This window comes from Triturus cristatus, chromosome 1_2, assembly GCF_964204655.1.
Source record: "Triturus cristatus chromosome 1_2, aTriCri1.1, whole genome shotgun sequence".
In the NCBI taxonomy this organism is placed as follows: Eukaryota; Metazoa; Chordata; class Amphibia; order Caudata; family Salamandridae; genus Triturus; species Triturus cristatus.
The window spans coordinates 15,061,813-15,205,991 of NC_140580.1; positions in this window are offsets into that span (position 1 = coordinate 15,061,813).

Genomic DNA, 144,179 nt, shown 5'->3' on the forward strand with positions numbered 1-144,179 from the left:
TGGCTTGCGTGGATCCCCCAATGTTTCCTTACCCAGAATCCCCTGCAAACCTCAATTTTAGCTGAAAAAATCACTTTTTTCACACTTTTTTTGTGTGGGAAAGTTGTGGCATCACCGGGCTCACTCAAATTTCCCACCTCCCATCATTCCCCTGGGTCTCCCGGTAAAAATGGTGCCTCACTTGTGTGGGAGGCCCAAGTACCCGCGACAGGCAAGGGCCCAAAACGTAGTGATGCGACATCAACATTGCCTATCTCAAAACCACCTGGTTTTGCAAGGGGGGTCTCTTGGGTTTTTTGCCCGGTGCACGGCGGCCATCTAGGGAAACCTACCAAACCCATACATTTATGAAAACTAGACACCCGGGGGCTTCCAGGGAGGTATGGCTTGCGTGGATTCCCCAACGTTTCCTTACCTAGAATCCCCTGCAAACCTAAATTTTAGCTGAAAAAATCACTTTTTTCACACTTTTTTGTGTGGGAAAGTTGTGGCATCACCGGGCTCACTCAAATTTCACACCTCCCAGCATTCCCCTGGGTCTCCCGGTAAAAATGGTGCCTCACTTGTGTGGGAGGCCCAAGTCCCCGCGACAGGCAAGGGCCCAAAACGAAGTGATGCGACATCAACATTGCCTATCTCAAAACCACCTGGTTTTGCAAGGGGGGTCTCTTGGGTTTTTGGCCCGGTGCACAGCGGCCATCTAGGGAAACCTACCAAACCCATACATTTCTGAAAACTAGACACCCGGGGGCTTCCAGGGAGGTATGGCTTGCGTGGATCCCCCAACCTTTCCTTACCCAGAATCCCCTGCAAACCTCAATTTTAGCTGAAAAAATCACTTTTTTCACACTTTTTTGTGTGGGAAAGTTGTGGCATCACCGGGCTCACTCAAATTTCCCACCTCCCAGCGTTGCCCTGGGTCTCCCGGTAAAAATGGTGCCTCACTTGTGTGGGAGGCCCAAGTACCCGCGACAGGCAAGGGCCCAAAACGTAGTGATGCGACATCAACATTGCCTATCTCAAAACCACCTGGTTTTGCAAGGGGGGTCTCTTGGGTTTTTGGCCCGGTGCACGGCGGCCATCTAGGGAAACCTACCAAACCCATACATTTCTGAAAACTAGACACCCGGGGGCTTCCAGGGAGGTATGGCTTGCGTGGATCCCCCAACGTTTCCTTACCCAGAATCCCCTGCAAACCTCAATTTTAGCTGAAAAAATCACTTTTTTCACACTTTTTTGTGTGGGAAAGTTGTGGCATCACCGGGCTCACTCAAATTTCCCACCTCCCAGTGTTCCCCTGGGTCTCCCGGTAAAAATGGTGCCTCACTTGTGTGGGAGGCCCAAGTACCCGCGACAGGCAAGGGCCCAAAACGTAGTGATGCGACATCAACATTGCCTATCTCAAAACCACCTGGTTTTGCAAGGGGGGTCTCTTGGGTTTTTGGCCCGGTGCACGGCAGCCATCAAGGGAAACCTACCAAACCCATACATTTCTGAAAACTATACACCCGGGGGCTTCCAGGGAGGTATGGCTTGCGTGGATCCCCCAACGTTTCCTTACCCAGAATCCCCTGCAAACCTCAATTTTAGCTGAAAAAATCACTTTTTTCACACTTTTTTGTGTGGGAAAGTTGTGGCATCACCGGGCTCACTCAAATTTCCCACCTCCCAGTGTTCCCCTGGGTCTCCCGGTAAAAATGGTGCCTCACTTGTGTGGGAGGCCCAAGTACCCGCGACAGGCAAGGGCCCAAAATGTAGTGATGCGACATCAACATTGCCTATCTCAAAACCACCTGGTTTTGCAAGGGGGGTCTCTTGGGTTTTTGGCCCGGTGCACGGCGGCCATCAAGGGAAACCTACCAATCCCATACATTTCTGAAAACTAGACACCTGGGGGCTTCCAGGGAGGTATGGCTTGCGTGGATCCCTCAAAGTTTCCTTACCCAGAATCCCCTGCAAACCTACATTTTAACTGAAAAAATCACTTTTTTCACACTTTTTTGTGTGGGAAAGTTGTGGCATCACCGGGCTCACTCAAATTTCCCACCTCCCAGCATTCCCCTGGGTCTCCCGGTAAAAATGGTGCCTCACTTGTGTGGGAGGCCCAAGTACCCGCGACAGGCAAGGGCCCAAAATGTAGTGATGCGACATCAACATTGCCTATCTCAAAACCACCTGGTTTTGCAAGGGGGGTCTCTTGGGTTTTTGGCCCGGTGCACAGCGGCCATCTAGGGAAACCTACCAAACCCATACATTTCTGAAAACTAGACACCCGGGGGCTTCCAGGGAGGTATGGCTTGCGTGGATCCCCCAACCTTTCCTTACCCAGAATCCCCTGCAAACCTCAATTTTAGCTGAAAAAATCACTTTTTTCACACTTTTTTGTGTGGGAAAGTTGTGGCATCACCGGGCTCACTTAAATTTCCCACCTCCCAGCGTTGCCCTGGGTCTCCCGGTAAAAATGGTGCCTCACTTGTGTGGGAGGCCCAAGTACCCGCGACAGGCAAGGGCCCAAAACGTAGTGATGCGACATCAACATTGCCTATCTCAAAACCACCTGGTTTTGCAAGGGGGGTCTCTTGGGTTTTTGGCCCGGTGCACGGCGGCCATGTAGGGAAACCTACCAAACCCATACATTTCTGAAAACTAGACACCTGGGGGCTTCCAGGGAGGTATGGCTTGCGTGGATCCCCCAACGTTTCCTTACCCAGAATCCCCTGCAAACCTCAATTTTAGCTGAAAAAATCACTTTTTTCACACTTTTTTGTGTGGGAAAGTTGTGGCATCACCGGGCTCACTCAAATTTCCCACCTCCCAGTGTTCCCCTGGGTCTCCCGGTAAAAATGGTGCCTCACTTGTGTGGGAGGCCCAAGTACCCGCGACAGGCAAGGGCCCAAAACGAAGTGATGCGACATCAACATTGCCTATCTCAAAACCACCTGGTTTTGCAAGGGGGGTCTCTTGGGTTTTTGGCCCGGTGCACGGCGGGCATCAAAGGAAACCTACCAAACCCATATTATTTCTGAAAACTAGACACCCGGGGGCTTCCAGGGAGGTATGGCTTGCGTGGATCCCCCAATGTTTCCTTACCCAGAATCCCCTGCAAACCTCAATTTTAGCTGAAAAAATCACTTTTTTCACACTTTTTTGTGTGGGAAAGTTGTGGCATCACCGGGCTCACTCAAATTTCACACCTCCCAGCGTTCCCCTGGGTCTCCCGGTAAAAATGGTGCCTCACTTGTGTGGGAGGCCCAAGTACCCGTGACAGGCAAGGGCCCAAAACGTAGTGATGCGACATAAACATTGTCTATCTCAAAACCACCTGGTTTTGCAAGGGGGGTCTCTTGGGTTTTTGGCCCGATGCACGGCGGGCATCTAGGGACACCTACCAAACCCATACATTTCTGAAAACTAGACACCCGGGGGCTTCCAGGGAGGTATGGCTTGCGTGGATCCCCCAACGTTTCCTTACCCAGAATCCCCTGCAAACCTCAATTTTAGCTGAAAAAATCACTTTTTTCACACTTTTTTGTGTGGGAAAGTTGTGGCATCACCGGGCTCACTCAAATTTCCCACCTCCCAGCGTTCCCCTGGGTCTCCCGGTAAAAATGGTGCCTCACTTGTGTGGGAGGCCCAAGTACCCGCGACAGGCAAGGGCCCAAAACGCATTGATGCGACATCAACATTGCCTATCTCAAAACCACCTGGTTTTGCAAGGGGGGTCTCTTGGGTTTTTGGCCCGGTGCACGGCGGCCATCTAGGGAAACCTACCAAACCCATACATTTCTGAAAACTAGACACCCGGGGGCTTCCAGGGAGGTATGGCTTGCGTGGATTCCCCAACGTTTTCTTACCCAGAATCCCCTGCAAACCTCAATTTTAGCTGAAAAAATCACTTTTTTGACACTTTTTTTTGTGGGAAAGTTGTGGCATCACCGGGCTCGCTCAAATTTCACACCTCCCAGCATTCCCCTGGGTCTCCCGGTAAAAATGGTGCCTCACTTGTGTGGGAGGCCCAAGTCCCCGCGACAGGCAAGGGCCCAAAACGAAGTGCTGCGACATCAACATTGCCTATCTCAAAACCACCTGGTTTTGCAAGGGGGGTCTCTTGGGTTTTTGGCCCGGTGCACGGCGGCCATCAAGGGAAACCTACCAAACCCATACATTTCTGAAAACTAGACACCCGGGGGCTTCCAGGGAGGTATGGCTTGCGTGGATCCCCCAACGTTTCCTTACCCAGAATCCCCTGCAAACCTCAATTTTAGCTGAATAAATCACTTTTTTCACACTTTTTTGTGTGGGAAAGTTGTGGTATCACCGGGCTCACTCAAATTTCACACCTCCCAGCGTTACCCTGGGTCTCCCGGTAAAAATGGTGCCTCACTTGTGTGGCAGGCCAAAGTACCCGCGACAGGCAAGGGCCCAAAACTTAGTGATGCGACATCAACATTGCCTATCTCAAAACCACCTGGTTTTGCAAGGGGGGTCTCTTGGGTTTTTGGCCCGGTGCACGGCGGCCATCAAGGGAAACCTTCCAAACCCATACATTTCTGAAAACTAGACACCCGGGGGCTTCCAGGGAGGTATGGCTTGCGTGGATCCCCCAACGTTTCCTTACCCAGAATCCCCTGCAAACCTCAATTTTAGCTGAAAAAATCACTTTTTTCACACTTTTTTGTGTGGGAAAGTTGTGGCATCAAAGGGCTCACTCAAATTTCACACCTCCCAGCGTTCCCCTGGGTCTCCCAGTAAAAATGGTGCCTCACTTGTGTGGGAGGCCCAAGTACCCGCGACAGGCAAGGGCCCAAAACGTAGTGATGCGACATCAACATTGCCTATCTCAAAACCACCTGGTTTTGCAAGGGGGGTCTCTTGGGTTTTTGGCCCGGTGCACGGTGGCCATCTAGGGAAACCTACCAAACCCATACATTTCTGAAAACTAGACACCCGGGGGCTTCCAGGGAGGTATGGCTTGCGTGGATCCCCCAACGTTTCCTTACCCAGAATCCCCTGCAAACCTCAATTTTAGCTGAAAAAATCACTTTTTTCACACTTTTTTGTGTGGGAAAGTTGTGGCATCACCGGGCTCACTCAAATTTCCCACCTCCCAGCGTTCCCCTGGGTCTCCCGGTAAAAATGGTGCCTCCCTTGTGTGGGAGGCCCAAGTACCCGCGACAGGCAAGGGCCCAAAACGTAGTGATGCGACATCAACATTGCCTATCTCAAAACCACCTGGTTTTGCAAGGGGGGTCTCTTGGGTTTTTGGCCCGGTGCACGGCGGCCATCTAGGGAAACCTACCAAACCCATACATTTCTGAAAACTAGACACCCGGGGGCTTCAAGGGAGGTATGGCTTGTGTGGATCCCCCAACGTTTCCTTACCCAGAATCCCCTGCAAACCTCAATTTTAGCTGAAAAAATCACTTTTTTCACACTTTTTTTGTGTGGGAAAGTTGTGGCATCACCGGGCTCACTCAAATTTCCCACCTCCCAGTGTTCCCCTGGGTCTCCCGGTAAAAATGGTGCCTCACTTGTGTGGGAGGCCCAAGTACCCACGACAGGCAAGGGCCCAAAACGTAGTGATGCAACATCAACATTGCCTATCTCACAACCACCTGGTTTTGGAAATGGGGTCTCTTGGGTTTTTGGCCCGGTGTACGGCGGCCATCTAGGGAAACCTACCAAACCCATACATTTCTGAAACCTAGACACCCGGGGGCTTCCAGGGAGGTATGGCTTGCGTGGATCCCCCAATGTTTCCTTACCCAGAATCCCCTGCAAACCTCAATTTTAGCTGAAAAAATCACTTTTTTCACACTTTTTTTGTGTGTGAAAGTTGTGGCATCACCGGGCTCACTCAAATTTCCCACCTCCCATCGTTCCCCTGGGTCTCCCGGTAAAAATGGTGCCTCACTTGTGTGGGAGGCCCAAGTACCCGCGACAGGCAAGGGCCCAAAACGTAGTGATGCGACATCAACATTGCCTATCTCAAAACCACCTGGTTTTGCAAGGGGGGTCTCTTGGGTTTTTGGCCCGGTGCACGGCGGCCATCTAGGGAAACCTACCAAACCCATACATTTCTGAAAACTAGACACCCGGGGGCTTCCAGGGAGGTATGGCTTGCGTGGATTCCCCAACGTTTCCTTACCTAGAATCCCCTGCAAACCTAAATTTTAGCTGAAAAAATCACTTTTTTCACACTTTTTTGTGTGGGAAAGTTGTGGCATCACTGGGCTCACTCAAATTTCACACCTCCCAGCATTCCCCTGGGTCTCCCGGTAAAAATGGTGCCTCACTTGTGTGGGAGGCCCAAGTCCCCGCGACAGGCAAGGGCCCAAAACGAAGTGATGCGACATCAACATTGCCTATCTCAAAACCACCTGGTTTTGCAAGGGGGGTCTCTTGGGTTTTTGGCCCGGTGCACGGCGGCCATCAAGGGAAACCTACCAAACCCATACATTTCTGAAAACTAGACACCCGGGGGCTTCCAGGGAGGTATGGCATGCGTGGATCCCCCAACGTTTCCTTACCCAGAATCCCCTGCAAACCTCAATTTTAGCTGAAAAAATCACTTTTTTCACACTTTTTGTGTGGGAAAGTTGTGGCATCACTGGGCTCACTCAAATTTCCCACCTCCCAGCGTTCCCCTGGGTCTCCCGGTAAAAATGGTGCCTCACTTGTGTGGGAGGCCCAAGTACCCGCGACAGGCAAGGGCCCAAAATGTAGTGATGCGACATCAACATTGCCTATCTCAAAACCACCTGGTTTTGCAAGGGGGGTCTCTTGGGTTTTTGGCCCGGTGCACGGCGGCCATCTAGGGAAACCTACCAAACCCATACATTTCTGAAAACTAGACACCTGGGGGCTTCCAGGGAGGTATGGCTTGCGTGGATCCCTCAAAGTTTCCTTACCCAGAATCCCCTGCAAACCTACATTTTAACTGAAAAACTCACTTTTTTCACACTTTTTTGTGTGGGAAAGTTGTGGCATCACTGGGCTCACTCAAATTTCACACCTCCCAGCATTCCCCTGGGTCTCCCGGTAAAAATGGTGCCTCACTTGTGTGGGAGGCCCAAGTACCCGCGACAGGCAAGGGCCCAAAATGTAGTGATGCGACATCAACATTGCCTATCTCAAAACCACCTGGTTTTGCAAGGGGGGTCTCTTGGGTTTTTGGCCCGGTGCACAGCGGCCATCTAGGGAAACCTACCAAACCCATACATTTCTGAAAACTAGACACCCGGGGGCTTCCAGGGAGGGATGGCTTGCGTGGATCCCCCAACCTTTCCTTACCCAGAATCCCCTGCAAACCTCAATTTTAGCTGAAAAAATCACTTTTTTCACACTTTTTTGTGTGGGAAAGTTGTGGCATCACCGGGCTCACTCAAATTTGCCACCTCCCAGTGTTCCCCTGGGTCTCCCGGTAAAAATGGTGCCTCACTTGTGTGGGAGGCCCAAGTACCCGCGACAGGCAAGGGCCCAAAACGTAGTGATGCGACATCAACATTGCCTATCTCAAAACCACCTGGTTTTGCAAGGGGGGTCTCTTGGGTTTTTGGCCCGGTGCACGGCGGGCATCAAGGGAAACCTACCAAACCCATATTATTTCTGAAAACTAGACACCCGGGGGCTTCCAGGGAGGTATGGCTTGCGTGGATCCCCCAATGTTTCCTTACCCAGAATCCCCTGCAAACCTCAATTTTAGCTGAAAAAATCACTTTTTTCACAATTTTTTGTGTGGGAAAGTTGTGGCATCACCGGGCTCACTCAAATTTCACACCTCCCAGCGTTCCCCTGGGTCTCCCGGTAAAAATGGTGCCTCACTTGTGTGGGAGGCCCAAGTACCCGCGACAGGCAAGGGCCCAAAACGTAGTGATGCGACATAAACATTGTCTATCTCAAAACCACCTGGTTTTGCAAGGGGGGTCTCTTGGGTTTTTGGCCCGGTGCACGGCGGGCATCTAGGGACACCTACCAAACCCATACATTTCTGAAAACTAGACACCCGGGGGCTTCCAGGGAGGTATGGCTTGCGTGGATCCCCCAACGTTTCCTTACCCAGAATCCCCTGCAAACCTCAATTTTAGCTGAAAAAAATCACTTTTTTCACACTTTTTTGTGTGGGAAAGTTGTGGCATCACCGGGCTCACTCAAATTTCCCACCTCCCAGCGTTCCCCTGGGTCTCCCGGTAAAAATGGTGCCTCACTTGTGTGGGAGGCCCAAGTACCCGCGACAGGCAAGGGCCCAAAACGCAGTGATGCGACATCAACATTGCCTATCTCAAAACCACCTGGTTTTGCAAGGGGGGTCTCTTGGGTTTTTGGCCCGGTGCACGGCGGCCATCTAGGGAAACCTACCAAACCCATACATTTCTGAAAACTAGACACCCGGGGGCTTCCAGGGAGGTATGTCTTGCGTGGATCCCCTAACGTTTTCTTACCCAGAATCCCCTGCAAACCTCAATTTTAGCTGAAAAAATCACTTTTTTCACACTTTTTTTGTGTGGGTAAGTTGTGGCATCACCGTGCTCACTCAAATTTTCCACCTCCCAGCGTTCCCCTGGGTCTCCCGGTAAAAATGGTGCCTCACTTGTGTGGGAGGCCCAAGTACCCACGACAGGCAAGGGCCCAAAACGTAGTGATGCGACATCAACATTGCCTATCTCACAACCACCTGGTTTTGGAAATGGGGTCTCTTGGGTTTTTGGCCCGTTGTACGGCGGCCATCTAGGGAAACCTACCAAACCCATACATTTCTGAAACCTAGACACCCGGGGGCTTCCAGGGAGGTATGGCTTGCGTGGATCCCCCAATGTTTCCTTACCCAGAATCCCCTGCGAACCTCAATTTTAGCTGAAAAAATCACTTTTTTCACACTTTTTTTGTGTGGGAAAGTTGTGGCATCACCGGGCTCACTCAAATTTCCCACCTCCCATCATTCCCCTGGGTCTCCCAGTAAAAATGGTGCCTCACTTGTGTGGGAGGCCCAAGTACCCGCGACAGGCAAGGGCCCAAAACGTAGTGATGCGACATCAACATTGCCTATCTCAAAACCACCTGGTTTTGCAAGGGGGTCTCTTGGGTTTTTGGCCCGGTGCACGGCGGCCATCTAGGGAAACCTACCAAACCCATACATTTCTGAAAACTAGACACCCGGGGGCTTCCAGGGAGGTATGGCTTGCGTGGATTTCCGAACGTTTCCTTACCTAGAATCCCCTGCAAACCTAAATTTTAGCTGAAAAAATCACTTTTTTCACACTTTTTTGTGTGTGAAAGTTGTGGCATCACCGGGCTCACTCAAATTTCACACCTCCCAGCATTCCCCTGGGTCTCCCGGTAAAAATGGTGCCTCACTTGTGTGGGAGGCCCAAGTCCCCGCGACAGGCAAGGGCCCAAAACGAAGTGATGCGACATCATAATTGCCTATCTCAAAACCACCTGGTTTTGCAAGGGGGGTCTCTTGGGTTTTTGGCCCGGTGCACGGCGGCCATCTAGGGAAACCTACCAAACCCATACATTTCTGAAAACTAGACACCCGGGGGCTTCCAGGGAGGTATGGCTTGCGTGGATCCCCCAACGTTTCCTTACCCAGAATCCCCTGCAAACCTCAATTTTAGCTGAAAAAATCACTTTTTTCACAATTTTTTGTGTGGGAAAGTTGTGGCATCACTGGGCTCACTCAAATTTCATACCTCCCAGTGTTCCCCTGGGTCTCCCGGTAAAAATGGTGCCTCACTTGTGTGGGAGGCCCAAGTACCCGCGACAGGCAAGGGCCCAAAACGTAGTGATGCGACATCAACATTGCCTATCTCAAAACCACCTGGTTTTGCAAGGGGGGTCTCTTGGGTTTTTGGCCCGGTGCACGGCGGCCATCTAGGGAAACCTACCAAACCCATACATTTCTGAAAACTAGACACCCGGGGGCTTCCAGGGAGGTATGGCTTGCGTGGATCCCCCAACGTTTCCTTACCCAGAATCCCCTGCAAACCTCAATTTTAGCTGAAAAAATCACTTTTTTCACACTTTTTTGTGTGGGAAAGTTGTGGCATCACCGGGCTCACTCAAATTTCCCACCTCCCAGCGTTGCCCTGGGTCTCCCGGTAAAAATGGTGCCTCACTTGTGTGGGAGGCCCAAGTACCCGCGACAGGCAAGGGCCCAAAACGTAGTGATGCGACATCAACATTGCCTATCTCAAAACCACCTGGTTTTGCAAGGGGGGTCTCTTGGGTTTTTGGCCCGGTGCACGGTGGCCATCTAGGGAAACCTACCAAACCCATACATTTCTGAAAACTAGACACCTGGGGGCTTCCAGGGAGGTATGGCTTGCGTGGATCCCCCAACGTTTCCTTACCCAGAATCCCCTGCAAACCTCAATTTTAGCTGAAAAAATCACTTTTTTCACACTTTTTTGTGTGGGAAAGTTGTGGCATCACCGGGCTCACTCAAATTTGCCACCTCCCAGTGTTCCCCTGGGTCTCCCGGTAAAAATGGTGCCTCACTTGTGTGGGAGGCCCAAGTACCCGCGACAGGCAAGGGCCCAAAACGTAGTGATGCGACATCAACATTGCCTATCTCAAAACCACCTGGTTTTGCAAGGGGGTCTCTTGGGTTTTTGGCCCGGTGCATGGCGGCCATCAAGGGAAACCTACCAAACCCATACATTTCTGAAAACTAGACACCCGGGGGCTTCCAGGGAGGTATGGCTTGCGTGGATCCCCCAATGTTTCCTTACCCAGAATCCCCTGCAAACCTCAATTTTAGCTGAAAAAATCGCCTTTTCACACTTTTTTGTGTGGGAAAGTTGTGGCATCACCGGGCTCACTCAAATTTCACACCTCCCAGCATTCCCCTGGGTCTCCCGGTAAAAATGGTGCCTCATTTGTGTGGGAGGCCCAAGTACCCGCGACAGGCAAGGGCCCAAAACGTAGTGATGCGACATCAACATTGCCTATCTCAAAACCACCTGGTTTTGCAAGGGAGGTCTCTTGGGTTTTTGGCCCGGTGCACGGCGGCCATCTAGGGAAACCTACCAAACCCATACATTTCTGAAAACTAGACACCCGGGGGCTTCCAGGGAGGTATGGCTTGCGTGGATTCCCCAACGTTTCCTTACCTAGAATCCCCTGCAAACCTAAATTTCAGCTGAAAAAATCACTTTTTTCACACTTTTTTGTGTGGGAAAGTTGTGGCATCACCGGGCTCACTCAAATTTCACACCTCCCAGCATTCCCCTGGGTCTCCCGGTAAAAATGGTGCCTCACTTGTGTGGGAGGCCCAAGTCCCCGCGACAGGCAAGGGCCCAAAACGAAGTGATGCGACATCAACATTGCCTATCTCAAAACCACCTGGTTTTGCAAGGGGGGTCTCTTGGGTTTTTGGCCCGGTGCACGGCGGCCATCAAGGGAAACCTACCAAACCCATACATTTCTGAAAACTAGACACCCGGGGGCTTCCAGGGAGGTATGGCTTGCGTGGATCCCCCAACGTTTCCTTACCCAGAATCCCCTGCAAACCTCAATTTTAGCTGAAAAAATCACTTTTTTCACACTTTTTTGTGTGGGAAAGTTGTGGCATCACCGGGCTCACTCAAATTTCCCACCTCCCAGTGTTCCCCTGGGTCTCCCGGTAAAAATGGTGCCTCACTTGTGTGGGAGGCCCAAGTACCCGCGACAGGCAAGGGCCCAAAATGTAGTGATGCGACATCAACATTGCCTATCTCAAAACCACCTGGTTTTGCAAGGGGGGTCTCTTGGGTTTTTGGCCCGGTGCACGGCGGCCATCAAGGGAAACCTACCAAACCCATACATTTCTGAAAACTAGACACCTGGGGGCTTCCAGGGAGGTATGGCTTGCATGGATCCCCCAACGTTTCCTTACCCAGAATCCCCTGCAAACCTCAATTTTAGCTGAAAAAATCACTTTTTTCACACTTTTTTGTGTGGGAAAGTTGTGGCATCACTGGGCTCACTCAAATTTCCCACCTCCCAGCGTTCCCCTGGGTCTCCCGGTAAAAATGGTGCCTCACTTGTGTGGGAGGCCCAAGTACCCGCGACAGGCAAGGGCCCAAAATGTAGTGATGCGACATCAACATTGCCTATCTCAAAACCACCTGGTTTTGCAAGGGGGGTCTCTTGGGTTTTTGGCCCGGTGCACGGCGGCCATCTAGGGAAACCTACCAAACCCATACATTTCTGAAAACTAGACACCTGGGGGCTTCCAGGGAGGTATGGCTTGCGTGGATCCCTCAAAGTTTCCTTACCCAGAATCCCCTGCAAACCTACATTTTAACTGAAAAAATCACTTTTTTCACACTTTTTTGTGTGGGAAAGTTGTGGCATCACCGGGCTCACTCAAATTTCCCACCTCCCAGCGTTCCCCTGGGTCTCCCGGTAAAAATGGTGCCTCACTTGTGTGGGAGGCCCAAGTACCCGCGACAGGCAAGGGCCCAAAATGTAGTGATGCGACATCAACATTGCCTATCTCAAAACCACCTGGTTTTGCAAGGGGGGTCTCTTGGGTTTTTGGCCCGGTGCACAGCGGCCATCTAGGGAAACCTACCAAACCCATACATTTCTGAAAACTAGACACCCGGGGGCTTCCAGGGAGGTATGGCTTGCGTGGATCCCCCAACCTTTCCTTACCCAGAATCCCCTGCAAACCTCAATTTTAGCTGAAAAAATCACTTTTTTCACACTTTTTTGTGTGGGAAAGTTGTGGCATCACCGGGCTCACTCAAATTTCCCACCTCCCAGCGTTGCCCTGGGTCTCCCGGTAAAAATGGTGCCTCACTTGTGTGGGAGGCCCAAGTACCCGCGACAGGCAAGGGCCCAAAACGTAGTGATGCGACATCAACATTGCCTATCTCAAAACCACCTGGTTTTGCAAGGGGGGTCTCTTGGGTTTTTGGCCCGGTGCACGGTGGCCATCTAGGGAAACCTACCAAACCCATACATTTCTGAAAACTAGACACCTGGGGGCTTCCAGGGAGGTATGGCTTGCGTGGATCCCCCAACGTTTCCTTACCCAGAATCCCCTGCAAACCTCAATTTTAGCTGAAAAAATCACTTTTTTCACACTTTTTTGTGTGGGAAAGTTGTGGCATCACCGGGCTCACTCAAATTTGCCACCTCCCAGTGTTCCCCTGGGTCTCCCAGTAAAAATGGTGCCTCACTTGTGTGGGAGGCCTTAGTACCCGCGACAGGCAAGGGCCCAAAACGTAGTGATGCGACATCAACATTGCCTATCTCAAAACCACCTGGTTTTGCAAGGGGGGTCTCTTGGGTTTTTGGCCCGGTGCACGGCGGCCATCTAGGGAAACCTACCAAACCCATACATTTCTGAAAACTATACACCCGGGGACTTCCAGGGAGGTATGGCTTGTGTGGATCCCCCAACGTTTCCTTACCCAGAATCCCCTGCAAACCTCAATTTTAGCTGAAAAAATCACTTTTTTCACACTTTTTTGTGTGGGAAAGTTGTGGCATCACCGGGCTCACTCAAATTTCACACCTCCCAGCATTCCCCTGGGTCTCCCGGTAAAAATGGTGCCTCACTTGTGTGGGAGGCCCAAGTACCCGCGACAGGCAAGGGCCCAAAACGTAGTGATGCGACATCAACATTGCCTATCTCAAAACCACCTGGTTTTGCAAGGGGGGTCTCTTGGGTTTTTGGCCCGGTGCACGGCGGCCATCTAGGGAAACCTACCAAACCCATACATTTCTGAAAGCTAGACACCCGGGGGCTTCCAGGGAGGTATGGCTTGCGTGGATCCCCCAACGTTTCCTTACCCAGAATCCCCTGCAAACCTCAATTTTAGCTGAAAAAATCAATTTTTTCACACTTTTTTGTGTGGGAAAGTTGTGGCATCACCGGGCTCACTCAAATTTCCCACCTCCCAGTGTTCCCCTGGGTCTCCCGGTAAAAATGGTGCCTCACTTGTGTGGGAGGCCCAAGTACCCGCGACAGGCAAGGGCCCAAAACGTAGTGATGCGACATCAACATTGCCTATCTCAAAACCACCTGGTTTTGCAAGGGGGTCTCTTGGGTTTTTGGCCCGGTGCATGGCGGCCATCAAGGGAAACCTACCAAACCCATACATTTCTGAAAACTAGACACCCGGGGGCTTCCAGGGAGGTATGGCTTGCGTGGATCCCCCAATGTTTCCTTACCCAGAATCCCCTGCAAACCTCAATTTTAGCTGAAAAAATCACCTTTTCACACTTTTTTGTGTGGGAAAGTTGTGGCATCACCGGGCTCACTCAAATTTCACACCTCCCAGCATTCCCCTGGGTCTCCTGGTAAAAATGGTGCCTCACTTGTGTGGGAGGCCCAAGTACCCGCGACAGGCAAGGGCCCAAAACGTAGTGATGCGACATCAACATTGCCTATCTCAAAACCACCTGGTTTTGCAAGGGGGGTCTCTTGGGTTTTTGGCCCGGTGCACGGCGGCCATCTTGGGAAACCTACCAAACCCATACATTTCTGAAAACTAGACACCCGGGGGCTTCCAGGGAGGTATGGCTTGCGTGGATTCCCCAACGTTTCCTTACCTAGAATCCCCTGCAAACCTAAATTTCAGCTGAAAAAATCACTTTTTTCACACTTTTTTGTGTGGGAAAGTTGTGGCATCACCGGGCTCACTCAAATTTCACACCTCCCAGCATTCCCCTGGGTCTCCCGGTAAAAATGGTGCCTCACTTGTGTGGGAGGCCCAAGTCCCCGCGACAGGCAAGGGCCCAAAACGTAGTGATGCGACATCAACATTGCCTATCTCAAAACCACCCCAACCTTTCCTTACCCAGAATCCCCTGCAAACCTCAATTTTAGCTGAAAAAATCACTTTTTTCACACTTTTTTGTGTGGGAAAGTTGTGGCATCACCGGGCTCACTCAAATTTCCCACCTCCCAGCGTTGCCCTGGGTCTCCCGGTAAAAATGGTGCCTCACTTGTGTGGGAGGCCCAAGTACCTGCGACAGGCAAGGGCCCAAAACGTAGTGATGCGACATCAACATTGCCTATCTCAAAACCACCTGGTTTTGCAAGGGGGGTCTCTTGGGTTTTTGGCCCGGTGCACGGCGGCCATCTAGGGAAACCTACCAAACCCATACATTTCTGAAAACTATACACCCGGGGACTTCCAGGGAGGTATGGCTTGTGTGGATCCCCCAACGTTTCCTTACCCAGAATCCCCTGCAAACCTCAATTTTAGCTGAAAAAATCACTTTTTTCACACTTTTTTGTGTGGGAAAGTTGTGGCATCACCGGGCTCACTCAAATTTCCCACCTCCCAGTGTTCCCCTGGGTCTCCCGGTAAAAATGGTGCCTCACTTGTGTGGGAGGCCCAAGTACCCACGACAGGCAAGGGCCCAAAACGTAGTGATGCGACATCAACATTGCCTATCTCACAACCACCTGGTTTTGGAAATGGGGTCTCTTGGGTTTTTGGCCCGGTGTACGGCGGCCATCTAGGGAAACCTACCAAACCCATACATTTCTGAAACCTAGACACCCGGGGGCTTCCAGGGAGGTATGGCTTGCGTGGATCCCCCAATGTTTCCTTACCCAGAATCCCCTGCAAACCTCAATTTTAGCTGAAAAAATCACTTTTTTCACACTTTTTTTGTGTGGGAAAGTTGTGGCATCACCGGGCTCACTCAAATTTCCCACCTCCCATCATTCCCCTGGGTCTCCCGGTAAAAATGGTGCCTCACTTGTGTGGGAGGCCCAAGTACCCGCGACAGGCAAGGGCCCAAAACGTAGTGATGCGACATCAACATTGCCTATCTCAAAACCACCTGGTTTTGCAAGGGGGGTCTCTTGGGTTTTTGGCCCGGTGCACGGCGGCCATCTAGGGAAACCTACCAAACCCATACATTTCTGAAAACTAGACACCCGGGGGCTTCCAGGGAGGTATGGCTTGCATGGAACCCCCAACGTTTCCTTACCCAGAATCCCCTGCAAACCTCAATTTTAGCTGAAAAAATCACTTTTTTCACACTTTTTTGTGTGGGAAAGTTGTGGCATCACCGGGCTCACTCAAATTTCACACCTCCCAGCATTCCCCTGGGTCTCCCGGTAAAAATGGTGCCTCACTTGTGTGGGAGGCCCAAGTACCCGCGACAGGCAAGGGCCCAAAACGTAGTGATGCGACATCAACATTGCCTATCTCAAAACCACCTGGTTTTGTAAGGGGGGTCTCTTGGGTTTTTGGCCCGGTGCACGGCGGCCATCTAGGGAAACCTACCAAACCCATACATTTCTGAAAGCTAGACACCCGGGGGCTTCCAGGGAGGTATGGCTTGCGTGGATCCCCCAACGTTTCCTTACCCAGAATCCCCTGCAAACCTCAATTTTAGCTGAAAAAATCACTTTTTTCACAATTTTTTGTGTGGGAAAGTTGTGGCATCACTGGGCTCACTCAAATTTCATACCTCCCAGCGTTCCCCTGGGTCTCCCAGTAAAAATGGTGCCTCACTTGTGTGGGAGGCCCAAGTACCCGCGACAGGCAAGGGCCCAAAACGTAGTGATGCGACATCAACATTGCCTATCTCACAACCACCTGGTTTTGGAAATGGGGTCTCTTGGGTTTTTGGCCCGGTGTACGGCGGCCATCTAGGGAAACCTACCAAACCCATACATTTCTGAAACCTAGACACCCGGGGGCTTCCAGGGAGGTATGGCTTGCGTGGATCCCCCAATGTTTCCTTACCCAGAATCCCCTGCAAACCTCAATTTTAGCTGAAAAAATCACTTTTTTCACACTTTTTTTGTGTGGGAAAGTTGTGGCATCACCGGGCTCACTCAAATTTCCCACCTCCCATCATTCCCCTGGGTCTCCCGGTAAAAATGGTGCCTCACTTGTGTGGGAGGCCCAAGTACCCGCGACAGGCAAGGGCCCAAAACGTAGTGATGCGACATCAACATTGCCTATCTCAAAACCACCTGGTTTTGCAAGGGGGGTCTCTTGGGTTTTTGGCCCGGTGCACGGCGGCCATCTAGGGAAACCTACCAAACCCATACATTTATGAAAACTAGACACCCGGGGGCTTCCAGGGAGGTATGGCTTGCGTGGATTCCCCAACGTTTCCTTACCTAGAATCCCCTGCAAACCTAAATTTTAGCTGAAAAAATCACTTTTTTCACACTTTTTTGTGTGGGAAAGTTGTGGCATCACCGGGCTCACTCAAATTTCACACCTCCCAGCATTCCCCTGGGTCTCCCGGTAAAAATGGTGCCTCACTTGTGTGGGAGGCCCAAGTCCCCGCGACAGGCAAGGGCCCAAAACAAAGTGATGCGACATCAACATTGCCTATCTCAAAACCACCTGGTTTTGCAAGGGGGGTCTCTTGGGTTTTTGGCCCGGTGCACGGCGGCCATCTAGGGAAACCTACTAAACCCATACATTTCTGAAAACTAGACACCCGGGGGCTTCCAGGGAGGTATGGCTTGCATGGATCCCCCAACGTTTCCTTACCCAGAATCCCCTGCAAACCTCAATTTTAGCTGAAAAAATCACTTTTTTCACACTTTTTTGTGTGGGAAAGTTGTGGCATCACCGGGCTCACTCAAATTTCACACCTCCCAGCATTCCCCTGGGTCTCCCGGTAAAAATGGTGCCTCACTTGTGTGGGAGGCCCAAGTACCCGCGACAGGCAAGGGCCCAAAACGTAGTGATGCGACATCAACATTGCCTATCTCAAAACCACCTGGTTTTGTAAGGGGGGTCTCTTGGGTTTTTGGCCCGGTGCACGGCGGCCATCTAGGGAAACCTACCAAACCCATACATTTCTGAAAGCTAGACACCCGGGGGCTTCCAGGGAGGTATGGCTTGCGTGGATCCCCCAACGTTTCCTTACCCAGAATCCCCTGCAAACCTCAATTTTAGCTGAAAAAATCACTTTTTTCACAATTTTTTGTGTGGGAAAGTTGTGGCATCACTGGGCTCACTCAAATTTCATACCTCCCAGCGTTCCCCTGGGTCTCCCAGTAAAAATGGTGCCTCACTTGTGTGGGAGGCCCAAGTACCCGCGACAGGCAAGGGCCCAAAACGTAGTGATGCGACATCAACATTGCCTATCTCAAAACCACCTGGTTTTGCAAGGGGGTCTCTTGGGTTTTTGGCCCGGTGCATGGCGGCCATCAAGGGAAACCTACCAAACCCATACATTTCTGAAAACTAGACACCCGGGGGCTTCCAGGGAGGTATGGCTTGCGTGGATCCCCCAATGTTTCCTTACCCAGAATCCCCTGCAAACCTCAATTTTAGCTGAAAAAATCACCTTTTCACACTTTTTTGTGTGGGAAAGTTGTGGCATCACCGGGCTCACTCAAATTTCACACCTCCCAGCATTCCCCTGGGTCTCCCGGTAAAAATGGTGCCTCACTTGTGTGGGAGGCCCAAGTACCCGCGACAGGCAAGGGCCCAAAACGTAGTGATGCGACATCAACATTGCCTATCTCAAAACCACCTGGTTTTGCAAGGGGGGTCTCTTGGGTTTTTGGCCCGGTGCACGGCGGCCATCTAGGGAAACCAACCAAACCCATACATTTCTGAAAACTAGACACCCGGGGGCTTCCAGGGAGGTATGGCTTGCGTGGATTCCCCAACGTTTCCTTACCTAGAATCCCCTGCAAACCTAAATTTTAGCTGAAAAAATCACTTTTTTCACACTTTTTTGTGTGGGAAAGTTGTGGCATCACCGGGCTCACTCAAATTTCACACCTCCCAGCATTCCCCTGGGTCTCCCGGTAAAAATGGTGCCTCACTTGTGTGGGAGGCCCAAGTCCCCGCGACAGGCAAGGGCCCAAAACGAAGTGATGCGACATCAACATTGCCTATCTCAAAACCACCTGGTTTTGCAAGGGGGGTCTCTTGGGTTTTTGGCCCGGTGCACGGCGGCCATCAAGGGAAACCTACCAAACCCATACATTTCTGAATACTAGACACCCGGGGGCTTCCAGGGAGGTATGGCTTGCGTGGATCCCCCAATGTTTCCTTACCCAGAATCCCCTGCAAACCTCAATTTTAGCTGAAAAAATCACCTTTTCACACTTTTTTGTGTGGGAAAGTTGTGGCATCACCGGGCTCACTCAAATTTCACACCTCCCAGCATTCCCCTGGGTCTCCCGGTAAAAATGGTGCCTCACTTGTGTGGGAGGCCCAAGTACCCGCGACAGGCAAGGGCCCAAAACGTAGTGATGCGACATCAACATTGCCTATCTCAAAACCACCTGGTTTTGCAAGGGGGGTCTCTTGGGTTTTTGGCCCGGTGCACGGCGGCCATCTAGGGAAACCTACCAAACCCATACATTTCTGAAAACTAGACACCCGGGGGCTTCCAGGGAGGTATGGCTTGCGTGGATTCCCCAACGTTTCCTTACCTAGAATCCCCTGCAAACCTAAATTTTAGCTGAAAAAATCACTTTTTTCACACTTTTTTGTGTGGGAAAGTTGTGGCATCACCGGGCTCACTCAAATTTCACACCTCCCAGCATTTCCCTGGGTCTCCCGGTAAAAATGGTGCCTCACTTGTGTGGGAGGCCCAAGTCCCCGCGACAGGCAAGGGCCCAAAACGAAGTGATGCGACATCAACATTGCCAATCTCAAAACCACCTGGTTTTGCAAGGGGGTCTCTTGGGTTTTTGGCCCGGTGCACGGCGGCCATCAAGGGAAACCTACCAAACCCATACATTTCTGAAAACTAGACACCCGGGGGCTTCCAGGGAGGTATGGCTTGCGTGGATCCCCCAACGTTTCCTTACCCAGAATCCCCTGCAAACCTCAATTTTAGCTGAAAAAATCACTTTTTTCACACTTTTTTGTGTGGGAAAGTTGTGGCATCACCGGGCTCACTCAAATTTCCCACCTCCCAGTGTTCCCCTGGGTCTCCCGGTAAAAATGGTGCCTCACTTGTGTGGGAGGCCCAAGTACCCGCGACAGGCAAGGGCCCAAAACGAAGTGATGCGACATCAACATTGCCTATCTCAAAACCACCTGGTTTTGCAAGGGGGGTCTCTTGGGTTTTTGGCCCGGTGCACGGCGGCCATCTAGGGAAACCTACCAAACCCATACATTTCTGAAAACTAGACACCCGGGGGCTTCCAGGGAGGTATGGCTTGCGTGGATCCCCCAACGTTTCCTTACCCAGAATCCCCTGCAAACCTCAATTTTAGCTGAAAAAATCACCTTTTTCACACTTTTTTGTGTGGGAAAGTTGTGGCATCACCGGGCTCACTCAAATTTCACACCTCCCAGCATTCCCCTGGGTCTCCCGGTAAAAATGGTGCCTCACTTGTGTGGGAGGCCCAAGTACCCGCGACAGGCAAGGGCCCAAAACGTAGTGATGCGACATCAACATTGCCTATCTCAAAACCACCTGGTTTTGCAAGGGGGGTCTCTTGGGTTTTTGGCCCGGTGCACGGCGGCCATCTAGGGAAACCTACCAAACCCATACATTTCTGAAAGCTAGACACCCGGGGGCTTCCAGGGAGGTATGGCTTGCGTGGATCCCCCAACGTTTCCTTACCCAGAATCCCCTGCAAACCTCAATTTTAGCTGAAAAAATCACTTTTTTCACAATTTTTTGTGTGGGAAAGTTGTGGCATCACTGGGCTCACTCAAATTTCATACCTCCCAGCGTTCCCCTGGGTCTCCCGGTAAAAATGGTGCCTCACTTGTGTGGGACGCCCAAGTACCCGCGACAGGCAAGGGCCCAAAACATAGTGATGCGACATCAACATTGCCTATCTCAAAACCACCTGGTTTTGCAAGGGGGGTCTCTTGGGTTTTTGGCCCGGTGCACGGCGGCCATCTAGGGAAACCTACCAAACCCATACATTTCTGAAAGCTAGACACCCGGGGGCTTCCAGGGAGGTATGGCTTGTGTGGATCCCCCAACGTTTCCTTACCCAGAATCCCCTGCAAACCTCAATTTTAGCTGAAAAAATCACTTTTTTCACACTTTTTTGTGTGGGAAAGTTGTGGCATCACCGGGCTCACTCAAATTTCCCACCTCCCAGTGTTCCCCTGGGTCTCCCGGTAAAAATGGTGCCTCACTTGTGTGGGAGGCCCAAGTGGCCACGACAGGCAAGGGCCCAAAACGTAGTGATGCGACATCAACATTGCCTATCTCACAACCACCTGGTTTTGGAAATGGGGTCTCTTGGGTTTTTGGCCCGGTGTACGGCGGCCATCTAGGGAAACCTACCAAACCCATACATTTCTGAAACCTAGACACCCGGGGGCTTCCAGGGAGGTATGGCTTGCGTGTATCCCCCAATGTTTCCTTACCCAGAATCCCCTGCAAACCTCAATTTTAGCTGAAAAAATCAATTTTTTCACACTTTTTTGTGTGGGAAAGTTGTGGCATCACCGGGCTCACTCAAATTTCCCACCTCCCATCGTTCCCCTGGGTCTCCCGGTGAAAATGGTGCCTCACTTGTGTGGGAGGCCCAAGTACCCGCGACAGGCAAGGGCCCAAAACGTAGTGATGCGACATCAACATTGCCTATCTCAAAACCACCTGGTTTTGCAAGGGGGGTCTCTTGGGTTTTTGGCCCGGTGCACGGCGGCCATCTAGGGAAACCTACCAAACCCATACATTTCTGAAAACTAGACACCCGGGGGCTTCCAGGGAGGTATGGCTTGCGTGGATTCCCCAACGTTTCCTTACCTAGAATCCCCTGCAAACCTAAATTTTAGCTGAAAAAATCACTTTTTTCACACTTTTTTGTGTGGGAAAGTTGTGGCATCACCGGGCTCACTCAAATTTCACACCTCCCAGCATTCCCCTGGGTCTCCCGGTAAAAATGGTGCCTCACTTGTGTGGGAGGCCCAAGTCCCCGCGACAGGCAAGGGCCCAAAACGAAGTGATGCGACATCAACATTGCCTATCTCAAAACCACCTGGTTTTGCAAGGGGGGTCTCTTGGGTTTTTGGCCCGGTGCACGGCGGCCATCAAGGGAAACCTACCAAACCCATACATTTCTGAAAACTAGACACCCGGGGGCTTCCAGGGAGGTATGGCTTGCGTGGATCCCTCAACGTTTCCTTACCCAGAATCCCCTGCAAACCTCAATTTTAGCTGAAAAAATCACTTTTTTCACACTTTTTTGTGTGGGAAAGTTGTGGCATCACCGGGCTCACTCAAATTTCCCACCTCCCAGTGTTCCCCTGGGTCTCCCGGTAAAAATGGTGCCTCACTTGTGTGGGAGGCCTGTTAGACCTGGCGATTTCTGGTTGGCTAAGGCTTGCACCAAAGCCAGGCAGAAACCACCACTCTAGTCAGGGCAAGGAAGTTACACGCCAAAGATAACCCCTGCTCACCCCCTTGGTAGCTTGGCACGAGCAGTCAGGCTTATCTCTGAGGCGATGTGTAAAGCGTTTGCGCGCGCACCCAGCAACAACACCCCAGGCCCACCACAAAGGAAACTCCACACAAGGTATTCTATAAAAATAACCTTTGTATTATACACAACACATTAGATAAAAACACACACTTTACAATGTGCCAACAGGCACGGGCAGAATTTACAAGGGATTATGTACAAGACAGGGCCACCTGGACCACTGTCAGGAATTAGCACTTTTTAGATATTTAGCACACAAAATATATAAAATCACGGTAGCACAAAAATAATCTGTATAGCACACGACCAGTACTTACTGGTATCGGGGAAGTACCACCTACGTAACCCTAACTACTTTAGGAGACTGTCACGCAGGGAACTAGAACCTCACTAGCACCACCTGTACTAGGAGAAAGCAAGCAACCACCTACGTATCACAATGCCTGTAGGGGTAATAGAACGTTACACATGATGCATCACATTCAGAGGTGTAGGGAAGGAAAACACATGATGCCTAAAACATTCAGAGGTGTAAAGCAATGGCACATGACGCATCAAAACACATTCAGAGGTGCACGGAAGGAACACACATGATGCATAAAACATTCAGAGGTGTAAAAGCAATGGCACATGATGCATCAACACACATTCAGAGGTGCAAGTAGGGACAATTGCGCAAGACTCCACATGAGCCACCACCTGTGGCAGTCCCTGGGCCAACTGGCCTGGTAGGGGCTAGGACGCCCTGCGTTAGTCAAGCTGCGCCAGCTGCGCAAGCTGAAACGAAAATGGTCCCCCACCTAAACGTGGCAGCTGCCCACTAAGTGCTGGGCAGCTGGAAAATGAACTTCAGGCACTCTGCGTGCCTCTGGAGCCCTCTCTGGGCTCTGACCATTAAAAATGTGCCCTCTAGAGCCTTCGTGGCTCGGCACAACGTTGGAGCCTCACTGGGCTCGAGAAGCAACAATGCCCCACACGTTGGAGTCCCTCTGGACTCTGCGCCACTTGAAATGCCCCCTAGAGGCTCACGGGGCTCTAAATCAATAGTGGCACCGTCGTTGGAGCCTTCTAGGCTCGAGTGAACAACACTTTGCCCCTCCGTTGGAGCCACGGGGCTCAGAAACCCATACGCCCCGTTTTGGAGCCTCACAGGGCTCGTGAGTGATGCGGCGTTGTTGGAGCGCCACGCGCTCAGACCTTCGGCAATGTCTCTGGCCCAACAGAGTCCCACACATACGGAGTCCCCCAGCCCTTCACCACTTACCGGGCTCTCCTCTGGGGACTCCGGCGTCAGGACGGCTCTCTCTCGCGGCGGGGCAGGCACCGACAATGTGCCTCGGGGCCCCGCCGCCTCAGCAGTCCTTCTCTCCTGGGGGAAGCGCGGGGTAGGCTCCCACCCGCTTCCTCCCACGACGTCCTCCTTCACCCGGGCACTCCTCACTGCACAGGAGCGCGGGGTAGGCTCCCGTCCGCTTCCTGTTTCAAAGTCCCGCCCCCGTCCTCCACGAAGGTTGCCTGACTTCCGGGTTTCCCCGGACCGGGCTGCAGCGGTGATTATTCCAGCCGTAAGAGGGATAGGCTCCCTCGAAATACACGCAAATAAGCGGGGTGGGCACCCGCAAGCTGAATCCAAACACGGCAGAATCGCGGGGTGGGCACCCGCTATCAGGATCACAGCGCGCCTAGCGCTATAAAGTAAAACAGCGCTCCCAGCGCTATAAACAAGGCAAAGTCCAGGAAAACAGCGCGCACAGCGCTACGAAGTCCAGGAAGCGCTCCCAGGCGCTATAAGCAAGGTCCAGCACCCAAAAAGGTCCTTCAGAGAGCAGGGGGCAAAGGCTGGGCCCAGAGCCAGCTCACAGGGCCCTCCAGCAGGGAGGCAGTCCCCAGTGGCGGTCTCTCCTGGCGCCCAGCAGCAGCAGGCCCCCCCTCAAGTGGATCCTGGAAGAGAACACCAATGTAAGGGGACGCAGCCCCTTTTTATACAGTATCAGGCTTTGTCTAAGGTGCAGGGAAGGGGCGAACCAGTTCCAACAGGTTCCTGAGCACTTTGTTTTGCTCAGCCCCTCTCCCTATTCACTGGCAGGGCTAGGGTCATTAGACGCACCACAGGGGCCGGCGCCAGCATTGTGTGGGGGAAGCCCTGTCCTATTCAGGACCCAGGTACACTCCTCCCCAGCCATTAACATGCTAACTCCCCATTCACCACTGGGTGACTCCTCCTGACTCTGGGGAATTCCCTAGTCCGTCACCTGACCTCACCAGCCAATCGCCAGACAAGCCACACATTTCAGACTGCACACTGAAGTGCCCACTTCTAGAAGTGGCACTTCCACACCAGGTACATGCACGCTGCACACATCAACGCGCAGCATTCACTCCCACGAGCCCGCACATACCAAACACGGGCCTGCACACCCCACGCATCAGGAACTACCGGGACACATACATTCCCCCATGCATTCCTATGGGAGGCAGGCCAACCTCACAACATGCACGCACTTTACCCTGGGACACAGCGGTAAAGTGCGCCGAAGTCCATAAAATCACTAAACCAAGTCACCATATTAAGCAAAAAGTTTCGGGGTGAACTGGCCAGAAGGGCCAAGTCCAACAAGGCCCAAGTACCCGCGACAGGCAAGGGCCCAAAACGTAGTAATGCGACATCAACATTGCCTATCTCAAAACCACCTGGTTTTGCAAGGGGGGTCTCTTGGGTTTTTGGCCCGGTGCACGGCAGCCATCAAGGGAAACCTACCAAACCCATACATTTCTGAAAACTAGACACCCGGGGGCTTCCAGGGAGGTATGGCTTGCGTGGATCCCCCAACGTTTCCTTACCCAGAATCCCCTGCAAACCTCAATTTTAGCTGAAAAAATCACTTTTTTCACACTTTTTTGTGTGGGAAAGTTGTGGCATCACCGGGCTCACTCAAATTTCCCACCTCCCAGTGTTCCCCTGGGTCTCCCGGTAAAAATGGTGCCTCACTTGTGTGGGAGGCCCAAGTACCCGCGACAGGCAAGGGCCCAAAATGTAGTGATGCGACATCAACATTGCCTATCTCAAAACCACCTGGTTTTGCAAGGGGGGTCTCTTGGGTTTTTGGCCCGGTGCACGGCGGCCATCAAGGGAAACCTACCAAACCCATACATTTCTGAAAACTAGACACCTGGGGGCTTCCAGGGAGGTATGGCTTGCATGGATCCCCCAACGTTTCCTTACCCAGAATCCCCTGCAAACCTCAATTTTAGCTGAAAAAATCACTTTTTTCACACTTTTTTGTGTGGGAAAGTTGTGGCATCACTGGGCTCACTCAAATTTCCCACCTCCCAGCGTTCCCCTGGGTCTCCCGGTAAAAATGGTGCCTCACCTGTGTGGGAGGCCCAAGTACCCGCGACAGGCAAGGGCCCAAAATGTAGTGATGCGACATCAACATTGCCTATCTCAAAACCACCTGGTTTTGCAAGTGGGGTCTCTTGGGTTTTTTGCCCGGTGCACGGCGGCCATCTAGGGAAACCTACCAAACCCATACATTTCTGAAAACTAGACACCTGGGGGCTTCCAGGGAGGTATGGCTTGCATGGATCCCCCAACGTTTCCTTACCCAGAATCCCCTGCAAACCTCAATTTTAGCTGAAAAAATCACTTTTTTCACACTTTTTTGTGTGGGAAAGTTGTGGCATCACTGGGCTCACTCAAATTTCCCACCTCCCAGCGTTCCCCTGGGTCTCCCGGTAAAAATGGTGCCTCACCTGTGTGGGAGGCCCAAGTACCCGCGACAGGCAAGGGCCCAAAATGTAGTGATGCGACATCAACATTGCCTATCTCAAAACCACCTGGTTTTGCAAGTGGGGTCTCTTGGGTTTTTTGCCCGGTGCACGGCGGCCATCTAGGGAAACCTACCAAACCCATACATTTCTGAAAACTAGACACCTGGGGGCTTCCAGGGAGGTATGGCTTGCGTGGATCCCTCAAAGTTTCCTTACCCAGAATCCCCTGCAAACCTACATTTTAACTGAAAAAATCACTTTTTTCACACTTTTTTGTGTGGGAAAGTTGTGGCATCACCGGGCTCACTCAAATTTCCCACCTCCCAGCGTTCCCCTGGGTCTCCCGGTAAAAATGGTGCCTCACTTGTGTGGGAGGCCCAAGTACCCGCGACAGGCAAGGGCCCAAAATGTAGTGATGCGACATCAACATTGCCTATCTCAAAACCACCTGGTTTTGCAAGGGGGGTCTCTTGGGTTTTTGGCCCGGTGCACAGCGGCCATCTAGGGAAACCTACCAAACCCATACATTTCTGAAAACTAGACACCCGGGGGCTTCCAGGGAGGTATGGCTTGCGTGGATCCCCCAACCTTTCCTTACCCAGAATCCCCTGCAAACCTCAATTTTAGCTGAAAAAATCACTTTTTTCACACTTTTTTGTGTGGGAAAGTTGTGGCATCACCGGGCTCACTCAAATTTCCCACCTCCCAGCATTGCCCTGGGTCTCCCGGTAAAAATGGTGCCTCACTTGTGTGGGAGGCCCAAGTACCCGCGACAGGCAAGGGCCCAAAACGTAGTGATGCGACATCAACATTGCCTATCTCAAAACCACCTGGTTTTGCAAGGGGGGTCTCTTGGGTTTTTGGCCCGGTGCACGGCGGCCATCTAGGGAAACCTACCAAACCCATACATTTCTGAAAACTAGACACCTGGGGGCTTCCAGGGAGGTATGGCTTGCGTGGATCCCCCAACGTTTCCTTACCCAGAATCCCCTGCAAACCTCAATTTTAGCTGAAAAAATCACTTTTTTCACACTTTTTTGTGTGGGAAAGTTGTGGCATCACCGGGCTCACTCAAATTTCACACCTCCCAGCGTTCCCCTGGGTCTCCCGGTAAAAATGGTGCCTCACTTGTGTGGGAGGCCCAAGTACCCGCGACAGGCAAGGGCCCAAAACGCAGTGATGCGACATCAACATTGCCTATCTCAAAACCACCTGGTTTTGCAAGGGGGGTCTCTAGGGTTTATGGCCCGGTGCACGGCGGCCATCTAGGGAAAACTACCAAACCCATACATTTCTGAAAACTAGACACCCGGGGGCTTCCAGGGAGGTATGTCTTGCGTGGATCCCCTAACGTTTTCTTACCCAGAATCCCCTGCAAACCTCAATTTTAGCTGAAAAAATCACTTTTTTCACACTTTTTTGTGTGGGTAAGTTGTGGCATCACCGTGCTCACTCAAATTTTCCACCTCCCAGCATTCCCCTGGGTCTCCTGGTAAAAATGGTGCCTCACTTGTGTGGGAGGCCCAAGTACCCGCGACAGGCAAGGGCCCAAAACGTAGTGATGCGACATCAACATTGCCTATCTCAAAACCACCTGGTTTTGCAAGGGGGGTCTCTTGGGTTTTTGGCCCGGTGCACGGCGGCCATCTAGGGAAACCTACCAAACCCATACATTTCTGAAAACTAGACACCCGGGGACTTCCAGGGAGGTATGGCTTGTGTGGATCCCCCAACGTTTCCTTACCCAGAATCCCCTGCAAACCTCAATTTTAGCTGAAAAAATCACTTTTTTCACACTTTTTTGTGTGGGAAAGTTGTGGCATCACTGGGCTCACTCAAATTCCCCACCTCCCAGTGTTCCCCTGGGTCTCCCGGTAAAAATGGTGCCTCACTTGTGTGGGAGGCCCAAGTACCCACGACAGGCAAGCGCCCAAAACGTAGTGATGCGACATCAACATTGCCTATCTCACAACCACCTGGTTTTAGAAATGGGGTCTCTTGGGTTTTTGGCCCGGTGTACGGCGGCCATCTAGGGAAACCTACCAAACCCATACATTTCTGAAACCTAGACACCCGGGGGCTTCCAGGGAGGTATGGCTTGCGTGGATCCCCCAATGTTTCCTTACCCAGAATCCCCTGCAAACCTCAATTTTAGCTGAAAAAATCACTTTTTTCACACTTTTTTTGTGTGGGAAAGTTGTGGCATCACCGGGCTCACTCAAATTTCCCACCTCCCATCGTTCCCCTGGGTCTCCCGGTAAAAATGGTGCCTCACTTGTGTGGGAGGCCCAAGTACCCGCGACAGGCAAGGGCCCAAAACGTAGTGATGCGACATCAACATTGCCTATCTCAAAATCACCTGGTTTTGCAAGGGGGGTCTCTTGGGTTTTTGGCCCGGTGCACGGCAGCCATCTAGGGAAACCTACCAAACCCATACATTTCTGAAAACTAGAAACCCAGGGGCTTCCAGGGAGGTATGGCTTGCGTGGATTCCCCAACGTTTCCTTACCTAGAATCCCCTGCAAACCTAAATTTTAGCTGAAAAAATCACTTTTTTCACACTTTTTTGTGTGGGAAAGTTGTGGCATCACCGGGCTCACTCAAATTTCACACCTCCCAGCATTCCCCTGGGTCTCCCGGTAAAAATGGTGCCTCACTTGTGTGGGAGGCCCAAGTCCCCGCGACAGGCAAGGGCCCAAAACGAAGTGATGCGACATCAACATTGCCTATCTCAAAACCACCTGGTTTTGCAAGGGGGGTCTCTTGGGTTTTTGGCCCGGTGCACGGCGGCCATCTAGGGAAACCTACCAAACCCATACATTTCTGAAAACTAGACACCAGGGGGCTTCCAGGGAGGTATGGCTTGCGTGGATCCCCCAACGTTTCCTTACCCAGAATCCCCTGCAAACCTCAATTTTAGCTGAAAAAATCACTTTTTTCACACTTTTTTGTGTGGGAAAGTTGTGGCATCACCGGGCTCACTCAAATTTCCCACCTCCCAGTGTTCCCCTGGGTCTCCCGGTAAAAATGGTGCCTCACTTGTGTGGGAGGCCCAAGTACCCGCGACAGGCAAGGGCCCAAAACGTAGTGATGCGACATCAACATTGCCTATCTCAAAACCACCTGGTTTTGCAAGGGGGTCTCTTGGGTTTTTGGCCCGGTGCACGGCGGCCATCAAGGGAAACCTACCAAACCCATACATTTCTGAAAACTAGACACCCGGGGGCTTCCAGGGAGGTATGGCTTGCGTGGATCCCCCAATGTTTCCTTACCCAGAATCCCCTGCAAACCTCAATTTTAGCTGAAAAAATCACCTTTTTCACACTTTTTTGTGTGGGAAAGTTGTGGTATCACCGGGCTCACTCAAATTTCACACCTCCCAGCATTCCCCTGGGTATCCCGGTAAAAATGGTGCCTCACTTGTGTGGGAGGCCCTAGTACCCGCGACAGGCAAGGGCCCAAAACGTAGTGATGCGACATCAACATTGCCTATCTCAAAACCACCTGGTTTTGAAAGGGGGGTCTCTTGGGTTTTTGGCCCGGTGCACGGCGGCCATCTAGGGAAACCTACCAAACCCATACATTTCTGAAAGCTAGACACCCGGGGGCTTCCAGGGAGGTATGGCTTGCGTGGATCCCCCAACGTTTCCTTACCCAGAATCCCCTGCAAACCTCAATTTTAGCTGAAAAAATCACTTTTTTCACAATTTTTTGTGTGGGAAAGTTGTGGCATCACTGGGCTCACTCAAATTTCATACCTCCCAGCGTTCCCCTGGGTCTCCCGGTAAAAAAGGTGCCTCACTTGTGTGGGACGCCCAAGTACCCGCGACAGGCAAGGGCCCAAAACGTAGTGATGCGACATCAACATTGCCTATCTCAAAACCACCTGGTTTTGCAAGGGGGGTCTCTTGGGTTTTTGGCCCGGTGCACGGCGGCCATCTAGGGAAACCTACCAAACCCATACATTTCTGAAAATTAGACACCCGGGGGCTTCCAGGGAGGTATGTCTTGCATGGATCCCCTAACGTTTTCTTACCCAGAATCCCCTGCAAACCTCAATTTTAGCTGAAAAAATCACTTTTTTCACACTTTTTTGTGTGGGAAAGTTGTGGCATCACCGGGCTCACTCAAATTTCCCACCTCCCAGCGTTCCCCTGGGTCTCCCGGTAAAAATGGTGCCTCACTTGTGTGGGAGGCCCAAGTACCCGCGACAGGCAAGGGCCCAAAACGTAGTGATGCGACATCGACATTGCCTATCTCACAACCACCTGGTTTTGGAAATGGGGTCTCTTGGGTTTTTGGCCCGGTGCACGGCGGCCATCTAGGGAAACCTACCAAACCCATACATTTCTGAAACCTAGACACCCGGGGGCTTCCAGGGAGGTATGGCTTGCGTGGATCCCCCAATGTTTCCTTACCCAGAATCCCCTGCAAACCTCAATTTTAGCTGAAAAAATCACTTTTTTCACACTTTTTTGTGAGAGAAAGTTGTGGCATCACCGGGCTCACTCAAATTTCCCACCTCCCAGCGTTCCCCTGGGTCTCCCGGTAAAAATGGTGCCTCACTTGTGTGGGAGGCCCAAGTACCCGCGACAGGCAAGGGCCCAAAACGTAGTGATGCGACATCAACATTGCCTATCTCAAAACCACCTGGTTTTGGAAGGGGGGTCTCTTGGGTTCTTGGCCCGGTGCACGGCGGCCATCTAGGGAAACCTACCAAACCCATACATTTCTGAAAACTAGACACCCGGGGGCTTCCAGGGAGGTATGGATTGCGTGGATCCCCCAACGTTTCCTTACCCAGAATCCCCTGCAAACCTCAATTTTAGCTGAAAAAATCACTTTTTTCACACTTTTTTGTGTGGGAAAGTTGTGGCATCACTGGGCTCACTCAAATTTCCCACCTCCCAGCGTTCCCCTGGGTCTCCCGGTAAAAATGGTGCCTCACTTGTGTGGGAGGCCCAAGTACCCACGACATGCAAGGGCCCAAAACGTAGTGATGCGACATCAACATTGCCTATCTCAAAACCATCTGGTTTTGCAAGGCGGGTCTCTTGGGTTTTTGGCCCGGTGCACGGCGGCCATCTAGAGAAACCTACCAAACCCATACATTTCTGAAAACTAGACACCCGGGGTCTTCCAGGGAGGTATGGCTTGCGTGGATCCCCCAACGTTTCCTTACCCAGAATCCCCTGCAAACCTCAATTTTAGCTGAAAAAATCACTTTTTTCACACTTTTTGGTGTGGGAAAGTTGTGGCATCACCGGGCTCACTCAAATTTCCCACCTCCCAGTGTTCCCCTGGGTCTCCCGGTAAAAATGGTGCCTCACTTGTGTGGGAGGCCCAAGTACCCGCGACAGGCAAGGGCCCAAAACGTAGTGATGCGACATCAACATTGCCTATCTCAAAACCACCTGGTTTTGCAAGGGGGGTCTCTTGGGTTTTTGGCCCGGTGCACGGCGGCCATCTAGGGAAAGCTACAAAACCCATACATTTCTGAAAACTAGACACCTGGGGGCTTCCAGGTAGTTATGGCTTTCATGGTTTCCCCAACGTTTCCTTACCCAGAATCCCCTGCAAACCTCAATAATTTTAGCTGAAAAAATCACTTTTTTCACACTTTTTGTGTGGGAAAGTTGTGGCATCACTGGGCTCACTCAAATTTCCCACCTCCCAGCGTTCCCCTGGGTCTCCCGGTAAAAATGGTGCCTCACTTGTGTGGGAGGCCCAAGCACCCACGACAGGCAAGGGCCCAAAACGTAGTGATGCAACATCAACATTGCCTATCTCAAAACCACCTGGTTTTGCAAGGGGGGTCTCTTGGGTTTTTGGCCCGGTGCATGGCGGCCATCTAGGGAAACCTACCAAACCCATACATTTCTGAAAACTAGACACCCGGGGGCTTCCAGGGAGGTATGGCTTGCGTGGATCCCCCAACGTTTCCTTACCCAGAATCCCCTGCAAACCTCAATTTTAGCTGAAAAAAACTCTTTTTTCACACTTTTTTGTGTGGGAAATTTGTGGCATCACCGGGCTCACTCAAATCTCCCACCTCCCAACGTTCCCCTGGGTCTCCCGGTAAAAATGGTGCCTCACTTGTGTGGGAGGCCCAAGTATCCGCGACAAGCAAGGGCCCAAAACGTAGTGATGCGACATCAACATTGCCTATCTCAAAACCACCTGGTTTTGCAAGGGGGGTCTCTTGGGTTTTTGGCCCGGTGCACGGCGGCCATCTAGGGAAATGTTAGAAATGGGATTTCTGGTTGGCTAAGGCTTGCGCCAAAGTCAGGCAGAAACCACCACTCTAGTCAGGGCAAGGAAGTTACACGCCAAAGATAACCCCTGCTCACCCCCTTGGTAGCTTGGTACGAGCAGTCAGGCTTATCCCTGAGGCGATGTGTAAAGCGTTTGCGCGCGCACCCAGCAACAACACCCAAGGCCCACCACAAAGGAAACTCCACACAAGGTATTCTATAAAAATAGCCTTTGTATTATACACAACACATTAGATAAACACACACACTTTACACTGTGCCAACAGGCACGGGCAGAATTTACAAGGGATTATATGTACAGGCGACAGGGCCACATGGACCACTGTCAGGAATTAGCACTCTTAGAACATTACACAAATTACCAAGTGTACATGTAGAACACAACCAGTATCTACTGGTATCAGGTAAGTACCACCTACGCAACCCTAACCACCTTAGGAAAATATTGCGCAGGGAATCAGGACCTCACTAGCACCACCTGTACTAGGAAGAAAACAACCACCTAAGTATCACAATACCTATAGGGGTCTAAGCACATAAACACATGATGCATAACATTCAGAGGTGTAAAACAGGGCACATGACGCATAAAAACACATTCAGCGGTGCAGGTTAGGAAGAATAGCCCCAAACTCACATTAGCCACCACGGTGGCAGTCCCTAGGCCAACTGGCCTTGAAGGGGCAAGGACGCCCTGTGTCCCAATGTCAGGGCGCGCCTGTGCAGGCTGCGCAAACCAGGGCGCACAACCTAAACGTTGCAGCTGCCCACTAAGTGCTGGGCAGCTGGGAAAAGGGGCATGGGCACCACTGTGCCCTTTTACACCAGTATGTCACTCTAGACAAATGATGGGACCAACGCTGGAGCCTCACCAGGCTCTGGGCATGTCTAATGCCCCCAGGACGTCGTAGGAACCACGTGGGCTCTAAACCAATACTCTGACCCTTCGTTGGAGCCTCGTGGGCTCTGAAAACAATGTGCCCACGTGTTGGAGCCCCACAGGCTCTATCAGAAGAATGTCCTCCGGAGCCTCGCAGGCTCCGATCAATAAATGTCCCCTAGAGCCTCCGTGGCTCAGACACAACGTGCCCCGTCGTTAGAGCGTGCACGGCGCTCTAAACAGATGTGCGCTCCTTCACTGGAGTCCCTCTCAGGGACTCGAGACACCAAAGGAAAGGTGCCCCAGGTTGGAGCCTTCTCAGGGCTCAAAATCAATGGAAAATGCCCCCTAGACGTCGGAGTCCCACACGGGGGACTCTTTCACCCTGCTGCCCCCTTCCAGCGAGGCGCCCCGTACTTGGAGCGTTAGGCGCTCGGCCCCCACTCACCGGGACTGCTGCTCCGGTCTCGGCGGCGCGGCTCTTCCTTTCGCCCGGGCCCCCTCCTGGGACCCGGGACTTGGGGAGTGGAGCCTGCCAGGCTCCGAGCTTCCGGATTCCTCTCTCCTCTGGCCAGTGCAGGAGCGCGAGGTGGGCTCTCGTCACTTCCTGCTTCAAAGTCCCGCCCACGTCTCAGTCAGCGTTGCCTGACTTCCTGGGCTGCGGCGGTGAGTTGCGATCGCGATGACGCGGGGTGGGCACCCGCGAGGGGGGATGAAATTCAATACGGCAAGGTCCCTGGCGGGGTGGGCACCCGCTAGGGATACTAATTTACCAATAAGCGGGGTAGGCTCCCGCAAGCACCACAATGCGGGGTGGGCACCCGCGTTGAAGATGGCGAAAATAGCAGGGACTCCCTATGTCGGGGTTCCCTCGCTGATCATTGCAGCGCCGCGCTGCTTGGCCACAAATAAAGCGCTCCCAGCGCTAGAGGTGAAACACAGAGCGCTTCCAGGTGCGCAGGAGAAAGAAAAGCGCTTCCAGGCGCTTAGGGGTGCCAGTAAACACATAAGTCCAGCAAAGTCCTTAGGAAGGTGGGCAGGGGGCAAGGCTGGGCCAGGGGCCAGCTCACTGGGCCCTCCAGGCAGGAAGGCAGTCCAAAGTGGCGGTTCCTCCTGGCCCCCAGCAGCAGCAGCCCCCCTCAGGATCCTGGAAGTGAACAGTTTCTGTGGGGACACAGCCCCATTTTTATACAGTAAAACCCTTTGTTCTGGGTTCAGGGTGAGGGGGAAAACCAGTCGCAGCTGGTTGGGGAGCACCCTTGATGTGCTCAGCCCCTCACTCTATTCACTGGCAGGGCTAGGGTCGTCAGTCGCACCACAGGGAGCGGAGCCAGCATTGTGTGGGGGAAAACCCTGCCCTATTCAGGACCCAGGTGTACTCCTCCCACCCATCTAGCTGCTGATCTCCCCATTCACCACTGGGTGACTCATCCTGACTCTGGGGAATCCCTAACCCGTCACATGACCTCAACCAGCCAATCACGCGACAAGGCACACATTTTACACTGCACACAGAAGTGCCCACTTCTAGAAGTGGCACTTCCACACTAGGTACATGCACGCCGCACACATCATCGCGCAGCATTCAATCACACGAGTCCGCACATACCAAACTCGGGCCTGCACACCCCACGCATCAGAAACTACTAGGGACACATACATTCCCCATGCATTCCTATGGGAGGGCAGGCCTATCTCACCACACGCACTCAGAGTGCGCACGCACTTTACCCTGGGACACAGGGAAAGTGCGCAGAAACCAAAAATCACCAATAAAAAAAGCAAAAAGTTCAGGGGTGAACCTGCCAGAAGGGCCAAGTCCAACACAACCCCCTTCCAGCCAAAACGCAGGGCAGACCAATCACCACCGTGAGGGACTTCCCTGCTTGGGGCGATAGAACACGGACGCGGGCCCGCAACTGCAGGGACACCCTCCGGTTCTACGCCACGGTGAACCCATGGAATTCTTTCTAACACCACTGTCTGGACCAACTGGGCTACCCCACTGGTACTTCCAAGCTGTACGCGTCCAAGACCAGGCCCTAGGCCAACCAGGTGCCACCGGTCCTTGCCTAACCACAGAGTGGGGGGTAGTAACCCCTGGCACATAGCGGCCATTCTCCACTCTTCCTCTCTGCAAGACAGGACTAGACTGCCACTGGTTCTCCAGCCTAGGGTCTACACCCTCATGCGGACCAGGAGTCTCAGGGAAGGCTCTCCTCCCCCCACCTCTTCTCCTAGGGTTCCTCCTCCTCTGGCGAGGGGTACACCTAGAACGCCATTCCAACCCAGGGTTTAACCCCTCAGGTTGTACCGGGGCCAGAGGTGGGCTCTCCTACCCTCTGCACCCCCTTCCAGAGCCCTGCTCCCTACCAACTGGGGCGGTACCTCTGGAAGAAGAACCGGTCGGGACGCTGGTTACAGACGTCCCACCCTTCAGGTCAGGCTGATCCTGAACCTGGCCTCCCAACCTCCGGCCTAGAACCTTTGGTGGAATAATTGCCTGGCACTCCAGGACTTCTGGGGATTTCCACTCCATCCCCCTGAGGCTATCAAATGACACATATGTCGAGCGACTGTCTGTCTGGCGCTGATCTCCCGTCCCCTGTCCACCTGACAGTGCGCGGAGATCCCCCAGAACAGAAGTGGTGCCACCCTGGCCACTACACGGGATCCTAGCCCAACTGGGTAGTCCCTGACCCACAGGCTCTTCCACGGGGGAACTCATCCCCCAATCACTCCTCACGCTGGACTCCTGTACCCTCCCTACCGGAGCGGTACTGCCAGACTCTAGAACCACAGGAGCCCTGGTTACAGGTGCTCCAGGTCCTCTACTCACTAAGAGATCTTCCTCAAGTGGAGTAACAGGACAGCCTAGGTCCCCAACTTGGTGTTCCCTCATGAAACCATCCAAGTCCTGAGGCAGGGTTTCGTACGTCTGGGGACCCTCGGTCACCCACTTACTCCCGCTCCACTGAGCCAGGCCGTAAGCCCCTACACCCTCCTCGCTATCCTGGGACCTAGCTGGGCTACACTGAGCCTCTTCCACCACGCTGGGCTGGAAGATACCTGACCCACTACTTTTGGAGTCACTCCCTAATGACTCTAGAGAACCTCTAGCACTTTCCCAGCGCTCTGCTTCCTCTGCAAGCTCCCAAGGACAAAAAGAGTCGTACCTCTGCAGGTGTTGGCGCAACCCTGGAGAACAACTACTGAGCATCTGCTCTTTGATAATCATTTTGATCACTGCCTTCAAATCCTCTTCCGGGTTAACCATCAGCCATTCCACCAGTGCATCCTGACAGTCATCCACAAACTCCTCCCAAGACTGGTGAGACAGCTTCCTACTGCCCCTGAATTTCAACCTTAACTCCTCCTCCTGGGAAACAGGTACCAGACTGGGGGAACTGGGACTGGGATTTCCTACACTGGAATCTATCTGGCTGCTACCACTGGACTCAACCCTCCCTGGGGAGTCCAGAAAACCACAACTGCGCTCAGGGGATAACCTACCCTCAAGAGCTAGTTTCTCTCTGGCAAAGGCCCTCTCAGCCTCCGCCATCTGTCTTTTGACCTCCAGCTGCGCCATAGCCTGGGCATGCTGCAACATGAGCTTTTCTAACGTCAGCTGGTGCTCCTTTTCTTTCCTCCTATCTTCCCACTCCTCTGGGGACAGGGAAAGGGATGAGGCGCTGCCTCCTACTCTGGACCCAGCAAGGGACTCCCTACCTATGGGGTCTTCACTCTCTACTGGCGTCCAGGTATTGTCATCCTCTACCTCCTCTTCTGAATCTTCAGGGCTCCCCACAGACCCACCACCCTCCAGGTGTGAGGCCCGGGCCCTTTCCATACTGTGCTCAAGATCCCATGGACCCTTTTGCCATAGGACCAGGTGGTCCTGAAGTTCGTACCGAGTGTCGGACTCTCTCCCTGTACAGGACCTTTCTAACTCCTGCCTCTGGCGTAGCTCATAGGGATCACAAGCAGGCTCCATTCTGGCGGACGTTCTGGTGAAAAGATCACACAGGGAACCTAGGGGTCTGCGTTTAACACAGGAGTACACAATTCACAAAGGATTCAGCAAGCTCTCTATCCCAGAGAACTCACACTCACTTGCCTAGTGCCACACACCATTCATCCACAAAACCAGTCGCAGCTGGTTGGGGAGCACCCTTGATGTGCTCAGCCCCTCACTCTATTCACTGGCAGGGCTAGGGTCGTCAGTTGCACCACAGGGGGCGGAGCCAGCATTGTGTGGGGAAAACCCTGCCCTATTCAGGACCCAGGTGTACTCCTCCCACCCATCTAGCTGCTGATCTCCCCATTCACCACTGGGTGACTCATCCTGACTCTGGGGAATCCCTAGCCCGTCACATGACCTCAACCAGCCAATCACGCGACAAGGCACACATTTTACACTGCACACAGAAGTGCCCACTTCTAGAAGTGGCACTTCCACACTAGGTACATGCACGCCGCACACATCATCGCGCAGCATTCAATCACACGGGTCCGCACATACCAAACTCGGGCCTGAACACCCCATGCATCAGGAACTACTAGGGACACATAAATTCCCCATGCATTCCTATGGGAGGGCAGGCCTATCTCACCACACGCACTCAGAGTGCGCGCGCACTTTACCCTGGGACACAGGGAAAGTGCGCAGAAACCAAAAATCACCAATAAAAAAAGCAAAATGTTCAGGGGTGAACCTGCCAGAAGGGCCAAGTCCAACAGGAAACCTACCAAACCCATACATTTCTGAAAACTAGACACCCGGGGGCTTCCAGGGAGGTATGGCTTGCGTGGATCCCCCAACGTTTCCTTACCCAGAATCCCCTGCAAACCTCAATTTTAGCTGAAAAAAATCACTTTTTTCACACTTTTTTGTGTGGGAAAGTTGTGGCATCACCGGGCTCACTCAAATTTCACACCTCCCAGCGTTACCCTGGGTCTCCCGCTAAAAATGGTGCCTCACTTGTGTGGGAGGCCCAAGTACCCGCGACAGGCAAGGGCCCAAAACGAAGTGATGCGACATCAACATTGCCTATCTCAAAACCACCTGGTTTTGCAAGGGGGGTCTCTTGGGTTTTTGGCCCGGTGCACGGCGGCCATCTAGGGAAACCTACCAAACCTATACATTTCTGAAAACTAGACACCCTGGGGCTTCCAGGGAGGTATGGCTTGCGTGGATCCCCCAACGTTTCCTTACCCAGAATCCCCTGCAAACCTCAATTTTAGCTGAAAAAATCACTTTTTTCACACTTTTTTGTGTGGGAAAGTTGTGGCATCACTGGGCTCACTCAAATTTCCCACCTCCCAGCGTTCTCCTGGGTCTCCCGGTAAAAATGGTGCCTCACTTGTGTGGGAGGCCCAAGTACCCGCGACAGGCAAGGGCCCAAAACGTAGTGATGCAACATCAACATTGCCTATCTCACAACCACCTGGTTTTGGAAATGGGGTCTCTTGGGTTTTTGGCCCGGTGCACGGCGGCCATCTAGGGAAACCTACCAAACCCATACATTTCTGAAACCTAGACACCTGGGGGCTTCCAGGGAGGTATGGCTTGCGTGGATCCCCCAATGTTTCCTTACCCAGAATCCCCTGCAAACCTCAATTTTAGCTGAAAAAATCACTTTTTTCACACTTTTTTGTGTGAGAAAGTTGTGGCATCACCGGGCTCACTCAAATTTCCCACCTCCCAGCGTTCCCCTGCATCTCCCGGTAAAAATGGTGCCTCACTTGTGTGGGAGGTCCAAGTACCCACGACAGGCAAGGGCCCAAAACGTAGTGATGCGACATCAACATTGCCTATCTCAAAACCACCTGGTTTTGCAAGGCGGGTCTCTTGGGTTTTTGGCCCGGTGCACGGCGGCCATCTAGGGAAACCTACCAAACCCATACATTTCTGAAAACTAGACTCCCGGGGGCTTCCAGGGAGGTATGGCTTGCGTGGATCCCCCAATGTTTCCTTACCCAGAATCCCATGCAAACCTCAATTTTAGCTGAAAAAATCACTTTTTTCACACTTTTTGGTGTGGGAAAGTTGTGGCATCACCGGGCTCACTCAAATTTCCCACCTCCCAGCATTCCCCTGGGTCTCCCGGTAAAAATGGTGCCTCACTTGTGTGGGAGGCCCAAGTACCCGCGACAGGCAAGGGCCCAAAACGTAGTGATGCGACATCAACATTGCCTATCTCAAAACCACCTGGTTTTGCAAGGGGGGTCTCTTGGGTTTTTGGCCCGGTGCACGGCGGCCATCTAGGGAAAGCTACCAAACCCATACATTTCTGAAAACTAGACACCTGGGGGCTTCCAGGGAGGTATGGCTTGCGTGGTTTCCCCAACGTTTCCTTACCCAGAATCCCCTGCAAACCTCAATAATTTTAGCTGAAAAAATCACTTTTTTCACACTTTTTTGTGTGGGAAAGTTGTGGCATCACTGGGCTCACTCAAATTTCCCACCTCCCAGCGTTCCCCTGGGTCTCCCGGTAAAAATGGTGCCTCACTTGTGTGGGAGGCCCAAGTACCCACGACAGGGAAGGGCCCAAAACGTAGTGATGCAACATCAACATTGCCTATCTCAAAACCACCTGGTTTTGCAAGGGGGGTCTCTTGGGTTTTTGGCCCGGTGCACGGCGGCCATCTAGGGAAACCTACCAAACCCATACATTTCTGAAAACTAGACACCCAGGGGCTTCCAGGTAGGTATGGCTTGCGTGGATCCCCCAACGTTTCCTTACCCAGAATCCCCTGCAAACCTCAATTTTAGCTGAAAAAATCACTTTTTTCACACTTTTTTGTGTGGGAAATTTGTGGCATCACCGGGCTCACTCAAATCTCCCACCTCCCAACGTTCCCCTGGGTCTCCCGGTAAAAATGGTGCCTCACTTGTGTGGGAGGCCCAAGTACCCGCGACAAGCAAGGGCCCAAAACGTAGTGATGCGACATCAACATTGCCTATCTCAAAACCACCTGGTTTTGCAAGGGGGGTCTCTTGGGTTTTTGGCCCGGTGCAGGGCGGCCATCTAGGGAAAGCTACCAAACCCATACATTTCTGAAAACTAGACACCTGGGGGCTTCCAGGGAGGTATGGCTTGCGTGGTTTCCCCAACGTTTCCTTACCCAGAATCCCCTGCAAACCTCAATAATTTTAGCCGAAAAAATCACTTTTTTCACACTTTTTTGTGTGGGAAAGTTGTGGCATCACTGGGCTCACTCAAATTTCCCACCTCCCAGCGTTCCCCTGGGTCTCCCGGTAAAAATGGTGCCTCACTTGTGTGGGAGGCCCAAGTACCCGCGACAGGCAAGGGCCCAAAACGCAGTGATGCGACATCAACATTGCGTATCTCAAAACCACCTGGTTTTGCAAGGGGGGTCTCTTGGGTTTTTGGCCCGGTGCACGGCGGCCATCTAGGGAAACCTACCAAACCCATACATTTCTGAAAACTAGACACCCGGGGGCTTCCAGGGAGGTATGTCTTGCATGGATCCCCTAACGTTTTCTTACCCAGAATCCCCTGAAACCTCAATTTTAGCTGAAAAAATCACTTTTTTCACACTTTTTTTGTGGGAAAGTTGTGGCATCACCGGGCTCACTCAAATTTCCCACCTCCCAGTGTTCCCCTGGGTCTCCCGGTAAAACTGGTGCCTCACTTGTGTGGGAGGCCCAAGTACCCACGACAGGCAAGGGCCCGAAACGTAGTGATGCGACATCAACATTGCCTATCTCACAACCACCTGGTTTTGGAAATGGGGTCTCTTGGGTTTTCGTCTCGGTGCACGGCGGCCATCTAGGGAAACCTACCAAACCCATACATTTCTGAAACCTAGACAACCGGGGGCTTCCAGGGAGGTATGGCTTGCGTGGATCCCCCAATGTTTCCTTACCCAGAATCCCCTGCAAACCTCAATTTTAGCTGAAAAAATCACTTTTTTCACACTTTTTTGTGTGGGAAAGTTGTGGCATCACCGGGCTCACTCAAATTTCCCACCTCCCATCATTCCCCTGGGTCTCCCGGTAAAAATGGTGCCTCACTTGTGTGGGAGGCCGAAGTACCCGCGACAGGCAAGGGCCCAAAACGCAGTGATGCGACATCAACATTGCCTATCTCAAAACCACCTGGTTTTGCAAGGGGGGTCTCTTGGGTTTTTGGCCCGGTGCACGGCGGCCATCTAGGGAAACCTACCAAACCCATACATTTCTGAAAACTAGACATCCGGGGGCTTCTAGGGAGGTATGGCTTGCGTGGATTCCCCAACGTTTCCTTACCTAGAATCCCCTGCAAACCTAAATTTTAGCTGAAAAAATCACTTTTTTCACACTTTTTTGTGTGGGAAAGTTGTGGCATCACCGGGCTCACTCAAATTTCACACCTCCCAGCGTTCCCCTGGGTCTCCCGGTAAAAATGGTGCCTCACTTGTGTGGGAGGCCCAAGTACCCGCGATAGGCAAGGGCCCAAAACGTAGTGATGCGACATCAACATTGCCTATCTCAAAACCACCTGGTTTTGCAAGGGGGGTCTCTTGGGTTTTTGGCCCGGTGCACAGCGGCCATCTAGAGAAACCTACCAAACCCATACATTTCTGAAAACTAGACACCCGGGGCCTTCCAGGGAGGTATGGCTTGCGTGGATCCCCCATCGTTTCCTTACCCAGAATCCCCTGCAAACCTCAATTTTAGCTGAAAAAATCACTTTTTTCACACTTTTTTGTGTGGGAAAGTTGTGGCATCACCGGGCTCACTCAAATTTCACACCTCCCAGCATTCCCCTGAGTCTCCCGGTAAAAATGGTGCCTCACTAGTGTGGGAGGCCCAAGTACCCGCGACAGGCAAGGGCCCAAAACGTAGTGATGCGACATCAACATTGCCTATCTCAAAACCACCTGGTTTTGCAAGGGGGGTCTCTTGGGTTTTTGGCCCGGTGCACGGCGGCCATCTAGGGAAACCTACCAAACCCATACATTTCTGAAAGCTAGACACCTGTGGGCTTCCAGGGAGGTATGGCTTGCATGGATCCCCCAACGTTTCCTTACCCAGAATCCCCTGCAAACCTCAATTTTAGCTGAAAAAATCACTTTTTTCACACTTTTTTGTGTGGGAAAGTTGTGGCATCACTGGGCTCACTCAAATTTCCCACCTCCCAGCGTTCCCCTGGGTCTCCCGGTAAAAATGGTGCCTCACTTGTGTGGGAGGCCCAAGTACCCGCGACAGGCAAGGGCCCAAAACGTAGTGATGCAACATCAACATTGCCTATCTCACAACCACCTGGTTTTGGAAATGGGGTCTCTTGGGTTTTTGGCCCGGTGCACGGCGGCCATCTAGGGAAACCTACCAAACCCATACATTTCTGAAACCTAGACACCTGGGGGCTTCCAGGGAGGTATGGCTTGCGTGGATCCCCCAATGTTTCCTTACCCAGAATCCCCTGCAAACCTCAATTTTAGCTGAAAAAATCACTTTTTTCACACTTTTTTGTGTGAGAAAGTTGTGGCATCACCGGGCTCACTCAAATTTCCCACCTCCCAGCGTTCCCCTGCATCTCCCGGTAAAAATGGTGCCTCACTTGTGTGGGAGGTCCAAGTACCCACGACAGGCAAGGGCCCAAAACGTAGTGATGCGACATCAACATTGCCTATCTCAAAACCACCTGGTTTTGCAAGGCGGGTCTCTTGGGTTTTTGGCCCGGTGCACGGCGGCCATCTAGGGAAACCTACCAAACCCATACATTTCTGAAAACTAGACTCCCGGGGGCTTCCAGGGAGGTATGGCTTGCGTGGATCCCCCAACGTTTCCTTACCCAGAATCCCATGCAAACCTCAATTTTAGCTGAAAAAGTCACTTTTTTCACACTTTTTGGTGTGGGAAAGTTGTGGCATCACCGGGCTCACTCAAATTTCCCACCTCCCAGCATTCCCCTGGGTCTCCCGGTAAAAATGGTGCCTCACTTGTGTGGGAGGCCCAAGTACCCGCGACAGGCAAGGGCCCAAAACGTAGTGATGCGACATCAACATTGCCTATCTCAAAACCACCTGGTTTTGCAAGGGGGGTCTCTTGGGTTTTTGGCCCGGTGCACGGCGGCCATCTAGGGAAAGCTACCAAACCCATACATTTCTGAAAACTAGACACCCAGGGGCTTCCAGGTAGGTATGGCTTGCGTGGATCCCCCAACGTTTCCTTACCCAGAATCCCCTGCAAACCTCAATTTTAGCTGAAAAAATCACTTTTTTCACACTTTTTTGTATGGGAAATTTGTGGCATCACCGGGCTCACTCAAATCTCCCACCTCCCAACGTTCCCCTGGGTCTCCCGGTAAAAATGGTGCCTCACTTGTGTGGGAGGCCCAAGTACCCGCGACAAGCAAGGGCCCAAAACGTAGTGATGCGACATCAACATTGCCTATCTCAAAACCACCTGGTTTTGCAAGGGGGGTCTCTTGGGTTTTTGGCCCGGTGCACGGCGGCCATCTAGGGAAAGCTACCAAACCCATACATTTCTGAAAACTAGACACCTGGGGGCTTCCAGGGAGGTATGGCTTGCGTGGTTTCCCCAACGTTTCCTTACCCAGAATCCCCTGCAAACCTCAATAATTTTAGCTGAAAAAATCACTTTTTTCACACTTTTTTGTGTGGGAAAGTTGTGGCATCACTGGGCTCACTCAAATTTCCCACCTCCCAGCGTTCCCCTGGGTCTCCCGGTAAAAATGGTGCCTCACTTGTGTGGGAGGCCCAAGTACCCGCGACAGGCAAGGGCCCAAAACGTAGTGATGCGACATCAACATTGCCTATCTCAAAACCACCTGGTTTTGCAAGGGGGGTCTCTTGGGTTTTTGGCCCGGTGCACGGAGGGCATCTAGGGACACCTACCAAACCCATACATTTCTGAAAACTAGACACCCGGGGGCTTCCAGGGAGGTATGGCTTGCGTGGATCCCCCAACGTTTCCTTACCCAGAATCCCCTGCAAACCTCAATTTTAGCTGAAAAAATCACTTTTTTCACACTTTTTTGTGTGGGAAAGTTGTGGCATCACCGGGCTTACTCAAATTTCCCACCTCCCAGCGTTCCCCTGGGTCTCCCGGTAAAAATGGTGCCTCATTTGTGTGGGAGGCCTAAGTACCCGCGACAGGCAAGGGCCCAAAACGCAGTGATGCGACATCAACATTGCGTATCTCAAAACCACCTGGTTTTGCAAGGGGGGTCTCTTGGGTTTTTGGCCCGGTGCACGGCGGCCATCTAGGGAAACCTACCAAACCCATACATTTCTGAAAACTAGACACCCGGGGGCTTCCAGGGAGGTATGTCTTGCATGGATCCCCTAACGTTTTCTTACCCAGAATCCCCTGCAAACCTCAATTTTAGCTGAAAAAATCACTTTTTTCACACTTTTTTGTGTGGGAAAGTTGTGGCATCACCGGGCTCACTCAAATTTCCCACCTCCCAGCATTCCCCTGGGTCTCCCGGTAAAAATGGTGCCTCACTTGTGTGGGAGGCCCAAGTACCCGCGACAGGCAAGGGCCCAAAACGTAGTGATGCGACATCGACATTGCCTATCTCACAACCACCTGGTTTTGGAAATGGGGTCTCTTGGGTTTTTGGCCCGGTGCACGGCGGCCATCTAGGGAAACCTACCAAACCCATACATTTCTGAAACCTAGACACCCGGGGGCTTCCAGGGAGGTATGGCTTGCGTGGATCCCCCAATGTTTCCTTACCCAGAATCCCCTGCAAACCTCAATTTTAGCTGAAAAAATCACTTTTTTCACACTTTTTTGTGAGAGAAAGTTGTGGCATCACCGGGCTCACTCAAATTTCCCACCTCCCAGCATTCCCCTGGGTCTCCCGGTAAAAATGGTGCCTCACTTGTGTGGGAGGCCCAAGTACCCGCGACAGGCAAGGGCCCAAAACGTAGTGATGCGACATCAACATTGCCTATCTCAAAACCACCTGGTTTTGGAAGGGGGGTCTCTTGGGTTCTTGGCCCGGTGCACGGCGGCCATCTAGGGAAACCTACCAAACCCATACATTTCTGAAAACTAGACACCCGGGGGCTTCCAGGGAGGTATGGATTGCGTGGATCCCCCAACGTTTCCTTACCCAGAATCCCCTGCAAACCTCAATTTTAGCTGAAAAAATCACTTTTTTCACACTTTTTTGTGTGGGAAAGTTGTGGCATCACTGGGCTCACTCAAATTTCCCACCTCCCAGCGTTCCCCTGGGTCTCCCGGTAAAAATGGTGCCTCACTTGTGTGGGAGGCCCAAGTACCCACGACAGGCAAGGGCCCAAAACGTAGTGATGCGACATCAACATTGCCTATCTCAAAACCATCTGGTTTTGCAAGGCGGGTCTCTTGGGTTTTTGGCCCGGTGCACGGCGGCCATCTAGAGAAACCTACCAAACCCATACATTTCTGAAAACTAGACACCCGGGGGCTTCCAGGGAGGTATGGCTTGCGTGGATCCCCCAACGTTTCCTTACCCAGAATCCCCTGCAAACCTCAATTTTAGCTGAAAAAATCACTTTTTTCACACTTTTTGGTGTGGGAAAGTTGTGGCATCACCGGGCTCACTCAAATTTCCCACCTCCCAGTGTTCCCCTGGGTCTCCCGGTAAAAATGGTGCCTCACTTGTGTGGGAGGCCCAAGTACCCACGACAGGCAAGGGCCCAAAACTTAGTGATGCGACATCAACATTGCCTATCTCAAAACCACCTGGTTTTGCAAGGGGGGTCTCTTGGGTTTTTGGCCCGGTGCACGGCGGCCATCTAGGGAAAGCTACAAAACCCATACATTTCTGAAAACTAGACACCTGGGGGCTTCCAGGGAGGTATGGCTTTCATGGTTTCCCCAACGTTTCCTTACCCAGAATCCCCTGCAAACCTCAATAATTTTAGCTGAAAAAATCACTTTTTTCACACTTTTTGTGTGGGAAAGTTGTGGCATCACTGGGCTCACTCAAATTTCCCACCTCCCAGCGTTCCCCTGGGTCTCCCGGTAAAAATGGTGCCTCACTTGTGTGGGAGGCCCAAGCACCCACGACAGGCAAGGGCCCAAAACGTAGTGATGCAACATCAACATTGCCTATCTCAAAACCACCTGGTTTTGCAAGGGGGGTCTCTTGGGTTTTTGGCCCGGTGCACGGCGGCCATCTAGGGAAACCTACCAAACCCATACATTTCTGAAAACTAGATACCCGGGGGCTTCCAGGGAGGTATGGCTTGCGTGGATCCCCCAACGTTTCCTTACCCAGAATCCCCTGCAAACCTCAATTTTAGCTGAAAAAAACACTTTTTTCACACTTTTTTGTGTGGGAAATTTGTGGCATCACCGGGCTCACTCAAATCTCCCACCTCCCAACGTTCCCCTGGGTCTCCCGGTAAAAATGGTGCCTCACTTGTGTGGGAGGCCCAAGTATCCGCGACAAGCAAGGGCCCAAAACGTAGTGATGCGACATCAACATTGCCTATCTCAAAACCACCTGGTTTTGCAAGGGGGGTCTCTTGGGTTTTTGGCCCGGTGCACGGCGGCCATCTAGGGAAATGTTAGAAATGGGATTTCTGGTTGGCTAAGGCTTGCGCCAAAGTCAGGCAGAAACCACCACTCTAGTCAGGGCAAGGAAGTTACACGCCAAAGATAACCCCTGCTCACCCCCTTGGTAGCTTGGTACGAGCAGTCAGGCTTATCCCTGAGGCGATGTGTAAAGCGTTTGCGCGCGCACCCAGCAACAACACCCAAGGCCCACCACAAAGGAAACTCCACACAAGGTATTCTATAAAAATAGCCTTTGTATTATACACAACACATTAGATAAACACACACACTTTACACTGTGCCAACAGGCACGGGCAGAATTTACAAGGGATTATATGTACAGGCGACAGGGCCACATGGACCACTGTCAGGAATTAGCACTCTTAGAACATTACACAAATTACCAAGTGTACATGTAGAACACAACCAGTATCTACTGGTATCAGGTAAGTACCACCTACGCAACCCTAACCACCTTAGGAAAATATTGCGCAGGGAATCAGGACCTCACTAGCACCACCTGTACTAGGAAGAAAACAACCACCTAAATATCACAATACCTATAGGGGTCTAAGCACATAAACACATGATGCATAACATTCAGAGGTGTAAAACAGGGCACATGACGCATAAAAACACATTCAGCGGTGCAGGTTAGGAAGAATAGCCCCAAACTCACATTAGCCACCACGGTGGCAGTCCCTAGGCCAACTGGCCTTGAAGGGGCAAGGACGCCCTGTGTCCCAATGTCAGGGCGCGCCTGTGCAGGCTGCGCAAACCAGGGCGCACAACCTAAACGTTGCAGCTGCCCACTAAGTGCTGAGCAGCTGGGAAAAGGGGCATGGGCACCACTGTGCCCTTTTACACCAGTATGTCACTCTAGACAAATGATGGGACCAACGCTGGAGCCTCACCAGGCTCTGGGCATGTCTAATGCCCCCAGGACGTCGTAGGAACCACGTGGGCTCTAAACCAATACTCTGACCCTTCGTTGGAGCCTCGTGGGCTCTGAAAACAATGTGCCCACGTGTTGGAGCCCCACAGGCTCTATCAGAAGAATGTCCTCCGGAGCCTCGCAGGCTCCGATCAATAAATGTCCCCTAGAGCCTCCGTGGCTCAGACAGACACAACGTGCCCCGTCGTTAGAGCGTGCACGGCGCTCTAAACAGATGTGCGCTCCTTCACTGGAGTCCCTCTCAGGGACTCGAGACACCAAAGGAAAGGTGCCCCAGGTTGGAGCCTTCTCAGGGCTCAAAATCAATGGAAAATGCCCCCTAGACGTCGGAGTCCCACACGGGGGACTCTTTCACCCTGCTGCCCCCTTCCAGCGAGGCGCCCCGTACTTGGAGCGTTAGGCGCTCGGCCCCCACTCACCGGGACTGCTGCTCCGGTCTCGGCGGCGCGGCTCTTCCTTTCGCCCGGGCCCCCTCCTGGGACCCGGGACTTGGGGAGTGGAGCCTGCCGGGCTCCGAGCTTCCGGATTCCTCTCTCCTCTGGCCAGTGCAGGAGCGCGAGGTGGGCTCTCGTCGCTTCCTGCTTCAAAGTCCCGCCCACGTCTCAGTCAGCGTTGCCTGACTTCCTGGGCTGCGGCGGTGAGTTGCGATCGCGGTGACGCGGGGTGGGCACCCGCGAGGGGGGATGAAATTCAATACGGCAAGGTCCCTGGCGGGGTGGGCACCCGCTAGGGATACTAATTTACCAATAAGCGGGGTAGGCTCCCGCAAGCACCACAATGCGGGGTGGGCACCCGCGTTGAAGATGGCGAAAATAGCAGGGACTCCCTATGTCGGGGTTCCCTCGCTGATCATTGCAGCGCCGCGCTGCTTGGCCACAAATAAAGCGCTCCCAGCGCTAGAGGTGAAACACAGAGCGCTTCCAGGTGCGCAGGAGAAAGAAAAGCGCTTCCAGGCGCTTAGGGGTGCCAGTAAACACATAAGTCCAGCAAAGTCCTTAGGAAGGTGGGCAGGGGGCAAGGCTGGGCCAGGGGCCAGCTGACTGGGCCCTCCAGGCAGGAAGGCAGTCCAAAGTGGCGGTTCCTCCTGGCCCCCAGCAGCAGCAGCCCCCCTCAGGATCCTGGAAGTGAACAGTTTCTGTGGGGACACAGCCCCATTTTTATACAGTAAAACCCTTTGTTCTGGGTTCAGGGTGAGGGGGAAAACCAGTCGCAGCTGGTTGGGGAGCACCCTTGATGTGCTCAGCCCCTCACTCTATTCACTGGCAGGGCTAGGGTCGTCAGTCGCACCACAGGGAGCGGAGCCAGCATTGTGTGGGGGAAAACCCTGCCCTATTCAGGACCTAGGTGTACTCCTCCCACCCATCTAGCTGCTGATCTCCCCATTCACCACTGGGTGACTCATCCTGACTCTGGGGAATCCCTAACCCGTCACATGACCTCAACCAGCCAATCACGCGACAAGGCACACATTTTACACTGCACACAGAAGTGCCCACTTCTAGAAGTGGCACTTCCACACTAGGTACATGCACGCCGCACACATCATCGCGCAGCATTCAATCACACGAGTCCGCACATACCAAACTCGGGCCTGCACACCCCACGCATCAGAAACTACTAGGGACACATACATTCCCCATGCATTCCTATGGGAGGGCAGGCCTATCTCACCACACGCACTCAGAGTGCGCACGCACTTTACCCTGGGACACAGGGAAAGTGCGCAGAAACCAAAAATCACCAATAAAAAAAGCAAAAAGTTCAGGGGTGAATCTGCCAGAAGGGCCAAGTCCAACACAACCCCCTTCCAGCCAAAACGCAGGGCAGACCAATCACCACCGTGATGGACTTCCCTGCTTGGGGCGATAGAACACGGACGCGGGCCCGCAACTGCAGGGACACCCTCCGGTTCTACGCCACGGTGAACCCATGGAATTCTTTCTAACACCACTGTCTGGACCAACTGGGCTACCCCACTGGTACTTCCAAGCTGTACGCGGCCAAGACCAGGCCCTAGGCCAACCAGGTGCCACCGGTCCTTGCCTAACCACAGAGTGGGGGGTAGTAACCCCTGGCACATAGCGGCCATTCTCCACTCTTCCTCTCTGCAAGACAGGACTAGACTGCCACTGGTTCTCCAGCCTAGGGTCTACACCCTCATGCGGACCAGGAGTCTCAGGGAAGGCTCTCCTCCCCCCACCTCTTCTCCTAGGGTTCCTCCTCCTCTGGCGAGGGGTACACCTAGAACGCCATTCCAACCCAGGGTTTAACCCCTCAGGTTGTACCGGGGCCAGAGGTGGGCTCTCCTACCCTCTGCACCCCCTTCCAGAGCCCTGCTCCCTACCAACTGGGGCGTTACCTCTGGAAGAAGAACCGGTCGGGACGCTGGTTACAGACGTCCCACCCTTCAGGTCAGGCTGATCCTGAACCTGGCCTCCCAACCTCCGGCCTAGAACCTTTGGTGGAATAATTGCCTGGCACTCCAGGACTTCTGGGGATTTCCACTCCATCCCCCTGAGGCTATCAAATGACACATATGTCGAGCGACTGTCTGTCTGGCGCTGATCTCCCGTCCCCTGTCCACCTGACAGTGCGCGGAGATCCCCCAGAACAGAAGTGGTGCCACCCTGGCCACTACACGGGATCCTAGCCCAACTGGGTAGTCCCTGACCCACAGGCTCTTCCACGGGGGAACTCATCCCCCAATCACTCCTCACGCTGGACTCCTGTACCCTCCCTACCGGAGCGGTACTGCCAGACTCTAGAACCACAGGAGCCCTGGTTACAGGTGCTCCAGGTCCTCTACTCACTAAGAGATCTTCCTCAAGTGGAGTAACAGGACAGCCTAGGTCCCCAACTTGGTGTTCCCTCATGAAACCATCCAAGTCCTGAGGCAGGGTTTCGTACGTCTGGGGACCCTCGGTCACCCACTTACTCCCGCTCCACTGAGCCAGGCCGTAAGCCCCTACACCCTCCTCGCTATCCTGGGACCTAGCTGGGCTACACTGAGCCTCTTCCACCACGCTGGGCTGGAAGATACCTGACCCACTACTTTTGGAGTCACTCCCTAATGACTCTAGAGAACCTCTAGCACTTTCCCAGCGCTCTGCTTCCTCTGCAAGCTCCCAAGGACAAAAAGAGTCGTACCTCTGCAGGTGTTGGCGCAACCCTGGAGAACAACTACTGAGCATCTGTTCTTTGATAATCATTTTGATCACTGCCTTCAAATCCTCTTCCGGGTTAACCATCAGCCATTCCACCAGTGCATCCTGACAGTCATCCACAAACTCCTCCCAAGACTGGTGAGACAGCTTCCTACTGCCCCTGAATTTCAACCTTAACTCCTCCTCCTGGGAAACAGGTACCAGACTGGGGGAACTGGGACTGGGATTTCCTACACTGGAATCTATCTGGCTGCTACCACTGGACTCAACCCTCCCTGGGGAGTCCAGAAAACCACAACTGCGCTCAGGGGATAACCTACCCTCCAGAGCTAGTTTCTCTCTGGCAAAGGCCCTCTCAGCCTCCGCCATCTGTCTTTTGACCTCCAGCTGCGCCATAGCCTGGGCATGCTGCAACCTGAGCTTTTCTAACGTCAGCTGGTGCTCCTTTTCTTTCCTCCTATCTTCCCACTCCTCTGGGGACAGGGAAAGGGATGAGGCGCTGCCTCCTACTCTGGACCCAGCAAGGGACTCCCTACCTATGGGGTCTTCACTCTCTACTGGCGTCCAGGTATTGTCATCCTCTACCTCCTCTTCTGAATCTTCAGGGCTCCCCACAGACCCACCACCCTCCAGGTGTGAGGCCCGGGCCCTTTCCATACTGTGCTCAAGATCCCATGGACCCTTTTGCCATAGGACCAGGTGGTCCTGAAGTTCGTACCGAGTGTCGGACTCTCTCCCTGTACAGGACCTTTCTAACTCCTGCCTCTGGCGTAGCTCATAGGGATCACAAGCAGGCTCCATTCTGGCGGACGTTCTGGTGAAAAGATCACACAGGGAACCTAGGGATCTGCGTTTAACACAGGAGTACACAATTCACAAAGGATTCAGCAAGCTCTCTATCCCAGAGAACTCACACTCACTTGCCTAGTGCCACACACCATTCATCCACAAAACCAGTCGCAGCTGGTTGGGGAGCACCCTTGATGTGCTCAGCCCCTCACTCTATTCACTGGCAGGGCTAGGGTCGTCAGTTGCACCACAGGGGGCGGAGCCAGCATTGTGTGGGGAAAACCCTGCCCTATTCAGGACCCAGGTGTACTCCTCCCACCCATCTAGCTGCTGATCTCCCCATTCACCACTGGGTGACTCATCCTGACTCTGGGGAATCCCTAGCCCGTCACATGACCTCAACCAGCCAATCACGCGACAAGGCACACATTTTACACTGCACACAGAAGTGCCCACTTCTAGAAGTGGCACTTCCACACTAGGTACATGCACGCCGCACACATCATCGCGCAGCATTCAATCACACGGGTCCGCACATACCAAACTCGGGCCTGAACACCCCATGCATCAGGAACTACTAGGGACACATAAATTCCCCATGCATTCCTATGGGAGGGCAGGCCTATCTCACCACACGCACTCAGAGTGCGCGCGCACTTTACCCTGGGACACAGGGAAAGTGCGCAGAAACCAAAAATCACCAATAAAAAAAGCAAAATGTTCAGGGGTGAACCTGCCAGAAGGGCCAAGTCCAACAGGAAACCTACCAAACCCATACATTTCTGAAAACTAGACACCCGGGGGCTTCCAGGGAGGTATGGCTTGTGTGGATCCCCCAACGTTTCCTTACCCAGAATCCCCTGCAAACCTCAATTTTAGCTGAAAAAAATCACTTTTTTCACACTTTTTTGTGTGGGAAAGTTGTGGCATCACCGGGCTCACTCAAATTTCACACCTCCCAGCATTCCCCTGGGTCTCCCGGTAAAAATGGTGCCTCACTTGTGTGGGAGTCTGTTGTAATCTCGTGCATGTTATTCTAAGGTGGAACGGAGACTCTCTGGGAGCGTTCTGGTATCCATGGGGATGTGTTCAGAGTCAGTTGAGTTGGCGAACACGAAGGTGTAACGACCACTTGTTGTTGGTGGTGCTTTATGCCATTAAACTTCATTCTACTCATCTGAAGAGACAGGCTGTTTATTTAACACTGCCGACGATCGGGAGCTGGAGCACCACCGACGCGTGAAGAACCCACGAAAGCCTGTGGAAGTGATTCGCTGTTTTGTCTGCCTTCGCACGAAACTGATCGCTTTTCTCTAAGTCTAGCGGATGTTGGAATACCGCTTTAGAGCCCGTGTTCGCGAGAAAAGTTGCGAGAGAAGTACAATGGAAGGCGCGCTTTAAAAAGCAAGTATGAAGCAGACAAGTCGTTTTAGTAAGCAACGAATTGCCGGATGTTGACTTTATTCTTAAGTTGGGTTACCCTTTATTAAGGATTGTTACGTTTTATTAAGGATTCATAACTCACTAGTGTGCAACGGCGGTTGCAGGGCTCGAGCTGCTTCTTCCGATTTCTGTTTCCATGGACACCTTCACTTGCTGCGGAATCCTCAGTCCTTCAGCTCCAGTTCGTGACGTTTTATCATCACGTGCTAACGCGTATTGTCAGCACGTTAGCGTTGTGTAGCGACGTGCCTCCATTTTGTTTGCTGTAACCTTGGTTACACTTGAGAAATAAACGACGAAGCTTGTTTTCATGCTTTTCTGTTGCTGAGCAACCTTGAGTCCTTAATTAGAAAGGAAAATGTCTGCAACCTCGATGAGCCAGCCACCTGCATTTCTTTGTGAAAAAGGTGAGCCATTGCTTCCTTGGAAGCGGTGGAAAAACCTTTTTGATTCCTATTTGGTGGCAATTGGGGGTGAAAGATTTTCAGCAATGAGGAAACAAGCTATTCTCTTGCATAATTTGGGGGTGGAAGGCAGGAATGTATATGACAGTATTGATGAACTGCCGATTGGTGATGGTGCGGGGGAACCGTCAGATGTCTATGAAATGTCCATGAAGATGCTTAAAGATTATTTTGGTCCACGCATAAATGTGGTGCTTGAACGACACAAGTTTTTTATGAGAATTCAAGAACCTAAGGAGAAAGTAGGAAACTACGTAGCATCCCTAAAAACATTAGCCAGAACTTGTGAATTCGGAGATTTGACTGAATCGTTAATTCGTGACCAACTGGTCAGATGTACAAACAGTCCTAGAGTTCAAGAAAAACTTTTATCCAAAAACCCATCTTTACGTGAAGCTATTGCCATTGTAGAAGGCATAGAAAATACTTCGGGTTGGGTGAAGGAAATGAAGGAACATAAAACCTCTGCAGACTGCACCCTTACCCCCAGTAGTATCCATGAAGTTACAACAGAAGCTGTTGCAGAAGACAATATTAACAAATTTACTCAAATTCCTAAGACAAAATTTCAAGTTGATCGCAGCAAAAACAAATGTCATCGTTGTGGGAGCTGTAATCACTCTGCCAATTTTCCAAATTGTTTTGCAAGATCTGCAACATGTTTAAAATGTGGCATGAAAGGTCATTATGCCAGGGTTTGTAAGTCCCCTGGTAAGGTTAAATATCTTGAAAATGCTGAACTGCCCATGACTGGTCCGAGGATGGTCATTTCTAATGTCAGAAGTGATGGCATTGTGGATGCGGACCCCATTTTTGGTCCGAGGATGGTTATTTCTAATGTCAGAAGTGATGGCATTGTGGATGCGGACCCCATTTTTATGCCTGAGTGCGATGTTGTGATCGGGGGTGAGAGTTTTGTTGTGTTGGCTGACTCTGGATCTCCATTCACAATGATTGGAGATGAAATTTGGAGAAAAACTTTTCCTAACATTACGTTACTTCCTCCTGATATTAATCCGGTTAGTTATGGAGGGTCACGCATAAATGTATTTGGTTACACGATCATGGGTATATTATTTAAGGGTCGTGAAACCATTGGAAAGATTTACGTGGCACAAAGAGGTGATAACCTTTTAGGTTGGAGGCATCAGAGAGATCTGGGTATAATTTTGAATCCCAATGCTCTCAAGCCTTGTGACCAAGTTATGTTAATTGACTGCATTCCTTTTTCCAACAAATTTTTCGAGGAATTTCCTCAAGTGTTCACTGATAAGTTAGGCTTGCTAAAAGATTTTGAACATCGCATTATTTTGAAACAGAATGCAATACCGTGTGTCCATAAGGTTCACAAGGTTCCAAACATGATGTTAGCTCCTCTCAAATCAGAGTTGGACAGGTTGATTGAATTGAATGTCATTGAGGAGATTGAGTCTTCTGAATGGTTGGCTCCGGTAGTTTTAGCCCCCAAGGATGCTGGGAGGAGTATTCGCATGTGTGTGGACCTCAGAGGTCTGAATAAATGGATATGGGTGGACCGCCAACCTTTACCCAACATTAATGAGTCTTTGTCTATGCTAAGTGATGCAAAAGTTTTTTCCGTTCTTGACTTGTCTTCAGCGTATCACCAAGTCCCACTTCATGTTGATTCTAGGCACCTGACGTCTTTTGTGACACCATTGGGAGCGTTCAGATTTGTCAGAATGCCTTTTGGTCTGGCGTCAGCTGCGGCATGTTTTCAACGCATCATGAAGCTGGTCATTGGTGATATACCCAAAGTCATTTTTTTCCAAGATGACATTCTTGTATATGGTAAAGATGACACGGAACACGATGCGAAATTAAGAATGGTTTTGGAAAAATTGGCGTGTAAGGGCCTAACTGTTAACAAACTGAAATGTAAGATTGGTGTATCTTCAGTCACTTACCTTGGGCATGTAATTTCCGGGGAAGGTATTCAACCCAAACTTGAATTGGCTAAGAGTATTGTTGAGGCTCCGACTCCTGTTGACAAGGAACAAGTTAGATCGTTCTTGGGTTTGGCGGAATTTTATGCCAAGTTTATAAAGGGTTTTGCATCTGTAGTTGAACCTATAAGGAAGTTGCTTAAAAAGGGTGCTCATTTTGAGTGGGACGAAGCGTGTGAGACTGCTTTTGGAATAGTTAAACGTTCCATCAGCCAATTACCTAGTTTAGGTCATTTTGATACTAAGAAGAGAACAATACTCACCACTGATGCTAGTTTAGCTGGTTTGGGTGCGGTATTATCCCAGGTTGACAATGGTGTTGACAGAGTTGTTGCTTTTGCTTCCCGGGCTTTGAGGAAAGCGGAACAACAATATTCCTGTATTGAGAGGGAGGCACTCGCAATTGTTTGGGCAATCAAGCATTTTAAATTTTACCTTTGGGGCATTCCTTTTGTTGTCAAATCAGACCATCGTCCGTTAGTACAAGTTTTTTCATGCATGGAAAGTGACAGGTTAACTCCCAGGTTGAAGCGTTGGAGTGAAGGTTTAGAGGAATTCAATTTTCAAGTACAATATTTGCCTGGATCCTCGAATGTAGCTGCTGATTGTTTGTCTCGATTGCCCTTACAGGTACATGATGATTTTGTTGATGTTGAACCTCTTTCCATCTCTTGGGTTAAGGAAGCTTCTATTTCTCAAGAAGAATGGACTGAGGCTATTTTGGGTGATTCTCTTTTTTCTAATATTAAGGATTTTATTGTAAAAGGCTGGCCTGTTAGTTGCAAGGATGTTGATCAAGATCTCAGTCCCTTTTGGTCCATCAGGAATGAGCTTACTATTTTACATGGAGGATTAATGAGAGGGAGTAGGTTCATTCCGCCTTTGTCATTGAGACCGAAATTGATCAATTTGGCTCATGAAGGGCACCTTGGGAGGAGTCTCACTAAGGCACGCCTGAGGGAAAGGTATTGGTGGCCATACATGGATCACCAAGTGGAAGTTGTGGTTAAAGATTGTCATCTATGTTCGTCTAATGATAAGTCAAAGGTTGTGAACAATGCTCCTTTGTCTCCGGTTGAAGTTCCTAGTGAGCCGTGGACAAAGTTGGGGTTGGACCTCATGGGTCCATTTGATTTACTTGCGCCGTCTGAAAAGTTTGTTATTCTTTTGGTGGATTACACTTCTAAGTGGGTGTCTACCAAATGTGTGAGTAATGTCAACACAAGGGTTGTTGTGGAATTCTTGAAGGAGAAATTTGCTCGTGAGGGCCTTCCGAAATATCTCATCACTGACAATGGGGTGCAGTTTATATCTTCTGAGATGGGGGAATTTTTGGATGACTTTGGTATCACTCATCTTAAGACAGCTCTCTATTCTCCTCAAGCCAATGGGCTTGCTGAGCGTATGAATCGTGTTGTCAAAGGGTGTGTACAAACAGCGTTGGATACCAAGATTCCTCTAAAGGATGTTTTACGTGATACTTGGTGGGCTCATCACACCACGATTAACCATGTCATTGGTAATTCACCTTTTTTTCTTCTGCGGGGCAGACATGCCAAATCTAAGTTGAACCCTACTTGGTTTCCTCCTAATGTTTTGACTTTTGGGGATGGGGAGGAGGTGGAGAAGAGGATTAATTCCTATCAGATGGAGTATAAAAAACGTTTTGATTTCAAGAATGGTGTTAGGTCCAAATTGTGGAATGTTGGTGAGTGGGTTTTGGTTAAGAAACCTAGATATTCAAAGAAAGGTGTTTCTGAATTTATGGGTCCTTTTAGGATTTCTGCTATTCATAAAAATGTTGTTACGATGCAAAATGGATGCAAGTGGAGTATGTCTAGGCTGGTGAAGTACACTGGGCCAGATCCTTCTTTGGACTCTGATCCTGGTAATGCTTCACATTCTGACCAGACTGATTCTAGTTTTTCCCCATGTCCTGTTAATGGTCCAGGTACCACAACTTTTCCTGTTCCTGGGCATGTACCACCAAGCAGGTTCTCTCGAAGACAGCATCACACTCCTGCAAAGTTTGATGATTTTTATTTAGGTTGATGTATTTTGTTTTTCTTGTTCCATTCTCCAAGCAGGTTCTCTCGAAGACAGCATCACACTCCTGCAAAGTTTGATGATTTTTATTTAGGTTGATGTATTTTGTTTTTCTTGTTCCATTCTTTGTTTTGTATTTTCTATATTGTGTGTAAAGGGGATGTGTTGTAATCTCGTGCATGTTATTCTAAGGTGGAACGGAGACTCTCTGGGAGTGTTCTGGTATCCATGGGGATGTGTTCAGAGTCAGTTGAGTTGGCGAACACGGAGGGGTCACGACCACTTGTTGTTGGTGGTGCTTTATGCCATTAAACTTCATTCTACTCATCTGAAGAGACAGGCTGTTTATTTAACAGAGGCCCAAGTACCCGCGACAGGCAAGGGCCCAAAACGTAGTGATGCGACAACAACATTGCCTATCTCAAAACCATCTGGTTTTGCAAGGGGGGTCTCTTGGGTTTTTGGCCCGATGCACAGCGGCCATCTAGGGAAACCTACCAAACCCATACATTTCTGAAAACTAGACACCTGGGGGCTTCCAGGGAGGTATGGCTTGTGTGGATCCCCCAACGTTTCCTTACCCAGAATCCCCTGCAAACCTCAATTTTAGCTGAAAAAATCACTTTTTTCACACTTTTTTGTGTGGGATAGTTGTGGCATCACCGGGCTCACTCAAATTTCACACCTCCCAGCGTTCCCCTGGGTCTCCCGGTAAGAATGGTACCTCACTTGTGTGGGAGGCCCAAGTACCCGCGACAGGCAAGGGCCCAAAACGTAGTGATGCGACATCAACATTGCCTATCTCAAAACCACCTGGTTTTGCAAGGGGGGTCTCTTGGGTTTTTGGCCCGGTGCATGGCGACCATCTAGGGAAACCTACCAAACCCATACATTTATGAAAACTAGACACCTGGGGGCTTCCAGGGAGGTATGGCTTGCGTGGATCCCCCAAAGTTTCCTTACCCAGAATCCCCTGCAAACCTCAATTTTAGCTGAAAAAATCACTTTTTTCAAACTTTTTTGTGTGGGATAGTTGTGGCATCACCGGACTCACTCAAATTTCCCATCTCCCAGCGTTCCCCTGGGTCTCCCGGTAAAAATGGTGCCTCACTTGTGTGGGAGGCCCAAGTACCCGCGACAGGCAAGGGCCCAAAACGTAGTGATACGACATCAACATTGCCTATCTCAAAACCACCTGGTTTTGCAAGGGGGGTCTCTTGGGTTTTTGGCCCGGTGCACGGCGGCCATCTAGGGAAACCTACCAAACCCATACATTTCTGAAAAGTAGACACCCGGGGGCTTCCAGGGAGGTATGGTTTGCGTGGATCCCCCAACGTTTCCTTACCCAGAATCCCCTGCAAACCTCAATTTTAGCTGAAAAAATCACTTTTTTCACACTTTTTTGTGTGGGAAAGTTGTGGCATCACCGGGCTCACTCAAATTTCCCATCTCCCAGTGTTCCCCTGGGTCTCCCAGTAAAAATGGTGCCTCACTTGTGTGGGAGGCCCAAGTACCCGCGACAGGCAAGGGCCCAAAACGTAGTGATGCGACATCAACATTGCCTATCTCAAAACCACCTGGTTTTGCAAGGGGGGTCTCTTGGGTTTTTGGCCCGGTGCACGGCGGCCATCTAGGGAAACCTACCACACCCATACATTTCTGAAAACTAGACACCCGGGGGCTTCCAGGGAGGTATGGTTTGCGTGGATCCCCCAACGTTTCCTTACCCAGAATCCCCTGCAAACCTCAATTTTAGCTGAAAAAATCACTTTTTTCACACTTTTTTGTGTGGGAAAGTTGTGGCATCACCGGGCTCACTCAAATTTCCCATCTCCCAGTGTTCCCCTGGGTCTCCCAGTAAAAATGGTGCCTCACTTGTGTGGGAGGCCCAAGTACCCGCGACAGGCAAGGGCGCAAATCGTAGTGATGCGACATCAACATTGCCTATCTCAAAACCACCTGGTTTTGCAAGGGGGGTCTCTTGGGTTTTTGGCCCGGTGCACGGCATCCATCAAAGGAAACCTACCAAACCCATACATTTCTGAAAACTAGACACCCGGGGGCTTCCAGGGAGGTATGGCTTGCGTGGATCCCCCAATGTTTCCTTACCCAAAATCCCCTGCAAACCTCAATTTTAGCTGAAAAAATCACTTTTTTCACACTTTTTTGTGTGGGAAAGTTGTGGCATCACCGGGCTCATTCAAATTTCACACCTCCCAGTGTTCCCCTGGGTCTCCCGGTAAAAATGATGCCTCACTTGTGTGGGAGGGCAAAGTACCCGCGACAGGCAAGCGCCCAAAACATAGTGATGCGACATCAACATTGCCTATCTCAAAACCACCTGCTTTTGCAAGGGGGGTCTCTTTGGTTTTTGGCCCGGTGCACAGCGGCCATCTAGGGAAACCTAGAAAACCCATACATTTCTGAAAACTAGACACCAGGGGGCTTCCAGGGAGGTATGGCTTGCGTGGATCCCCCAAAGTTTCCTTACACAGAATCCCCTGCAAACCTCATTTTTAGCTGAAAAAATCACTTTTTTCACACTTTTTTGTGTGGGAAAGTTGTGGCATCACCGGGCTCACTCAAATTTCACACCTCCCAGCGTTCCCCTGGGTCTCCCGGTAAAAATGGTGCCTCACTTGTGTGGGAGGCCCAAGTACCCGCGACAGGCAAGGGCCCAAAACGTAGTGATGCAACATCAACATTGCCTATCTCAAAACCACCTGGTTTTGCAAGGGGGTCTCTTGGGTTTTTGGCCCGGTGCACGGCGGCCATCTAGGGAAACCTACCAAACTCATACATTTCTGAAAACTAGACACCCGGGGGCTTCCAGGGAGGTATGGCTTGCGTGGATCCCCCAACGTTTCCTTACCCAGAATCCCCTGCAAACCTCAATTTTAGCTGAAAAAATCACTTTTTTCACACTTTTTTGTGTGGGAAAGTTGTGGCATCACGGGGCTCACTCAAATTTCCCACCTCCCAGCGTTCCCCTGGGTCTCCCGGTAAAAATGGTGCCTCACTTGTGTGGGAGGCCCAAGTACCCGCGACAGGCAAGGTCCCAAAACGTAGTGATGCGACATCAACATTGCCTATCTCAAAACCACCTGGTTTTGCAAGGGGGGACTCTTGGGTTTTTGGCCCGGTGCACAGCGGCCATCTAGGGAATCCTACCAAACCCATACATTTCTGAAAACTAGACACCCGGGGGCTTCCAGGGAGGTATGGCTTGTGTGGATCCCCCAAAGTTTCCTTACACAGAATCCCCTGCAAACCTCATTTTTAGCTGAAAAAATCACTTTTTTCACACTTTTTTGTGTGGGAAAGTTGTGGCATCACCGGGCTCATTCAAATTTCACACCTCCCAGCGTTCCCCTGGGTCTCCCGGTAAAAATGGTGCCTCACTTGTGTGGGAGGCCCAAGTACCCGCGACAGGCAAGGGCCCAAAACGTAGTGATGCAACATCAACATTGCCTATCTCAAAACCACCTGGTTTTGCAAGGGGGTCTCTTGGGTTTTTGGCCCGGTGCACGGCGGTCATCTAGGGAAACCTACCAAACCCATACATTTCTGAAAACTAGACACCCGGGGGCTTCCAGGGAGGTATGGCTTGCGTGGATCCCCCAACGTTTCCTTACCCAGAATCCCCTGCAAACCTCAATTTTAGCTGAAAAAATCACTTTTTTCACACTTTTTTGTGTGGGAAAGTTGTGGCATCACCGGGCTCACTCAAATTTCCCACCTCCCAGCGTTCCCCTGGGTCTCCCGGTAAAAATGGTGCCTCACTTGTGTGGGAGGCCCAAGTACCCGCGACAGGCAAGGTCCCAAAACGTAGTGATGTGACATCAACATTGCCTATCTCAAAACCACCTGGTTTTGCAAGGGGGGACTCTTGGGTTTTTGGCCCGGTGCACAGCGGCCATCTAGGGAATCCTACCAAACCCATACATTTCTGAAAACTAGACACCCGGGGGCTTCCAGGGAGGTATGGCTTGTGTGGATCCCCCAACGTTTCCTTACCCAGAATCCCCTGCAAACCTCAATTTTAGCTGAAAAAATCACTTTTTTTCACACTTTTTTGTGTGGGAAAGTTGTGGCATCACCAGGCTCACTCAAATTTCCCACCTCCCAGCGTTCCCCTGGGTCTCCCGGTAAAAATGGTACCTCACTTGTGTGGGAGGCCCAAGTACCCGCGACAGGCAAGGGCCCAAAACGTAGTGATGCGACATCAACATTGCCTATCTCAAAACCACCTGGTTTTGCAAGGGGGGTCTCTTGGGTTTTTGGCCCGTTGCACGGCGGCCATCTAGGGAAACCTACCAAACCCATACATTTCTGAAAACTAGACACCTGGAGGTTTCCAGGGAGGTATGTCTTGCGTGGATCCCCCAACGTTTCCTTACCCAGAAACCCTGCAAACCTCAATTTTAGCTGAATAAATCACTTTTTCAAACTTTTTTGTGTGGGAAAGTTGTGGCATCACCGGGCTCACTCAAATTTCCCACCTCCCAGCGTTCCCCTGGGTCTCCCGGTAAAAATGGTGCCTCACTTGTGTGGGAGGCCCAAGTACCCGCGACAGGCAAGGGCCCAAAACGTAGTGATGCGACATCAACATTGCCTATCTCAAAACCACCTGGTTTTGCAAGGGGGGTCTCTTGGGTTTTTGGCCCAGTGCACGGCGGCCATCAAGGGAAACCTACCAAACCCATACAGTTCTGAAAACTAGACACCCGGGGGCTTCCAGGGAGGTATGGCTTGCGTGGATCCTGCAACGTTTCCTTACCCAGAATCCCCTGCAAACCTCACCTTTAGCTGAAAAAATCACTTTTTTCACACTTTTTTGTGTGGGAAAGTTGTGGCATCACCGGGCTCACTCAAATTTCACACCTCCCAGCGTTCCCCTGGGTCTCCCTGTAAAAATGGTGCCTCACTTGTGTGGGAGGCCCAAGTACCCGCGACAGGCAAGGGCCCAAAACGTAGTGATGCGACATCAACATTGCCTATCTCAAAACCACCTGGTTTTGCAAGGGGGGTCTCTTGGGTTTTTGGCCCGGTGCACGGCGGCCATCTAGGGAAACCTACCAAACCCATACATTTCTGAAAACTAGACACCCGGGGGCTTCCAGGGAGGTATGGCTTGCGTGGATGCCCCAACGTTTCCTTACCCAGAATCCCCTGCAAACCTCAATTTTAGCTGAAAAAATCACTTTTTTCACACTTTTTTGTGTGGGAAAGTTGTGGCATCACCGGGCTCACTCAAATTTCACACCTCCCAGCGTTCCCCTGGGTCTCCCGGTAAAAATGGTGCCTCACTTGTGTGGGAGGCCCAAGTATCTGCGACAGGCAAGGGCCCAAAACGTAGTGATGCGACATCAACATTGCCTATCTCAAAACCACCTGGTTTTGCAAGGGGGGTCTCTTGGGTTCTTGGCCCGGTGCCCGGCGGCCATCTAGGGAAACCTACCAAACCCATACATTTCTGAAAACTAGACACCCGGAGGCTTCCAGGGAGGTATGGTTTGCGTGGATCCCCCAACGTTTCCTTACCCAGAATCCCCTGCAAACCTCAATTTTAGCTGAAAAAATCACTTTTTTCACACTTTTTTGTGTGGGAAAGTTGTGGCATCACCGGGCTCACTCAAATTTCCCACCTCCCAGCGTTCCCCTGGGTCTCCCGGTAAAAATGGTGCCTCACTTGTGTGGGAGGCCCAAGTACCCGCGACAGGCAAGGGCCCAAAACGTAGTGATGCGACATCAACATTGCCTATCTCAAAACCACCTGGTTTTGCAAGGAGGGTCTCTTGGGTTTTTGGCCCGGTGCACGGCGGGCATCTAGGGAAACCTACCAAACCCATACATTTCTGAAAACTAGACACCCGGGGGCTTCCAGGGAGGTATGGCTTGCGTGGATCCCCCAACGTTTCCTTACCCAGAATCCCCCGCAAACCTCAATTTTAGCTGAAAAAATCACTTTTTTCACACTTTTTTGTGTGGGAAAGTTGTGGCATCACCGGGCTCACTCAAATTTCCCACCTCCCAGCGTTCCCCTGGGTCTCCCGGTAAAAATGGTGCCTCACTTGTGTGGGAGGCCCAAGTACCCGCGACAGGCAAGGGCCCAAAACGTAGTGATGCGACATCAACATTGCCTATCTCAAAACCACCTGGTTTTGCAAGGGGGGTCTCTTGGGTTTTTGGCCCGGTGCACGGCGGCCATCTAGGGAAACCTACCAAACCCATACATTTCTGAAAACTAGACACCCGGGGGCTTCCAGGGAGGTATGGCTTGCGTGGATCCCCCAACGTTTCCTTACCCAGAATCCCCTGCAAACCTCAATTTTAGCTGAAAAAATCACTTTTTTCACACTTTTTTGTGTGGGAAAGTTGTGGCATCACTGGGCTCACTCAAATTTCCCACCTCCCAGTGTTCCCCTGGGTCTCCCAGTAAAAATGGTGCCTCACTTGTGTGGGAGGTCCAAGTACCCGCGACAGGCAAGGGCCCAAAACGTAGTGATGCGACATCAACATTGCCTATCTCAAAACCACCTGGTTTTGCAAGGGGGGTCTCTTGGGTTTTTGGCCCGGTGCACGGCGGCCCTCAAGGGAAACCTACCAAACCCATACATTTCTGAAAATTAGACACGTGGGGGCTTCCAGGGAGGTATGGCTTGCGTGGATCCCCCAATGTTTCCTTACCCAGAATCCCCTGCAAACCTCAATTTTAGCTGAAAAAATCACTTTTTTCACACTTTTTTGTGTGGGAAAGTTATGGCATCACCGGGCTCACTCAAATTTCACACCTCCCAGCATTCCCCTGGGTCTCCCGGTAAAAATGGTGCCTCACTTGTGTGGGAGGCCAAAGTACCCGCGACAGGCAAGGGCCCAAAACGTAGTGATGCGACATCAACATTGCCTATCTCAAAACCACCTGGTTTTGCAAGGGGGGTCTCTATGGATTTTGGCCCGGTGCACAGCGGCCATCTAGGGAAACCTAGAAAACCCATACATTTCTGAAAACTAGACACCCTGGGGCTTCCAGGGAGGTATGGCTTGCATGGATCCCCCAACGTTTCCTTACCCAGAATCCCCTGCAAACCTCAATTTTAGCTGAAAAAATCACTTTTTTCAAACTTTTTTGTGTGGGATAGTTGTGGCATCACCGGACTCACTCAAATTTCCCATCTCCCAGCGTTCCCCTGGGTCTCCCAGTAAAAATGGTGCCTCACTTGTGTGGGAGGCCCAAGTACCCGCGACAGGCAAGGGCCCAAAACGTAGTGATACGACATCAACATTGCCTATCTCAAAACCACCTGGTTTTGCAAGGGGGGTCTCTTGGGTTTTTGGCCCGGTGCACGGCAGCCATCTAGGGAAACCTACCAAACCCATACATTTCTGAAAACTAGACACCCGGGGGCTTCCAGGGAGGTATGGTTTGCGTGGATCCCTCAATGTTTCCTTACCCAGAATCCCCTGCAAACCTCAATTTTAGCTGAAAAAATCACTTTTTTCACACTTTTTTGTGTGGGAAAGTTGTGGCATCACCGGGCTCACTCAAACTTCCCATCTCCCAGTGTTCCCCTGGGTCTCCCAGTAAAAATGGTGCCTCACTTGTGTGGGAGGCCCAAGTACCCGCGACAGGCAAGGGCCCAAAACGTAGTGATGCGACATCAACATTGCCTATCTCAAAACCACCTGGTTTTGCAAGGGGGGTCTCTTGGGTTTTTGGCCCGGTGCACGGCGGCCATCTAGGGAAACCTACCACACCCATACATTTCTGAAAACTAGACACCCGGGGGCTTCCAGGGAGGTATGGTTTGCGTGGATCCCCCAACGTTTCCTTACCCAGAATCCCCTGCAAACCTCAATTTTAGCTGAAAAAATCACTTTTTTCACACTTTTTTGTGTGGAAAAGTTGTGGCATCACCGGGCTCACTCAAATTTCCCATCTCCCAGTGTTCCCCTGGGTCTCCCAGTAAAAATGGTGCCTCACTTGTGTGGGAGGCCCAAGTACCCGCGACAGGCAAGGGCGCAAATCGTAGTGATGTGACATCAACATTGCCTATCTCAAAACCACCTGGTTTTGCAAGGGGGGTCTCTTGGGTTTTTGGCCCGGTGCACGGCGTCCATCAAAGGAAACCTACCAAACCCATACATTTCTGAAAACTAGACACCCGGGGGCTTCCAGGGAGGTATGGCTTGCGTGGATCCCCCAATGTTTCCTTACCCAAAATCCCCTGCAAACCTCAATTTTAGCTGAAAAAATCACTTTTTTCACACTTTTTTGTGTGGGAAAGTTGTGGCATCACCGGGCTCATTCAAATTTCACACCTCCCAGTGTTCCCCTGGGTCTCCCAGTAAAAATGATGCCTCACTTGTGTGGGAGGGCAAAGTACCCGCGACAGGCAAGGGCCCAAAACATAGTGATGCGACATCAACATTGCCTATCTCAAAACCACCTGGTTTTGCAAGGGGGGTCTCTTTAGTTTTTGGCCCGGTGCACAGCGGCCATCTAGGGAAACCTAGAAAACCCATACATTTCTGAAAACTAGACACCAGGGGGCTTCCAGGGAGGTATGGCTTGCGTGGATTCCCCAAAGTTTCCTTACACAGAATCCCCTGCAAACCTCATTTTTAGCTGAAAAAATCACTTTTTTCACACTTTTTTGTGTGGGAAAGTTGTGGCATCACCGGGCTCACTCAAATTTCACACCTCCCAGCGTTCCCCTGGGTCTCCCGGTAAAAATGGTGCCTCACTTGTGTGGGAGGCCCAAGTACCCGCGACAGGCAAGGGCCCAAAACGTAGTGATGCAACATCAACATTGCCTATCTCAAAACCACCTGGTTTTGCAAGGGGGTCTCTTGGGTTTTTGGCCCGGTGCACGGCGGCCATCTAGGGAAACCTACCAAACCCATACATTTCTGAAAACTAGACACCCGGGGGCTTCCAGGGAGGTATGGCTTGCGTGGATCCCCCAACGTTTCCTTACCCAGAATCCCCTGCAAACCTCAATTTTAGCTGAAAAAATCACTTTTTTCACACTTTTTTGTGTGGGAAAATTGTGGCATCACCGGGCTCACTCAAATTTCCCACCTCCCAGCGTTCCCCTGGGTCTCCCGGTAAAAATGGTGCCTCACTTGTGTGGGAGGCCCAAGTACCCGCAACAGGCAAGGTCCCAAAACGTAGTGATGCGACATCAACATTGCCTATCTCAAAACCACCTGGTTTTGCAAGGGGGGACTCTTGGGTTTTTGGCCCGGTGCACAGCGGCCATCTAGGGAATCCTACCAAACCCATACATTTCTGAAAACTAGACACCCGGGGGCTTCCAGGGAGGTATGGCTTGTGTGGATCCCCCAAAGTTTCCTTACACAGAATCCCCTGCAAACCTCATTTTTAGCTGAAAAAATCACTTTTTTCACACTTTTTTGTGTGGGAAAGTTGTGGCATCACCGGGCTCACTCAAATTTCACACCTCCCAGCGTTCCCCTGGGTCTCCCGGTAAAAATGGTGCCTCACTTGTGTGGGAGGCCCAAGTACCCGCGACAGGCAAGGGCCCAAAACGTAGTGATGCAACATCAACATTGCCTATCTCAAAACCACCTGGTTTTGCAAGGGGGTCTCTTGGGTTTTTGGCCCGGTGCACGGCGGCCATCTAGGGAAACCTACCAAACCCATACATTTCTGAAAACTAGACACCCGGGGGCTTCCAGGGAGGTATGGCTTGCGTGGATCCCCCAACGTTTCCTTACCCAGAATCCCCTGCAAACCTCAATTTTAGCTGAAAAAATCACTTTTTTCACACTTTTTTGTGTGGGAAAGTTGTGGCATCACCGGGCTCACTCAAATTTCCCACCTCCCAGCGTTCCCCTGGGTCTCCCGGTAAAAATGGTGCCTCACTTGTGTGGGAGGCCCAAGTACCCGCGACAGGCAAGGTCCCAAAACGTAGTGATGCGACATCAACATTGCCTATCTCAAAACCACCTGGTTTTGCAAGGGGGGACTCTTGGGTTTTTGGCCCGGTGCACAGCGTCCATCTAGGGAATCCTACCAAACCCATACATTTCTGAAAACTAGACACCCGGGGGCTTCCAGGGAGGTATGGCTTGCGTGGATCCCCCAACGTTTCCTTACCCAGAATCCCCTGCAAACCTCAATTTTAGCTGAAAAAATCACTTTTTTCACACTTTTTTGTGTGGGAAAGTTGTGGCATCACTGGGCTCACTCAAATTTCCCACCTCCCAGTGTTCCCCTGGGTCTCCCAGTAAAAATGGTGCCTCACTTGTGTGGGAGGCCCAAGTACCCGCGACAGGCAAGGGCCCAAAACGTAGTGATGCGACATCAACATTGCCTATCTCAAAACCACCTGGTTTTGCAAGGGGGGTCTCTTGGGTTTTTGGCCCGTTGCACGGCGGCCATCTAGGGAAACCTACCAAACCCATACATTTCTGAAAACTAGACACCTGGAGGCTTCCAGGGAGGTATGTCTTGCGTGGATCCCCCAACGTTTCCTTACCCAGAAACCCTGCAAACCTCAATTTTAGCTGAATAAATCACTTTTTCAAACTTTTTTGTGTGGGAAAGTTGTGGCATCACCGGGCTCACTCAAATTTCCCACCTCCCAGCGTTCCCCTGGGTCTCCCGGTAAAAATGGTGCCTCACTTGTGTGGGAGGCCCAAGTCCCCGCGACAGGCAAGGGCCCAAAACAAAGTGATGCGACATCAACATTGCCTATCTCAAAACCACCTGGTTTTGCAAGGGGGGTCTCTTGGGTTTTTGGCCCGGTGCACGGCGGCCATCAAGGAAAACCTACCAAACCCATACATTTCTGAAAACTAGACACCCGGGGGCTTCCAGGGAGGTATGGCTTGCATGGATCCCCCAACGTTTCCTTACCCAGAATCCCCTGTAAACCTCAATTTTAGCTGAAAAAATCACTTTTTTCACACTTTTTTGTGTGGTAAAGTTGTGGCATCACCGGGCTCACTCAAATTTCCCACCTCCCAGTGTTCCCCTGGGTCTCCCGGTAAAAATGGTGCCTCACTTGTGTGGGAGGCCCAAGTACCCGCGACAGGCAAGGGCCCAAAACGTAGTGATGCGACATCAACATTGCCTATCTCAAAACCACCTGGTTTTGCAAGGCGGTCTCTTGGGTTTTTGGCCCGGTGCACGGCGGCCATCAAGGGAAACCTACCAAACCCATACATTTCTGAAAACTAGACACCCGGGGGCTTCCAGGGAGGTATGGCTTGCGTGGATCCCCCAATGTTTCCTTACCCAGAATCCCCTGCAAACCTCAATTTTAGCTGAAAAAATCACCTTTTTTACACTTTTTTGTGTGGGAAAGTTGTGGCATCACCAGGCTCACTCAAATTTCACACCTCCCAGCATTCCCCTGGGTCTCCGGGTAAAAATGGTGCCTCACTTGTGTGGGAGGCCCAAGTACCCGCGACAGGCAAGGGCCCAAAACGTAGTGATGCGACATCAACATTGCCTATCTCAAAACCACCTGGTTTTGCAAGGGGGGTCTCTTGGGTTTTTGGCCCGGTGCACGGCGGCCATCTAGGGAAACCTACCAAACCCATACATTTCTGAAAACTAGACACCCGGGGGCTTCCAGGGAGGTATAGCTTGCGTGGATCCCCCAATGTTTCCTTACCCAGAATCCCCTGCAAACCTCAATTTTAGCGGAAAAAATCACTTTTTTCACACTTTTTTGTGTGGGAAAGTTGTGGCATCACCGGGCTCACTCCAATTTCACACCTCCCAGCGTTCCCCTGGGTCTCCCGGTAAAAATGGTGCCTCACTTGTGTGGGAGGCCCAAGTACCCGCGACAGGCAAGGGCCCAAAACGTAGTGATGCGACATCAACATTGCCTATCTCAAAACCACCTGGTTTTGCAAGGGGGGTCTCTTGGGTTTTTGGCCCAGTGCACGGCGGCCATCAAGGGAAACCTACCAAACCCATACAGTTCTGAAAACTAGACACCCGGGGGCTTCCAGGGAGGTATGGCTTGCGTGGATCCTGCAACGTTTCCTTACCCAGAATCCCCTGCAAACCTCACCTTTAGCTGAAAAAATCACTTTTTTCACACTTTTTTGTGTGGGAAAGTTGTGGCATCACCGGGCTCACTCAAATTTCACACCTCCCAGCGTTCCCCTGGGTCTCCCTGTAAAAATGGTGCCTCACTTGTGTGGGAGGCCCAAGTACCCGCGACAGGCAAGGGCCCAAAACGTAGTGATGCGACATCAACATTGCCTATCTCAAAACCACCTGGTTTTGCAAGGGGGGTCTCTTGGGTTTTTGGCCCGGTGCACGGCGGCCATCTAGGGAAACCTACCAAACCCATAAATTTCTGAAAACTAGACACCCGGGGGCTTCCAGGGAGGTATGGCTTGCGTGGATGCCCCAACGTTTCCTTACCCAGAATCCCCTGCAAACCTCAATTTTAGCTGAAAAAATCACTTTTTTCACACTTTTTTGTGTGGGAAAGTTGTGGCATCACCGGGCTCACTCAAATTTCCCACCTCCCAGCGTTCCCCTGGGTCTCCCGGTAAAAATGGTGCCTCACTTGTGTGGGAGGCCCAAGTATCTGCGACAGGCAAGGGCCCAAAACGTAGTGATGCGACATCAACATTGCCTATCTCAAAACCACCTGGTTTTGCAAGGGGGGTCTCTTGGGTTCTTGGCCCGGTGCACGGCGGCCATCTAGGGAAACCTACCAAACCCATACATTTCTGAAAACTAGACACCCGGAGGCTTCCAGGGAGGTATGGTTTGCGTGGATCCCCCAACGTTTCCTTACCCAGAATCCCCTGCAAACCTCAATTTTAGCTGAAAAAATCACTTTTTTCACACTTTTTTGTGTGGGAAAGTTGTGGCATCACCGGGCTCACTCAAATTTCCCACCTCCCAGCGTTCCCCTGGGTCTCCCGGTAAAAATGGTGCCTCACTTGTGTGGGAGGCCCAAGTACCCGCGACAGGCAAGGGCCCAAAACGTAGTGATGCGACATCAACATTGCCTATCTCAAAACCACCTGGTTTTGCAAGGTGGGTCTCTTGGGTTTTTGGCCCGGTGCACGGCGGCCATCTAGGGAAACCTACCAAACCCATACATTTCTGAAAACTAGACACCCGGGGGCTTCCAGGGAGGTATGGCTTGCGTGGATCCTGCAACGTTTCCTTACCCAGAATCCCCTGCAAACCTCAATTGTAGCTGAATAAATCGCTTTTTTCAAACTTTTTTGTGTGGGAAAGTTGTGGCATCACCGGGCTCACTCAAATTTGCCACCTCCCAGCGTTCCCCTGAGTCTCCCGGTAAAAATGGTGCCTCACTTGTGTGGGAGGCCCAAGTACCCGCGACAGGCAAGGGCCCAAAACGTAGTGATGCGACATCAACATTGCCTATCTCAAAACCACCTGGTTTTGCAAGGGGGGTCTCTTGGGTTTTTGGCCCGGTGCACGGCGGCCATCTAGGGAAACCTACCAAACCCATACATTTCTGAAAACTAGACACCCGGGGGCTTCCAGGGAGGTATGGCTTGCGTGGATCCCCCAACGTTTCCTTACCCAGAATCCCCTGCAAACCTCAATTTTAGCTGAAAAAATCACTTTTTTCACACTTTTTTGTGTGGGAAAGTTGTGGCATCACTGGGCTCACTCAAATTTCCCACCTCCCAGTGTTCCCCTGGGTCTCCCAGTAAAAATGGTGCCTCACTTGTGTGGGAGGCCCAAGTACCCGCGACAGGCAAGGGCCCAAAACGTAGTGATGCGACATCAACATTGCCTATCTCAAAACCACCTGGTTTTGCAAGGGGGGTCTCTTGGGTTTTTGGCCCGGTGCACGGCGGCCCTCAAGGGAAACCTACCAAACCCATACATTTCTGAAAATTAGACACGTGGGGGCTTCCAGGGAGGTATGGCTTGCGTGGATCCCCCAATGTTTCCTTACCCAGAATCCCCTGCAAACCTCAATTTTAGCTGAAAAAATCACTTTTTTCACACTTTTTTGTGTGGGAAAGTTATGGCATCACCGGGCTCACTCAAATTTCACACCTCCCAGCATTCCCCTGGGTCTCCCGGTAAAAATGGTGCCTCACTTGTGTGGGAGGCCAAAGTACCCGCGACAGGCAAGGGCCCAAAACGTAGTGATGCGACATCAACATTGCCTATCTCAAAACCACCTGGTTTTGCAAGGGGGGTCTCTATGGATTTTGGCCCGGTGCACAGCGGCCATCTAGGGAAACCTAGAAAACCCATACATTTCTGAAAACTAGACACCCTGGGGCTTCCAGGGAGGTATGGCTTGCATGGATCCCCCAACGTTTCCTTACCCAGAATCCCCTGCAAACCTCAATTTTAGCTGAAAACATCACTTTTTTCACACTTTTTTGTGTGGGAAAGTTGTGGCATCACCGGGCTCACTCAAATTTCACACCTCAAAGCGTTCCCCTGGGTCTCCCGGTAAAAATGGTGCCTCACTTGTGTGGGAGGCCCAAGTACCCGCGACAGGCAAGGGCCCAAAACGTAGTCATGCGACATCAACATTGCCTATCTCAAAACCACCTGGTTTTGCAAGGGGGTCTCTTTGGTTTTTGGCCCTGTGCACGGCGGCCATCTAGGGAAATGTTAGAGTCGGGGATCTCTGGTTGGCGCAAGGTTGCCCTTGTGTCAAGCAGGAACCCTCTCCTCCACGTCAGGGCGCAGGATAACCCCTCGCGTATGACCCTTGCTCACCCTCTAGGTGCGTGGCGTGAGCAGCCAAGGCGATTCCTCAGGCGTTGTTGGTTAAGCACTTACAATCATACACACAGTAAATACATCAATCCCCCCAGAAACGGACACCAGACTTGGATATATATAAAAATACGCTTCTTTATGTAAAAATAGGTATATATCTCGGCAGACTTTTCACAAGACCAATAACGTTTTCGCTATGCCACCAGGTTGTAAAGCAGGCAAATGTTCTTTGTTCGTAGCTTCAAATGGAGACCTTGTAGTCTCTTGCAAATGTTACTTGTGGTTCCAGTACTCACAGAGATCGGCTCCTGCGAACGGGGAAATAAGGCGTTGCGGGCCCCGAGCCCGATACTGGAACTTCTTTCGTGATGTGGAGAGTCGGCACAGGTCGGTGCGACTCTCAGCTTGGGAAGTGTTCTTGGGTCCTCAATCAGCAGGTGTGGGCAAGTAGGCAGGCGCGGCCAGCGACCCTTTAGCACGGCGGTGCAGGAGGGTCTCCACAACGGGGGCGGCGCGGCCTGAGATGTCCGGGGATAGCGAAGCGGGGTCGCAGGGCACGGTCAGTGCAGCTGTTTGACCCGGCGTAGATCACAGTCGTCGGACGGTTTCCGGCGGGAGGGGTGATAGCACGGTCAGCGCGCTCCAGTAGCAGGCGGTGACAGGGATGCAGGCGGCCTGGCCCGGGGACAGAGAGCGGCTCTGGACGGAGCGGGGCTCTCACGGGTTTGAGGCAGGCAAGCTTCTGAGTGTCACGGCCCTAGGAGGGGCGATGAGGGGCGCAGTCTCTTTCCAGCGGGATGCACACACGGCTCGAATTGGAGGACGAGCAAGAAGCACAGAGAACCCACTGTTCCTGGGGTTCAGTTCAGGGGGCAAGCTCAGATCAAGCCCTTGGAGAATGTTCAAGCACAAAGTAGCAAAGTCTTTTCAGTAAGTCTCTTCCTCTCCTTTCTCAGCAAGGCAAGCAGCAGGCCAGCTCCTCCAGCGTCTTCTTCTCCTTCTAGTCGGGCAGAGGTTCTTTGTGGTAAACAGGATTCTGATTTCTTAGGAGCCAGGCTCCTACTTTTATACCATGATTCTTTTGTTCTTTAGCGCCAGGGGGCCTAGGCCTGGCTCAGTCCAGTTCTGGAGCACTTTGTTATGGTGACTCTGCTCTTTCCTTTCAGCAGCAGGGCAGAGACATCAGCCGCCCCACAGGGGGTGGCGCCGGCTTTGTGGTGGCAGAGCACAGGGCTATTCAAGAGTCAAGGTGTACTCCTCCCACCCATCCAGGTGTCACCTCTCTACCCACCACCTGGCAGCCAACCTGTCTCTGGGGATCCCCCCACCCTGCTCCTTACTGTTGCTAGGCAGAACACACACACACAGCAGAGGCGGACTGAGATGGTCAGGTCAGTAAATACTAACTTTCTAAAAGTAGTATTTACAAACCCAGGATATTAAAATAAACTTGACTACAAGAAGTATTTTATCATCCTGAGTTCAGGCATACTAAACTTGACACTTCTACCATGCTCTCTGAGTCTACTGGGGTCACAGCGTTGGCGTGATCCCGGCAGCCCATTCTGGCCTATGGAGAGCAGGTAGCCTTCAATAGTGAAGAACGGAAATGGCTGTAATTCACTACTAAGACATGCCACACACATCAGGGCATGTCCTACCTTATGCCTACAATGCACCCTGCCCTTGGGCCTACCAGAGGGGTGGCTAATATGTAGGTAAGGGAAGGTTTAGGGACTGGCAAGTGGGGGCACTTGCGCAGTCAGCGCGACGGTCCCGGACCGCGCACAGGGTCTGCGGTGGCAGACCCTAGACACACTTTACAAGGCCGCTTCCGTGGGTGGCGCAACCAGCGCTGCAAGCCCACCAGCAGCATTGGCATTCACAAGCCCTGGCACCCCTGGTGCACTTTACTGGGGACTGACAGTGAATCCAATAAACCAATCATGAACATCAATTACAGGTACACTTTACCTAGGGAGCACTTGCACTGCGGCACGGATTAGCCGTGGCGCAGTGCCCTGAGCGGACAACACCAGCAAAACAATCGAGGCACACCATCAAAAAGTGGAAGGGAAACCCACGCCAAGGTGCCAGGTCTAACACGTGTCCCCTCCAGCTGAAATGTGGGGAGAACTACCCTTGCCCAGGGGGTTCCTCGTCACTAAGGCGGAAATACCTGGACAGACCGTCAGCGTTGGCGTGATCTGTACCAGGACGGTGTTCCACCGTAAAGTCCATACCCTGTAGGGAGATGGACCACCTCAACAGCTTCGGGTTCTCACCCCTCATTTGCATCAACCATCTGAGGGGCCTGTGGTCCGTCTGAACCCGGAAGTGAGACCCAAACAAGTAGGGTCTTAGCTTCTTCAGCGCCCAGACCACAGCAAATGCTTCTCGCTCAATTGCACTCCACCTACTTTCCCGTGGAAGTAACCTCCTACTGATGAAGGCTACGGGTTGGTCCCAGCCCTCCTCAGTCATCTGTGAGAGCACAGCCCCTACACCATGCTCTGAAGCGTCTGTCTGTACTAGGAATTCCCTGGAGAAGTCAGGGGCCAAGAGCACGGGCGCCGTGCACATGGCAGTCTTCAGGGTGTCGAAAGCTTTCTGACAGGTGTCAGTCCAAATCACGTTCCTGGGCTGCTTCTTGGAAGTCAGCTCTGTCAAGGGGGCAACGATCGTTCCATAGCCCTTGACAAACCTCCTGTAGTACCCAGTGAGCCCCAGGAAGGCCCTCACTGCGGTCTGCGTCTTGGGGGGTTCCCAAGCCAGGATGGTCTCGATTTTGGGTTGCAAGGGTGCCACCTTGCCACTCCCCACTTGGTGTCCCAAGTACACCACGGAACCCTGCCCGATCTGGCACTTGCTTGCCTTGATCGTGAGGCCTGCTCGGCGCAGAGCCATCAACACTTCCCAGAGGTGGCGCAGGTGTTCGGGCCAGGTGGCACTGAACACCGCGATGTCATCCAGGTAGGCGGCACTGAACGCATCCAGCCCAACCAGTACCTGGTTGACCAACCTCTGAAAGGTGGCAGGGGCATTCTTCATTCCAAATGGCATGACTCGGAACTGGAAGTGCCCATCTGGAGTAGAGAATGCTGACCTCTCTTTGGCCCCTTCGGTCAAGGCGATCTGCCAGTACCCAGACGTTAAATCAAACGTGCTGAGGAACCGGGCAGCCCCCAGCCGATCAATGAGCTCATCAGCTCTGGGGATGGGGTGCGCGTCAGTCTTCGTTACTGAATTGAGTCCTCTGTAGTCCACACAGAACCGGAGTTCAGGTGTGGCTCCCGGCGCAGCAGCCTTTGGGACCAAGACCACGGGGCTGGACCAAGGACTGCTGGAGGACTCAACCACCCCTAGCGCAAGCATCTTGGAGACCTCCTCCTTGATGCAAGCTCTGACCCTGTCAGTTACTCTGTAAGCCTTGTGCTTCACAGGTAAGCTGTCTCCTGTGTCCACATCATGGACGCACCAATCTGTGACACCAGGAACCAGGGAGAATCGGTCGGAAAACTGTCCCAGCAAGTGGCGGCAATCCTCCTGTTGTTCGGGCGTCAGGGTGGGTGAGAGGTTAACTCCATCCACTGACCCATCTTTCTCAGAGGCCACTAAGAGGTCAGGAAGAGGCTCGGTCTCCTCTTCCATTCCATCATCAGTGGCCAGCAGCATGCCCACTTCGGTCCTCTCTAAGTGGGGCTTAAGGCGGTTAACATGTAGGACCCTCAAAGGGTTCCTGGGAGACCGCATGTCCACCAAGTAGGTGATAGGACTTTTGCGCTCCACAACCTCAAATGGACCTGTCCACTTATCCTGAAGTGCACAAGGCTCCACTGGGGCCAAGACCCACACCTTTTGTCCAGGTTGAAGCTCTACCAGAGTGGCATTCCGGTCGTACCACCGCTTCATCTCCTCCTGGCTGGCTTCCAGATTTGCCTCAGCAAGTTGCCTGAAATGCCGAGTCTGGTTTCGGAAGGCCAGCATGTAACTATATACATTCTGGGGAGGTTTCCTGGGAGATTGCTCCCAGCCTTCCTTTACCAAACTCAGAGGTCCTCTTACCGGGTGACCATACAGAAGCTCAAAGGGGCTGAACCCTAGAGACTTCTGCGGCACCTCTCGGTAAGCGAAGAGCAGGCATGGCAAGAGGACGTCCCACTTACGCCTCATTGGACCGTCCAGGCCCATGATCATGCCTTTGAGGGTTCGGTTGAATCTCTCAACCAACCCATTTCCTTGGGGGTGGTAAGGAGTGGTGAACTTGTAAGTTACCCCACACTCCTTCCACAGGGATTTCATATATGTGGATATGAAATTGGTCCCCCTGTCGCTCACCACCTCTAGAGGGAATCCCACTCGGGAGAAAATTCCCATCAGTGCCCGTCCCACCACGGGGGCCGTCACTGTCCTCAGCGGGATGGCTTCAGGGTACCGGGTGGCATGGTCCACCAAGACCAGGATGAACCTGTTGCCCAGGGCTGTCTTGGGGTCCAGAGGCCCCACAATATCAATACCCACTCGTTGGAATGGCGTACCGACCACAGGGAAAGGTTGCAGAGGAGCCTTGTGCTTCCCTCCGCTCTTACCACTTGCCTGGCAAGTCTGACAGGTTCTGCTGTAGGAATCTGAATTCTTATGCATTTGGGGCCAGTAACAGTGGGTGACAAGCCTGTCATAGGTCTTGTCCATCCCCAAATGTCCTGCTAAAGGCACATCGTGAGCCAGCCCCAGTAGGAAGGTTCTGAACTTCTGGGGTACCACCAGCACACGGGCTGACCCAGGTTCAGCAGCCTTAGGCTCGGAATACAGGAGGTCACTCTCCCAGTACACGTAGTGTGTTTTGGCCTGAACACCATTGGCCTGGTCTGCAGCCTGCTGCCGCATACCTACGAGAGAAGGGCATTCTTTCTGCTCCCTGCAGAATTCCTCCCTGGAGGGACCTCCTTCTTGCTGCCAATGGGTCAGCTCAGGCAGATCTCCCAGTTCGGCAATCTGTTCCCCGGTAGGCTCCAGAGCATCCCCCTCAGGGTCTACTTCCTCCTGGGCCGTGGGAACTTCGGGGGCCGGTTTCCCGCGCCTCCTGCGCCTTCTCCCTAAGGCCGGTTCCTGGACCTCTCCCTCAGGCTCCAGGACCCTCTCAACACCCCTACTGGCTGCCATGGACCGGGTGGTCACGCACGCCCAGTCGGGTAGACCCACCATCCTCAGATGCGTGGTCTTTTCCACCTTTTCCCAAGGGGAACTCTCCAGGTCGTTCCCTAGCAGACAGTCTACAGGCATGTCAGTTCTCACAGCGACTTGTAGAGTACCAGAGACCTCCCCCCACTCAAAGGGAACTTGAGCCATTGGACAACGACTCTCTACGTTGTCAGCATTGACAACCCTACAGTAGGCATTGGGTACAATTTGCTCTTGAGACACCAGGTGTTGCCTCACCGAGGTCACGCTGGCTCCCGTATCTCTAAGAGCCTCAACCTTCTTTCCATTGATGGTCACCACCTGCCCATATTTCTTAGTGTTAGAGGGCAGGTAGGTTACAGGGACCATCTCACTGTCTCCTAGCGAGACTAGGGTCATCTGCCCGGGACCCCCACCCTCCTGGACTGCTACCTCCTCCCCAAAGTTAACACTAGCTACTTGCCGGGGTGGAGCACCAGTGGGGGCGGTCTTACCAAACAGGCGACACTTAGGATCAGAGGCAATGTGACCCGGGTCACCACACCTATACCATTTGAAGGGCCCCTTTGGAACAGGTCTACCTGTCGGGGCCCCGTTCTGCTGCGGGGGTGGGGGAGGCTGAGAACCCTTCTGCTGGTTCCCTTGGGAATTACTTTGGGGGCCTTTTTGGAACCCCTTCTGCTTACCCTTGTCCCCCCCACTCTTCTGCTGGGGACCCTGCCCACCTTTGGCGGAGTCTCCCACTTGACCCTTGTGGACCCTGGTGCTGAGCCAGCGGTCCGCCTCCTCAGCAAGCTTCCTCGGGTTGGACAGCTTGCTATCTATCAGGTGCTGGCGTAGCTCAGGAAAACATTGACTGGACAAGTGCTCCCATGCAATTAAATCAAGCAGCCCTTGATAATCATTCACTTTGCTACCCTTCACCCAACCATCCGGCGCTCTGCAGAAAAAGGTCACATACTCCACATACGTACTCTCAGGGATCTTCTTGGTCTCCCTGAACCTTTGTCTATATAGCTCAGGAGTTAACCCATACCTGGTCATTAAAGCTTCCTTCATATGGGGGTATGAGGTCTGGACTTCTAAGGGCAAATCTAACAGTGTGTCCCGCCCTTCCGCAAGGAACCTTCCCCACAACCCCGCTCCCCAGTCTTTCTCAGGGACCCGGTGTGAGGACATGGCCACCTCGTAGGCTCTAAACCACTGCCCTATGTCATCCTTTCTAAAATACTCCTTTACTACATCTTTGGGGATGTACACCTTGGACTCTACCTGCGCTGGTGGAGTGCTGCCACCAGAAGGAGCGGTGTCCAAACTTTTCGCCTTCAGCTCCAACTCCTTCAATCTTATATCATGATCCATTTGGCGTTGTTGTGCCTCCAGGGCCAACTTCTGCTTTTCCATTTCCATTTGTCCTGCCAACTTTGCCATCTCCATTGCATGCGCCCTGTCGGCTGCCCTGTCTGCCAGCTCCTCTGGTGACCGGACTCTGCTGGGTTCCTCAAGGTTGTCGGGTGGAACGATGTCCCCCGCATTCCGTAGGTCTCGTGACTCCTTCCAGGCTCTCAACGCCTTGGTGTACTGGGGCTTCCTCTTGCATCCAGCATGGGGGACTCTGAATTGTACACTGTAGCCTTTCAATTGCTCCATCGTGTAGCCTTCCAGTCTCTCCCAATCCACCTCATCTATTCCAGTAATCACAGAGAGTGCTCTTCCAGCGGAGTGCGAGCCAGGCATGGTTGCAGTAATGGCAGATGTCTCAACAAAGTTCAACAATTACAAACCTGTGGCTGCGTTATTTGGTCTGCTCTCACTATCTGGTGATTAATAATTCACTGTATGCAAATTACAAGTGCAAATCCGAAATCCCAACCGCTGCCAACAATGTTAGAGTCGGGGATCTCTGGTTGGCGCAAGGTTGCCCTTGTGTCAAGCAGGAACCCTCTCCTCCACGTCAGGGCGCAGGATAACCCCTCGCGAATGACCCTTGCTCACCCTCTAGGTGCGTGGCGTGAGCAGCCAAGGCGATTCCTCAGGCGTTGTTGGTTAAGCACTTACAATCATACACACAGTAAATACATCAATCCCCCCAGAAACGGACACCAGACTTGGATATATATAAAAATACGCTTCTTTATGTAAAAATAGGTATATATCTCGGCAGACTTATCACAAGACCAATAACGTTTTCGCTATGCCACCAGGTTGTAAAGCAGGCAAATGTTCTTTGTTCGTAGCTTCAAATGGAGACCTTGTAGTCTCTTGCAAATGTTACTTGTGGTTCCAGTACTCACAGAGATCGGCTCCTGCGAACGGGGAAATAAGGCGTTGCGGTCCCCGAGCCCGATACTGGAACTTCTTTCGTGATGTGGAGAGTCGGCACAGGTCGGTGCGACTCTCAGCTTGGGAAGTGTTCTTGGGTCCTCAATCAGCAGGTGTGGGCAAGTAGGCAGGCGCGGCCAGCGACCCTTTAGCACGGCGGTGCAGGAGGGTCTCCACAACGGGGGCGGCGCGGCCTGAGATGTCCGGGGATAGCGAAGCGGGGTCGCAGGGCACGGTCAGTGCAGCTGTTTGACCCGGCGTAGATCACAGTCGTCGGACGGTTTCCGGCGGGAGGGGTGATAGCACGGTCAGCGCGCTCCAGTAGCAGGCGGTGACAGGGATGCAGGCGGCCTGGCCCGGGGACAGAGAGCGGCTCTGGACGGAGCGGGGCTCTCACGGGTTTGAGGCAGGCAAGCTTCTGAGTGTCACGGCCCTAGGAGGGGCGATGAGGGGCGCAGTCTCTTTCCAGCGGGATGCACACACGGCTCGAATTGGAGGACGAGCAAGAAGCACAGAGAACCCACTGTTCCTGGGGTTCAGTTCAGGGGGCAAGCTCAGATCAAGCCCTTGGAGAATGTTCAAGCACAAAGTAGCAAAGTCTTTTCAGTAAGTCTCTTCCTCTCCTTTCTCAGCAAGGCAAGCAGCAGGCCAGCTCCTCCAGCGTCTTCTTCTCTTTCTAGTCGGGCAGAGGTTCTTTGTGGTAAACAGGATTCTGATTTCTTAGGAGCCAGGCTCCTACTTTTATACCATGATTCTTTTGTTCTTTAGCGCCAGGGGGCCTAGGCCTGGCTCAGTCCAGTTCTGGAGCACTTTGTTATGGTGACTCTGCTCTTTCCTTTCAGCAGCAGGGCAGAGACATCAGCCGCCCCACAGGGGGTGGCGCCGGCTTTGTGGTGGCAGAGCACAGGGCTATTCAAGAGTCAAGGTGTACTCCTCCCACCCATCCAGGTGTCACCTCTCTACCCACCACCTGGCAGCCAACCTGTCTCTGGGGATCCCCCCACCCTGCTCCTTACTGTTGCTAGGCAGAACACACACACACAGCAGAGGCAGACTGAGATGGTCAGGTCAGTAAATACTAACTTTCTAAAAGTAGTATTTACAAACCCAGGATATTAAAATAAACTTGACTACAAGAAGTATTTTATCATCCTGAGTTCAGGCATACTAAACTTGACACTTCTACCATGCTCTCTGAGTCTACTGGGGTCACAGCGTTGGCGTGATCCCGGCAGCCCATTCTGGCCTATGGAGAGCAGGTAGCCTTCAATAGTGAAGAACGGAAATGGCTGTAATTCACTACTAAGACATGCCACACACATCAGGGCATGTCCTACCTTATGCCTACAATGCACCCTGCCCTTGGGCCTACCAGAGGGGTGGCTAATATGTAGGTAAGGGAAGGTTTAGGGACTGGCAAGTGGGGGCACTTGCGCAGTCAGCGCGACGGTCCCGGACCGCGCACAGGGTCTGCGGTGGCAGACCCTAGACACACTTTACAAGGCCGCTTCCGTGGGTGGCGCAACCAGCGCTGCAAGCCCACCAGCAGCATTGGCATTCACAAGCCCTGGCACCCCTGGTGCACTTTACTGGGGACTGACAGTGAATCCAATAAACCAATCATGAACATCAATTACAGGTACACTTTACCTAGGGAGCACTTGCACTGCGGCACGGATTAGCCGTGGCGCAGTGCCCTGAGCGGACAACACCAGCAAAACAATCGAGGCACACCATCAAAAAGTGGAAGGGAAACCCACGCCAAGGTGCCAGGTCTAACAGGAAACCTACCAAACCCATACATTTCTGAAAACTAGACACCCGGGGGCTTCCAGGGAGGTATGGCTTGCGTGGATCCCCCAACGTTTCCTTACCCAGAATCCCCTGCAAACCTCAATTTTAGCTGAAAAAAATCACTTTTTTCACACTTTTTTGTGTGGGAAAGTTGTGGCATCAAAGGGCTCACTCAAATTTCACACCTCCCAGCATTCCCCTGGGTCTCCCGGTAAAAATGGTGCCTCACTTGTGTGGGAGGCCCAAGTACCCGCGACAGGCAAGGGCCCAAAACGTAGTGATGCGACATCAACATTGCCTATCTCAAAACCACCTGGTTTTGCAAGGGGGGTCTCTTGGGTTCTTGGCCCGGTGCACGGCGGCCATCTAGGGAAACCCACCAAACCCATACATTTCTGAAAACTAGATACCCGGGGGCTTCGAGGGAGGTATGGCTTGCGTGTATCCCCCAATGTTTCCTTACCCAGAATCCCCTGCAAACCTCAATTTTAGCTGAAAAAATCACTTTTTTCACACTTTTTTGTGTGGGAAAGTTGTGGCATCACCGGGCTCACTCAAATTTCCCACCTCCCACCGTTCCCCTGGGTCTCCCGGTAAAAATGGTGCCTCACTTGTGTGGGAGGCCCAAGTACCCGCGACAGGCAAGGGCCCAAAACGTAGTGATGCGACATCAACATTGCCTATCTCAAAACCACCTGGTTTTGCAAGGGGGGTCTCTTGGGTTTTTGGCCCGGTGCACGGCGGCCATCTAGGGAAAGCTACCAAACCCATACATTTCTGAAAACTAGACACCTGGGGGCTTCCAGGGAGGTATGGCTTGCGTGGTTTCCCCAACGTTTCCTTACCCAGAATCCCCTGCAAACCTCAATAATTTTAGCTGAAAAAATCACTTTTTTCACACTTTTTTGTGTGGGAAAGTTGTGGCATCACTGGGCTCACTCAAATTTCCCACCTCCCAGCGTTCCCCTGGGTCTCCCGGTAAAAATGGTGCCTCACTTGTGTGGGAGGCCCAAGTACCCACGACAGGGAAGGGCCCAAAACGTAGTGATGCAACATCAACATTGCCTATCTCAAAACCACCTGGTTTTGCAAGGGGGGTCTCTTGGGTTTTTGGCCCGGTGCACGGCGGCCATCTAGGGAAACCTACCAAACCCATACATTTCTGAAAACTAGACACCCAGGGGCTTCCAGGTAGGTATGGCTTGCGTGGATCCCCCAACGTTTCCTTACCCAGAATCCCCTGCAAACCTCAATTTTAGATGAAAAAATCACTTTTTTCACACTTTTTTGTGTGGGAAATTTGTGGCATCACCGGGCTCACTCAAATCTCCCACCTCCCAGCGTTCCCCTGGGTCTCCCGGTAAAAATGGTGCCTAACTTGTGTGGGAGGCCCAAGTACCCGCGACAAGCAAGGGCCCAAAACGTAGTGATGCGACATCAACATTGCCTATCTCAAAACCACCTGGTTTTGCAAGGGGGGTCTCTTGGGTTTTTGGCCCGGTGCACGGCGGCCATCTAGGGAAAGCTACCAAACCCATACATTTCTGAAAACTAGACACCTGGGGGCTTCCAGGGAGGTATGGCTTGTGTGGTTTCCCCAACGTTTCCTTACCCAGAATCCCCTGCAAACCTCAATAATTTTAGCTGAAAAAATCACTTTTTTCACACTTTTTTGTGTGGGAAAGTTGTGGCATCACTGGGCTCACTCAAATTTCCCACCTCCCAGCGTTCCACTGGGTCTCCCGGTAAAAATGGTGCCTCACTTGTGTGGGAGGCCCAAGTACCCGCGACAGGCAAGGGCCCAAAACGTAGTGATGCGACATCAACATTGCCTATCTCAAAACCACCTGGTTTTGCAAGGGGGGTCTCTTGGGTTTTTGGCCCGGTGCACGGAGGGCATCTAGGGACACCTACCAAACCCATACATTTCTGAAAACTAGACACCCGGGGGCTTCCAGGGAGGTATGGCTTGCGTGGATCCCCCAACGTTTCCTTACCCAGAATCCCCTGCAAACCTCAATTTTAGCTGAAAAAATCACTTTTTTCACACTTTTTTGTGTGGGAAAGTTGTGGCATCACCGGGCTCACTCAAATTTCCCACCTCCCAGCGTTCCCCTGGGTCTCCCGGTAAAAATGGTGCCTCATTTGTGTGGGAGGCCCAAGTACCCGCGACAGGCAAGGGCCCAAAACGCAGTGATGCGACATCAACATTGCGTATCTCAAAACCACCTGGTTTTGCAAGGGGGGTCTCTTGGGTTTTTGGCCCGGTGCACGGCGGCCATCTAGGGAAACCTACCAAACCCATACATTTCTGAAAACTAGACACCCGGGGGCTTCCAGGGAGGTATGTCTTGCATGGATCCCCTAACGTTTTCTTACCCAGAATCCCCTGCAAACCTCAATTTTAGCTGAAAAAATCACTTTTTTCACACTTTTTTGTGTGGGAAAGTTGTGGCATCACCGGGCTCACTCAAATTTCCCACCTCCCAGCGTTCCCCTGGGTCTCCTGGTAAAAATGGTGCCTCACTTGTGTGGGAGGCCCAAGTACCCGCGACAGGCAAGGGCCCAAAACGTAGTGATGCAACATCAACATTGCCTATCTCAAAACCAACTGGTTTTGCAAGGGGGGTCTCTTGGGTTTTTGGCCCGGTGCATGGCGGCCATCTAAGGAAACCTACCAAACCCATACATTTATGAAACCTAGACACCCGGGGGCTTCCAGGGAGGTATGGCTTGTGTGGATCCCCCAACGTTTCCTTACCCAGAATCCCCTGCAAACCTCAATTTTAGCTGAAAAAATCACTTTTTTCACACTTTTTTGTGTGGGAAAGTTGTGGCATCACTGGGCTCACTCAAATTTCCCACCTCCCAGCGTTCCCCTGGGTCTCCCGGTAAAAATGGTGCCTCACTTGTGTGGGAGGCCCAAGTACCCGCGACAGGAAAGGGCCCAAAACGTAGTGATGCGACATCGACATTGCCTATCTCACAACCACCTGGTTTTGGAAATAGGGTCTCTTGGGTTTTTGGCCCGGTGCACGGCGGCCATCTAGGGAAACCTACCAAACCCATACATTTCTGAAACCTAGACACCCGGGGGCTTCCAGGGAGGTATGGCTTGCGTGGATCCCCCAATGTTTCCTTACCCAGAATCCCCTGCAAACCTCAATTTTAGCTGAAAAAATCACTTTTTTCACACTTTTTTGTGTGGGAAAGTTGTGGTATCACTGGGCTCACTCAAATTTCCCACCTCCCAGCGTTCCCCTGGGTCTCCTGGTAAAAATGGTGCCTCACTTGTGTGGGAGGCCCAAGTACCCACGACAGGCAAGGGCCCAAAACGTAGTGATGCGACATCAACATTGCCTATCTCAAAACCATCTGGTTTTGCAAGGCGGGTCTCTTGGGTTTTTGGCCCGGTGCACGGCGGCCATCTAGGGAAACCTACCAAACCCATACATTTCTGAAAACTAGACACCCGGGGGCTTCCAGGGAGGTATGGCTTGCGTGGATCCCCCAACGTTTCCTTACCCAGAATCCCATGCAAACATCAATAATTTTAGCTGAAAAAATCACTTTTTTCACACTTTTTTGTGTGGGAAAGTTGTGGCATCACTGGGCTCACTCAAATTTCCCACCTCCCAGAGTTCCCCTGGGTCTCCCGGTAAAAATGGTGCCTCACTTGTGTGGGAGGCCCAAGTACCCACGACAGGCAAGGGCCCAAAACGTAGTGATGCAACATCAACATTGCCTATCTCAAAACCACCTGGTTTTGCAAGGGGGGTCTCTTGGGTTTTTGGCCCGGTGCACGGCGGCCATCTAGGGAAACCTACCAAACCCATACATTTCTGAAAACTAGACACCCGGGGGCTTCCAGGGAGGTATGGCTTGCGTGGATCCCCTAACGTTTCCTTACCCAGAATCCCCTGCAAACCTCAATTTTAGCTGAAAAAATCACTTTTTTCACACTTTTTTGTGTGGGAAATTTGTGGCATCACCGGGCTCACTCAAATCTCCCACCTCCCAACGTTCCCCTGGGTCTCCCGGTAAAAATGGTGCCTCACTTGTGTGGGAGGCCCAAGTACCCGCGACAAGCAAGGGCCCAAAACGTAGTGATGCGACATCAACATTGCCTATCTCAAAACCACCTGGTTTTGCAAGGGGGGTCTCTTGGATTTTTGGCCCGGTGCACGGCGGCCATCTAGGGAAACCTACCAAACCCATACATTTCTGAAAACTAGACACCCGGGGGCTTCCAGGGAGGTATGGCTTGCGTGGATCCCCTAACGTTTCCTTACCCAGAATCCCCTGCAAACCTCAATTTTAGCTGAAAAAATCACTTTTTTCACACTTTTTTGTGTGGGAAATTTGTGGCATCACCGGGCTCACTCAAATCTCCCACCTCCCAACGTTCCCCTGGGTCTCCCGGTAAAAATGGTGCCTCACTTGTGTGGGAGGCCCAAGTACCCGCGACAAGCAAGGGCCCAAAACGTAGTGATGCGACATCAACATTGCCTATCTCAAAACCACCTGGTTTTGCAAGGGGGGTCTCTTGGGTTTTTGGCCCGGTGCACGGCGGCCATCTAGGGAAATGTTAGAAATGGGATTTCTGGTTGGCTAAGGCTTGCGCCAAAGTCAGGCAGAAACCACCACTCTAGTCAGGGCAAGGAAGTTACACGCCAAAGATAACCCCTGCTCACCCCCTTGGTAGCTTGGTACGAGCAGTCAGGCTTATCCCTGAGGCGATGTGTAAAGCGTTTGCGCGCGCACCCAGCAACAACACCCAAGGCCCACCACAAAGGAAACTCCACACAAGGTATTCTATAAAAATAGCCTTTGTATTATACACAACACATTAGATAAACACACACACTTTACACTGTGCCAACAGGCACGGGCAGAATTTACAAGGGATTATATGTACAGGCGACAGGGCCACATGGACCACTGTCAGGAATTAGCACTCTTAGAACATTACACAAATTACCAAGTGTACATGTAGAACACAACCAGTATCTACTGGTATCAGGTAAGTACCACCTACGCAACCCTAACCACCTTAGGAAAATATTGCGCAGGGAATCAGGACCTCACTAGCACCACCTGTACTAGGAAGAAAACAACCACCTAAGTATCACAATACCTATAGGGGTCTAAGCACATAAACACATGATGCATAACATTCAGAGGTGTAAAACAGGGCACATGACGCATAAAAACACATTCAGCGGTGCAGGTTAGGAAGAATAGCCCCAAACTCACATTAGCCACCACGGTGGCAGTCCCTAGGCCAACTGGCCTTGAAGGGGCAAGGACGCCCTGTGTCCCAATGTCAGGGCGCGCCTGCGCAGGCTGCGCAAACCAGGGCGCACAACCTAAACGTTGCAGCTGCCCACTAAGTGCTGGGCAGCTGGGAAAAGGGGCATGGGCACCACTGTGCCCTTTTACACCAGTATGTCACTCTAGACAAATGATGGGACCAACGCTGGAGCCTCACCAGGCTCTGGGCATGTCTAATGCCCCCAGGACGTCGTAGGAACCACGTGGGCTCTAAACCAATACTCTGACCCTTCGTTGGAGCCTCGTGGGCTCTGAAAACAATGTGCCCACGTGTTGGAGCCCCACAGGCTCTATCAGAAGAATGTCCTCCGGAGCCTCGCAGGCTCCGATCAATAAATGTCCCCTAGAGCCTCCGTGGCTCAGACACAACGTGCCCCGTCGTTAGAGCGTGCACGGCGCTCTAAACAGATGTGCGCTCCTTCACTGGAGTCCCTCTCAGGGACTCGAGACACCAAAGGAAAGGTGCCCCAGGTTGGAGCCTTCTCAGGGCTCAAAATCAATGGAAAATGCCCCCTAGACGTCGGAGTCCCACACGGGGGACTCTTTCACCCTGCTGCCCCCTTCCAGCGAGGCGCCCCGTACTTGGAGCGTTAGGCGCTCGGTCTCCACTCGGCCCCCACTCACCGGGACTGCTGCTCCGGTCTCGGCGGCGCGGCTCTTCCTTTCGCCCGGGCCCCCTCCTGGGACCCGGGACTTGGGGAGTGGAGCCTGCCGGGCTCCGAGCTTCCGGATTCCTCTCTCCTCTGGCCAGTGCAGGAGCGCGAGGTGGGCTCTCGTCGCTTCCTGCTTCAAAGTCCCGCCCACGTCTCAGTCAGCGTTGCCTGACTTCCTGGGCTGCGGCGGTGAGTTGCGATCGCGGTGACGCGGGGTGGGCACCCGCGAGGGGGGATGAAATTCAATACGGCAAGGTCCCTGGCGGGGTGGGCACCCGCTAGGGATACTAATTTACCAATAAGCGGGGTAGGCTCCCGCAAGCACCACAATGCGGGGTGGGCACCCGCGTTGAAGATGGCGAAAATAGCAGGGACTCCCTATGTCGGGGTTCCCTCGCTGATCATTGCAGCGCCGCGCTGCTTGGCCACAAATAAAGCGCTCCCAGCGCTAGAGGTGAAACACAGAGCGCTTCCAGGTGCGCAGGAGAAAGAAAAGCGCTTCCAGGCGCTTAGGGGTGCCAGTAAACACATAAGTCCAGCAAAGTCCTTAGGAAGGTGGGCAGGGGGCAAGGCTGGGCCAGGGGCCAGCTCACTGGGCCCTCCAGGCAGGAAGGCAGTCCAAAGTGGCGGTTCCTCCTGGCCCCCAGCAGCAGCAGCCCCCCTCAGGATCCTGGAAGTGAACAGTTTCTGTGGGGACACAGCCCCATTTTTATACAGTAAAACCCTTTGTTCTGGGTTCAGGGTGAGGGGGAAAACCAGTCGCAGCTGGTTGGGGAGCACCCTTGATGTGCTCAGCCCCTCACTCTATTCACTGGCAGGGCTAGGGTCGTCAGTCGCACCACAGGGGGCGGAGCCAGCATTGTGTGGGGGAAAACCCTGCCCTATTCAGGACCCAGGTGTACTCCTCCCACCCATCTAGCTGCTGATCTCCCCATTCACCACTGGGTGACTCATCCTGACTCTGGGGAATCCCTAACCCATCACATGACCTCAACCAGCCAATCACGCGACAAGGCACACATTTTACACTGCACACAGAAGTGCCCACTTCTAGAAGTGGCACTTCCACACTAGGTACATGCACGCCGCACACATCATCGCGCAGCATTCAATCACACGAGTCCGCACATACCAAACTCGGGCCTGCACACCCCACGCATCAGAAACTACTAGGGACACATACATTCCCCATGCATTCCTATGGGAGGGCAGGCCTATCTCACCACACGCACTCAGAGTGCGCACGCACTTTACCCTGGGACACAGGGAAAGTGCGCAGAAACCAAAAATCACCAATAAAAAAAGCAAAAAGTTCAGGGGTGAACCTGCCAGAAGGGCCAAGTCCAACACAACCCCCTTCCAGCCAAAACGCAGGGCAGACCAATCACCACCGTGATGGACTTCCCTGCTTGGGGCGATAGAACACGGACGCGGGCCCGCAACTGCAGGGACACCCTCCGGTTCTACGCCACGGTGAACCCATGGAATTCTTTCTAACACCACTGTCTGGACCAACTGGGCTACCCCACTGGTACTTCCAAGCTGTACGCGGCCAAGACCAGGCCCTAGGCCAACCAGGTGCCACCGGTCCTTGCCTAACCACAGAGTGGGGGGTAGTAACCCCTGGCACATAGCGGCCATTCTCCACTCTTCCTCTCTGCAAGACAGGACTAGACTGCCACTGGTTCTCCAGCCTAGGGTCTACACCCTCATGCGGACCAGGAGTCTCAGGGAAGGCTCTCCTCCCCCCACCTCTTCTCCTAGGGTTCCTCCTCCTCTGGCGAGGGGTACACCTAGAACGCCATTCCAACCCAGGGTTTAACCCCTCAGGTTGTACCGGGGCCAGAGGTGGGCTCTCCTACCCTCTGCACCCCCTTCCAGAGCCCTGCTCCCTACCAACTGGGGCGGTACCTCTGGAAGAAGAACCGGTCGGGACGCTGGTTACAGACGTCCCACCCTTCAGGTCAGGCTGATCCTGAACCTGGCCTCCCAACCTCCGGCCTAGAACCTTTGGTGGAATAATTGCCTGGCACTCCAGGACTTCTGGGGATTTCCACTCCATCCCCCTGAGGCTATCAAATGACACATATGTCGAGCGACTGTCTGTCTGGCGCTGATCTCCCGTCCCCTGTCCACCTGACAGTGCGCGGAGATCCCCCAGAACAGAAGTGGTGCCACCCTGGCCACTACACGGGATCCTAGCCCAACTGGGTAGTCCCTGACCCACAGGCTCTTCCACGGGGGAACTCATCCCCCAATCACTCCTCACGCTGGACTCCTGTACCCTCCCTACCGGAGCGGTACTGCCAGACTCTAGAACCACAGGAGCCCTGGTTACAGGTGCTCCAGGTCCTCTACTCACTAAGAGATCTTCCTCAAGTGGAGTAACAGGACAGCCTAGGTCCCCAACTTGGTGTTCCCTCATGAAACCATCCAAGTCCTGAGGCAGGGTTTCGTACGTCTGGGGACCCTCGGTCACCCACTTACTCCCGCTCCACTGAGCCAGGCCGTAAGCCCCTACACCCTCCTCGCTATCCTGGGACCTAGCTGGGCTACACTGAGCCTCTTCCACCACGCTGGGCTGGAAGATACCTGACCCACTACTTTTGGAGTCACTCCCTAATGACTCTAGAGAACCTCTAGCACTTTCCCAGCGCTCTGCTTCCTCTGCAAGCTCCCAAGGACAAAAAGAGTCGTACCTCTGCAGGTGTTGGCGCAACCCTGGAGAACAACTACTGAGCATCTGCTCTTTGATAATCATTTTGATCACTGCCTTCAAATCCTCTTCCGGGTTAACCATCAGCCATTCCACCAGTGCATCCTGACAGTCATCCACAAACTCCTCCCAAGACTGGTGAGACAGCTTCCTACTGCCCCTGAATTTCAACCTTAACTCCTCCTCCTGGGAAACAGGTACCAGACTGGGGGAACTGGGACTGGGATTTCCTACACTGGAATCTATCTGGCTGCTACCACTGGACTCAACCCTCCCTGGGGAGTCCAGAAAACCACAACTGCGCTCAGGGGATAACCTACCCTCCAGAGCTAGTTTCTCTCTGGCAAAGGCCCTCTCAGCCTCCGCCATCTGTCTTTTGACCTCCAGCTGCGCCATAGCCTGGGCATGCTGCAACCTGAGCTTTTCTAACGTCAGCTGGTGCTCCCTTTCTTTCCTCCTATCTTCCCACTCCTCTGGGGACAGGGAAAGGGATGAGGCGCTGCCTCCTACTCTGGACCCAGCAAGGGACTCCCTACCTATGGGGTCTTCACTCTCTACTGGCGTCCAGGTATTGTCATCCTCTACCTCCTCTTCTGAATCTTCAGGGCTCCCCACAGACCCACCACCCTCCAGGTGTGAGGCCCGGGCCCTTTCCATACTGTGCTCAAGATCCCATGGACCCTTTTGCCATAGGACCAGGTGGTCCTGAAGTTCGTACCGAGTGTCGGACTCTCTCCCTGTACAGGACCTTTCTAACTCCTGCCTCTGGCGCCAAGCTAGCTCATAGGGATCACAAGCAGGCTCCATTCTGGCGGACGTTCTGGTGAAAAGATCACACAGGGAACCTAGGGGTCTGCGTTTAACACAGGAGTACACAATTCACAAAGGATTCAGCAAGCTCTCTATCCCAGAGAACTCACACTCACTTGCCTAGTGCCACACACCATTCATCCACAAAACCAGTCGCAGCTGGTTGGGGAGCACCCTTGATGTGCTCAGCCCCTCACTCTATTCACTGGCAGGGCTAGGGTCGTCAGTTGCACCACAGGGGGCGGAGCCAGCATTGTGTGGGGAAAACCCTGCCCTATTCAGGACCCAGGTGTACTCCTCCCACCCATCTAGCTGCTGATCTCCCCATTCACCACTGGGTGACTCATCCTGACTCTGGGGAATCCCTAGCCCGTCACATGACCTCAACCAGCCAATCACGCGACAAGGCACACATTTTACACTGCACACAGAAGTGCCCACTTCTAGAAGTGGCACTTCCACACTAGGTACATGCACGCCGCACACATCATCGCGCAGCATTCAATCACACGGGTCCGCACATACCAAACTCGGGCCTGAACACCCCACGCATCAGGAACTACTAGGGACACATAAATTCCCCATGCATTCCTATGGGAGGGCAGGCCTATCTCACCACACGCACTCAGAGTGCGCACGCACTTTACCCTGGGATACAGGGAAAGTGCGCAGAAACCAAAAATCACCAATAAAAAAAGCAAAAAGTTCAGGGGTGAACCTGCCAGAAGGGCCAAGTCCAACAGGAAACCTACCAAACCCATACATTTCTGAAAACTAGACACCCGGGGGCTTCCAGGGAGGTATGGCTTGCGTGGATCCCCCAACGTTTCCTTACACAGAATCCCCTGCAAACCTCAATTTTAGCTGAAAAAAATCACTTTTTTCACACTTTTTTATGTGGGAAAGTTGTGGCATCACCGGGCTCACTCAAATTTCACACCTCCCAGCATTCCCCTGGGTCTCCCGGTAAAAATGGTGCCTCACTTGTGTGGGAGGCTGTTGTAATCTCGTGCATGTTATTCTAAGGTGGAACGGAGACTCTCTGGGAGTGTTCTGGTATCCATGGGGATGTGTTCAGAGTCAGTTGAGTTGGCGAACACGAAGGTGTAACAACCACTTGTTGTTGGTGGTGCTTTATGCCATTAAACTTCATTCTACTCATCTGAAGAGACAGGCTGTTTATTTAACACTGGCGACGATCGGGAGCTGGAGCACCACCGACGCGTGAAGAACCCACGAAAGCCTGTGGAAGTGATTCGCTGTTTTGTCTGCCTTCGCACGAAACTGATCGGACGGAGATATTTAATCTACAAAAATTGAATGCTTTTCTCTAAGTCTAGCGGATGTTGGAATACCGCTTTAGAGCCCGTGTTCGCGAGAAAAGTTGCGAGAGAAGTACAATGGAAGGCGCGCTTTAAAAAGCAAGTATGAAGCAGACAAGTCGTTTTAGTAAGCAACGAATTGCCGGATGTTGACTTTATTCTTAAGTTGGGTTACCCTTTATTAAGGATTGTTACGTTTTATTAAGGATTCATAACTCACTAGTGTGCAACGGCGGTTGCAGGGCTCGAGCTGCTTCTTCCGATTTCTGTTTCCATGGACACCTTCACTTGCTGCGGAAACCTCAGTCCTTCAGCTCCAGTTCGTGACGTTTTATCATCACGTGCTAACGCGTATTGTCAGCGCGTTAGCGTTGTGTAGCGACGTGCCTCTATTTTGTTTGCTGTAACCTTGGTTACACTTGAGAAATAAACAACGAAGCTTGTTTTCATGCTTTTCTGTTGCTGAGCAACCTTGAGTCCTTAATTAGAAAGGAAAATGTCTGCAACCTCGATGAGCCAGCCACCTGCATTTCTTTGTGAAAAAGGTGAGCCATTGCTTCCTTGGAAGCGGTGGAAAAACCTTTTTGATTCCTATTTGGTGGCAATTGGGGGTGAAAGATTTTCAGCAATGAGGAAACAAGCTATTCTCTTGCATAATTTGAGGGTGGAAGGCAGGAATGTATATGACAGTATTGATGAACTGCCGATTGGTGATGGTGCGGGGGAACCGTCAGATGTCTATGAAATGTCCATGAAGATGCTTGAAGATTATTTTGGTCCACGCATAAATGTGGTGCTTGAACGACACAAGTTTTTTATGAGAATTCAAGAACCTAAGGAGAAAGTAGGAAACTACGTAGCATCCCTAAAAACATTAGCCAGAACTTGTGAATTCGGAGATTTGACTGAATCGTTAATTCGTGACCAACTGGTCAGATGTACAAACAGTCCTAGAGTTCAAGAAAAACTTTTATCCAAAAACCCATCTTTACGTGAAGCTATTGCTATTGTAGAAGGCATAGAAAATACTTCGGGTTGGGTGAAGGAAGTGAAGGAACATAAAACCTCTGCAGACTGCACCCTTACCCCCAGTAGTATCCATGAAGTTACAACAGAAGCTGTTGCAGAAGACAATATTAACAAATTTACTCAAATTCCTAAGACAAAATTTCAAGTTGATCGCAGCAAAATCAAATGTTATCGTTGTGGGAGCTCTAATCACTCTGCCAATTTTCCAAATTGTTTTGCAAGATCTGCAACATGTTTAAAATGTGGCATGAAAGGTCATTATGCCAGGGTTTGTAAGTCCCCTGGTAAGGTTAAATATCTTGAAAATGCTGAACTGCCCATGACTGGTCCGAGGATGGTCATTTCTAATGTCAGAAGTGATGGCATTGTGGATGCGGACCCCATTTTTGGTCCGAGGATGGTTATTTCTAATGTCAGAAGTGATGGCATTGTGGATGCGGACCCCATTTTTATGCCTGAGTGCGATGTTGTGATCGGGGGTGAGAGTTTTGTTGTGTTGGCTGACTCTGGATCTCCATTCACAATGATTGGAGATGAAATTTGGAGAAAAACTTTTCCTAACATTACGTTACTTCCTCCTGATATTAATCCGGTTAGTTATGGAGGGTCACGCATAAATGTATTTGGTTACACGATCATGGGTATATTATTTAAGGGTCGTGAAACCATTGGAAAGATTTACGTGGCACAAAGAGGTGATAACCTTTTAGGTTGGAGGCATCAGAGAGATCTGGGTATAATTTTGAATCCCAATGCTCTCAAGCCTTGTGACCAAGTTATGTTAATTGACTGCATTCCTTTTTCCAACAAATTTTTCGAGGAATTTCCTCAAGTGTTCACTGATAAGTTAGGCTTGCTAAAAGATTTTGAACATCGCATTATTTTGAAACAGAATGCAATACCGTGTGTCCATAAGGTTCGCAAGGTTCCAAACATGATGTTAGCTCCTCTCAAATCAGAGTTGGACAGGTTGATTGAATTGAATGTCATTGAGGAGATTGAGTCTTCTGAATGGTTGGCTCCGGTAGTTTTAGCCCCCAAGGATGCTGGGAGGAGTATTCGCATGTGTGTGGACCTCAGAGGTCTGAATAAATGGATATGGGTGGACCGCCAACCTTTACCCAACATTAATGAGTCTTTGTCTATGCTAAGTGATGCAAAAGTTTTTTCCGTTCTTGACTTGTCTTCAGCGTATCACCAAGTCCCACTTCATGTTGATTCTAGGCACCTGACGTCTTTTGTGACACCATTGGGAGCGTTCAGATTTGTCAGAATGCCTTTTGGTCTGGCGTCAGCTGCGGCATGTTTTCAACGCATCATGAAGCTGGTCATTGGTGATATACCCAAAGTCATTTTTTTCCAAGATGACATTCTTGTATATGGTAAAGATGACACGGAACACGATGCGAAATTAAGAATGGTTTTGGAAAAATTGGCGTGTAAGGGCCTAACTGTTAACAAACTGAAATGTAAGATTGGTGTATCTTCAGTCACTTACCTTGGGCATGTAATTTCCGGGGAAGGTATTCAACCCAAACTTGAATTGGCTAAGAGTATTGTTGAGGCTCCGACTCCTGTTGACAAGGAACAAGTTAGATCGTTCTTGGGTTTGGCGGAATTTTATGCCAAGTTTATAAAGGGTTTTGCATCTGTAGTTGAACCTATAAGGAAGTTGCTTAAAAAGGGTGCTCATTTTGAGTGGGACGAAGCGTGTGAGACTGCTTTTGGAATAGTTAAACGTTCCATCAGCCAATTACCTAGTTTAGGTCATTTTGATACTAAGAAGAGAACAATACTCACCACTGATGCTAGTTTAGCTGGTTTGGGTGCGGTATTATCCCAGGTTGACAATGGTGTTGACAGAGTTGTTGCTTTTGCTTCCCGGGCTTTGAGGAAAGCGGAACAACAATATTCCTGTATTGAGAGGGAGGCACTCGCAATTGTTTGGGCAATCAAGCATTTTAAATTTTACCTTTGGGGCATTCCTTTTGTTGTCAAATCAGACCATCGTCCGTTAGTACAAGTTTTTTCATGCATGGAAAGTGACAGGTTAACTCCCAGGTTGAAGCGTTGGAGTGAAGGTTTAGAGGAATTCAATTTTCAAGTACAATATTTGCCTGGATCCTCGAATGTAGCTGCTGATTGTTTGTCTCGATTGCCCTTACAGGTACATGATGATTTTGTTGATGTTGAACCTCTTTCCATCTCTTGGGTTAAGGAAGCTTCTATTTCTCAAGAAGAATGGACTGAGGCTATTTTGGGTGATTCTCTTTTTTCTAATATTAAGGATTTTATTGTAAAAGGCTGGCCTGTTAGTTGCAAGGATGTTGATCAAGATCTCAGTCCCTTTTGGTCCATCAGGAATGAGCTTACTATTTTACATGGAGGATTAATGAGAGGGAGTAGGTTCATTCCGCCTTTGTCATTGAGACCGAAATTGATCAATTTGGCTCATGAAGGGCACCTTGGGAGGAGTCTCACTAAGGCACGCCTGAGGGAAAGGTATTGGTGGCCATACATGGATCACCAAGTGGAAGTTGTGGTTAAAGATTGTCATCTATGTTCGTCTAATGATAAGTCAAAGGTTGTGAACAATGCTCCTTTGTCTCCGGTTGAAGTTCCTAGTGAGCCGTGGACAAAGTTGGGGTTGGACCTCATGGGTCCATTTGATTTACTTGCGCCGTCTGAAAAGTTTGTTATTCTTTTGGTGGATTACACTTCTAAGTGGGTGTCTACCAAATGTGTGAGTAATGTCAACACAAGGGTTGTTGTGGAATTCTTGAAGGAGAAATTTGCTCGTGAGGGCCTTCCGAAATATCTCATCACTGACAATGGGGTGCAGTTTATATCTTCTGAGATGGGGGAATTTTTGGATGACTTTGGTATCACTCATCTTAAGACAGCTCTCTATTCTCCTCAAGCCAATGGGCTTGCTGAGCGTATGAATCGTGTTGTCAAAGGGTGTGTACAAACAGCGTTGGATACCAAGATTCCTCTAAAGGATGTTTTACGTGATACTTGGTGGGCTCATCACACCACGATTAACCATGTCATTGGTAATTCACCTTTTTTTCTTCTGCGGGGCAGACATGCCAAATCTAAGTTGAACCCTACTTGGTTTCCTCCTAATGTTTTGACTTTTGGGGATGGGGAGGAGGTGGAGAAGAGGATTAATTCCTATCATATGGAGTATAAAAAACGTTGTGATTTCAAGAATGGTGTTAGGTCCAAATTGTGGAATGTTGGTGAGTGGGTTTTGGTTAAGAAACCTAGATATTCAAAGAAAGGTGTTTCTGAATTTATGGGTCCTTTTAGGATTTCTGCTATTCATAAAAATGTTGTTACGATGCAAAATGGATGCAAGTGGAGTATGTCTAGGCTGGTGAAGTACACTGGGCCAGATCCTTCTTTGGACTCTGATCCTGGTAATGCTTCACATTCTGACCAGACTGATTCTAGTTTTTCCCCATGTCCTGTTAATGGTCCAGGTACCACAACTTTTCCTGTTCCTGGGCATGTACCACCAAGCAGGTTCTCTCGAAGACAGCATCACACTCCTGCAAAGTTTGATGATTTTTATTTAGGTTGATGTATTTTGTTTTTCTTGTTCCATTCTCCAAGCAGGTTCTCTCGAAGACAGCATCACACTCCTGCAAAGTTTGATGATTTTTATTTAGGTTGATGTATTTTGTTTTTCTTGTTCCATTCTTTGTTTTGTATTTTCTATATTGTGTGTAAAGGGGATGTGTTGTAATCTCGTGCATGTTATTCTAAGGTGGAACGGAGACTCTCTGGGAGTGTTCTGGTATCCATGGGGATGTGTTCAGAGTCAGTTAAGTTGGCGAACACGGAGGGGTAACGACCACTTGTTGTTGGTGGTGCTTTATGCCATTAAACTTCATTCTACTCATCTGAAGAGACAGGCTGTTTATTTAACAGAGGCCCAAGTACCCGCGACAGGCAAGGGCCCAAAACGTAGTGATGCGACATCAACATTGCCTATCTCAAAACCATCTGGTTTTGCAAGGGGGGTCTCTTGGGTTTTTGGCCCGATGCACAGCGGCCATCTAGGGAAACCTACCAAACCCATACATTTCTGAAAACTAGACACCTGGGGGCTTCCAGGGAGGTATGGCTTGTGTGGATCCCCCAACGTTTCCTTACCCAGAATCCCCTGCAAACCTCAATTTTAGCTGAAAAAATCACTTTTTTCACACTTTTTTGTGTGGGATAGTTGTGGCATCACCGGGCTCACTCAAATTTCACACCTCCCAGCGTTCCCCTGGGTCTCCCGGTAAGAATGGTGCCTCACTTGTGTGGGAGGCCCAAGTACCCGCGACAGGCAAGGGCCCAAAACGTAGTGATGAGACATCAACATTGCCTATCTCAAAACCACCTGGTTTTGCAAGGGGGGTCTCTTGGGTTTTTGGCCCGGTGCATGGCGACCATCTAGGGAAACCTACCAAACCCATTCATTTATGAAAACTAGACACCTGGGGGCTTCCAGGGAGGTATGGCTTGCGTGGATCCCCCAAAGTTTCCTTACCCAGAATCCCCTGCAAACCTCAATTTTAGCTGAAAAAATCACTTTTTTCAAACTTTTTTGTGTGGGATAGTTGTGGCATCACCGGACTCACTCAAATTTCCCACCTCCCAGCGTTCCCCTGGGTCTCCCGGTAAAAATGGTGCCTCACTTGTGTGGGAGGCCCAAGTACCCGCGACAGGCAAGGGCCCAAAACGTAGTGATACGACATCAACATTGCCTATCTCAAAACCACCTGGTTTTGCAAGGGGGGTCTCTTGGGTTTTTGGCCCGGTGCACGGCGGCCATCTAGGGAAATGTTAGACCTGGCGATTTCTGGTTGGTTAAGGCTTGCGCCAAAGTCAGGCAGAAACCACCACTCTAGTCAGGGCAAGGAAGTTACACGCCAAAGATAACCCCTGCTCACCCCCTTGGTAGCTTGGCACGAGCAGTCAGGCTTATCTCTGAGGCGATGTGTAAAGCGTTTGCGCGCGCACCCAGCAACAACACCCAAGGCCCACCACAAAGGAAACTCCACACAAGGTATTCTATAAAAATAACCTTTGTATTATACACAACACATTAGATAAAAACACACACTTTACAATGTGCCAACAGGCACGGGCAGAATTTACAAGGGATTATGTACAAGACAGGGCCACCTGGACCACTGTCAGGAATAATACTGTAGTACAAAATAACATATGTAGCACACAACCAGTAATTACTGGTATCGGAGAAGTACCACCTGCGTAACCCTAACTACTTTAGGAGACTGTCACGCAGGGAACTAGAACCTCACTAGCACCACCTGTACTAGGAGAAAGCAACAACCACCTACGTATCACAACACCTGTAGGGGTAATAGAACGTTACACATGATGCATCACATTCAGAGGTGTATGGAAGGAAAACACATGATGCCTAAAAACATTCAGAGGTGTAAAAGCAATGGCACATGATGCATCAACACACATTCAGAGGTGCAAGTAAAGAACACACATGATGCATAAAACATTCAGAGGTGTAAAAGTAATGGCACATGATGCATCAACACGCATTCAGAGGTGCAAGGAAGGAACACAATTGCGCAAAACTCCTATGCCACCACCTGTGGCAGTCCCTGGGCCAACTGGCCTGGAAGGGGCTAGGACGCCCTGCGTTCAATAAAGTTAAGCTGCGCCAGCTGCGCAGACTAGAACAAGAATGGTCCCCCACCTAAACGTGGCAGCTGCCCACTAAGTGCTGGGCAGCTGGAAAACGAACTTCAGGCACTCTGCGTGCCTCTGGAGCCCTCTCTGGGCTCTGACCAAAATATGCCCTCTAGAGCCTTCGTGGCTCTGCACAACGTTGGAGCCTCACTGGGCTCGAGGAGCAACAATGCCCCACACGTTGGAGTCCCTCTGGACTCTGCGCCACCTGAAATGCCCCCTAGAGCCTCACGGGGCTCTAAATCAAGAGTGGCACCGTTGTTGGAGCGCCACGCGCTCAGAAACTACCACAATGCCCCCGGGTACGTGGGAGCCTTCTCGGCTCGAGGAGCAATACTGCGCACGTTGGAGCGTCTAGCGCTCTAGCTACTCGGGACCCCTCGGATGGAGCCTCACGGGGCTCGTCACACTGCCCCCGCACCCCCTCTGCACAGGCGCGGAGTCCCCCAGCCCTGCTAAACACTCACCGGGCTGCTCGGGGACTCCCGCGTCGTCTCCTCTCTCGATGGGCGCCGAGGCTTCTTTGCAACGCGGAGGGGCAGGCACTGACAATGTGCCTCGCGCCCCCTCCGCACCAGCTCCGGCCGCACTTCTCCTCTCTCGGGTCCAGCGCGGGGTAGGCTCCCGCCTGGATCTTCACTGCACAGGAGCGCGGGGTAGGCTCCCGTCCGCTTCCTGCTTCCGTCTCGGGGCCCGCCCCCAGGCCTGCCTGACTTCCGGCTGAAGCCCGGCCGCGGCGGTGGATTCCTTGGCAAATGAGAGGGGTAGGCTCCCTCGCCAGCGAGCACAACGGCGGGGTGGGCACCCGCCGAACTTGGCAGACACCGTCAGGATCGCGGGGTGGGCACCCGCTATCAGATCCCAAGCGCTCACAGCGCCATAGAGCAAAACAGCGCTCCCAGCGCTATAAACAAAGGAAGGTCCAGCAAAACAGCGCGCCCAGCGCTAGGAAGTCCAAAAAGCGCTCCCAGGCGCTACAAGCAGGGTTCAGCAACCAAAAAGGTCCTCCAGAGAGCAGGGGGCAAAGGCTGGGCCCAGAGCCAGCTCACAGGGCCCTCCAGCAGGGAGGCAGTCCCCAGTGGCGGTCTCTCCTGGCGCCCAGCAGCAGCAGGCCCCCCCTCAAGTGGATCCTGCAAGAGAACAACTTCTGTGGGGACACAGCCCCATTTTTATACAGTCAAATCCTTTGTCTAAGGTGCAGGGAAGGGGCGAACCAGTTCCAACAGGTTCCTGAGCACTTTGTTTTGCTCAGCCCCTCTCCCTATTCACTGGCAGGGCTAGGGTCATTAGACGCACCACAGGGGCCGGCGCCAGCATTGTGTGGGGGAAGCCCTGTCCTATTCAGGACCCAGGTACACTCCTCCCCAGCCATCAACATGCTAACTCCCCATTCACCACTGGGTGACTCCTCCTGACTCTGGGGAATTCCCTAGTCCGTCACCTGACCTCACCAGCCAATCGCCAGACAAGCCACACATTTCAGACTGCACACTGAAGTGCCCACTTCTAGAAGTGGCACTTCCACACCAGGTACATGCACGCTGCACACATCAACGCGCAGCATTCACTCCCACGAGTCCGCACATACCAAACACGGGCCTGCACACCCCACGCATCAGGAACTACCGGGACACATACATTCCCCCATGCATTCCTATGGGAGGGCAGGCCAACCTCACAACACGCACGCACTTTACCCTGGGACACAGCGGTAAAGTGCGCAGAAGTCACTAAAATCACTAAACCAAGTCACCATATTACGCAAAAAGTTTCGGGGTGAACCGGCCAGAAGGGCCAAGTCCAACACAACCCCCTTCCAGCCAAAACGCAGGGCAGACCAATCACCACCGTGATGGACTTCCCTGCTTGGGGCGATAGAACACGGACGCGGGCCCGCCACTGCCGGGACACCCGCCTGTTCTACGCCACGGTGAACCCATGTGGTTTCTTCTCAAACCATTCTCCGGACCAACTGGGCTACCCCACTGGTACTCCCAAGCTGTCCGCGGCCAAGACCAGGCCCTAGGCCACCCAGGTGCCACTGGTCCTTGCCTAACCACAGAGTGGGGGGTAGTAACCCCTGGCACATAGCAGCCATTCTCCACTCTACCCCTCATCAGGGCAGTTCTGAACTGCCACCGATCTTCCAGCCTAGGGTCTTGTTAGAAATGGGATTTCTGGTTGGCTAAGGCTTGCGCCAAAGTCAGGCAGAAACCACCACTCTAGTCAGGGCAAGGAAGTTACACGCCAAAGATAACCCCTGCTCACCCCCTTGGTAGCTTGGCACGAGCAGACAGGCTTATCCCTGAGGCGATGTGTAAAGCGTTTGCGCGCGCACCCAGCAACAACACCCAAGGCCCACCACAAAGGAAACTCCACACAAGGTATTCTATAAAAATAGCCTTTGTATTATACACAACACATTAGATAAAAACACACACTCTACAATGTGCCAACAGGCACGGGCAGAATTTACAAGGGATTATATATACAGGGGACAGGGCCACCTGGACCACTGTCCGGAATTAGCACTCGTAGAACATAACACAAATTACCAAGTGTACATGTAGAACATAACCAGTATCTACTGGCGCAATAATGACCTCAGCGTCATCACACTAGCATCAGGTATAAAACCTATCCTGTATCTATCACAGCGGCATAAATCACATTATGCAATTCTCGCAAGTCTAACGCCTTAGACCTAGCCACCTAAGTATACCTACACTAGGGGCGTACATAACACAGGGAAGTACATTCTCCCTACCATCATAAGCATGAACACAAGGTGCGCAAAACATACTACACCGTACATTTCCTAGCACCAAAATCGCATTAGAGTCCAGGTTGCGCCAGAACCTAAACGTAGCAGCTGCCCACTACTTGCTGGGCAGCTGGGGACAAAGCAGGGCCTAAACGCTGCAGCTGGCACTAAGTGCTGCGCAGCTGTGGAAGGCACATAGTAGGCAGGGGCTCTCACTAGCCCCTGAAACAATATCCAGAACGTTGGAGCCACCTAGGCTCGAAAATGACATGTCCCCCATGGAACACACGGGCTCCTAAAATAATGGTGGTCAAATATAGCAAAGGGGCTTGCCCCAAAGTACTGTGGAGCGCACTGGCGCTCTCTGTGCAACTAATGCTGGGCTAGAGCCTCCCTGGCTCTCAAGGAAATGAGGGGGGGGGCCAAACGTTGGAGCCTTCTAGGCTCTTCAAACAAACTTGCCCACGTGTTGGAGCCACCCGGCTCTGAAGTAATAATATGAGCTGGCGGTGGAGTCCCCTCTGGACTCGAAATACGGGATGTCCGCCTCGTGGGAGCCTCACTGGGCTCTAAACAAATCTATGCCCCCATGGGAGCGGCCCGCTAGCAGACGGGGCCGCCCCAGAACTTTGCACTCTGTGCCTTGACAGGCATTTTAGTATGGTATCGGCTCCCTCCTCGGCGGGAGCGAAAGGCGGCCCGGACCCCCTTAGAGCCCTCACTCACCGGCTCTCTCGGACGCGCCTCTCACGGCGGGGTAGGCTCCCGCCTCGACTCCTGCGGGGCTGACGATGGAGCATACAACGCTCCGCTTCCTCTGCACGCGGGGCTCTCTCACCACATGAGAGCTCCGTCCCTGGAGGCGCCGGTCTTCGCCCAGTCCCCCATCTCGGGACCGGGACTTCTCTGGTGGAGCCTGCGAGGCTCCGGGGACAATGGCGGCACTTCCGATTCCGTCCCGCGGCCCCGCCCACAACCAGGCGGGCCGCGGACTCGGCGGCCGTTTTTAAATGCAGCTCGGGCCGCGGCGGTGATCTCTTTGGCGGGAAAGTGCGGGGTGGGCACCCGTCATTTTTACATGACTCCATAAGCGGGGTAGGCACCCGTATCCCTCCTGAAGCACGAAGACGCAGGGTGGGCACCTGCATAGAATTAACGCAAAGGCAGCGGGGTGGGCACCCGCGAGACCAGCATTACGGGGGAATCCCTACGTCGGGATTCCCTCAGCGGCGATCGCAGCCCAGCGCTGCCCAGGCCCACATGTTCCTCCTTCCTGGGGGAAGAGATAGCGCATTTCAGGCGCTAGGTCACAAGTCCTGGAGGCATAAAGAAAGGGAGCAAAAACCTCCAGCAAAGAGGCCTTTAGAAAGAAAGGGGCAATGGCACAAAGAATAGTCCCAGAAGTCCTTCAGCGTCCAGGGCATCCAGGGGCTGGGCAGGGCCCAGGGAGGCAAGCCTTCCCCTGGGCCCCAGCAGCAGCACGCCCCTGGTAGATTCAAGTACAGAACGAGAACATTTTGTAAGGGGACACAGCCCCTTTTTATACACCAAATCCCTTTGTTCTGGGTTCAGGGTGAGGGGAAAACCAGTCGCAGCTGGTTGGGGAGCACCCTTGATGTGCTCAGCCCCTCACTCTATTCATTGGCAGGGCTAGGGTCGTCAGTCGCACCGCAGGGGGCGGGGCCAGCATTGTGTGTGGAAAACCCTGTCCTATTCAGGACCCAGGTGTACTCCTCCCACCCATCTAGCTGCTGATCTCCCCATTCACCACTGGGTGACTCATCCTGACTCTGGGGAATCCCTAGCCCGTCACATGACACGACCAGCCAATCACGCGACAGACACACTGCACACAGAAGTGCCCACTTCTAGAAGTGGCACTTCCACACTAGGTACATGCACGCCGCACACATCATCGCGCAGCATTCACTCCCACGAGTCCGCACATACCAAACTCGGGCCTGCACACCCCACGCATCAGGAACTACCAGGGACACATACATTCCCCATGCATTCCTATGGGAGGGCAGGCCTATCTCACCACATGCACTCAGAGTACGCACGCACTTTACCCTGGGACACAGGGAAAGTGCGCCGAAACCAAGAAAATCACCACACCAAGTCACCAATAAAAGGCAAAAAGTTCAGGGGTGAACCCGCCAGAAGGGCCAAGTCCAACACAACCCCCTTCCAGCCAAAACGCAGGGCAGACCAATCACCACCGTGATGGTCTTCCCTGCTTGGGGCGATAGAACACGGACGCAGGCCCGCACTGCAGGGACACTCTCCTGTTCTACGCCATTCTCAATCAACATGGTTCCATCTTAAAAAAAAAAAACCGAAACGAACTCAGGCCCAACTAGGCTACCTCACTGGTACTACCTAGTTGTCCACGGCCAGGACCAGGCCCTAGGCCACCCAGATACCACTGGTCCTTGCCAAACCCAGAGTGGGGGGTAGTAACCCCTGGCGTACAAGCCATTCTCCACTCTCCCTCTCAGTGTAGTTCCCAACTACCACTGATCCTTCAACCTAGGGTCCGCACCCTCAGGCTGACCAGAGGTCACGGGCAAGAATGCCCCACCCTACCTCTACTTCTGGGGTTCCGCACCCTCCCAGGGAAGCACCCACCAGAACACAACTCTCCCCACCAGTTTAGGACCTCTCTCCACCAACTGGTCTACCACCTGGGATCCAAGGGGTCAGAGGCGAGGACTCCCTCCCTCTGCACCCCCTTCCACTGTAGAGCAGGGTCTCTTCACCTAAGATGAGCCCCACCTGCCCTCAGGACTACAGCCGCCCTTACGTCCAGATCCGGAAACACCGACTACTGGCTCCCCAACCGAGGGACGTACCCTTTGGTCAGATGCCTGGCGAACCAGGACTTAACGAGGGTGACACATAACTAATGGGTCGTGTGACAGTCTGCCTGGCGCTGATCTCACTACCTCCTGTCCATCTGACAGTGCGTGCAGACCCCCCAGGACAGAAGTGGCGACACCACGGTCACTCAGTGGCGACACAGCCCTCCCGGCTGGTCCCTGACCTACTGGTTCCCACTGGGGAATCCCTCCCCCTCTCACCCCTCCCTCTGGACTTCTGCACCCTCCCAACTGGAGCGGTACCGCCAGACACCAGGACTACTGGAGCTCTGATTACAGACGCTCCACGTCCTCTAGACACTGGGAGATCCTCCTCAAGTGACCTATTGGTACAGCCTAGGCCCCCGACCTGATGTTCCCTAAAGAAACCATCCAGGCCCTGACACTGGGTTTCGGGCACCTGGAGACACGCAGTCCCACCCACTCCTTCTCCGCAGAGACAGGCCGTGAGCCCCTACACCGAGACCTAGCTGGGCTACTCTGAACCTCTTCCACCACGCTGGGCTGGAAGACACCTCAGCCACTACTTTTGGAATCACTCCCCAATGCAAGCTCCCTATCCCAGAGAACTCACACCCAATCAACCAGCAAGCTCCTTATTTCAGAGAACTCACACCATTCATCCACACACACACCCCCCAGACTAGTAAGACAGTTTCTACCGCCCCTGATTTCTCAACCTGACCACCACGTGACACAGGTACTATTACTCTGGGAACTGGGAATGGGACATTCACATTCATCCAGCGCATTACACATTCATCCCCAAACCCCTCCCAAGACTGGTAAGACAGTTTCTACCGCCCCTGATTTCTCAACCTGACCACCACGTGACACAGGTACCACTACCCCGGGAACTGGGAATGGGAATACATGCACTGGACACACATCTGCTGCCACCACTGGATCCCACCCTCTGGTGAATCCAGAAAACACAATGCACTAAGGGGGATGATCTACCCTCCCGAGCTAGGGACACCTAACTCACAGTGCACAAGAACACATTTCCAAAGAAATGACATTTAAAAGCAAACTTTAAAACAATAATCCCTATACCATGTGATTTATCTAAATGCAGAGTTTTGTAGTGCGGCCAGTTGCTGCTGCGGTACAGCGCAAACGCAAGTCCAAATCCCACCGCTGATCACCAATGTTAGAAATGGGATTTCTGGTTGGCTAAGGCTTGCGCCAAAGTCAGGCAGAAACCACCACTCTAGTCAGGGCAAGGAAGTTACACGCCAAAGATAACCCCTGCTCACCCCCTTGGTAGCTTGGCACGAGCAGACAGGCTTATCCCTGAGGCGATGTGTAAAGCGTTTGCGCGCGCACCCAGCAACAACACCCAAGGCCCACCACAAAGGAAACTCCACACAAGGTATTCTATAAAAATAGCCTTTGTATTATACACAACACATTAGATAAAAACACACACTCTACAATGTGCCAACAGGCACGGGCAGAATTTACAAGGGATTATATATACAGGGGACAGGGCCACCTGGACCACTGTCCGGAATTAGCACTCGTAGAACATAACACAAATTACCAAGTGTACATGTAGAACATAACCAGTATCTACTGGCGCAATAATGACCTCAGCGTCATCACACTAGCATCAGGTATAAAACCTATCCTGTATCTATCACAGCGGCATAAATCACATTATGCAATTCTCGCAAGTCTAACGCCTTAGACCTAGCCACCTAAGTATACCTACACTAGGGGCGTACATAACACAGGGAAGTACATTCTCCCTACCATCATAAGCATGAACACAAGGTGCGCAAAACATACTACACCGTACATTTCCTAGCACCAAAATCGCATTAGAGTCCAGGTTGCGCCAGAACCTAAACGTAGCAGCTGCCCACTACTTGCTGGGCAGCTGGGGACAAAGCAGGGCCTAAACGCTGCAGCTGGCACTAAGTGCTGCGCAGCTGTGGAAGGCACATAGTAGGCAGGGGCTCTCACTAGCCCCTGAAACAATATCCAGAACGTTGGAGCCACCTAGGCTCGAAAATGACATGTCCCCCATGGAACACACGGGCTCCTAAAATAATGGTGGTCAAATATAGCAAAGGGGCTTGCCCCAAAGTACTGTGGAGCGCACTGGCGCTCTCTGTGCAACTAATGCTGGGCTAGAGCCTCCCTGGCTCTCAAGGAAATGAGGGGGGGGGCCAAACGTTGGAGCCTTCTAGGCTCTTCAAACAAACTTGCCCACGTGTTGGAGCCACCCGGCTCTGAAGTAATAATATGAGCTGGCGGTGGAGTCCCCTCTGGACTCGAAATACGGGATGTCCGCCTCGTGGGAGCCTCACTGGGCTCTAAACAAATTTATGCCCCCATGGGAGCGGCCCGCTAGCAGACGGGGCCGCCCCAGAACTTTGCACTCTGTGCCTTGACAGGCATTTTAGTATGGTATCGGCTCCCTCCTCGGCGGGAGCGAAAGGCGGCCCGGACCCCCTTAGAGCCCTCACTCACCGGCTCTCTCGGACGCGCCTCTCACGGCGGGGTAGGCTCCCGCCTCGACTCCTGCGGGGCTGACGATGGAGCATACAACGCTCCGCTTCCTCTGCACGCGGGGCTCTCTCACCACATGAGAGCTCCGTCCCTGGAGGCGCCGGTCTTCGCCCAGTCCTCCATCTCGGGACCGGGACTTCTCTGGTGGAGCCTGCGAGGCTCCGGGGACAATGGCGGCACTTCCGATTCCGTCCCGCGGCCCCGCCCACAACCAGGCGGGCCGCGGACTCGGCGGCCGTTTTTAAATGCAGCTCGGGCCGTGGCGGTGATCTCTTTGGCGGGAAAGTGCGGGGTGGGCACCCGTCATTTTTACATGACTCCATAAGCGGGGTAGGCACCCGTATCCCTCCTGAAGCACGAAGACGCAGGGTGGGCACCTGCATAGAATTAACGCAAAGGCAGCGGGGTGGGCACCCGCGAGACCAGCATTACGGGGGAATCCCTACGTCGGGATTCCCTCAGCGGCGATCGCAGCCCAGCGCTGCCCAGGCCCACATGTTCCTCCTTCCTGGGGGAAGAGATAGCGCATTTCAGGCGCTAGGTCACAAGTCCTGGAGGCATAAAGAAAGGGAGCAAAAACCTCCAGCAAAGAGGCCTTTAGAAAGAAAGGGGCAATGGCACAAAGAATAGTCCCAGAAGTCCTTCAGCGTCCAGGGCATCCAGGGGCTGGGCAGGGCCCAGGGAGGCAAGCCTTCCCCTGGGCCCCAGCAGCAGCACGCCCCTGGTAGATTCAAGTACAGAACGAGAACATTTTGTAAGGGGACACAGCCCCTTTTTATACACCAAATCCCTTTGTTCTGGGTTCAGGGTGAGGGGAAAACCAGTCGCAGCTGGTTGGGGAGCACCCTTGATGTGCTCAGCCCCTCACTCTATTCATTGGCAGGGCTAGGGTCGTCAGTCGCACCGCAGGGGGCGGGGCCAGCATTGTGTGTGGAAAACCCTGTCCTATTCAGGACCCAGGTGTACTCCTCCCACCCATCTAGCTGCTGATCTCCCCATTCACCACTGGGTGACTCATCCTGACTCTGGGGAATCCCTAGCCCGTCACATGACACGACCAGCCAATCACGCGACAGACACACTGCACACAGAAGTGCCCACTTCTAGAAGTGGCACTTCCACACTAGGTACATGCACGCCGCACACATCATCGCGCAGCATTCACTCCCACGAGTCCGCACATACCAAACTCGGGCCTGCACACCCCACGCATCAGGAACTACCAGGGACACATACATTCCCCATGCATTCCTATGGGAGGGCAGGCCTATCTCACCACATGCACTCAGAGTACGCACGCACTTTACCCTGGGACACAGGGAAAGTGCGCCGAAACCAAGAAAATCACCACACCAAGTCACCAATAAAAGGCAAAAAGTTCAGGGGTGAACCCGCCAGAAGGGCCAAGTCCAACAGGTCTGTACCCTCAGGCTGACCAGAAGTCGCGGGTGAGGCTCTCCTCCCCCTACCTCTTCTCCTAGGGTTCCGCCCTCTCCTCCTTTGAGAGGCACCCTCGTAACATACCTCACCAACCAGCTCAGGACCCCTCCCTGAGAGCTGGTCTACCAACCTAGGGTTTAACCCCTCAGGTTGCACCGGGGTCAGAGGTGGGCTCTCCCACCCTCTGCACCCCCTTCCAGAGTCCTGCTCCCTACCAACGGGGGCGGCCCCTCTGGAAGAAGAACCGGTCAGGACACTGGTTACAGTAGTCAGACCCTTCAGGTCAGGCTGCTCCTGAACCTGGCCTTCCAACCTCCAGTCTAAAACCTTCGGTGGAATAATTGCCTGGCACTCCAGGACTTCTGGGGATTTACACACCATCCCCCCGAGAGTAACATATGCCTAATACGTTGCATGACCGTCTGCCTGGCGCAGATCTCCCGTTCCCTGTCCACCTGACAGTGCGCAAAGATCCCCCAGGCCAGACGTGTAGTCGCCATGGTCACTTCTAGGAGACTCAGCCACTCCCGGCTAGTCTCTGACCCACTGGCTCCTCCACCGGGGAACACAGCCCCATGCCACTCCTCCCGCTGGACTTCTGTACCCTCCCTACTGGAGCGGTACTGCCAGACACTAGAACCACAGGAGCCCTGTTTACAGGCGCTCCCGGTCCACTACTCACTAGGTGATCCTCCTCAAATGGGCTAACAGGACAGCCTAGGTCCCCAACTTGGTGTTCCCTCCTGAAACCACCCAAGTCCTGAGGCAGGGTTTCGTACGTCTGGGGACCCTCGGTCACCCACTTACTCCCGCTCCACTGAGCCAGGCCGTAAGGTCCTACACCCTCCTCGCTATCCGGGGACCTAGCTGGGCTACATGGAGCCTCTTCCACCACGCTGGGCTGGAAGATACCTGAACCACTACTTGAGTCACTCCCTAATGACTCCAGAGAACCTCTAGCGCTTTCCCAGCGCTCCGCTTCCTCTGCCAGCGCCCAAGGACAAAAGTAGTCATACCTCACCAGGTGCTGGCGCAACCCTGGAGAACAACTACTGAGCATCTGCTCTTTGACAATCATTTTGAGCACTATATCCAAATCCTCTTCCGTGTTGACCTCCAGCCAGTCCCACAGTGCCTCATGACAGTCATCCACAAACAACCCCCACGACTGGTGAGACGGTTTTCTACTGCCCCTGAACTTCAACCTATACTCCTCCTCTTGGGAAACAGGTACCAGACTGGGGAAACTGGGAGTGGGACTTGTCGCACGGGACTCTATTTCGCTGCCACCACTGGACTCAACCCTCCCTGGGGAGCCCAGAAAACTACGACTGCGCGCAGGCGATAATCTACTCTCCAGCACTGATTTCTCCCTGGCGAAGGCCCTCTCAGCCTCCGCCATCCTCTCCTGCGCTAAGACCCTCTCGGTCTCCAGCTTTTTCTCTGCCATCGTCAGCTGCGCCATCCCCCAGGCATGCTCTAACCTGAGCTTCTCCATGGCCAGCTGATGCTCCCTCTCTTCCCTCCTATCCACCCACTCCTCTGGGGACAGGGAAAGGGATGGGGTGCTGCTCCTGACACTGGACCCAGCAAGGGACTCCCTATCTATGGGGTCTCCACTCTCTACTGACGTCCCTGTCAGGTAACCTTCCTCCTCCTCAGATTCCTCAGGGCTCTCCTCAGACCCACCACCCTCTCGGCGTGCGGCCCGGGCCCTATCTTCCTCGCTGCGCTCTCGCTCCCACTCAACCTTTTGCCAAGTGATCAGGTTGTCCCTCAGTTTGGACTGGGTATCTAACTCACCCACCTCTATGTCCCTCTCCTCACAGAACCTTACCAGCTCCAACCTACTGTACCTAAACAGACCACAGAAGTTAAAAGCAGGCTCCATTTTGGCGGACATTCCTGAGAAGAGTTCAACACAAGGAACCTGGGGGTCGGAGCTACACAGGAGTAAACAATTCACAAAAGGTTTCAGTGAGCTCTCTATCCTGGAGAACTCACACTCACTGTCTAGTGCCCCACACACCATCCACACACAACCCTCCCCTCGGACTGGTAAGGCAGTTTCTACCACCCCTGATCCCTCAACCTGACCACCACGTGACACAGGTACCAAACTCTGGGCGCAGGGCGGGGGACAAATGTGCTGGACACAATTACACAATGATACCTTCAGGGGAAATAAAGGAACTTCAAAAACAATAATCCCTAAAATGTGGTTATCTAATGCAGAGTTTTGCAGTGTGGCCAGTCGCTGCTGCGGTACAGCGCAAACGCAAGTCCAAATCCCACCGCTGATCACCAATGTTAGACCTGGCGATTTCTGGTTGGCTAAGGCTGGCGCCAAAGTCAGGCAGAAACCACCACTCTAGTCAGGGCAAGGAAGTTACACGCCAAAGATAACCCCTGCTCACCCCCTTGGTAGCTTGGCACGAGCAGTCAGGCTTATCTCTGAGGCGATGTGTAAAGCGTTTGCGCGCGCACCCAGCAACAACACCCAAGGCCCAGGAAACTCCACACAAGGTATTCTATAAAAATAACCTTTGTATTATACACAACACATTAGATAAAAACACACACTTTACAATGTGCCAACAGGCACGGGCAGAATTTACAAGGGATTATGTACAAGACAGGGCCACCTGGACCACTGTCAGGAATAATACTGTAGTACAAAATAACATATGTAGCACACAACCAGTAATTACTGGTATCGGGGAAGTACCACCTGCGTAACCCTAACTACTTTAGGAGACTGTCACGCAGGGAACTAGAACCTCACTAGCACCACCTGTACTAGGAGAAAGCAACAACCACCTACGTATCACAACACCTGTAGGGGTAATAGAACGTTACACATGATGCATCACATTCAGAGGTGTATGGAAGGAAAACACATGATGCCTAAAAACATTCAGAGGTGTAAAAGCAATGGCACATGATGCATCAACACACATTCAGAGGTGCAAGTAAAGAACACACATGATGCATAAAACATTCAGAGGTGTAAAAGTAATGGCACATGATGCATCAACACGCATTCAGAGGTGCAAGGAAGGAACACAATTGCGCAAAACTCCTATGCCACCACCTGTGGCAGTCCCTGGGCCAACTGGCCTGGAAGGGGCTAGGACGCCCTGCGTTCAATAAAGTTAAGCTGCGCCAGCTGCGCAGACTAGAACAAGAATGGTCCCCCACCTAAACGTGGCAGCTGCCCACTAAGTGCTGGGCAGCTGGAAAACGAACTTCAGGCACTCTGCGTGCCTCTGGAGCCCTCTCTGGGCTCTGACCATTCAAAAATATGCCCTCTAGAGCCTTCGTGGCTCTGCACAACGTTGGAGCCTCACTGGGCTCGAGGAGCAACAATGCCCCACACGTTGGAGTCCCTCTGGACTCTGCGCCACCTGAAATGCCCCCTAGAGCCTCACGGGGCTCTAAATCAAGAGTGGCACCGTTGTTGGAGCGCCACGCGCTCAGAAACTACCACAATGCCCCCGGGTACGTGGGAGCCTTCTTGGCTCGAGGAGCAATACTGCGCACGTTGGAGCGTCTAGCGCTCTAGCTACTCGGGACCCCTCGGATGGAGCCTCACGGGGCTCGTCACACTGCCCCCGCACCCCCTCTGCACAGGCGCGGAGTCCCCCAGCCCTGCTAAACACTCACCGGGCTGCTCGGGGACTACCGCGTCGTCTCCTCTCTCGATGGACGCCGAGGCTTCTTTGCAACGCGGAGGGGCAGGCACCGACAATGTGCCTCGCGCCCCCTCCGCACCAGCTCCGGCCGCACTTCTCCTCTCTCGGGTCCAGCGCGGGGTAGGCTCCCGCCTGGATCTTCACTGCACAGGAGCGCGGGGTAGGCTCCCGTCCGCTTCCTGCTTCCGTCTCGGGGCCCGCCCCCAGGCCTGCCTGACTTCCGGCTGAAGCCCGGCCGCGGCGGTGGATTCCTTGGCAAATGAGAGGGGTAGGCTCCCTCGCCAGCGAGCACAACGGCGGGGTGGGCACCCGCCGAACTTGGCAGACACCGTCAGGATCGCGGGGTGGGCACCCGCTATCAGATCCCAAGCGCTCACAGCGCCATAGAGCAAAACAGCGCTCCCAGCGCTATAAACAAAGGAAGGTCCAGCAAAACAGCGCGCCCAGCGCTAGGAAGTCCAAAAAGCGCTCCCAGGCGCTACAAGCAGGGTTCAGCAACCAAAAAGGTCCTCCAGAGAGCAGGGGGCAAAGGCTGGGCCCAGAGCCAGCTCACAGGGCCCTCCAGCAGGGAGGCAGTCCCCAGTGGCGGTCTCTCCTGGCGCCCAGCAGCAGCAGGCCCCCCCTCAAGTGGATCCTGCAAGAGAACAACTTCTGTGGGGACACAGCCCCATTTTTATACAGTCAAATCCTTTGTCTAAGGTGCAGGGAAGGGGCGAACCAGTTCCAACAGGTTCCTGAGCACTTTGTTTTGCTCAGCCCCTCTCCCTATTCACTGGCAGGGCTAGGGTCATTAGACGCACCACAGGGGCCGGCGCCAGCATTGTGTGGGGGAAGCCCTGTCCTATTCAGGACCCAGGTACACTCCTCCCCAGCCATCAACATGCTAACTCCCCATTCACCACTGGGTGACTCCTCCTGACTCTGGGGAATTCCCTAGTCCGTCACCTGACCTCACCAGCCAATCGCCAGACAAGCCACACATTTCAGACTGCACACTGAAGTGCCCACTTCTAGAAGTGGCACTTCCACACCAGGTACATGCACGCTGCACACATCAACGCGCAGCATTCACTCCCACGAGTCCGCACATACCAAACACGGGCCTGCACACCCCACGCATCAGGAACTACCGGGACACATACATTCCCCCATGCATTCCTATGGGAGGGCAGGCCAACCTCACAACACGCACGCACTTTACCCTGGGACACAGCGGTAAAGTGCGCAGAAGTCACTAAAATCACTAAACCAAGTCACCATATTATGCAAAAAGTTTCGGGGTGAACCGGCCAGAAGGGCCAAGTCCAACAGGAAACCTACCAAACCCATACATTTCTGAAAACTAGACACCCGGGGGCTTCCAGGGAGGTATGGTTTGCGTGGATCCCCCAACGTTTCCTTACCCAGAATCCCCTGCAAACCTCAATTTTAGCTGAAAAAATCACTTTTTTCACACTTTTTTGTGTGGGAAAGTTGTGGCATCACCGGGCTCACTCAAATTTCCCATCTCCCAGTGTTCCCCTGGGTCTCCCAGTAAAAATGGTGCCTCACTTGTGTGGGAGGCCCAAGTACCCGCGACAGGCAAGGGCCCAAAACGTAGTGATGCGACATCAACATTGCCTATCTCAAAACCACCTGGTTTTGCAAGGGGGGTCTCTTGGGTTTTTGGCCCGGTGCACGGCGGACATCTAGGGAAACCTACCACACCCATACATTTCTGAAAACTAGACACCCGGGGGCTTCCAGGGAGGTATGGTTTGCGTGGATCCCCCAACGTTTCCTTACCCAGAATCCCCTGCAAACCTCAATTTTAGCTGAAAAAATCACTTTTTTCACACTTTTTTGTGTGGGAAAGTTGTGGCATCACCGGGCTCACTCAAATTTCCCATCTCCCAGTGTTCCCCTGGGTCTCCCAGTAAAAATGGTGCCTCACTTGTGTGGGAGGCCCAAGTACCCGCGACAGGCAAGGGCGCAAATCGTAGTGATGCGACATCAACATTGCCTATCTCAAAACCACCTGGTTTTGCAAGGGGGGTCTCTTGGGTTTTTGGCCCGGTGCACGGCGTCCATCAAAGGAAACCTACCAAACCCATACATTTCTGAAAACTAGACACCCGGGGGCTTCCAGGGAGGTATGGCTTGCGTGGATCCCCCAATGTTTCCTTACCCAAAATCCCCTGCAAACCTCAATTTTAGCTGAAAAAATCACTTTTTTCACACTTTTTTGTGTGGGAAAGTTGTGGCATCACCGGGCTCATTCAAATTTCACACCTCCCAGTGTTCCCTTGGGTCTCCCGGTAACAATGATGCCTCACTTGTGTGGGAGGGCAAAGTACCCGCGACAGGCAAGGGCCCAAAACATAGTGATGCGACATCAACATTGCCTATCTCAAAACCACCTGGTTTTGCAAGGGGGGTCTCTTTGGTTTTTGGCCCGGTGCACAGCGGCCATCTAAGGAAACCTAGAAAACCCATACATTTCTGAAAACTAGACACCAGGGGGCTTCCAGGGAGGTATGGCTTGCGTGGATCCCCGAAAGTTTCCTTACACAGAATCCCCTGCAAACCTCATTTTTAGCTGAAAAAATCACTTTTTTCACACTTTTTTGTGTGGGAAAGTTGTGGCATCACCGGGCTCTCTCAAATTTCACACCTCCCAGCGTTCCCCTGGGTCTCCCGGTAAAAATGGTGCCTCACTTGTGTGGGAGGCCCAAGTACCCGCGACAGGCAAGGGCCCAAAACGTAGTGATGCAACATCAACATTGCCTATCTCAAAACCACCTGGTTTTGCAAGGGGGTCTCTTGGGTTTTTGGCCCGGTGCACGGCGGCCATCTAGGGAAACCTACCAAACCCATACATTTCTGAAAACTAGACACCCGGGGGCTTCCAGGGAGGTATGGCTTGCGTGGATCCCCCAACGTTTCCTTACCCAGAATCCCCTGCAAACCTCAATTTTAGCTGAAAAAATCACTTTTTTCACACTTTTTTGTGTGGGAAAGTTGTGGCATCACCGGGCTCACTCAAATTTCCCACCTCCCAGCGTTCCCCTGGGTCTCCCGGTAAAAATGGTGCCTCACTTGTGTGGGAGGCCCAAGTACCCGCGACAGGCAAGGTCCCAAAACGTAGTGATGCGACATCAACATTGCCTATCTCAAAACCACCTGGTTTTGCAAGGGGGGACTCTTGGGTTTTTGGCCCGGTGCACAGCGGCCATCTAGGGAATCCTACCAAACCCATACATTTCTGAAAACTAGACACCCGGGGACTTCCAGGGAGGTATGGCTTGTGTGGATCCCCCAACGTTTCCTTACCCAGAATCCCCTGCAAACCTCAATTTTAGCTGAAAAAATCACTTTTTTTCACACTTTTTTGTGTGGGAAAGTTGTGGCATCACCAGGCTCACTCAAATTTCCCACCTCCCAGCGTTCCCCTGGGTCTCCCGGTAAAAATGGTGCCTCACTTGTGTGGGAGGCCCAAGTACCCGCGACAGGCAAGGGCCCAAAACGTAGTGATGCGACATCAACATTGCCTATCTCAAAACCACCTGGTTTTGCAAGGGGGGTCTCTTGGGTTTTTGGCCCGTTGCACGGCGGCCATCTAGGGAAACCTACCAAACCCATACATTTCTGAAAACTAGACACCTGGAGGCTTCCAGGGAGGTATGTCTTGCGTGGATCCCCCAACGTTTCCTTACCCAGAAACCCTGCAAACCTCAATTTTAGCTGAATAAATCACTTTTTCAAACTTTTTTGTGTGGGAAAGTTGTGGCATCACCGGGCTCACTCAAATTTCCCACCTCCCAGCGTTCCCCTGGGTCTCCCGGTAAAAATGGTGCCTCACTTGTGTGGGAGGCCCAAGTACCCGCGACAGGCAAGGGCCCAAAACGTAGTGATGCGACATCAACATTGCCTATCTCAAAACCACCTGGTTTTGCAAGGGGGGTCTCTTGGGTTTTTGGCCCGGTGCACGGCGGCCATCTAGGGAAACCTACCAAACCCATACATTTCTGAAAACTAGACACCCGGGGGCTTCCAGGGAGGTATAGCTTGCGTGGATCCCCCAATGTTTCCTTACCCAGAATCCCCTGCAAACCTCAATTTTAGCTGAAAAAATCACTTTTTTCACACTTTTTTGTGTGGGAAAGTTGTGGCATCACCGGGCTCACTCCAATTTCACACCTCCCAGCGTTCCCCTGGGTCTCCCGGTAAAAATGGTGCCTCACTTGTGTGGGAGGCCCAAGTACCCGCGACAGGCAAGGGCCCAAAACGTAGTGATGCGACATCAACATTGCCTATCTCAAAACCACCTGGTTTTGCAAGGGGGGTCTCTTGGGTTTTTGGCCCAGTGCACGGCGGCCATCAAGGGAAACCTACCAAACCCATACAGTTCTGAAAACTAGACACCCGGGGGCTTCCAGGGAGGTATGGCTTGCGTGGATCCCGCAACGTTTCCTTACCCAGAATCCCCTGCAAACCTCACCTTTAGCTGAAAAAATCACTTTTTTCACACTTTTTTGTGTGGGAAAGTTGTGGCATCACCGGGCTCACTCAAATTTCACACCTCCCAGCGTTCCCCTGGGTCTCCCTGTAAAAATGGTGCCTCACTTGTGTGGGAGGCCCAAGTACCCGCGACAGGCAAGGGCCCAAAACGTAGTGATGCGACATCAACATTGCCTATTTCAAAACCACCTGGTTTTGCAAGGGGGGTCTCTTGGGTTTTTGGCCCGGTGCACGGCGGCCATCTAGGGAAACCTACCAAACCCATACATTTCTGAAAACTAGACACCCGGGGGCCTCCAGGGAGGTATAGCTTGCGTGGATCCCCCAATGTTTCCTTACCCAGAATCCCCTGCAAACCTCAATTTTAGCTGAAAAAATCACTTTTTTCACACTTTTTTGTGTGGGAAAGTTGTGGCATCACCGGGCTCACTCCAATTTCACACCTCCCAGCGTTCCCCTGGGTCTCCCGGTAAAAATGGGGCCTCACTTGTGTGGGAGGCCCAAGTACCCGCGACAGGCAAGGGCCCAAAACGTAGTGATGCGACATCAACATTGCCTATCTCAAAACCACCTGGTTTTGCAAGGGGGGTCTCTTGGGTTTTTGGCCCAGTGCATGGCGGCCATCAAGGGAAACCTACCAAACCCATACAGTTCTGAAAACTAGACACCCAGGGGCTTCCAGGGAGGTATGGCTTGCGTGGATCCCGCAACGTTTCCTTACCCAGAATCCCCTGCAAACCTCACCTTTAGCTGAAAAAATCACTTTTTTCACACTTTTTTGTGTGGGAAAGTTTTGGCATCACCGGGCTCACTCAAATTTCACACCTCCCAGCATTCCCCTGGGTCTCCCTGTAAAAATGGTGCCTCACTTGTGTGGGAGGCCCAAGTACCCGCGACAGGCAAGGGCCCAAAACGTAGTGATGCGACATCAACATTGCCTATCTCAAAACCACCTGGTTTTGCAAGGGGGGTCTCTTGGGTTTTTGGCCCGGTGCACGGCGGCCATATAGGGAAACCTACCAAACCCATACATTTCTGAAAACTAGACACCCGGGGGCTTCCAGGGAGATATGGCTTGCGTGGATCCCCCAACGTTTCCTTACCCAGAATCCCCTGCAAACCTCAATTTTAGCTGAAAAAATCACTTTTTTCACAATTTTTGTGTGGGAAAGTTGTGGCATCACCGGGCTCACTCAAATTTCACACCTCCCAGCGTTCCCCTGGGTCTCCCGGTAAAAATGGTGCCTCACTTGTGTGGGAGGCCCAAGTACCCGCGACAGGCAAGGGCCCAAAACGTAGTGATGCGACATCAACATTGCCTATCTCAAAACCACCTGGTTTTGCAAGGTGGGTCTCTTGGGTTTTTGGCCCGGTGCACGGCGGCCATCTAGGGAAACCTACCAAACCCATACATTTCTGAAAACTAGACACCCGGGGGCTTCCAGGGAGGTATGGCTTGCGTGGATCCCCCAACGTTTCCTTACCCAGAATCCCCTGCAAACCTCAATTTTAGCTGAATAAATCACTTTTTTCAAACTTTTTTGTGTAGGAAAGTTGTGGCATCACCGGGCTCACTCAAATTTCCCACCTCCCAGCGTTCCCCTGAGTCTCCCGGTAAAAATGGTGCCTCACTTGTGTGGGAGGCCCAAGTACCCGCGACAGGCAAGGGCCCAAAACGTAGTGATGTGACATCAACATTGCCTATCTCAAAACCACCTGGTTTTGCAAGGGGGGTCTCTTGGGTTTTTGGCCCGGTGCACGGCGGCCATCTAGGGAAACCTACCAAACCCATACATTTCTGAAAACTAGACACCCGGGGGCTTCCAGGGAGGTATAGCTTGCGTGGATCCCCCAACGTTTCCTTACCCAGAATCCCCTGCAAACCTCAATTTTAGCTGAAAAAATCACTTTTTTCACACTTTTTTGTGTGGGAAAGTTGTGGCATCACCGGGCTCACTCAAATTTCCCACCTCCCAGTGTTCCCCTGGGTCTCCCAGTAAAAATGGTGCCTCACTTGTGTGGGAGGCCCAAGTACCCGCGACAGGCAAGGGCCCAAAACGTAGTGATGCGACATCAACATTGCTGTTAGACCTGGCACCTTGGCGTGAGTCTCCCTTCCTCTTTTTGTCGCTGTGCCTCATGTGTTTTTATGGTGTTGGCCGCTCAGCGCGCTGTGCCACTGCCAACCAGTGTCGCGGTGCGAGTGCTCCCTATGTAAATTGTATATGTTGGTTGGATTCCATGATTGGACTGTTTGATTTACTGTCAGACCCCAGTAAAGTGCGCCAGGGACGCCAGGGCATGTAAATGCGAACACCGCTGGTGGGCTTGCAGCACTGGTTGTGCCACCCACAGGAGCGGCCGGTAAAATATGTCTGAGGTCTGCCACCGCAGAACCTGCGTGCAGTCTGGTACTGACATGCTGACCGGCAAGTGCCCACACTTGCCAGTCCCTAAAACCTTCCCTTAGCTGCATGTTAGTCACCCCTCTGGTAGGCCCACGGGCAGGGTGCGTTGTAAGCCTAAGGTAGGACAAGCCCGGATGCGTGGCATGTCCTAGTAGTGAATTACCGCCATCTTGTTGTTCACTACTGCAAGGCTACCCTGTTCTCATAGGCCAGTATGGGCGGCCTGGATTATTACACCCTATGATCCTAACCGACCCAGGGAACATGGTAGAAGATCGAGTTTAGTATGCCTGAACTCGGAATAATAAGGTACATCTTTTCGCAAGGTTTATTTTAATATTCCGGGTTTGCAAATGCCGCTTTTAGAAAGTCGGCCTTTGCTTGCCTAAACATTTCAGCCGCCTCTGCGTGATGTGTATCTGATGTCTGGCTGGTGTGAGTGACAGGGCTGGGGGAACCCAGATGGGCAGGGCCAGGTAGCCTGGTATGAATAGGACGATCGACAGGTAGATGGGTGGGAGGAGTGCTCCTAGGTTCTGAATAGGACAGTGCTCCGCTACCTCGATGCCGGCTCCACCCCCTGTGGAGCGTCTGATGACTCTGCCCTGCACTCTGAAAGAAGAAGCCTGCATCACGTAAACAAAGTGCTCAGAAACCGGACTGAACTAGGCAAGGGCCCCCCTGGCCTGGGAGAACAAAAGATTTGTGGTATAAATGGAGGAGCCCTGCTCCTAAGAAACTAGATCCGCTTTTGACCAAGAAGAATCTCTGCCTGAGGAGGAGGCACCGGGAAAGCTGTAGGAGGAAGACTGTCCCTATCCTGGGGGATTGGCCTGCAGTGGTGACCTCGCTGCCAAAGGGGAGAAGAGAAACTGTTGCTGAAGACTTTGCTTTATTTTTACTTTCAAGACTTGTGCTTTTCCAAAACGATCTCCAAGGGCTTGGAACTGAGCTTGCCCCCTGAACTGAGCCCCAGGACCATTGGGCTCTACCTGATCTTCACTCGCCTGCTGCTAGACCGTGGTGTCCTTTCCCTCGCCGGAGCTGTGACCCTCGTGCCGCAGTCCCTCCCTGAGCCGTGACCAGGACTGCTTAGCCGCTCCCGCCTTGGGAAGAGCCTCGCTCGATCGGAGCCGCTCCCCCGACGCTGTGCTGGGCTGCCCCTGTCACCTCGCTCGCTGGAGGCTCGCTGTGCACCTTCACCCTCCCGCCGGAATCGGCGTTTGTGAGCATCTCCAAGCCTCGGACGGCCCGGACGCATCTGCGTGCCCGGCTGCCCCGCTTTGTTCACCCGCCACCTGCAACACCCCGCTCTGGTCGTGAGCCTGAGGATCAGACACCCATCGTGAAGTGTGGGAGCCCCGGACGCCGCCCCGCTCTTCTGTGGAGGAGCCGCTGACATCCCGCACCCACCTTCGCGACAAGAAACAAGGTACTGTACTTACGAACTCGACCGCGAGCTCGCATCGGATCCAGGGTCCGCAACGTTCTGATTTCCCTGTCATCTGCCGTGTGCTTCCCGGTCGCCGCCTCAGCCCGGAGTGTGCTGAGGCCTACAGTCACCTTGTGCCCGCCTAAAGAACTTTCCGTACAAAGAGAACTTGACCGTATTTCCAAGAATTGTGGCCCCATCAGTTCAACGTTACTGGGCCTTGTATTTAACTCTGCTGAAACTACATAAAAGCTTATTTTTATATACTGCCTGATTGGTGTCCATTTGTGGTGCATGCAAGGGGTTTACTGTATGTGTAATTGCATTTGCTTAACCGTGTACGCCTGAGACTTAGCCTAGACTGCTTGCGCCACGCACCTAGAGGGTGAGCAGGGGTTATTCTGGGGAGTCATCCTTCGCCCTGACAAGAAGTAAAGGGTCCCTGCTTGTTGTGGGTTCACACCTGCGTCAACCAGAGCCCCCTCATTTCTAACATTGGTGGCAGCGGTGAGGATTTACGGATTTGCATTTGTGGTTGGCGTATAGTGAATCACTGATCACCACGTAGTGGGAGCAGACCAGTAACACAGCCACAAGGCTAGCATTTGTTTTGTGTTGCCAAGAATCTCCGTTGTTAGAGCCATGCCTGGTTCACTTTCCGCCGGAAGGGCGGCTTCCATAATCTCTGGATTTGAAGACGTAGATTGGGAAGAAGGCGCACTTCAGGATCGTACCAATGAAGACTTGAAAGGTCTTTGCTCCAAGTTCAGGATTGCCCAAACTGGATTGAAAAAGAAGGAGCAATTTGTGAAGGCGCTGAGGGCCTGGTATGAGTCAAAGGCACCAGAGAATCAGGTGGAAGTGGTTCCACCAGAAAGTGTCCATGAGTTTGGCAGATGCCTGTCGCCAGAAGAGTTGGCGGACAGGGCAGCAACCCGGGCACACGAGGTGGAAATGGCAAAACTTCATGGGCAGATGGATATTGTTAGACCTGGCGATTTCTGGTTTGCTAAGGCTTGCGCCAAAGCCAGGCAGAAACCACCACTCTAGTCAGGGCAAGGAAGTTACACGCCAAAGATAACCCCTGCTCACCCCCTTGGTAGCTTGGCACGAGCAGTCAGGCTTATCTCTGAGGCGATGTGTAAAGCGTTTGCGCGCGCACCCAGCAACAACACCCAAGGCCCACCACAAAGGAAACTCCACACAAGGTATTCTATAAAAATAACCTTTGTATTATACACAACACATTAGATAAAAACACACACTTTACAATGTGCCAACAGGCACGGGCAGAATTTACAAGGGATTATGTACAAGACAGGGCCACCTGGACCACTGTCAGGAATTAGCCCTTTTTAGATATTTAGCACACAAAATATATAAAATCACTGTAGCACAAAAATAATCTGTATAGCACACAACCAGTACTTACGGGTATCGGGGAAGTACCACCTACGTAACCCTAACTACTTTAGGAGACTGTCACGCAGGGAACTAGAACCTCACTAGCACCACCTGTACTAGGAGAAAGCAACAACCCCCTACGTATCACAATACCTGTAGGGGCAATAGAACGTTACACATGATGCCTAAAACATTCAGAGGTGTAGAGCAATGGCACATGACGCATCAAAATACATTCAGAGGTGCACGGAAGGAACACACATGATGCATAAAACATTCAGAGGTGTAAAAGCAATGGCACATGATGCATCAACACACATTCAGAGGTGCAAGGAAGGAACATTTGCGCAAGACTCCACATGAGCCACCACCTGTGGCAGTCCCTGGGCCAACTGGCCTGGTAGGGGCTAGGACGCCCTGCGTTCAACAAAGTCAAGCTGCGCCAGCTGCGCAGACTAGGACAAGAATGGTCCCCCACCTAAACGTGGCAGCTGCCCACTAAGTGCTGGGCAGCTGGAAAACGAACTTCAGGCACTGCGTGCCTCTGGAGCCCTCTCTGGGCTTTGACCATTCAAAAATATGCCCTCTGGAGCCTTCGTGGCTCAGCACAACGTTGGAGCCTCACTGGGCTCGAGAAGCGATACTTTGCCCCTCCGGTGGAGCCTCACGGGGCTCGTAGCTACCGCACCGACTGCCTTTGAGAGCCTCACAGGCTCGGGAAATACTGTCTCCCCGGGTTGGAGCCTCACTGGGCTCGTGAGCACTGCCACCCGTGGGAGCCTCACTGGGCTCGTGAGCGCTGCCTCCGCCCTCCCCAGCAAGCGCGCGGAGTCCCCCAGCCCTCGCAGTCCCTCACCAGGCTGTCTGCCGGGGACTCCCGCGTTGGCTGCTTTCTCTCTCTACTCCGGCGGACTCCGGGGCGGCTTCTCGACACGGAGGGGGGCAGGCACCGACAATGTGCCTCGCGCCCTCCTCCGCTCCAGCTCCGGCCGTCCTCGTCACTTTCCTAAGTACCCCGGGGCGCAGGGTAGGCTCCTGCCTGCTCCGGGGGTTAAGCCGCCGCGCCGCTTCGGTAGGAGGCGGGGTAGGCTCCCGCCCTCCTCTTCTCAGTTCCGGTTGTCCCGGAGGCCCGCCCACAGCCCGCCTGACTTCCGGTCCGGGCTGCGGCGGTGATTCTCGCCCGCAGCGGCAATGAGGGGTCGGCTCCCTCGTAACGAACACAACGGCGGGGTGGGCACCCGCCGACCTGGTCAAAACACGGCAGAATCACGGGGTGGGCACCCGCTACCAGAATCACAGCGCTCCTAGCGCTATAAAGTAAACCAGCGCTCCCAGCGCTACAAAGGTAGCTAAGTTCAGGAAGACAGCGCGCCCAGCGCTATAAAGTCCAGAAAGCGCTCCCAGGCGCTACAAGCAATGTCCAGCCACCAAAAAGGTCCTTCAGAGAGCAGGGGGCAAAGGCTGGGCCCAGAGCCAGCTCACAGGGCCCTCCAGCAGGGAGGCAGTCCCCAGTGGCGGTCTCTCCTGGCGCCCAGCAGCAGCAGGCCCCCCCTCAAGTGGATCCTGGAAGAGAACACCAATGTAAGGGGACACAGCCCCTTTTTATACAGTACAAGGCTTTGTCTAAGGTGCAGGGAAGGGGCGAACCAGTTCCAGCAGGTTCCTGAGCACTTTGTTTTGCACAGCCCCTCTCCCTATTCACTGGCAGGGCTAGGGTCATTAGACGCACCACAGGGGCCGGCGCCAGCATTGTGTGGGGGAAGCCCTGTCCTATTCAGGACCCAGGTACACTCCTCCCCAGCCATCAACCTGCTAACTCCCCATTCACCACTGGGTGACTCCTCCTGACTCTGGGGAATTCCCTAGTCCGTCACCTGACCTCACCAGCCAATCGCCAGACAAGCCACACATTTCAGACTGCACACTGAAGTGCCCACTTCTAGAAGTGGCACTTCCACACCAGGTACACGCACGCTGCACACATCAACGCGCAGCATTCACTCCCACGAGTCCGCACATACCAAACACGGGCCTGCACACCCCACGCATCAGGAACTACCGGGACACATACATTCCCCCATGCATTCCTATGGGAGGGCAGGCCAACCTCAACACACGCACGCACTTTACCCTGAGACACAGCGGTAAAGTGCGCAGAAACCAAAATCCATTACACCAAGTCACCAATAAAAAGCAAAAAGTCTCGGGGGTGAACCTGCCAGAAGGGCCAAGTCCAACACGACCCCCTTCCAGCCAAAACGCAGGGTAGACCAATCACCACCGTGATGGTCTTCCCTGCTTGGGGCGATAAAACACGGACGCAGGCCCGCCACGGCAGGGACACTCTCCGGTTTTACGCCACTCTGAACTCACAGGGTTTCCTCTGAAAAAACTCGGCGGACCAACTGGGCTACCCCCCTGGTACTCCTCAGCTGTCCGTGGCCAGGACCAGGCCCTAGACCACCTAGGCGCCACTGGTCCTTGCCTAACCACAGAGTGGGGGGTAGTAACCCCTGGCACATAGTGACCATTTTCCACTCTACCCCTCATCAGGGCAGTTCTAAACTGCCACTGATCCTCCAGCCTAGGGTCCGTACCCTCAGGCTGACCAAAAGTCACGGGTGAGGCTCTCCTCCCCCTACCTCTTCTCCTAGGGTTCCGCCCTCTCCTCCTTTGAGAGGCACCCTCGTAATATACCTCACCAACCAGCTCAGGACCCCTCCCTGAGAACTGGTCTACCAACCTAGGGTTTAACCCCTCAGGTTGCACCGGGGTCAGAGGTGGGCTCTCCCACCCTCTGCACCCCCTTCCAGAGTCCTGCTCCCTACCAACTGGGGCGGTCCCTCTGGAAGAAGAACCGGTCAGGACACTGGTTACAGTAGTCAGACCCTTCAGGTCAGGCTGCTCCTGAACCTGGCCTTCCAACCTCCGGTCTAGAACCTTCGGTGGAATAATTGCCTGGCACTCCAGGACTTCTGGGGATTTACACACCATCCCCCCGAGAGTAACATATGCCTCATATGTTGCATGACCGTCTGCCTGGCGCAGATCTCCCGTCCCCTGTCCACCTGACAGTGCGTGAAGATCCCCCAGGCCAGACGTGTAGTCGCCATGGTCACTTCTAGGAGACTCAGCCCTCCCGGCTGGTCTCTGACCCCCTGGCTCCTCCACCGGGGAACACAGCCCCATGCCACTCCTCTCGCTGGACTTCTGTACCCTCCCTACTGGAGCGGTACTGCCAGACACTAGAACCACAGGAGCCCTGTTTACAGGCGTTCCCGGTCCTCTACTCACTAGGTGATCCTCCTCAAATGGGCTAACAGGACAGCCTAGGTCCCCGACTTGGTGTTCCCTCATGAAACCACCCAAGTCCTGAGGCAGGGTTTCGTACGTCTGGGGACCCCCAGTCACCCACTTACTCCCGCTCCACTGAGCCAGGCCGTAAGCCCCTACACCCTCCTCGCTATACTGGGACCTAGCTGGGCTACACGGAGCCTCTCCCACCACGCTGGGCTGGAAGATCCCTGAACCACTACTTTTGGAGTCACACCCTAATGACTCTAGCGAACCTTGGGCCCTTTCCCAACGGTCGGCTTCCTCTGCAAGGTCCCAAACATCTAAGGCGTCACACCCCAACAGGTGTTGGCGCAATCCGGGATAAAGACTACGGCATAGCTGCTCTTTAATAACCAGACCAAATAGTCCGCAATAACCACCTTCCGGGCTGGCCCTCGCCCACTTATCGCAATCATCCAAAAACTTCTCCCAAGACTGGTGAGACAGCTTCCTACTGGTTCTGAATTTCAACCTACATTCCTCCTCTCGGGAACTAGGTACCAGACTGGGGGAACTGGGACTTCCTATACTGAAATCTATCTCGCTGCCACCACTGGACTCAACCCTCCCTGGGGAGCCCAGAAAACTACGACTGCGCGCAGGGGATAGTCTACTCTCCAGCGCTGATTTCTCCCTGGTGAAGGCCCTCTCAGCCTCCTCTATCCTCTCCTGCGCTAAGACCCTCTCGGTCTCCAGCTTTTTCTCCTCTATGGTCAGCTGCGCCATCCCCCGGGCATGCTTTAACCTGAGCTTCTCCATGGCCAGCTGATGCTCCCTCTCTTCCCTCCTATCTACCCACTCCTCTGGGGACAGGGAAAGGGATGGGGTGCTGCTCCTGACACTAGACCCAGCAAGGGACTCCCTATCTATGGGGTCTTCACTTTCTACTGGCGTCCCTGTCAGGTAACCTTCCTCCTCTTCAGATTCCTCAGGGCTCCCCTCAGACCCACCACCCTCTCGGCGTGCGGCCCGGGCCCTATCTTCCTCGCTGCGCTCTCGCTCCCACTCAACCTTTTGCCAAGTGATCAGGTTGTCCCTCAGTTTGGACTGGGTATCTAACTCACCCACCTCTATGTCCCTCTCCTCACAGAACCTTACCAGCTCCAACCTACTGTACCTAAACAGACTACAGAAGTTAAAAGCAGGCTCCATTTTGGCGGACGTTCCTGAGAAGAGTTCAACACAAGGAACCTGGGGGTTGGAGCTACACAGGAGCACACAATTCACAAAAGGTTTCAGTGAGCTCTCTATCCGGGAGAACTCACACTCACTGTCTAGTGCCCCACACACCATCCACACACAACCCTCCCCTCGGACTGGTAAGGCAGTTTCTACCACCCCTGATCCCTCAACCTGACCACCACGTGACACAGGTACCAACTCTGGGCGCAGGGCGGGGGACAAATGTACTGGACACAATAACACAATGATACCTTCAGGAGAAGAAATAAAGGAACTTCAAAACAATAATCCCTAAAATGTGATTTATCTAATGCAGAGTTTTGTGGTGTAGCCAGTCGCTGCTGCGGTACAGCGCAAACGCAAGTCCAAATCCCACCGCTGATCACCAATGTTAGACCTGGCGATTTGTGGTTGGCTAAGGCTTGCGCCAAAGCCAGGCAGAAACCACCACTCTAGTCAGGGCAAGGAAGTTACACGCCAAAGATAACCCCTGCTCACCCCCTTGGTAGCTTGGCACGAGCAGTCAGGCTTATCTCTGAGGCGATGTGTAAAGCGTTTGCGCGCGCACCCAGCAACAACACCCAAGGCCCACCACAAAGGAAACTCCACACAAGGTATTCTATAAAAATAACCTTTGTATTATACACAACACATTAGATAAAAACACACACTTTACAATGTGCCAACAGGCACGGGCAGAATTTACAAGGGATTATGTACAAGACAGGGCCACCTGGACCACTGTCAGGAATTAGCCCTTTTTAGATATTTAGCACACAAAATATATAAAATCACTGTAGCACAAAAATAATCTGTATAGCACACAACCAGTACTTACGGGTATCGGGGAAGTACCACCTACGTAACCCTAACTACTTTAGGAGACTGTCACGCAGGGAACTAGAACCTCACTAGCACCACCTGTACTAGGAGAAAGCAACAACCCCCTACGTATCACAATACCTGTAGGGGCAATAGAACGTTACACATGATGCCTAAAACATTCAGAGGTGTAGAGCAATGGCACATGACGCATCAAAACACATTCAGAGGTGCACGGAAGGAACACACATGATGCATAAAACATTCAGAGGTGTAAAAGCAATGGCACATGATGCATCAACACACATTCAGAGGTGCAAGGAAGGAACATTTGCGCAAGACTCCACATGAGCCACCACCTGTGGCAGTCCCTGGGCCAACTGGCCTGGTAGGGGCTAGGACGCCCTGCGTTCAACAAAGTCAAGCTGCGCCAGCTGCGCAGACTAGGACAAGAATGGTCCCCCACCTAAACGTGGCAGCTGCCCACTAAGTGCTGGGCAGCTGGAAAACGAACTTCAGGCACTGCGTGCCTCTGGAGCCCTCTCTGGGCTTTGACCATTCAAAAATATGCCCTCTGGAGCCTTCGTGGCTCAGCACAACGTTGGAGCCTCACTGGGCTCGAGAAGCGATACTTTGCCCCTCCGGTGGAGCCTCACGGGGCTCGTAGCTACCGCACCGACTGCCTTTGAGAGCCTCACAGGCTCGGGAAATACTGTCTCCCCGGGTTGGAGCCTCACTGGGCTCGTGAGCACTGCCACCCGTGGGAGCCTCACTGGGCTCGTGAGCGCTGCCTCCGCCCTCCCCAGCAAGCGCGCGGAGTCCCCCAGCCCTCGCAGTCCCTCACCAGGCTGTCTGCCGGGGACTCCCGCGTTGGCTGCTTTCTCTCTCTACTCCGGCGGACTCCGGGGCGGCTTCTCGACACGGAGGGGGGCAGGCACCGACAATGTGCCTCGCGCCCTCCTCCGCTCCAGCTCCGGCCGTCCTCGTCACTTTCCTAAGTACCCCGGGGCGCAGGGTAGGCTCCTGCCTGCTCCGGGGGTTAAGCCGCCGCGCCGCTTCGGTAGGAGGCGGGGTAGGCTCCCGCCCTCCTCTTCTCAGTTCCGGTTGTCCCGGAGGCCCGCCCACAGCCCGCCTGACTTCCGGTCCGGGCTGCGGCGGTGATTCTCGCCCGCAGCGGCAATGAGGGGTCGGCTCCCTCGTAACGAACACAACGGCGGGGTGGGCACCCGCCGACCTGGTCAAAACACGGCAGAATCGCGGGGTGGGCACCCGCTACCAGAATCACAGCGCTCCTAGCGCTATAAAGTAAACCAGCGCTCCCAGCGCTACAAAGGTAGCTAAGTTCAGGAAGACAGCGCGCCCAGCGCTATAAAGTCCAGAAAGCGCTCCCAGGCGCTACAAGCAATGTCCAGCCACCAAAAAGGTCCTTCAGAGAGCAGGGGGCAAAGGCTGGGCCCAGAGCCAGCTCACAGGGCCCTCCAGCAGGGAGGCAGTCCCCAGTGGCGGTCTCTCCTGGCGCCCAGCAGCAGCAGGCCCCCCCTCAAGTGGATCCTGGAAGAGAACACCAATGTAAGGGGACACAGCCCCTTTTTATACAGTACAAGGCTTTGTCTAAGGTGCAGGGAAGGGGCGAACCAGTTCCAGCAGGTTCCTGAGCACTTTGTTTTGCTCAGCCCCTCTCCCTATTCACTGGCAGGGCTAGGGTCATTAGACGCACCACAGGGGCCGGCGCCAGCATTGTGTGGGGGAAGCCCTGTCCTATTCAGGACCCAGGTACACTCCTCCCCAGCCATCAACCTGCTAACTCCCCATTCACCACTGGGTGACTCCTCCTGACTCTGGGGAATTCCCTAGTCCGTCACCTGACCTCACCAGCCAATCGCCAGACAAGCCACACATTTCAGACTGCACACTGAAGTGCCCACTTCTAGAAGTGGCACTTCCACACCAGGTACACGCACGCTGCACACATCAACGCGCAGCATTCACTCCCACGAGTCCGCACATACCAAACACGGGCCTGCACACCCCACGCATCAGGAACTACCGGGACACATACATTCCCCCATGCATTCCTATGGGAGGGCAGGCCAACCTCAACACACGCACGCACTTTACCCTGAGACACAGCGGTAAAGTGCGCAGAAACCAAAATCCATTACACCAAGTCACCAATAAAAAGCAAAAAGTCTCGGGGGTGAACCTGCCAGAAGGGCCAAGTCCAACAGATATGGAAAAACAAAGACTAGCCATGGAAGAAAAGAAACTACAATTAGAGCATGACATGAAGCTGAGGGAGCTGGAGCTGAAAGCAAAAAGTTTGGAGCTTAATCCCTCTGGTGGCAGCACACCGCCAGTACCGGCGGAACCAAGAGTTTATATTCCCAAGGATGTGGTGAAGGAGTTCTTCAAGAATGACGACATCGGGCAGTGGTTCAGAGCCTACGAGGTAGCCATGTCTTCCCACCGGGTCCCTGAGAAAGATTGGGGAGCAGGGTTGTGGGGACGGTTCCTGAGTGAAGGGCGGGACACACTGTTAGATTTACCTGCTGATGTTCATAATTCTTATGCCCATATGAAGGAAGCATTGATGGCTAGGTATGGGTTGACCCCTGAGTTATATAGACAGAGGTTCAGGGGTTGCACTAAGATTCCCAATAGTACGTATGTGGAGTATGTGACTTTCTTTTGCAGAGCGCTGGATGGTTGGGTAAAGGGTAGTAAGGTGAATGATTATCAAGGGCTTCTTGATTTAATGGCATGGGAGCACTTGTCCAGTAATTGTTTTCCTGAGCTACGCCAGCACCTGATCGATAGTAGGCTGACTAACCCTAGGAAGCTTGCTGAGGAGGCGGACCGCTGGGTCAGTACCAGGGTCCACAAGGGTACCGTGGGAGATTCCGCCAAAGGTGGGCAGGGTCCCCAGCAGAAGAGTGGGGGGGACAGGGGTAAACAGAAGCAGTTCCAAAAAGGGCCCCAAAATAGTCCCCAAGGGAACCAAGGGAAGGGTTCTCAGCCTCCCCCACCCCAGAAACCGACCGGGGCCCCGACAGGTCCTCCTGTTCAAAAGGGGCCCGTAAGATGTTACAGGTGTAACAATTTGGGGCATTTTGCCTCTGATGTAAAGTGTCCATTGTTTGGTAAACCAGCACCCACTGGTGCTCCATCCCGGCAGGTGACTAGTGTAGCCTTGGGGGAGGAGAGGGATGTCCAAGGTGGGTGGGGTCCCGCAGAGATGTCCCTGGTCTCGCTAGGAGACCGTGAAGTGGTCCCTCCAACCCAGCTGCCTGAGAACACTAAGAAGTACAGGCAGTGGGTGACCATAAATGGCCATAGAGTGGAAGCTCTTAGGGATACAGGAGCCAGTGTGACAGCTGTCAGGTGTCACCTGGTGTCTCAGGAGCAGGTGGTCCCCAATGCAGTCTATCCCGTTGTTGCCGCTGACAACACAGAGAGACACTGCAAGGTGGCTCAGGTTCCCTTTGAGTGGGGGGGGGTCTCTGGTACTCTTCAGGTAGCTGTGAGGCCCGCCATGCCTGTAGACTGTTTGTTAGGGAACGATTTGGAGAGCTCACCTTGGGCTAAGGTGGAGCGGAGTGCTCACCTGGAGATGTTGGGTATGCCGGATTGGGCGTGTGTCACCACACGGTCCATGGCAGCCAGTAGAGGTACTCAAGAGGTCCTGGAGCCTGAGAGGGAGGCCCAGGAACCGGCCTCAGAGAGAAGGAGCAAGGGGCGCGGGAAGCCGGCCCCTGAAGTTCCCACGGTCCAGGAGGGAGCAGACCTTGAGGGGGATGCCCTGGAGCCTACAGGGGAGCAGATAGCTGAACTGGGAGACCTGCCGGAGCTGACCCATTGGCAGCAGGAAGGGGGTCCCACCAGGGAGGACTTTTGCAAGGCACAGAAGGAGTGCCCTTCTCTCGTGGGTATGCGGCAGCAGGCTGCAGACCAGGCCGCAGGTGATCAGTCAGGATCACATTTCGTTTACTGGGAGAACGACCTCCTATATACAGAGCCTAAGGTTGCTGAGCCTGGGTCAGCCCGTGCGCTGGTGGTACCCCAGGACTTCAGAGCCTTCCTACTGGGGCTGGCTCACGATGTGCCATTGGCAGGGCATTTGGGGCAGGACAAGACCTTTGAAAGGCTTGTCACCCACTTTTATTGGCCTCAAATGCGCAGGAGTTCAGATACTCACTGCAGGGCATGCCAGACTTGCCAGGCCAGTGGAAAGAGTGGAAGGAAGCAGAAGGCTCCACTCCAGCCATTCCCTGTGGTCGGTACCCCATTCCAGCGAGTGGGGATTGACATTGTAGGGCCACTGGACCCCAGGACAGCGATGGGCAATAGGTTCATCCTGGTCCTGGTGGACCATGCCACCCGGTACCCGGAAGCCATTCCTCTAAGGACAGTGACGGCCCCCGTGGTGGGACGGGCACTGATGGGAATTTTCTCCCGAGTGGGATTCCCTCTAGAAGTGGTGTCTGACCGAGGTACCAATTTCATGTCCAAGTACATGAAATCTCTTTGGCAAGAGTGTGGTGTAACCTACAAGTTCACCACCCCTTACCACCCCCAAGGAAACGGGTTGGTTGAGAGATTCAACCGAACCCTCAAAGGCATGATAATGGGCCTAGAAGGAGCCATGAGGCGTAAGTGGGATGTCCTCTTACCATGCCTTCTCTTCGCTTACCGTGAGGTGCCACAGAAGTCTCTGGGGTTCAGTCCCTTTGAGCTTCTGTATGGCCACCCAGTCAGAGGACCTCTAAGTCTGGTCAAAGAAGGCTGGGAGCAATCTCCCAGGAAGCCTCCCCAGAATGTATATAGTTACATGCTGGCCTTCAGGAATCAGACTAGGCGATTCAGGCAACTTGCTGAGGCAAATCTGGAAGCCAGCCAGGAGGAGATGAAGCGGTGGTACGACCAGAATGCCACTCTGGTAGAGCTTCAGCCTGGACAGAAAGTATGGGTCTTGGCCCCCGTGGAGCCGTGTGCGCTCCAGGATAAGTGGACCGGTCCCTTTGAGGTGGTGGAGCGCAAGAGTCCTGTTACCTACGTGGTGGACCTGAAGTCTCCTAGGAACCCCTTAAGGGTCCTACATGTCAACCGCCTCAAGCCCCACTTGGAGAGGTCCCAAGTGGGCATGCTCTTGGCAACAGATGCTGGAATGGAAGAGGAGACAGAACCTCTTCCTGACCTCCTGTCAGCCAAGGAGCAAGATGGGTCAGTGGATGGTGTCATCCTCTCTTCCACCCTGACCCCTGAGCAACAGAATGATTGTCGCCAGTTGCTGGGACAGTTTTCTGACCTGTTTTCCCTGGTCCCTGGTGTCACTGATTGGTGCGTCCATGATGTGGACACTGGGGATAGTCCACCTGTGCGGCACAAGGCCTATAGGGTGACTGACAGGGTGAGGACATGCATCAAGGAGGAGGTCTCCAAGATGTTTGCACTCGGGGTAATTGAGTCTTCTAGCAGTCCTTGGCCAGCCCCGTGGTCTTGGTCCCAAAGGCTGCAGCGCCGGGAGCCACACCCGAACTCCGGTTCTGTGTGGACTACAGAGGACTCAATTCGGTCAATAGGACAGACGCCCACCCCATCCCCAGAGCTGATGAGCTCATCGATCGGCTAGGGGCTGCCAACTACCTCAGCACGTTTGATTTAACGTCTGGGTATTGGCAGATCGCCTTGACCGAGGGGGCCAAAGAGAGGTCAGCATTTTCCACCCCAGATGGGCACTACCAGTTCCGGGTTATGCCATTTGGGATGAAGAATGCCCCTGCCACCTTCCAGAGATTGGTCAACCAGGTGTTGGCTGGGCTGGATTCGTTCAGTGCAGCCTACCTGGATGACATCGCAGTGTTCAGCTCCACTTGGGAGGAACACTTGCGTCACCTCTGGGAAGTGTTGATGGCGCTGCGCAAGGCAGGCCTCACGATCAAGGCGAGTAAGTGCCAGATTGGGCAGGGTTCCGTGGTGTACTTGGGACACCAAGTTGGGAGTGGCCAGGTGGCACCCCTTCAGCCCAAGATAGAAACCATCCTGAATTGGGAGGCGCCCAAAACCCAGACGGAGGTGAGAGCCTTCCTAGGTCTCACCGGGTACTACAGGAGGTTTGTCAAGGGGTATGGCAACATGGTTGCCCCCTTGACAGCGCTGACTTCGAAGAAGCAGCCCAGGAAAGTGATTTGGACTGACACCTGTCAGAAAGCTTTTGAGGCCTTGAAAACTGTGCGCCCGTGCTCTTGGCTCCCAACTTCTCCAAAGAGTTTATCGTTCAGACAGATGCTTCAGAGCATGGTGTGGGGGCTGTTCTTTCACAGATTAATGAGGAGGGCCTAGATCAACCCGTAGCCTTTCTTAGCAGGAGGTTACTTCCACGGGAACAAAGGTGGAGTGCTATTGAGCATGAGGCATTTGCTGTGGTCTGGGCGCTGAAGAAGCTAAGACCCTACTTGTTTGGGTCTCACTTCCGGGTTCAGACGGACCACAGGCCCCTCAGATGGTTGATGCATATGAGGGGTGAGAATCCAAAGCTGTTGAGGTGGTCCATTTCCCTACAGGGTATGGATTTCACGGTGGAACATCGCCCTGGTACAGATCACGCCAATGCTGACGGTCTGTCCAGATTTTTCCGCCTTAGTGATGAGGAACTCCCTGGGGTAGGGTAGTTCTCCCCACTTTTCAGCTGGAGGGGACACGTGTTAGACCTGGCACCTTGGCGTGAGTCTCCCTTCCTCTTTTTGTCGCTGTGCCTCATTTGTTTTTATGGTGTTGGCCGCTCAGCGCGCTGTGCCACTGCCAACCAGTGTCGCGGTGCGAGTGCTCCCTATGTAAATTGTATATGTTGGTTGGATTCCATGATTGGACTGTTTGATTTACTGTCAGACCCCAGTAAAGTGCGCCAGGGGCGCCAGGGCATGTAAATGCGAACACCGCTGGTGGGCTTGCAGCACTGGTTGTGCCACCCACAGGAGCGGCCGGTAAAATATGTCTGAGGTCTGCCACCGCAGAACCTGCGTGCAGTCTGGTACTGACATGCTGACCGGCAAGTGCCCACACTTGCCAGTCCCTAAAACCTTCCCTTAGCTGCATGTTAGTCACCCCTCTGGTAGGCCCACGGGCAGGGTGCGTTGTAAGCCTAAGGTAGGACAAGCCCGGATGCGTGGCATGTCCTAGTAGTGAATTACCGCCATCTTGTTGTTCACTACTGCAAGGCTACCCTGTTCTCATAGGCCAGTATGGGCGGCCTGGATTATTACACCCTATGATCCTAACCGACCCAGGGAACATGGTAGAAGATAGAGTTTAGTATGCCTGAACTCGGAATAATAAGGTACATCTTTTCGCAAGGTTTATTTTAATATTCCGGGTTTGCAAATGCCGCTTTTAGAAAGTCGGCCTTTGCTTGCCTAAACATTTCAGCCGCCTCTGCGTGATGTGTATCTGATGTCTGGCTGGTGTGAGTGACAGGGCTGGGGGAACCCAGATGGGCAGGGCCAGGTAGCCTGGTATGAATAGGACGATCGAAAGGTAGATGGGTGGGAGGAGTGCTCCTAGGTTCTGAATAGGACAGTGCTCCGCTACCTCGATGCCGGCTCCACCCCCTGTGGAGCGTCTGATGACTCTGCCCTGCACTCTGAAAGAAGAAGCCTGCATCACGTAAACAAAGTGCTCAGAAACCGGACTGAACTAGGCAAGGGCCCCCCTGGTTTGGGAGAACAAAAGATTTGTGGTATAAATGGAGGAGCCCTGCTCCTAAGAAACTAGATCCGCTTTTGACCAAGAAGAATCTCTGCCTGAGGAGGAGGCACCGGGAAAGCTGTAGGAGGAAGACTGTCCCTATCCTGGGGGATTGGCCTGCAGTGGTGACCTCGCTGCCAAAGGGGAGAAGAGAAACTGTTGCTGAAGACTTTGCTTTATTTTTACTTTCAAGACTTGTGCTTTTCCAAAACGATCTCCAAGGGCTTGGAACTGAGCTTGCCCCCTGAACTGAGCCCCAGGACCATTGGGCTCTACCTGATCTTCACTCGCCTGCTGCTAGACCGTGGTGTCCTTTCCCTCGCCGGAGCTGTGACCCTCGTGCCGCAGTCCCTCCCTGAGCCGTGACCAGGACTGCTTAGCCGCTCCCGCCTTGGGAAGAGCCTCGCTCGATCGGAGCCGCTCCCATGACGCTGTGCTGGGCTGCCCCTGTCACCTCGCTCGCTGGAGGCTCGCTGTGCACCTTCACCCTCCCGCCGGAATCGGCGTTTGTGAGCATCTCCAAGCCTCGGACGGCCCGGACGCATCTGCGTGCCCGGCTGCCCCGCTTTGTTCACCCGCCACCTGCAACACCCCGCTCTGGTCGTGAGCCTGAGGATCAGACACCCATCGTGAAGTGTGGGAGCCCCGGACGCCGCCCCGCTCTTCTGTGGAGGAACCGCTGACATCTCGCACCCACCTTTGTGACGAGAAACAAGGTACTGTACTTACGAACTCGACCGCGAGCTCGCATCGGATCCAGGGTCCGCAACGTTCTGATTTCCCTGTCATCTGCCGTGTGCTTCCCGGTCGCCGCCTCAGCCCGGAGTGTGCTGAGGCCTACAGTCACCTTGTGCCCGCCTAAAGAACTTTCCGTACAAAGAGAACTTGACCGTATTTCCAAGAATTGTGGCCCCATCAGTTCAACGTTACTGGGCCTTGTATTTAACTCTGCTGAAACTACATAAAAGCTTATTTTTATATACTGCCTGATTGGTGTCCATTTGTGGTGCATGCAAGGGGTTTACTGTATGTGTAATTGCATTTGCTTAACCGTGTACGCCTGAGACTTAGCCTAGACTGCTCGCGCCACGCACCTAGAGGGTGAGCAGGGGTTATTCTGGGGAGTCATCCTTCGCCCTGACAAGAAGTAAAGGGTCCCTGCTTGTTGTGGGTTCACACCTGCGTCAACCAGAGCCCCCTCATTTCTAACAATTGCCTATCTCAAAACCACCTGGTTTTGCAAGGGGGGTCTCTTGGGTTCTTGGCCTGGTGCACGGCGGCCATCTAGGGAAACCTACCAAACCCATACATTTCTGAAAACTAGACACCCGGGGGCTTCCAGGGAGGTATGGCTTGCGTGGATCCCCCAATGTTTCCTTACCCAGAATCCCCTGCAAACCTCAATTTTAGCTGAAAAAATCACTTTTTTCACACTTTTTTGTGTGGGAAAGTTGTGGCATCACCGGGCTCACTCAAATTTCCCACCTCCCAGCGTTCCCCTGGGTCTCCCGGTAAAAATGGTGCCTCACTTGTGTGGGAGGCCCAAGTACCCACGACAGGCAAGGGCCCAAAACGTAGTGATGCGACATCAACATTGCCTATCTCAAAACCACCTGGTTTTGCAAGGGGGGTCTCTTGGGTTTTTGGCCCGGTGCACGGCGGCCATCTAGGGAAACCTACCAAACCCATACATTTCTGAAAACTAGACACCCGGGGGCTTCCAGGGAGGTATGGCTTGCGTGGATCCCCCAACGTTCCTTACCCAGAATCCCCTGCAAACCTCAATTTTAGCTGAAAAAATCACTTTTTTCACACTTTTTTGTGTGGGAAAGTTGTGGCATCACTGGGCTCACTCAAATTTCCCACCTCCCAGCGTTCCCCTGGGTCTCCCGGTAAAAATGGTGCCTCACTTGTGTGGGAGGCCCAAGTACCCGCGACAGGCAAGGGCCCAAAACGTAGTGATGCGACATCAACATTGCCTATCTCAAAACCACCTGGTTTTGCAAGGGGGGTCTCTTGGGTTTTTGGCCCGGTGCACGGCGGCCATCTAGGGAAACCTACCAAACCCATACATTTCTGAAAACTAGACACCTGGGGGCTTCCAGGGAGGTATGGCTTGCGTGGATCCCCCAACGTTTCCTTACCCAGAATCCCCTGCAAACCTCAATTTTAGCTGAAAAAATCACTTTTTTCACACTTTTTTGTGTGGGAAAGTTGTGGCATCACGGGGCTCACTCAAATTTCCCACCTCCCAGCGTTCCCCTGGGTCTCCCGGTAAAAATGGTGCCTCACTTGTGTGGGAGGCCCAAGTACCCGCGACAGGCAAGGGCCCAAAACGTAGTGATGCAACATCAACATTGCCTATCTCAAAACCACCTTGTTTTGCAAGGGGGGTCTCTTGGGTTTTTGGCCCGGTGCACGGCGGCCATCTAGGGAAACCTACCAAACCCATACATTTCTGAAAACTAGACACCTGGGGGCTTCCAGGGAGGTATGTCTTGCGTGGATCCCCCAACGTTTCCTTACCCAGAAACCCTGCAAACCTCAATTTTAGCTGAATAAATCACTTTTTTCAAACTTTTTTGTGTAGGAAAGTTGTGGCATCACCGGGCTCACTCAAATTTCCCACCTCCCAGCGTTCCCCTGGGTCTCCCGGTAAAAATGGTGCCTCACTTGTGTGGGAGGCCCAAGTATCCGCGACAGGCACGGGGCCCAAAACGTAGTGATGCGACATCAACATTGCCTATCTCAAAACCACCTGGTTTTGCAAGGGGGGTCTCTTGGGTTTTTGGCCCGGTGCACGGCGGCCATCTAGGGAAACCTACCAAACCCATACATTTCTGAAATCTAGACACCCGGGGGCTTCCAGGGAGGTATGACTTGCGTGGATCCCCCAACGTTTCCTTACCCAGAATCCCCTGCAAACCTCAATTTTAGCTGAAAAAATCACTTTTTTCACACTTTTTTGTGTGGGAAAGTTGTGGCATCACCGGAATCACTCAAATTTCCCACCTCCCAGTGTTCCCCTGGGTCTCCCAGTAAAAATGGTGCCTCACTTGTGTGGGAGGCCCAAGTACCTGTGACAGGCAAGGGCCCAAAACGTAGTGATGCGACATCAACATTGCCTATCTCAAAACCACCTGGTTTTGCAAGGGGGTCTCTTGGGTTTTTGGCCCGGTGCACAGCGGCCATCTAAGGAAACCTACCAAACCTATACATTTCTGAAAACTAGACACCCGGGGGCTTCCAGGGAGGTATGGCTTGCGTGGATCCCCCAACATTTCCTTACCCAGAATCCCCTGTAAACCTCAATTTTAGCTGAAAAAAATCACTTTTTTCACACTTTTTTGTTTGGGAAAGTTGTGGCATCACCGGGCTCCCTCAAATTTCCCACCTCCCAGCGTTCCCCTGGGTCTCCCGGTAAAAATGGTGCCTCACTTGTGTGGGAGGCCCAAGTATCCGCGACAGGCACGGGGCCCAAAACGTAGTGATGCGACATCAACATTGCCTATCTCAAAACCACCTGGTTTTGCAAGGGGGGTCTCTTGGGTTTTTGGCCCGGTGCACGGCGGCCATCTAGGGAAACCTACCAAACCCATACATTTCTGAAATCTAGACACCCGGGGGCTTCCAGGGAGGTATGACTTGCGTGGATCCCCCAACGTTTCCTTACCCAGAATCCCCTGCAAACCTCAATTTTAGCTGAAAAAATCACTTTTTTCACACTTTTTTGTGTGGGAAAGTTGTGGCATCACCGGAATCACTCAAATTTCCCACCTCCCAGTGTTCCCCTGGGTCTCCCAGTAAAAATGGTGCCTCACTTGTGTGGGAGGCCCAAGTACCTGTGACAGGCAAGGGCCCAAAACGTAGTGATGCGACATCAACATTGCCTATCTCAAAACCACCTGGTTTTGCAAGGGGGGTCTCTTGGGTTTTTGGCCCGGTGCACAGCGGCCATCTAAGGAAACCTACCAAACCTATACATTTCTGAAAACTAGACACCCGGGGGCTTCCAGGGAGGTATGGCTTGCGTGGATCCCCCAACATTTCCTTACCCAGAATCCCCTGTAAACCTCAATTTTAGCTGAAAAAAATCACTTTTTTCACACTTTTTTGTTTGGGAAAGTTGTGGCATCACCGGGCTCCCTCAAATTTCCCACCTCCCAGCATTCCCCTGGGTCTCCCGGTAAAAATGGTGGCTCACTTGTGTGGGAGGCCCAAGTACCCGCGACAGGCAAGGGCCCAAAACGTAGTGATGCGACATCAACATTGCCTATCTCAAAACCACCTGGTTTTGCAAGGGGGGGTCTCTTGGGTTTTTGGCCCGGTGCACGGCGGCCATCTAGGGAAACCTACCAAATCCATACATTTCTGAAAACTAGACACCTGGGGGCTTCCAGGGAGGTATGGCTTGCGTGGATCCCCCAACGTTTCCTTACCCAGAATCCCCTGCAAACCTCAATTTTAGCTGAAGAAATCACTTTTTTCACACGTTTTTGTGTGGGAAAGTTGTGGCATCACCGGGCTCACTCAAATTTCACACCTCCCAGCGTTCCCCTGGGTCTCCCGGTAAAAATGGTGCCTCACTTGTGTGGGAGGCCCAAGTACCCGCGACAGGCAAGGGCCCAAAACGTAGTGATGCGACATCAACATTGCCTATCTCAAAACCACCTGGTTTTGCAAGGGGGGTCTCTTGGGTTTTTGGCCCAGTGCACGGCGGCCATCAAGGGAAACCTACCAAACCCATACAGTTCTGAAAACTAGACACCCGGGGGCTTCCAGGGAGGTATGGCTTGCGTGGATCCCGCAACGTTTCCTTACCCAGAATCCCCTGCAAACCTCGCCTTTAGCTGAAAAAATCACTTTTTTCACACTTTTTTGTGTGGGAAAGTTGTGGCATGACCGGGCTCACTCAAATTTCATACCTCCCAGCATTCCCCTGGGTCTCCCTGTAAAAATGGTGCCTCACTTGTGTGGGAGGCCCAAGTACCCGCGACAGGCAAGGGCCCAAAACGTAGTGATGCGACATCAACATTGCCTATCTCAAAACCACCTGGTTTTGCAAGGGGGGTCTCTTGGGTTTTTGGCCCGGTGCACGGCGGCCATATAGGGAAACCTACCAAACCCATACATTTCTGAAAACTAGACACCCGGGGGCTTCCAGGGAGGTATGGCTTGCATGGATCCCCCAATGTTTCCAACCCAGAATCCCCTGCAAACCTCAATTTTAGCTGAAAAAATCACTTTTTTCACACTTTTTTGTGTGGGAAAGTTGTAGCATCACCGGGCTCACTCAAATTTCACACCTTCCAGCGTTCCCCTGGGTCTCCCGGTAAAAATGGTGCCTCACTTGTGTGGGAGGCCCAAGTATCTGCGACAGGCAAGGGCCCAAAACGTAGTGATGCGACATCAACATTGCCTATCTCAAAACCACCTGGTTTTGCAAGGGGGGTCTCTTGGGTTCTTGGCCCGGTGCACGGCGGCCATCTAGGGAAACCTACCAAACCCATACATTTCTGAAAACTAGACACCCGGGGGCTTCCAGGGAGGTATGGTTTGCGTGGATCCCCCAACGTTTCCGTACCCAGAATCCCCTGCAAACCTCAATTTTAGCTGAAAAAATCACTTTTTTCACACTTTTTTGTGTGGGAAAGTTGTGGCATCACCGGGCTCACTCAAATTTCCCACCTCCCAGCGTTCCCCTGGGTCTCCCGGTAAAAATGGTGCCTCACTTGTGTGGGAGGCCCAAGTACCCGCGACAGGCAAGGGCCCAAAACGTAGTGATGCGACATCAACATTGCCTATCTCAAAACCACTTGGTTTTGCAAAGAGGGTCTCTTGGGTTTTTGGCCCGGTGCACGGCGGGCATCTAGGGAAACCTACCAAACCCATACATTTCTGAAAACTAGACACCCGGGGGCTTCCAGGGAGGTATGGCTTGCGTGGATCCCCCAACGTTTCCTTACCCAGAATCCCCTGCAAACCTCAATTTTAGCTGAAAAAATCACTTTTTTCACACTTTTTTGTGTGGGAAAGTTGTGGCATCACCGGGCTCACTCAAATTTCCCACCTCCCAGCGTTCCCCTGGGTCTCCCGGTAAAAATGGTGCCTCACTTGTGTGGGAGGCCCAAGTACCCGCGACAGGCAAGGGCCCAAAACGTAGTGATGCGACATCAACATTGCCTATCTCAAAACCACCTGGTTTTGCAAGGTGGGTCTCTTGGGTTTTTGGCCCGGTGCACGGCGGCCATCTAGGGAAACCTACCAAACCCATACATTTCTGAAATCTAGACACCCGGGGGCTTCCAGGGAGGTATGGCTTGCGTGGATCCCCCAACGTTTCCTTACCCAGAATCCCCTGCAAACCTCAATTTTAGCTGAAAAAATCACTTTTTTCACACTTTTTTGTGTGGGAAAGTTGTGGCATCACCGGAATCACTCAAATTTCCCACCTCCCAGTGTTCCCCTGGGTCTCCCAGTAAAAATGGTGCCTCACTTGTGTGGGAGGCCCAAGTACCCGCGACAGGCAAGGGCCCAAAACGTAGTGATGCGACATCAACATTGCCTATCTCAAAACCACCTGGTTTTGCAAGGGGGTCTCTTGGGTTTTTGGCCCGGTGCACGGCGGCCATCAAGGGAAACCTACCAAACCCATACATTTCTGAAAACTAGACACCCGGGGGCTTCCAGGGAGGTATGGCTTGCGTGGATCCCCCAATGTTTCCTTACCCAGAATCCCCTGCAAACCTCAATTTTAGCTGAAAAAATCACTTTTTTCACACTTTTTTGTGTGGGAAAGTTATGGCATCACCGGGCTCACTCAAATTTCACACCTCCCAGCGTTCCCCTGGCTCTCCTGGTAAAAATGGTGCCTCACTTGTGTGGGAGGCCAAAGTACCCGCGACAGGCAAGGGCCCAAAACGTAGTGATGCGACATCAACATTGCCTATCTCAAAACCACCTGGTTTTGCAAGGGGGGTCTCTTGGGTTTTTGGCCCGGTGCACAGCGGCCATCTAGGGAAACCTAGAAAACCCATACATTTCTGAAAACTAGACACCCGGGGGCTTCCAGGGAGGTATGGCTTGCGTGGATCCCCCAACGTTTCCTTACCCAGAATCCCCTGCAAACCTCAATTTTAGCTGAAAAAAATCACTTTTTTCACACTTTTTTGTGTGGGAAAGTTGTGGCATCACCGGGCTCACTCAAATTTCCCACCTCCCAGTGTTCCCCTGGGTCTCCCAGTAAAAATGGTGCCTCACTTGTGTGGGAGGCCCAAGTACCCGCGACAGGCAAGGGCCCAAAACGTAGTGATGCGACATCAACATTGCCTATCTCAAAACCACCTGGTTTTGCAAGAGGGGTCTCTTGGGTTTTTGGCCCGGTGCACGGCGGCCATCTAGGGAAACCTACCAAACCCATACATTTCTGAAAATTAGACACCCGGGGGCTTCCAGGGAGGTATGGCTTGCGTGGATCCCCCAACGTTTCCTTACCCAGAATCCCCTGCAAACCTCAATTTTAGCTGAAAAAATCACTTTTTTCACACTTTTTTGTGTGGGAAAGTTGTGGCATCACCGAGCTCACTCAAATTTCACACCTCCCAGCGTTCCCCTGGGTCTCCTGGTAAAAATGGTGCCTCACTTGTGTGGGAGGTCCAAGTACCTGTGACAGGCAAGGGCCCAAAACGTAGTGATGCGACATCAACATTGCCTATCTCAAAACCACCTGGTTTTGCAAGGGGGGTCTCTTGGGTTTTTGGCCCGGTGCACAGCGGCCATCTAAGGAAACCTACCAAACCTATACATTTCTGAAAACTAGACACCCGGGGGCTTCCAGGGAGGTATGGCTTGCGTGGATCCCCCAACATTTCCTTACCCAGAATCCCCTGTAAACCTCAATTTTAGCTGAAAAAAATCACTTTTTTCACACTTTTTTGTTTGGGAAAGTTGTGGCATCACCGGGCTCACTCAAATTTCCCACCTCCCAGCATTCCCCTGGGTCTCCCGGTGAAAATGGTGGCTCACTTGTGTGGGAGGCCTGTTGGACCTGGCCCTTTTTGAAGGGTCATCCCTAAACTTTTTGCCTTCCTCCTGTATTTTTTCTGACCTGGTGTTGGCTGATTTATGACTCTGGGCACCTTACCACTGCTGACCAGTGCTAAGGTGCATATGCTCTCCCTATGGTAAAATGTATACATTGATTGGTGTCCATGATTGGTTTATTTGGTTTACTGTCAGCCCCTAGTAAAGTGCACCAGGAGTGCCAGGGCTTGTAAATACAAATGCTGCTGGTGGGCTTGCAGCACTGGTTGTGCCACCCACAGAAGCGGCCTAGTAAAATGTGTCTAGGATCTGCCACTGCAGAACCTGCGCGCAGTCTGGTACTGTCGCGCTGACTGCACAAGTGCACCCACTTGCCAGTCCCTAAACCTTCCCTTAACTACATATTAGTCACCCCTCTGGTAGGCCCAAGGGCAGGGTGCATTGTAGGCATAAGGTAGGACATGCCCTGATGTGTGTGGCATGTCTTAATAGTGAATTACAGCCATTTTCGTTTTTCACTATTGAAGGCTACCTGCTCTCCATAGGCCAGAATGGGCTGTTGGAGTCACTACACCCTGTAATCCCAGCGGACTCATAGAGCATGGTAGAAAGTTATGTTTAGTATGCCTGAACTCAGAATAATAAAATACTTCTTTTAGTAAAGTTTATTTTAATATCCTGCGTTTGTAAATACTACTTTTAGAAAGTTAGTATTTACTGATCTGGCCATTCAGTCCGCCTCTGCTGTGTGTGTGT